The 144,179-nt window shown below is 39.2% G+C and overlaps 1 protein-coding gene across 8 annotated transcripts; it reads right to left on the minus strand.

The window, feature by feature from the left end:
• Positions 1-4,994: 4,994 nt before the first annotated feature.
• Positions 4,995-114,345, minus strand: LOC131219231 (uncharacterized). 8 transcript variants are annotated; one of them, XM_058214277.1, is made up of 9 exons: positions 113,601-114,341; positions 92,711-94,036; positions 89,002-90,795; positions 71,545-72,768; positions 45,710-45,814; positions 44,997-45,086; positions 7,253-7,363; positions 5,884-7,164; positions 4,995-5,361 (listed from the first exon to the last, which is right to left on the minus strand). In XM_058214277.1, exons 1-8 carry the CDS (start codon positions 113,661-113,663, stop codon positions 6,628-6,630), a joined length of 5,250 nt encoding a protein of 1,749 aa, XP_058070260.1. In that variant the 5' UTR covers positions 113,664-114,341; the 3' UTR covers positions 4,995-5,361; positions 5,884-6,627. The 8 variants fall into 8 exon arrangements, with proteins under 8 accessions (XP_058070260.1, XP_058070262.1, XP_058070259.1 ...); XM_058214279.1 differs by having other exon boundaries at positions 4,995-5,437; XM_058214276.1 differs by having other exon boundaries at positions 5,879-7,164.
• Positions 114,346-144,179: the final 29,834 nt, after the last annotated feature.

A 144,179-nucleotide genomic window follows, 5' to 3' on the forward strand; every position in this document is an offset into this window, starting at 1 on the left:
TATGTGCAGCAATCACAAAGGGACCACATTAGAAACTTGACTAACACAATCATTGTTTCTGACAGACTCAATGAGTAATCAGATTCACGACTCGGTAAGTTAAAAAAACCTTTACAGCCACACTACCCTCACTAGCGTGCCCCTCACTAGCATGCGTGCGTTCCAGTGCAGACATGCAACCCCAAGCTCCCAAGCTCCCTCTCTCTCTCTCTCTCTCTCTCTCTCTCTCTCTCTCTCTCTCTTCCAAGTAAGCTATCAAAATGGTCATTTATTAACCCAAGAAATCTCCCATCTCTAGGTGATGTGAGACAAATAAAAACCACATTTTTTCACAAATTTTAAAAAATATTTTGGATGGAAAAATGAATTTTTGAATTTTCATTTGAAATTTTGAATTTCAAAAACAAATCTATTATTTAGTTTAACTACCATGAGAAAATTCTCAACAGCTTCGTCCCTCTGCTCATCTATCATCAATCTTCAAAGTTCTGTTCCACGTCCGGTTGTCATTGTAATCTAGCCAATCTCCATAATGAGTCAAATAGATGAAGATTCGATCATCGGATCCTTACAATCGATCAATTCTCTATAGATTCGATGGTAGGATCAACGGATCAAGTTGTTGAGGATGGGGATTTTTCTCAAACACCAAATTTTATCCATGAGATATCTGTTGATTGGTCCCAAGGAGCCTATAACTCAAGAAAGGCATTTATCAAGAATAAATAACTGTAGAAAATTTGGGAATAAATGGAGAGATTTTCATGTTTAGATCCAACTGACGAGGTTGAATAGCTTCATACCATTCACTGTTTCAAGCATCACAACCCCCTTGGATGGAGCAGTCCTAAAATCATGTTGATGGGATGATAATGATCATGTGATATTTCTTGCTGAATTTGGCCATTGACCATGATATTTTTAGCGGCCTTTTGGTATCTACCAATTAGATGGTTGTCGTTGTCCAATTGATCTATGATCCATACATAATGACCCCATGATTTGTATAATTCATTATATATATATATATATATATATATATATATATATATATATATATATATATATATATATATATATATATATATAATTTTTTAAATTTTAGGCTACTTGAATGGTGGATGAGTCCCATCATTGTGAAAATGGTGGTGAACTATCACTGCAGTCTGGTGTGAGATTACCTTAGTCATGGAAGCGGATTGCCTGCTGACCCTGCCACCAAGGATATCCTCCTGTGGCAGGCGCTGTCGGGTCTACTGTGATGTATGTGATTTTATCCATGCCGTCAATCTGTTTTTCTAGCTCATTTCAGGGCATGATCCTAAAAATGAAGTAGATCCAAAGCTCAGGTAAAGCACACGACAGGAAAAAGTGGTAATTGAACGCTTACCATTAAAAACTTCTTGAGGGCAAAAAGTTTTGGATCAACCAGATATTTGTGTTTTCCTTTCATCCAGGTCTATATGATCTTATGAACAGCTTGGATGGCAAATAAAGGCGACGGTGGGCTGTCGGAAGGTTTCAACATTAGCTGTCATTATCCCCACTGTTTCACGCAGTGTGGTCGACTTAGAGCTTTGGATCTGCTTCATTTTTGGGGTCATGCTCTTAAATGATCCCGAAAAACGGATGGACAGCGTGGATATAAAACACATACATCATGCTGGGCGCCACAGCGCCAGCCACCAGGGATTCCACTTCCCTTGGTCGAACGTGGTTTGGCCGGTGACACCAACCCGCTAGGTGGTGTCAAAGCTGTGGGCCCCAGCATGATGTATGTGTTTTATCCACGCTGTCCATCCATTTTTTCAGCTCATTTTAGGACATCAACTAAAAAAATGAGGAAGATCCAAAGCTAAAGTCGACCACACCACAGGAAAGAGTGGGAAGAATGATGTCCACAGTTGAAACCTTCCTAGGCCCAAGATGAAGGGAAAACACAAATACCAGCCTAATCCAAAATTTGTGTGCCCACAAGAAGTTTTCAATGAGTAAACGTTCAATCTCCCTTGTTTCCCGTGGTGTGATGCACTTGAGCTTTGGCCCAAAAATGAGCTGGCAAAATGGATGGACGAGAGAAAACACATACATCATAGTGGGGACCCACAGAGCTTTGGCACCAGCCAAACTACGCCCCCCTTAGTCATGCGCCAACGTGGCATAAGCGTGCTAGATCTGAGACAACTGGACAGTTGGAGGAGAGAAGATTGTCCACATGCAAAGGACGCGTTTGGCCCACTCGATGAACCTATTGATCATATTTCTCATTTCCTCTGTGGTTGAACTTGGGGCATACATATGCAGTGGGTGCTGCCTAAAGAATGGCCAAGAGAGCAAGGGTCCCACAAAATCCTTTCTCAGGGTATTTTTCTTGGCTTGCTAAAAATAATGTGTATTTTTGTGATTTTGATTTTGAAAATTACTTCTTTTAAGGCTTAAAATGTCTTTGCTAGCCACCTAATTAATCAATTTCAGAAAAAACATTTTCCAAATTTGCAATCTTTTTACTTGGAATTTATGTGCTCAAAATGTTATTTTAAATTATGGAAAAGGATCTATTGCCCCTCTTAATATGGCGAATAAAAGATAGTTCTCCAATACTCTGGTTTTCTACTATGCTCTACCATGGTATTAGCGCATGCATTTTAGCTGTTGAGTTCAGTGATTTGTGGTTGCAACACTTCCTTAGAGCATGATTTCTGGCCAGCAAACTGATCAATGGACTTGATTGGTCATCTCTTCTCAAAGTGCTGAATTTAAGCACTACAACCTCCAACCACACTGGTGAACCCTTCTCCAATCTCATCTCTATTGTTGCTCACAACTTACGAATGATTCTCCACTCCAGCTACTTCAACCCCTATCCATCATTATTTCAGACGACCTCTATTCTCATGTGGCATACAACTTGGGCTATTACTTCTCATCACAAGTTAAAAGTTTTGGGACATGTAGTAACACATGAGAAATGGACAAATTGGGATAAACAAAAATATTTTCCTTTTCAACAATAAAAGGAAGGTAACCATCAACAACTTATTATTATTATTATTATTATTATTTTCTTTTTCAGAACAAATAAAGTAATTAGAAAAAATAGAAGACAAACCTATCATGTTGTTTGAGGCACCAGAATTAATGATCAATGGCGGAGAAGTAGAGGAAGAAAGTACGTTGGTGTGGAATGCAAATGCATGTATGCTTGTGTGAGCATAAACTGAGGTAGATGGATTTTTCAAATGTGATATTTTATGCTGCAGATGCTCCAACTCATCTTCTGACACGAAAACCATCTTAAGTGAAGAATTAGCCCACAAAGAGGTTTCAATAGGAGTAGATTGTGAGCTGGGAGTTATGAAACCAGTTGATGTGGATCCTTCTATGGTAAATGCTATGTTGGCTGCAAATGTATCCCTCTTATGAGTGTATTTGGGTGGCCAACCTATAATTTTCCAACAATGCTTTCTATCATGCCCTAATTTCCATGACATTCGGCTGGCTTTCATCTCCTCTTTGTAAATCAGATGTTTTATAGGGGCAGTAAGCTGAGGTGAACTACCTGAGTTTTTTAATATTTAAATGACAGAGATGTGATTGAAGGAAAATTGATGATCTTGAGCTGATTTCTTCCAGCTCTGAGAGTTACAAACTTACAATTGGCATCTACTAATGTGGGAGGAATGGCATGCAAGACCAATAAACAGATGTGAAGACTAAGATTTTTGTAGGGAAAAACCAATGGAAGCCCATTAAGAAAAAAGATTGAAAGATAAATGTAGGAAGATTGTTACTCTAATTGCAAGAGCTCAACTAACCAGACACCAGTGAGCTTGTGGCAGTGGACTTATGGCTCACATGAGCTGACATGGGATCCAACCTACTCATCAGGCGGTGGTTAAATTAACCTGCAGTCAACATTTAAGTTACGCATCTAGATAGCTCAACCTGATTTTTATGCCAGACCAACTATACAGCAGGCCCCACCTAATGAGTGGTTTGGAACTTGCACAAGCATTCACAAAATTCTCAATCAATATAGAAATTCATCTTTTAAGGAAAAAGGAAAGGAAATTAAAGCAGTTCTGGTGAATGAATTAAATATTTTTCTGGACTTTCTTTCTCTCTCCCTATATTTAGAAGATTTCTAAGCTCACATAAGGTTATTAATTATTTTTTATCATGTAAGAATTCCAACACATGATAGTGCAAAGACCCATGCATATTATATTATATTTACATGAATATACAAGTGAACAGGTTAGGTAAGTTACGACTAACATATGTAACAAATTAGAACCTACAACAAACTGTGATTCTTCAAATTCACAGTCAAGGGGTTTTTTGTGTATATAAGAACATCGGACGTACTGGAAGATGATATTTAGTGATAGCATAAAGTAGGAAATGAAAAGAAAGTCAACAACTGGAGACCCAAATACAAGCCAAGACATTGCTAATCAGTCAAAAGACAAGATTATAGTGCTAATTCCTAGTGTTTCAATAACGTCTTATCTGCAGAATCTATTTCCCAACCGTAATGGTAAACAAAGCTCAATCTCAAACTCTGAAAAAAATTACTAAAATTCCCAAAGCTTTAAGTAAACAACTCTTGCAAATGGGGTGTTCCCAACTGCTGATATCAGTATGACGCCATGTTGCCAGGACCAAGCCGTCATCAGGTTAGTCGAACCAAGCTTTTTGCAGCGTTCATTCCTTCAGCTTAATCATCATCACTCATCATCAAGTAAGTTAGTTTGGGCACACAATTGAGTCCGTGATGATAGAGAAGCTGACATGCTGGCATGTCCATGCAGTGGTATTATAATTTATAATAGGGAGCCACCATAAATGCTCACCCGATTCCAATTTTGAAAACTGAAAACAGAAAACGGGTATGAGCAAATCGCTGAGGGTAGGGACAGATATCAAGTTACTTATTACATTGGAAGAAGCATTATGATTTAAGTCCATAAGTGCATATTAAGAAATGTGTATGGACGAATAACAGTGCATGAAAATAATATAAATTAAACAGATTATGGAAGTCTCTTTTTCAACAGTAGCTAAATATATTTTTAAAAACAAGATAAAAGATTATGGAGGTCTATTTCTTAATACCCATGCCACTGCATTCGACTTGTGCTCAATACCCATGCAATTGTGATGGACATGCCTGGCAAACAAAATTTTCCCAAGATAAAAAAGGAAAAAAAAAAAAAAAAAGAAGAGGAAGAAAAACAAGTCATTGTCATAAACTACAATTGGTTGGTTTGGTTTGGTAGTCCTCATAGGCAAGGATGATGTGTGTGGAGCAGAACGTTACTTCAAAACCTGTTCCTGATTGTGTCCATACATGCATGCCTGCAACAAGAGGCAAACTGAAACCAATCAAGACGAGACTTGAGAGTCGCACCTTCAAGGGGTTGGTAGATTCAACCTGGTACATAGAAGTGCAAATCAAGAGACCCACTTTCTCTTACTGGTGGGAATGAGCAATAAGCAATTACAAAGAAAATGTGGGAATAGAAGCATATGACAAATTATAGGTCCTGCTCATCAGCAAACAACAGTTAGCTGAGGCCGTGGATTCGGTACATGTGAGACCATTCTTCAGTGATCCAAACATTGATAGAATGAGACCAATGTGGTTGGAAGATGCTGTACAAAACTCGTAGACTTAAAGATCTTACCCTTTCGATGAATGGATTATTTTCTGTTGATTGTAGTCCCTGGCTATAGTTTCTCATTAATATAGTGCATTTGATTGAAAGATTGGCTCACATGCATAGAATCCTGTGCTTGAGCAAATTATATAAATGCTGATGAGCAGGAGCCTATAATTCCTCATGATAAGAGGGATACCATGTTTGAAACTCACCTCACCTGGAAGTCAGTCACATTTTTGCAAAAAATACATCAGCGCCAAAGAAACCACCACTAACAACCATCTACTGTCATGTATGCAACATCTGAAAAGAAAGCACTATTAGAAAGATATCCACAGTTGCATTTTGTAAGAGTAGATGCTGGCTCATTTCGCTAAGCTTCAACAAGTAGTTTCAAAGTCAGTATCACACCGCGGTGTCCAACTCACTAAATTAAGCAGCCCTTCCCCAACCTCCACAAAACATCTCGAATATTAGAAGTTCCGATTTTGTTGTAATCCAACCAAAATAGTCTTAGGAAGCCATAGGAACTTCAATTCAAGTGCCATAAACTTTCTTTCCAATGCCAAAAATTTTTTAGTAGCCACCTACTTGAGAGAACAAAGATTCATAATCCAATAGCTTCTGCAGGATGCAATCTCAACCTTTGTATGAAAAATTAACGATTAATTGTTTCCATTTGTGGAGTTTTCTTTCCAGCAGAAAATGCAAGGTGTAAGCAAGACTTTTCATCTACTACTTGCTGTGACAAACCAGATCAATTTATCCAATAGCCCCAAGTAAATTGCTGGCATCTGAAAATAAATTACATTCAGCAACAACCCATTACATTTCTAATCTGGATTGGAAACTTGAGTGTGATCCTAGATTGTAAATCTCTCCAAAAATAATTTAGAATACTAATATATTCAAAACGAGTATACTCTTGTCACAGCCATTGGATTTCTAAGTCAATTCAGAATCAGTAACACACTTGTGCCCCAGCTGAAAAAAATTCTTCGGCTCTATCAATAAAGCTGGTAGGAAATCTACTATGCAGCATGAAAGATGATGAAACTTCTGAAGCTGGAAGGTTGTGCTTGAAAGCCCAATCATCGCAAGTTTTTGTTCCTTTCCCATCCCTTTGATGTCTCACCTTGCCAACCCTTACGTTGCTGACTGAAGCACTACCCTTGCCAGAGAAAACTCGAGCACTTCTCAGATTACCACGGCTAGATCTTATACTAAAGTCACCTTGAAGTTTTCTGGGTTCTGGAACTGATTGATTACCATCAGATGGATCATCAATCGTTGCACCATCGGGCAGAGAGGATTCAGATTGGACAGTGAGCAATCCTTGTCTGCAGGATTTGAGCAAAGAAAGCAACATTTCCATGCTGAGTTCCTGCTGCACTACGCCTCGGTTCTGCTCACACCCATAGCAGGCAGCGACAAGTGTGCCAGCCAAAATGGGTGTCAACTCAGGATCACTGAAGAACACAAACGGCAGATCGCAGACCTGTTTTCTTGAAGCCAAACATGTTAGATTTCCTCAATAGCTTTTGATAATTAACCTGAAGGTATGAATCCATGAAAGACCAACTGACCTTGTGAAGGATTGTTGGGCTCTTGCCCCATCGAAGGACTTCTTGATTTCCAGGGTGGAACAAAGCAAAGTAGCCAAGAAGCAATAGTGATTCAAGCAAAAGCAAGCCAACCTGGGACAATTTCCAGAACGCACACAAGTATGCCTTGAGAATTGCATGGAGTGATTCTAAATGTAACAAAAATCAGTTTTCAATAAACTCATGAACTATGAAAAAGAGTAACAATGAGAATACAGAAGAAACCAATAAACATGAACTTTATCAGTTCTCCCTAGAGAATGCACAAGCTGGTGTTGCATAGAACCCACCCAACCCTCAAAACAAAAATAAAAAGGGAGATGTATATATCACCTGAGTTATGGGGATAAGTATGAGGTAAGCTTTAGTATATTCTGATGTGTGGGGACCAGCTCCCATAACTTCAGTTTTTTGCTATTTTGTACTATTTATTGATGCTACTTCCCATATGACATGGTTATACTCAATGAAGGGTAAAGTAAGAGTTGCATATTTTTTAAAAATTTCATTGATGGGTTCAAAAACACTTCAAAACAAAATCTTGAAAACAAAAAAGAAAAAAGAAATCAGTTCAAAACCAACATTCAAACTCTTTGTAGTGATAGTGGAGGAAAAGACATGTCTAGGGAGCTCTTACATGCAGGATCATGGATCAACTCACGAACAACATATCCCCAAACACCTCAGAAAATAGTGTTGCTCAGCAGAAAATCACCACTCATAGTAACTTGGGCTCTATTCACTGTGATGAAGGTACCTATACATTTCTGGGGTTAATACATTTTAACTACATGCTATTTGATAAATAGATTGCCAACTCACAATCAAGACGGAAAGTCTCCTGTTCAATTTTTTTCAATCTACTTGCCCTTTACCTTAGATAGCTCTGAAAGTGTTTAGGTGTGTTTTATTTGCCCACCCCCGGCCAAATAGTAAAAGAGATTACAAGGATTCCAGGTTACACAGATAAGCCAGATTAAGCACGAATCTAATCAAATCTGACCCTAAGGGGCTATTTGGATGGGAGTAAATGGAGGTAAATGCATTTGAGGTGTGTTTCGATGGGAGTAAATGCATGGAAATGAAATAAAATAGGAGTAAATGGGCTTGTAAATGAAATCCACACTCTGAGAGAGGATTTGAAAGTAAATGGGGCTGAGATGCCCTTTTGAACTCCCTTTGAGAGTCTCATGAGTAAACAAAGGTACCACTATGCACCTGTCCACCATACATGTGGTACGCTGATGATACTTCGAAACAATCCAATTATCGGCTACATGACTAAAATCACACCAATAGAATGATCCAAACTGTCCAAAGGTTGGCCATTTAACTGAACGGTTAAAAAACATTGGTTGTTTGTGATCCTTATGTTTGTGGACCACCCGAGGCTCGAAATTTCCTCATTTTGGGCAAAAGTATATATTTCAATGGGCATATTACAATCATTATGTTAAATATCACGTATGTACACTAATTTGGGATATTAAAGCTAATTTGGGATATCACATATGTTCCTGTGAATATATTGAAAAATCCACTAAATTCCAATTCCTCCCATTCACGCCCATCCAAATAGAATATTTGGATTTCAAATGCATTTTATTTACTCCCACCCAAACATGACTGAGTAAGCCATTTGCTCCCAATTCATTTACCTCCAATTCCATTTCCCATTTGCCTCAAGCTCCCAAACGACCCCTAAAGGATATCCGCTAGTATGGTACACTACAGGTGCATGCAAGTTTGGGTGCAAAAGCATCTCAAATACGGTGTACTGCAAGGGCACACACAAGGTTGTATACACTAGCACTCCCCTCAAGCTAGTGCATGGGTATCATACATGCCAAGCTTGCCACTTATGGTCTTTAGCTGTATGAATTAGGAGGGTTTGGTGAAGACATTTGCTAACTGATCTCATGAATGAACAAATGGTGTATGAAGAAGGTTGATTGGTAATTTTTCCGAATAAAGTGGCAGTCGACTTCCATCTGCTTTGTTCGTTCATGGAACATTGGAATTGATGCAATGTGTATGGCTGCTTAATTATACATTGGGGAGAGTGCAACCCAATACCCTTAAGGATGAATTTCACCCATATTAATTTACAAGCCACATGTGCCATGGCACGGTATTCAGCTTTTGTAGAGGAGTGAGTGGCAACAAAATGTTTCTTGCTTTTCCAAGTAACCAAATTTCCTCCCACAACTGTGCAATAGCTTATAGTGGAACGTTTTTTTTTTTTTTTTTGAAAGATAGCTTATAGTGGAACGTTAATAAGAGGAAGAGCTAGCCTAATCAGTGTTACAAAAACCACTGATATTATAGTGACCATGATTCAAATAGAGGAGACCACAACTAGGAGCAACCTTTTGAATAATGAAGAATTCGATAGACCGCTTTAGGATAATGACAACGAGGTTGTCACATAACGGGCTTACAATCCCAACAACATAAGAAATGTTTGGACTAATAAACTGAAATAAATTAAACGACCCATTAGTTGATGATACATGCTCAGACTATTAATTTCGTCTCATTGTCACTTATGAAACTTGTGATTTACTTCAATAGGTATGTCAACTAGACAAGCACCAAATATGCCAGCTTTTGAAAGAAGATCTAGCATGTATTTACATCAGGATAAAAGAATCTGTACTTTGAGCGAGTCACATTAATCCCTAAAAAATATTTCAACAACCCCAAATCTTTCATCTCGAATGACGAGGCCAAGAACTTCTTAACATTTTCTATTTTAGTTGTGCTTGTGCCAGTTAAAATACCATCAACATATACGACAAGAATTCTTGTGTTGCCATCCATATGTTTTACAAACATAGAATGATCGAAGGCACTCCTTTTGAAACCAATGTTAGAAATCATATTTCCAAGCTTTTCAAACTAGGCAGAAGATGGTTGTTTGAGACCATACAAAGCTTTCCAAAGTTGACAAACTTCGTCGCTAACCCCCTTAGGTCAAAGACTGGGTGGAAGGAAGAGCTACACACACACACACACACACACACACACACACATATATGTATGTATGTATATATGTGCATGCGCATGCACACGCGCGCGTGCACCCACTTGGGACTTCTTTGATGTGAGAATTATCTTTGACAGAAAGAGAAAGAGGTGGGGAAGAGTTGGTGGACTATCTTGTCAACTGAAATAAGGTACATTTTCAAGAATTGAACATTCTTAGAAATGTATCTTTTCTGATTCAAGCCGTTGAGTGCTAGCAAGCGCATATGTTTTGAAGCTCAGCAATAATATTTATATCCCTTTTGAGAGTTAGAATACCCTAAGAACAGACATTTCATTGGTTGTTGTCCAAGTTTTGTTCAAGATGATTCAAGAATGTGGATGAAGCAGGTGCATCCAAACACCTTTGGTGGGAGAGAAAATTGAGACACATGGGGTTGCAAAACTTATAATGGGCATTTACCTTGTAAAACATCAGTAAGAACTCAATTGATTATGTAAGTGACAAAAAGAACGGTTTCATCTCAATATACTTTTGGTACTAACATGCCAATTAATAAAAGACCAGTTAACCTCTAGTAAGTGGTGATTTTTACATCTAGTCACACCGTTTTATTGTGGCGTATACAGGCAGGAGCATTGATTTATTTTATTTTATTTTAACAATGATGATATATTAAAAAAGGCCGAGGCCAAAGGAAACAAATATACAAATATACAAAAATACAACAACACTCAACAAAACGTCCCCAAAGGGGTAATAAGTGAAGACTTAAAAATCTAAGCTTTCACCCAATCCCTCATATTACGAATTGCCCTATTGAAAACTTGCACTGGCCCACTCATTTTGCTCTTGAAGCAGCGTTGGTTCCTTTCCAACCATAGAGCCCATAAAGTCACTAATAAACTTAAATGTCACATCCTTTTCCCTTCTTTGCCTATCCCCCAACCGTGCCAAGCTATGAGAAACTCCTCAATCGTCTTCGAGAACACCCAGAGAACCCCAAAAAATTGTAGAAGAAGATACCAAACCTCCCCTAGAAAAATACACAGTGAATGAAAAAGTGATGCGTATATTCCGCATCTTTGAAGCACATCAAGCAAATATTTGGGAGATACATGTTTTGCTTACAAAGATTGTCTATTGTTAGCACTTTGTTTCCACCTACTAACCAACCAAAAGCTACTAATGCCAAAGGGATGCCGTTGCCGCAATGTTGGAATGATCATCTCCCAAACACACGAACCGATAGAAGGATCTCACTGAGAAAGAACCTATCTTCGACTTGCACCATTTCAAGGAATCCACTTCTGATAAAAGTGGGAAAATCCTTGATAACATCTCAAGCAAAAGAACCATCTCTTCAAACTCCCTGTCCGAAAGATTCCTTCTAAAAATAGGGTTCCATGTAACCTCCTCCCCTCTTATTGAAAAATAATTACTCACCACCTCCCCCTCTCCCAATGCTACCCTAGCTATAGATGGGAACCTCTCACCCAACATCATGTCTCCCACCCACTTATCCTCCCAAAATCTAATTCTTTTCCCATCCCCCAAATGAAAGCCTATTCTCTCCCACACTCTCTTTTTGGAACGTACTGGCTTCCACAAGTAAGAACATTGATAAAAGGATGAATCCTTTGTCCACCACCCTCCTTCCTCTACCCCATATTTTTTTGCTATTAACTCCCTCCATCTAGCCTCTCCCTCCACCCCAAACCTCCATACCCATTTCCCCAAAAGAGCTAACTCTTCTCTTCTAACTTCAAGATCCCCACTACTTGATCCATTGGTTTATATGCTTTATCCCATCTCATTAGATGAAACTGGTGTTTCTCCCCCGACCATTCCCATAAAAAATCCATTCTTTCTCTCCAATGCGTTCAGAATAGATTTTGGGCATTTAAAAAGAGACATAAAATAGATTGGAAGATTTGACATAGATATTTTAATTATTACCATCCTCCCACCCATATATAAGTACCTCAACTGCCATTTTGAAATCTTTCTTTCACATCACTCAATCACTTTGTCCCACATATGCTTTGCATGTTTTCCTATGTATAACGGTAACCACAAGCAGTGTTCGAGTTGTCGGTGTCGCTACAAGTTTCACTGGCCGGAGATAAAGATATAATATCATTATCGTCGATAATATCGCCGATAACCGGAAATTTGGGGAAAATGGAAGAAACACAGGGAAAACAATGGAATTTCTCGGTGAAACTCAGGACATGCTTAAATACATATATTTGTATATTTAGGAATAAAAAACTACAAAAAAGACTGCATTACATAATAAGTTTTCATTCAATGGGAAAACATAAATATCATCCAACATGTTCATAGGGTCACATAGATCTGTATGGAACCTTCTTAGGGGCCGCCATGATGTTTATTTATCATCCAACGTGTATATAGGGTCACATATATCTGTATGGAGCGAAAACATAAATATCATATTGATCCAAAACTTTTGTGGCCCCCAAGAGGTTTTCAACGATAGGCATTCAATCCCTACTGTTTCTTGTGGTGTAGTCCACTAGAGGATTTGATCTGCCTCATTTGTGGGCTCATCAACTAAAAAGAATGGATGGACGGCGCGGATGAAACACATCATCACGGTGGGTCACAAAGTGCCCCTGATAGGACAATCTATCTCTAGTAGGTTTTGGCGGGGATACTACCCAGTCCACACCCAGCTGCGACAGAGAACCAACCATGTGAGTGGAACCCCGATAGTAGGGCCCACCTCGATGTATGCATGGTACATCCATGTTGTCCATCTATTTTGCAACATGATTTTAGGGATTGTCATAAAAATAAAGTAGATAAAATTTTTAGGTAGACGGTGTACCACTCAACACAAAATAGTGGTTATTGACCGATAAAAATTGTGTGCCACAAACATTATGGATCAAGCTGAAATTTCTTTTTTTGTAACTAATCAATAGGTTGGATGGTCAATAAACATTATAGTGAACCCTAGGAAGTTTTTAATGGTAGGATATCAATGAGCACTATTTCTTGTGGCATGATCCACTTGAAACTTGTATCAATTTCATTTTTTGGACCATGCCCTAACATAAGCTATAAAAGAAGACGACGTGGATATGCAATACATACATCGAGCTTGGCCCTACAGACTCCCCTGTAAATGCTATATTGTATATCTAGCACCCAGTGTTGTCAAATTTTGTTGTGCCAAATCATTTAAAATCTGTATCATGTATTGATGAGATGAATAGATCAACTTCGTGCATTTTAAAGTTGTCCAAGTCTTCGTCGAACTTCTTTATGTTCAAGTTGAAGAAGCGTTGTCGAAGTTCAAGATTTCAAGCTCAAGTACAAGTTCAAGGCTCAAGTTCAAGTTTAATCTTCAAGTTCAGTACTTTAAGACTCAAGAATTCAAGTCTTTACTCAAGCTCAAGTTCAAGATTTTAAGACAAGTTTCAAGTATTTCAAGTGTGTGAATTAGTAAAGCGAATGATGTTTCAATTGTTCAAACTCACAAACAAGGTATGAATGACCCTAGATTGACCATAGGTTAGGTCATATTCATTGCATATGCTAAGGGGATCATTTCATATGTTTATAGGTCATTTCCTCGACTAGTCCTAGTCTTTGTTCGACTAGTCTAAGCTCTGGCTCGACCAGTACAAGAGTTTTTCGACCGGTCCAAGGTTTGTTGTGAAGTTTTGGAATTTTCTGTTGGACCCTCGACCAGTCATGGAGACTGCTCGACCAGTCGAGTGAACAGTGCTCGACCAGTCGTGCAGGCTCGACTCAAAGTCTAGCAAGGTTTTTTGGTCCAGTCGAGCAGGCCACTTGACCAGTCGAGTAACGACCTTATCTTATCGCGCCAAAAATTTTGAAATTTGGTTGGTCCTTCGACCAGTCGAATCGACCCTTAGACCAGTCGAGAGAACAATATTTTCACTTATAAATAGAAGACGAATCTCAGAGTTTTTTTATTTATTCCAAGCGATGTCAAACCATCACTCTGAGAGATAAGTTCCTACACTTCTTAAGCTATATTGTGTTCATTTTAAATTATCTTAAATAGCTTTTTGCATTTGATTTTGTGATCTCCATTCAACTCAATTTCATTAAAGAAGGGAATTGTGATTTTACCCACTTTGAGATCAAAATCAAATCAAGCTAGCCCAGGCTGAATTAATCTAAAAATCATTTCGATCTAGAATCTTTCATTTGTGAGACTGGACATTGAACATCTTCGTCTACATCGGATTGGTTTTACTAAGCTTCTTCAAAAAGAGAATTTCCAGATAAGTACCATTTAATCAATGTGTATCTTTTGTGGTTTGTGAGGTTGTGCTAGAAAATCTCATTTTTGGTTTTGTCTGAGGTAATCCAGAAAATCTTAGAGTGTGGGGTTTTTATAATTGTGTAAGCCCATCTAAAGACACAATTGTGAAGGTTTTAAGGTGAACCTTGGAAAACCTTTTTCTTAATAAGAGTTAATATCCCGAGGGAGTGGATATTAGGAGTGGAGTAGTTGTGTGGCTGTTTTTCAAACAATTGGTGTACACACAAACGAACCACTATAATTCCTGGAGTTGTGGTGGATGATTGAATTTGTTTATGTTTGTAAATGTTGTAATTTACTTTATACATTTGTGGTGAATGGTGTAATTTACTTTATGCACTTGTGGTGAATGTTGTAATAACTTTGTTTATTTCCTTTGTCTCTTTTTTAGTTTGGGTTTTTAATACTTACAAACGTTCTAGTAAGGTTGTCCTGCCATAAGCCTTTGGTTTTTGGTGTTAGCTTGTCCTTAGAACTAAGTTTGTATCAACCTCTCAAGACCAGTGCATTTGAAGTTGCTATTTACTTGTGCTATTTTATTATTTGATTGTGCTATCTATCTTTGTATTCCGCGTTTATTTTTAATTTGGCATAATCCTATTCACCCCCCCTCCCCCAGGACATTTAGCTTAGCCTTTTCAAGTGGTATCAGAGCCTAATAGCTCCTTTTTATTATTTGGATTCATTTCCTGAGCTAATCGATCTGAGCTTATAAGATGTCAAATTTTGATAGCCTCTCAATTACTAGGCCTCCAACTTTTGATGGCTCCAATTACGCCTATTGGAAAGCCAGAATGAGGATCTTTTTAAGGTCCATAGATGAGAGCATGTGGCAAGCCACAGTGACTAGATGGAATCCACCCACAACTGAAGTTCTAGGCACCGATGGAACTAAATCAGTTAAAGTTACACCTTGTTTTTCATGAACCACACTTCAGAAAAATGAGAGTAGTGCCAATGCAAAGGCTTTAAATGCAATCACTTACGCACTATCACCGGATAAATTCAAAAGAATTATATCTTGTGATACTGCAAAGCAAGCCTAGGACATTCTAGAAATGACACACGAGGGTACGACTATAGTCAAGAAATCTAAACTTCAAATCCTCACCACTCGGTTTGAGGAGATACATATGGAAGAAAGTGAAACTTTCACAGACTTCTATACTAAGTTAAATGACATAGTCAACTCTATGTGGGGTCTTGGTGATAGTATCCCAGAAAGTAAAGTCTGTGCAAAGATATTGCGCTCATTGCCTGATAGGTTCAATTCTAAAGTCATTGCCATTCAGGAACTTTGTGATACAGATAATATGAGGGTTGAAGAGCTTGTTGGTTCTTTACAAACCTATGAGTTAAATTTTAAGGCTCCTAAAGGTAAGTCCATAGCCCTTAATTCTAAAAATATATCTCATGATAAAGCTAGTAATTTTGATTGTGAAAATTCTGAAGATGATATGGCACTATTAGCCAAGAAGTTTTATAAAATTTTCAAAAGCAAAAAGAGGGTAGATTTTTAAAAACCTTCTGAAAAGAAAAGGACTAGATCTAAAAATTGAAAATCTCAACTGCCATGAATATGGGCATCTGGCAAACAAATGTCCAAAAAGGGACAAACCTAAGAAGAAAGGTATGTTGGCCACATGGGATGAGTCATCTTGCTCTGAAGCTTCTTCTGAGTCTGATGATTCTGAACCCGAATCTACTAATGAGGTCAAGGCTTTAATGACTCTAGCCAGAGTCACTTCATCAGACAGTTGTAATTTAACTTATGATGAAAATCTGAGAAGCGACCCTGAAAATTATGATGATTTACAAGATGCCTATAATGTCCTATACAGGGAAAGTTGTAAGATAGCTGTAAAACTAAAACTTCAAAAAGAAAAGGTTTTAAAGTTAAAAGAAGATTTTGATAACTTAGTTTTAGAAAAATTGGATTTTTCTGATTGTTTTGAAAAAGCTAAGTGTGATTTAGATTTCTAAACACTCCAAGTTGAAAACCTTACATCAGAAAATGAAAAACTAAAACTAGAAGTCTCTTCTCTCTTGAGTTTGAAGGATACTTGGAGGTATGCCCAGGGTGATCCTATACTAGAAAGACTGCTAACCGGATCAAGGAAATGTAGTGATAGATTTAGTCTGGGCTACGATAAGAATACACCTCCTAAAAGTAAGTCCACTCCACCTAAGTTTGTTAAAGGGGAGTCCTCCAACTCAAAAGGGAAAACTCTAAATCAAAATAGTTTCAAAAATCCTAAAACTTTTCAGGCTATGAAACCTAAAAGCAACCATATCAATTATAGAAATCAGAATCATAATCCCTTAGCTGAGAAAATTGTAGATTTACTTAAGGAGCTTCTAAAATCTAACTCAAATGGTAGAATATATAACAACTACAAGCATAGAAAAATCAACTATGCTCTAAAACCCAAAACAGTAATGAAATGGGTACCTAAGGTTGCTTGTCTGGTTGCCCACACCGCTTTCAAGGCTTCGAGTCAATCAAAGTGGTATCTAGATAGTGGTTGTTCTAGACACATGACAGGTGACAAAGATTTGTTCACCAATCTTAAAGATATGACTGATGGCTCAGTCACATTCGGTGATGGTAGCAACTGTAGAATTGTTGGCCAAGGTACGGTTCAACTCTTTAATCTTCCTCCATTTGAGAATGTTTTGTTTGTAGAGGGCCTTAAGCATAATCTCTTAAGCATTTCTCAAATTTGTGATAATAAACATAGCGTCAAATTCACCAACCAAGGATGTGAGATTTCTAATGAGAATGGTTTTGTGATATTAACTGGTCGCAGAACATCTGAGAATTGCTATATAGTCAGTGATTCAAGCTCGTCTAAGTTATCGTGTTACATGGTCCAAACCAATGAAACTGACCTATGGCATAAACGCCTAGGACATGTACACTACCATAATCTTTATAGACTGAGCAAAGGTGATGTAATAAGAGGTCTACCCAAGATTAAGAAAATAGATAAAATTTGTGGCGAATGTCAGATTGGAAAACAAACTAGGAGTGCTCACAAGAAAGTGAATTTTAATGCCACATCCAAACCCCGTGAACTCCTCCATATGGATCTCGTTGGACCTACTAGAATGAAGATTCAAGGCGGTAAGAAATATATTCTGGTAATAGTAGATGATTTTACCAGGTATACATAGGTAGTTTTCATGAGAGAGAAATCTGAAACTCTCGATGAAGTGAAAAGGGTACTCAAGCGTATCCAAATTGAGAAGGAATCACATCTCTAAAATCCGTAGTGATCGTGGTTCTAAATTTGATAATAGCAGTTTTGAGAAGTTTTATAGCGATCATGGTATATCGCATGAATTTTCTGCTCCTAAGACACCTCAACAGAATGGGGTTGTTGAAACAAAAAATCGTGTGCTTCAAGAAATATCTAATGTGATGTTAAACAGCAAGAAACTTCCTAAAAATCTTTGGGCTGAAGCAGTGAACACGGCTTGTTATATTATTAACCGTGTTTATACTAGAAAGTCAAATAAGAAGACTGCTTATGACCTGTGGTTCGATAAGAAGCCAACAGTCAAATACTTTCGAGTTTTTGGCAGCAAATGCTATATTCTACGTGACCGAGAAAATCTGGGAAAAATTTGACACTAAAAGTGACGAGGGTATTTTCTTAGGATATGCGCTAAATAGTCGAGCGTATCGTATTCTCAACAAGAGGACTGGTGTAATTCAGGAGTCCATTAATATAGTTATAAATGATCACCTGAATACACCTGTCTCAAGTTCAAAAGATGATGAAGTCTCTTTATTTAAACCAGATTCTTCATCTAGTCAAAATGACACTGAACTGTGGTCAGTTAAAGACCATCCAACTGATCAAATTCTTGGGAACCCTCTCACTGGTGTGCGCACTCGTAGACAATTAGAAAACATTTGTAATTATGTGTGCTTTACATCCCAGATTGAGCCAACCAACATAAAAGAAGCACTTGCTGATAAAAACTGGATAGTAGCCATGCAAGATGAACTTAATCAATTCGTAACGAATGATGTATGGTACTTAGTTCCTAGACCTAATGATAAACATATTATTGGAACTAAATGGATCTTTAAAAATAAGTCTGATGAATTTGGTAACATTATAAGAAATAAGGCTAGACTGGTTGTACTAGGGTACACTCAGATAGAAGGCATCGATTATGATGAAACCTTTGCCCCAGTAGCTCGTCTTGAATCTATCAGGCTGTTCATATCCATTGCTTGTTACAAAAATTTCAAAATCTATTAAATTGATGTCAAGAGTACTTTCTTGAATGGTGATCTACATGAGGAAGTATATGTTGAACAACCTACTGGTTTTGAAGACCCTAAACATACTGATCATGTTTATCGCTTGAAAAAGGCACTCTATGGATTAAAACAAGCTCCCAGGGCATGATACGAGAAATTGACTAAGTTTCTACTGAGTCATAACTTTGTAATGGGGAGTGTTGATAAGACACTATTTGTAAAGAAACACAATGATCACATACTGATAGTACATATTTATGTTGATGACATTATCTATGGATCTACTTGTTCTAACATGTCTGTTAAGTTTACAAATTTGATAACGTCTAAGTTTGAAATGAGCATCGTTGGAGAACTAAATTATTTTTTAAGTCTGCAAGTGAAACAGCTTGAAGACGGGATCTTTATATCTCAAACCAAGTATGCTTTAAAACTTGGTGAAAAAGTTTGGATTCGAGAGCGCTAAAAATTTCGATATTCCTATGAGTACGACACTTAAGCTCTCTAAGGATTCAACAGGTAAAAGTGTAGATCCTAAGTTGTATCGCAGTATGATAGGTAGTTTATTATATTTAACTGCAAGCCGAACTGATATTGCATTCAGCATAAGAATCTGTGCTAGATATCAATCTGACCCTAAAGAATCCCACCTGATTGCTGTTAAGCGTATTTTGAGATATGTCGCAAGTACAGCCAATCTTGGTCTTTGGTATCCCCATGATACTAATGTTCAATTAGCCGGTTATACGGATGCTGATTGGGCTGGTAATATTAATGATCACAAGTCTACCAGCGGTGGATGTTTTTATGTTGGGAATTGTCTAGTTTCGTGGCATAGTAAGAAATAGAGTTCCGTATCGCTTTCCACAGCTGAGGCTAAGTATATTGCAGCCGGTAATGCATGCACTCAGCTTGTGTGGATGAAGAGGATGTTAAATGATTACAGATTTGCGCAAGATTCTATGGTTCTGTATTGAGATAATTCTAGCACAATCAACATTTCTAAAAATCCAATCCAACATTCAAGAACTAAGCATATTGACATTAGATATCATTATATTCGTGAATTAATGGAAGATAAGATTATTTCATTGGATTATATTCAAACAGAAAATCAACTTGCAAACATTTTCACAAAACCACTTGGCAGAACAGGTTTGCTAAATTGAAATTAGATATTGGTATGTGTAATGTGATCTGAGTTAATTGTACTATATTGCATGTGTTTATATTTTTTTAAAAAATTTTAAATAAAAAATTGTTGAAAAATGGAAATTTTTAAGGTTGCACGACCAGTCGAGTACACACTCAACCAGTCATGGCATGACCGGTCGAGTATGTACTTAACCAGTCGAGTAGCACGGGTTTGGAGGTTTTAAATGTATAAAAAGCACTTTTTCTTCATTTCTCTCATCTTCTCCAACAAACCCTCCCACGACCGGTCGAACCCACCTTCGATTGCTACTTGTTTAGTGCATCTTTTCTATTTTCCTTTTGGATTTAGGACCTTTGCACTTCTATTTCTTCGATTTTAAAGTTTATTTCAAGTTTTCTTGCTGTTTCCTTAGTTTTCTAGCATAAAATCTGATTTGGGAGAAAGCCTCCATTCCTTTCTTATATTCCTTTTGTGCATTGTGTAATGGAGAGTACATACAAGAAGAGATCCTCTCGTGGTCCCTCTTCTTCTGTTCCGCACCGATTACGGTGTGTACTCTTCGACCACCTGAAGAGGATCCCGAATATGTGCGGGATATTTGTCTCCGCAATGTAATTGTTGAGCGGACAGTTAACTTCAATCATTTGAGTCCTTTCAATATCGTTCCCCTCCTTGAAGCTGTAGGATAGGCTAACATATTGAATTGGGGCGATACTGCATACCAGTCCATTGCACAGGCCATGTTTGCTTGTATAAGTGACTTCTCTGTTGAAAATTTAACTTTTACTGTGACAACTAGAGAAGGTCCAGTTAATGTAGACCGTCACTTGATATCTAGTTTGATGGATATTCTTGTGAATGATGAAGGAATACCTATTTCTACGTTAGTTGCGAGACCGTTTGAATCTGAAAAACATATGCTAACTAGAGTGTTATGCAACATGAATGCGGAATGAAACTCTGGTATTTCGCTCAGTTCCAAAAATATGTTACCTAGATACAGGATTCTTCATCGTATTTTCATTTCTAATGTGTATCCTCGATTTGGTAACAAAACTGAGTTAACTTCTTTCATGGCACGCATACTTCACTCAATTGTTTCTGGTGTTCAAATATGTCTTCCATCTCTTATTTGTTATATCATTATTCAGTTTCGTCTCCATCCTAGCCATAGTGATATTCCCTTTGCATATCTGATGACCACGCTAGCTATTCATAGTCTTGTGGTTATGCTTGTTGGAGAAGCTCCTATTTCCCATCTACCCTTCAACAATTCCAACATTAACAAGATGAATCTGAGGTTGGTACCCGGCCAAGTTGATAGAGATGATGTAGGAGCTGTTGAAGAAGCTGGAAAGGAAGATGCTTTACCTCCTGATGATGTAAACATTGATGATTTATTTAATGAGTTAGAATCTAATTTTGAGGCTGATCCTGACTTTCAGCCTTCTGATTTTGATGAGTGTTTGAGAACCTTGGAGGAAAAGGTGGAAGGTTTGCATGTATCCCTGGAGACTCAATTCAAATATATGCGCAAACACCTTAGGTGCATTAACAAGGGATTACATCAGATTGATCCTTCTATTCCAGCTCCTTTTGGTTCTGATTAGACTTTTTCTTTGGGCATGTATTAACTTTTAACTCTTATTTGCGCTTGGATATTATTTGGGCATGTGAACATAACTTTATGTTTCCTGAATATATTTTGATAAACATGTTTATGATATTTACCTCTCTTATTTCTTATACTTCTCATATCTCTTTGCTATATCATCTGTTTGTATTTCTTTCCTTTGTCATATTGTGACAAAAAGGGGGAGAAAATGTGGAATGTTTTTAATGCTTTATGATGATTAGGAATGTGTAATTGTAGATATGGTGTATTTTTTATTTTTTATTTTTTATATTGGACATGTATTTGATTTATATAGGTTCTACATATCACCTTGCCTGGATTAAGGGGGGGAGTAATTGTTGCACATTTGGTGCATGATTCTTTATTGTGCATGATTATTTATTTATTTATTTATTTATTTAGTTTTTTGTGGTAACCGGTGCATGATTCTTTATTTGGTTTTGTCACAAATTTGACAAAGGGGGAGATTGTAAATGCTATATTGTATATCTAGCACCTAGTGTTGTCAAATTTTGTTGTGTGAAATCATTTAAAATCTATATCATGTATTGATGAGATGAATAGATCAACTTCGTGCATTTTAAAGTTGTTCAAGTCTTCGTTGAACTTCTCTATGTATTAAAGATGAAGAAGTGTTGTCGAAGTTCAAGATTTCAAGCTCAAGTACAAGTATAAATTCAAGGCTCAAGTTCAAGTTTAATCTTCAAGTTCAGTACTTTAAACACTCAAGAATTCAAGTCTTTACTCAAGCTCAAGTTCAAGGTTTGAAGACAAGCTTCAAGTATTTCAAGTGTGTGAATTAGCAGAGCGAACGATGTTTCAATTGTTCAAACTCACAAACAAGGTATGGATTACCCTAGATTGACCATAGGTTAGGTCATATCCATTGCATATGCTATGGGGGTCATTTCATATGTTTATAGGTCATTTCCTTGACTAGTCATAGTCTTTGTTTGACTAGTCCAAGCTCTGGCTCGACCAGTCCAAGAGTTTTTCGACCAGTTCAAGGTTTGTTGTGAATTTTTGGAATTTTCTGTTGGACTCTCGACCAGTCGTGGAGACTGCTCGACCAATCGAGTGAACAGTGCTCGACTAATCGTGCGGGCTCGACTCAAAGTCCAGTAAGGTTTTTTAGTCTCACTTGACCAGTCGAGTGCATTGCTCGACCAGTCGAGTAATGACCTTATCTTATCGCGCCAGAAATTTTGAAATTTTGTTGGTTCTTCGACCAGTTGAACCGACCCTTAGACCAATCAAGAGAACAATATTTTCACCTATAAATAAAGGACGAATCTTAGAGTTTTTCATTCATTCCAAGCGATATCAAACCATCACTCTGAGAGATAAGTTCCTGCACTTCTTAAGCTATATTGTGTTCATTTTAAATTATCTTAGATAGCTTTTTTGCATTTGATTTTGTGATCTCCATTCAACTCAATTTCATTAAAGAAGGGAATTATGATTTTACCCTCTTTGAGATCAAAATCAAATCAAGCTAGCCCAGGCTAAATTAATCTAAAAATCATTTCGATCTAGAATCTTTCATTTGTGAGACTGGACATTGAACATCTTCGTCTGCATTGGATTGGTTCTACCGGGCTTCTTCAGAAGGAGAATTTCAAGATACGTACCATTTAATCTGTGTATCTTTTGAGGTTTGTGAGGTTGTGCCAGAAAATCTCATTTTGGGTTTTGTTTGAGGTAATCCAAAAAATCTCAGAGTGTGGGGTTTTTGTAATTGTGTAAGCCCAACTAAAGACACAATTGTGAAGGTTTTAAGGTGAACCTTGGAAAACCTTTTTCATAGTGAGAGCTAATATCCCGAGAGAGTGGATAACAGGAGTGGAGTAGTTGTGTGGCTATTTTTCAAACAGTTGGTGTACACACAAACGAACCACTATAATTCCTGGAGTTGTAGTGGATGATTGAATTTGTTTATGTGTGTAAATGTTGTAATTTACTTTATGCATTTGTGGTGAATGGTGTAATTTACTTTATGCACTTGTGGTAAATGTTGTAATAACTTAGTTTATTTCCTTTGCCTCTTTATTGGTTTGGATTTTTGATACTTACAAACGTTCTAGTAAGGTTGTCTTGCCACAAGCCTTTGGGTTTCGGTAATAGGTTGTCCTTAGAACTAAGGTTGTATCAACCTCTCAAGACTAGTGCATTTGAGGTTGCTATTTACTTGTGTTATTTTATTATTTGATTGTGCTATCTATCTTTGTCACACCCCCACCCCCCCCCCCCCCCCCCCCAAGGACATTTAGCTCGACCTTTTCATCCCCCATCATTCGCTTACTTTTAAAGGTAGAGGATTAGGTGCAGCCTGGCCTGACCTGACCTAAGACGGTGTGACACTCATGGTGGGGCCCACCTTGGTGTATTTATTGTATATCCACTCCATCCATATGTTTTTAAAAATCATATTAGGGCATGATACCAAAATAAATCAGATTTAAATCTCAAGTGGGCTATGCCGTAGGAAACAGTGGTTATTGCCCATTAAAACTTTCCAATGGGTCACAAAAGTTTTGGATCAACCTGATATTTATTATTTTACTTTCATCCACGTTTATATGACCTTATAAACAGGTTGGATGACAAATAAACATTAAAGAAAGATTACGGTGGACCTTAGGAAGTTTTTAACGGTAGAGGTTCAAGTAGTACTCTTTCTTAGAGTAAGGTCTACTCGAGATTTTGATCCAATTCAATTTTTATCTCATGTCATAGAATGATCTAGAAAAACATATGGACAAAATGGATATGCAATACATGCATCAAATTGGGCCCTACCGCAAGGGTCAGACCATTTCACTGTAGCCCGAGTCACGCCAAATCGACTCTCTTAAGTGATGGGAAAGGTCGAGAGAGTTCAACAAAAGAGTCCTCTTTTTTGGTAAACCCGCAAACGGCAATGGTGATTTCGATGCTTTTTCCATTAAAACTCCCAAAAATCTCTCCCCAAATTCATATTTTTTTCAAATCCCAAATCAAATCCCCGTAAGCCTAGGTGGAAATCTAGTTACCTTTCAAAGCAATTCTATTAGAAGGAAAACAAGGGGTTTTAGGTTTTTCTTACTTGTGAAAGATCCGGCGCTGTTGACTGCGATTGGCCAACCAAATCCAGCCGAAGGCCACTCCTTGAGGTAGATCTTGAGTAAAAAGGTAAGAGAGCTTCTTTTTTTTTCTTTATTCTTTTTTTTTAATTTTTAATTTTAAATTTTTTTTAAATTTTAAATTTTTATTTTTTTTATTTTTTTTTCCGAATTTTTGGAATGGTAAGAGGGTTGTTGCCTAATGTCGCCGAAAACACAGCATTTTTTTTGCTTATTTTATCGAAATCTGCAGGGTAGTTGACTGATTTGGCCAGTGATCTGAAAATCTCGCCGATAATATCGAAAATATCGGCGACATCCAAAAGAGAAACGAAATATTTGGGTTTCAGTATCGTAGGTCTGGCGACACCGATAATATCAGCGATATTATCGATTTCTCGCCAATAACTCAAACGCTGTCCACAAGTATGTTGTTGGAAAGAAGCTTCCTTGCACCCAAATACCTCCACAAAAGCCTGCACTTTTTCTTTGGAAATCCCTGCCCCTAAAACCTCACTCTTGGAAATATTAACTTTTAGACCAGAAACCACCTCAAAACTAACTATAATCGAGCAAAGATTTTCCACGAAAAAAAAAATCATCTTCCCTGCACAATAATAGTGTATCATCTGCACACTGGATGTGAGAAATTTGAAAATTCATATTATCCACCCCAAAGCCTTTAGCCAATCCCGCCTGAACCCCGTTGTCAATCATTCTACTAAGGGCCTCCATAATAGTGACAAATAGGAAAGGGGATAAAGAATCACCTTGATGTCATGTAACTCACGAGAAGCAGCAAAGAAACATTTCAGCGAACTATTCACCAAAATGGAACACATGTCCGAATCCAAAATCGCCATTTTGGACCATTCCTAATCTGCCCAACATATAATCTAAAAATGCCCAATCCACGTGATCATAAGATTTTTCCACATCAAGCTTGCAAACCATACCTCCCTCCCCTTTTCTATAGCAAGAATTCACACATTCATTGGCCAAGAGAGAGGAATCAATGATTTGTCTACCATCCCCGAAAGCCCCTTGAGATTCTGAAATAACATTACCCAACACTTTCCTAAATCTTAAAGCCAACACCTTTACCAGAATCTTATATGGACCCTCAAATAGACTGATAGGACAAAAGTCTTTCAAACATTCTGCTCCTTACTTCTTGGGGATCAAAGCTATAAAGTAGCCTCAAGTTGTGTTGAGAGTAAGCCTTTCTAGAAAAATTCTTGCATGAAACCCATCACATCACCTTTCACACACTCCCAAAATTTATGAAAAAATACTATCAGGAAACCATTTGGCCTAGGAGCCTTATCACTTCCCAACTCTACCACTACTTGCTTGATTTCATCTTCTAAAAATGGAAGTTCCAACGAGTTCGTCTCTTTAGTCAAAATTGCATCAAAATGCAAATTGTTGAGCGCCAGCCTAATTCTCCTATCATTAGACAATAGGTCTTTATAGAATTGGACTACGGAATCGTAAATTTTTTCCTTCCCCTCGATCCTTTGACCCTCCACCACTAACGAAGAGATCTTATTTACCTGCGCTCTCGCACTAGCCATCACATAAAAAAAAAAACTTGGTATTCTTATCTCTCGCTTTCAACCAAATTGCTAGGACCTTTGTCGCCATTTGATCTCCTCCTCCTTCAACCTAGCATTATATTTTGCTCTGTACACTTCCCTCTAAGCCTTATCCTCCTATGATAGTTCATCTTCCTCTTCTTTGAAATCTAATCGTTGAATCTAAAGAAGCATTTCATCCTTTTCCCCCTGTTGACTATATAGAACCTCTCTTTCTATTCTCCTATCTTCTGTTTCAATAGCTTTAATTTTTGGAATAGAGAAACATCGGCGCCCCCTACCACTAAAAAAGACGACCATCATTCCACAATCTTTAATCGAAAACCATCAATTTCTAATCATGCTAGCTAAAATCGGAAAGGTCGTGGCCCCCGATCCTCCTAATCCACTTCCAGAAGAACCGGGCAATGATCCAAAAAAAGTTTAGGAAGGCCCCTTTGACTGATAAGTGGATATTTCTCCGCCCATTCTAGGGATATAAGGAACTTGTCTAACCTACTCATAATTGGTGATGCATGTCCATTCGACCATGTGAACTTAGCGCCACTTAACAGAAGGGGTCCATCATCTCATTTTTGAAAATCCAATCAGAAATTTTTTTCATGTTTTTAGAGATTCAACCCGCATTTGACTTTTTGTGAATCTCCCTAATTAAGTTAAAGTCACCTCCCAAGTGCCAAGGTAAGTCCCACTTATTACAACAAGAATTCAACTTTGCCCACAAATCATTGTGATGCTTCGATTTACATAGTCCATACACCAAAGAAAAACATCATCTGAAGCCAGACCCATTTTTCCTTCAACACCACCGATACCATGTATTTACATATCCAACAATCCTCTTTGCTCCAAATCGCCGAATTCAAAATCAAAAGAATACCCCCAACCGTTCCAACCGCATCTGCTGCTAACCATTGACTTTCCTTGTCCCACCAAATCGAATTTATCATTCTTTTGGTCAGTTTCCGGCCACTTTGTTTCCTGCAACGCTACCAACTGAATTTTGTACCTTCCACATGTCTTTCAACTGCCCACTTTTCTACACACACCCAAGCCCCTGAATATTCCAAATCATAATCTTCATTTACCAATTATTAGCCCGGCCTGACTCTTCTCTGCTGAAGCAACTAAAGCATTGTACACTTTTCTTTCATTGTCTTTGATGCAGGACAATTAACCACTTGCTTTAAAAGCTCAAACTGATAGAGCATGGCGAATTAATCCTTTTATCTTATAGCCCAAGCCCTACATCCATGGGTTAGGTCCTCGGCCGAATCCTCCTCGTAGGCTCCAAATCACATGGGTTCCACCTCACACAAGCCACCCACCGTGAGTGTGCCCCCGCATCCCACGGGGCACCCCAGTCGAGCCAGTTGTGAAAATGTCCCTGCATTAATCACCCCCTGTGAGGAGTCTTGAACACGAGACCTCCCGTTCTGATACCAATTTGATATGGGACAATTAACCACTTGCTCTAAAAGCTTGAATTGAAAGAGCACGATGAATTAATCCCTTCATCTCATAGCCCATGCCCCACATCCATGGGTTAGGTCCTCGACCGAACCCTCCTTGTGGGCCCCAAATCACATGGGTTCCGCCTCACACGAGCCACCCGCCTCACATGGGCCACCCACCCCAAATGTGCCGCCACATCCCATAGGCCACCCCACTCGAGCCTGGTGTCAAAATGCCCCTGCATTAGTCTTCCTTACACAATATACGTCTCTCGCTCTTTTGGACCTGTTTTGAAATGAGCGGTCTACCTTTCTTCTACCCATTTAAAGTAGGATAAGTAATCCTCCGGTCTATCCCCAAAAGACATTCCCACCAAACGCGCAACTTCCATCGTAATCAGCTTAATCCTCTTCATACCTTGGGCCATAGTAATTCTGCCAACCTGCATCTGCCTTACCAGTTACCTCTACCTCAATTGGTCTATCTTATAATGATCTTGTATGTATTGCCTCCCTGTTTTCTGGTAATTGTTTGACTGCCAAGGGGATTATAGACGCTGGACTAGCAAAATCATCAAATCTGAGATCGTCTTGACTAGGCTAACAGTGATCCTCTTCTTCATCATGAGGTGGTCTTCCTTGATCCAAATCGCTTTTGTTGCTGCATATAACCTATAGCCCAGTGGACGCCCCAAGCTCTTCATACCTTGGAGAATATCTCTGCGATGTTTCTGGCCAGAATTGGGTTTCGAATGAAAGAGGCGAGTGATGGGAGGTTTGAGTTGTATTGTTCTTCACGCAGACTATCGTGTTGTCTTCCACTCCCTTTAGCGATGGACTAACTCGTAGAGAATCTCCGAGTTGGTTAAGTCTAGCAAAGGCGTGCTTTACGGCTAAAGTTGTTGACAAACATGGCTCCTCTATTCTTTCGAAGAGGGGAGGAAAACTGGGTGTCGAACATCTCTCGACAGGACCAGGCTGCAGGGAATACTTATGGGATTGGGGTGTAAGAAATCGCCACACATGGCTTGGGTTAGAAGTTCTCCCACCTGTGCTGCTTGCTGTTGTAAGACGTCACGTGTTACAGCTGCCTTGCATGTGCCATGTAGTGGTAAACTTGTTTGATTTGAAAAAGTCGACGAGTTATTAATAGCCCTTAATGGAGTTTCACATGTCATCAACACATTAGAGAGAGGAACGACTTTTGCTCCCCCTTCATTAATGTCGCCCCCACGCATCTGAATTTTTGCGACAATTTCACCATGCGTTTGCATCATAGATGATACTCCAGCCCCCCGAGTATTCCAGCGAATGGAATCGTAACACCTCTCATCCGAGTAACATAGTCTGCTGGAGTATGGAAACAACGCTCCTTCGTCGTCGTTCTTTCTGGCATCCTCCATAAGCGTGGCGAAACCTTCTTCTCTGGCCTCTTTCTGAATTCACTATGCTCCTGTAGCACCGCAACCCTAAGCTTTGTTGAGCCAACCTTCGGTCCTATCGAAATTGGAAATTGTGACAATTTTTTCTTTCTAATTCTGATTCGAGCAAATCTCAGCTCTTCACCATTATCTGTGTGACTATCAATATCCATCACCGACCTAATACAAGCTCCAAACTCTCTGATAACCTCGTCTATCCAGGATTCTAGAGGGATGTACCAGATTTGGTACCAATGTTCCTCCCAGCCTAAGATCGACCATTCATCCCATCTGTAAATTCCTGTGACTAGCTCACTTGATTTTGACTTGCATGCAGCAAAAACCGTTTCTTGGTGGTCCTGACATCCCAAAGAAATCAACACTGTGTCTTCCTGGAGAAGTTTAATAAGTACATCTTCCTCGATTCCTTTGCAGATGTAGAGAAGCCATTGTAGCAGATCTGTGGCTCGAGCTCCTGATGTAGTACTGCTACCAAGCAGAACTCAAATAATTCCTTTGATTCATTCAGGACCTCCTGGATTCTCACTACCGGGCCTTCCTCTGTCTGAACCATCCAAACCAACCTATTTTATGTGTTCTCTTGGTATTGAGGTCATTTGGTTCTTTCAGTAGATATATTCAATACCACTTCTTTAAAGGATCTTCCTGATTTTGTACTCTTATCTATCTTGGGAGACTCCGAACTACTCGACATATTCTGCCATAGCGTTTCCTGAAATTTTCCTTTCGAAATTTCCAGACCCTGCTTTTTCTTTTTCTTTTTTTCCTTTAACCTATGTTTTGTTAAACCTCTCTGGTCCATACCTTGGCTTCTGTACTCTCAGTTTGTTTCCCCCAAAGCTTTCACCATTAAATTAGTGAACTGCTTTTGCAAGTACCCTTTCCGAACTCATTCGGACGAAGGCGAAACCTCTGCTCTTGTTCGAGTTCCTTTGGCGCGGCAACATGACGTCTATTACCATCCCTGCAGCTGAGAATACCCTTTCGAAATTAACTGGTTTCCATGATTCCAGGAACCCTTCGACAAAAAATGCTGGGTACGCCGCAAGAACTTGTTTCTCATTTCTTATTTCTTGGTCCGACAATATTTGGAGTTTGGACAACTAACATGTTTTGCATTGTAAATTGTCACATTAACTAAACTTTGCAGGAAAGAAAAGACAAGGATTTTTAAAATAAACGACCTAGACAGGTGTGCTAGAGAGAGTCAATTTTTATTCTTCACATTGGACATAAAGACATGAGCAGAGCAATGTCTTTCTTAATTAAGAAGATTTAAGCCCTCGATCCTCACAACCACTATCAATCTTCTTTGTTGCCAGATTCTGGATGACATAGTGCAATGGGAAAAAAATAATGCAACAATTCAATTATTTGGTTAGGGTGATTATAGAGAGTAAATTAGATGGAAACAAGGGAACATGAACTAAGGATGAGATGGACAAGGAATAAATAAATAAATCAAAACAGAAAAGCTACCTTTCCCAAAGCTTTAGAAAGGGAGCCAATAACCAATCTAATATTTACTAGAAACAGAGTAGGAAATATGTCCATTAGTCATACCCGTCATGTGATCAGATGCTCCTGAATCAATGATCCAGGATATTTGAGAAACATGATTTGTAGATGCAGAAGTACTTGACTGCCCTATCTGGTTAAAAACAGAAATAAATGCTTGAAGAGTCACTTGTTGCAAATCACTGATAGTTTTATCCCTTGGGTCATCATCATTAGTGGCAGAAGACTCTTTAGTAGTGCTCACATTAGCGGAAGGCTTTGATCGAAGGTCCTTTTGATGAAGATTAGGATGAAGTATCCAACAGTGATCTTTTTAATGTAATCTTTTGCCACAATGAGTACATTGAAGCTTATCTTTGTCCATGTTTCCTCGTCTAGTTCCTTACCTTTTAACAAATTTAGATTCTCTCGTTGAGGTTGACCATTTCAGAAAGGATAGACTGAGAAGCATTGTATCATCTAGCTTTAATGCATATGTAGTTATACACAGATTCTAAGGAATGTAGAGATTCCCTCCCAAGAATCTATATCGTTGTGGTAAAAAGTCCTAATGGAAGCCAGCAAGAAACTTAAAATTTCGGAGTTATCTCATTTGATTTTTCAAATCTTCAAAGTGTAGAATAGTTGTTTGACAGTTATCCAGTTCTTCTCATTTTTTATTCAGGTTAACAAAGTACTCTTCCATTGTTCTATCACCTTTTTCGAGATTATTGATCTTTGTGTGAAGCTTATAGAGGTGGGGGGCTAAGTCTTCCTATTGAGAGTACATTTTAGCTACTTCCTAGACATCTTTCATGATCTTTAGAAGATAGAGACTACAACTAATTTTGGTTTGCACAGATTGAGTAACCAGGACATAACTAGCTAATTTTCACTTTCCCATTAATTATAAGTGGGATCATTAGGGTTAGGCTATTTCTTAGTTCTTGTAATGTATCTAACCTTTTTCGAGCACAAATATACATTCGGGCTACTTGGGACTACTCCATATAATTTGTGCCATCTAGTTTTACAGTAGTAATAGTAAAATTAGGCCTATCAACTTGTCCAGATGGAATATGGGTGTGTTTATTATCTCCCATTATAAATAAAATAAAAATGAGGCCTTAAGGATTAGAGGTACTGACAAAACTAAATAAAAAATAAAAAATTGTTGTCCTTAAGTTAAAACCTAACTTGGGTGCTAGAAGAGGTGGTCCACAGCTGCACAGAGGGTTAGGGATAATTATTTGATCCTTGCTGGAGCTCTAGAAGAGTTTTTTAGAGAAGGTATGCACGACAGAGGTTTCAACAGCTGCCAAGGGGGAAGACCAAATCCAATGACTGTAGGTACCTCTAGTGACTATTGGTGATCTTGAAGGAGCTTCTGTGGCTGTCATAGGCTCTGGAGACAAATCTTACAGCTAGTCAATGAGTCAGATCCGGTGACTGCAGGAGGTTTGCATGTTGGATCCGGTAACTCTGAATATGCCTGGGCTCAGATCCGCTAATGGTAGGGCTGCACATATCCAATGACAGTGGAAGCACCTGCACTCAGAGCTGGTGATGAAGAGGTTGTCAAAGCTTGAACACGAGGAAAACGATGCTGGAAAAGCTGGTGGAAGTGGAACTCGACGATGTTTGAGGTATCAAGAATCAGAATCGGTGCTGGAAAAGGGAAATCAACAAATTGAGGTTGTCAGAAGTCAATGTTGATACTCTCAGGATCAATGGATCCATGGTTCCAAAGATTTACACACTTTTGAGAGGTCCGTTAAGGGTTGTCGAGAGTTCAAGTAGAGAATACACACTTCCAAAACAAAAATGAGGGCATCAAAGTCTCACTAGATCCAAGAGAGAGAATTGTATGGCAATGATGAGAGAAACGTTAACCCTCTCTCACCATCATACAAATAACTGGTGTAGCAAGCAGAATCGGATGACTCTCAAACCAAAAGAAAGGTGATAAAGAAAGAACAGTAAGATGGTTTAGAGAAAGAAGGGAGGGAGTTAGGGGAATAAACGATTATGTATGCTTTGAAACCATGTAAAATAGGAGAGAGAAGAGAAGAAAGAGAGCATGAAATGGAGAAGGGGTAACTCCCGCTCTCCTCAATAGTCTTTATAATAAAAGAGATTATAAGGGAAGGATTCTAGGTTACACAGATAAGCACAGTTAAGCATGAATCTAATCAAATCTAACCCTAAAGGATATCTATAAGTATGGTACACTGTAGGTGCACGCAAGTCCATGTGAACAAGCATCTCAAATACAGTGCACTGCAACACTTCACATTATTAAAAAAAATAAAATACGATCGGTCTGTCAACTGTATTGTTGTTGGTCACTTCTCCCAAAAGGGCTACAAGTGCATTAATTTTATAAACAGTAAAGATATAAGAGGGAAAATCTAAAGGTACACTTTGTCTCTTCTACAATCCAAGACAAGAAACTTTCAGATTTTCCAGGTACCGTTCTCTCTCCTTCAGTCAATCCATCTTTTGTCATTTCTACCAATCTCATAGCCTTGAGAAGAAGGATATGTAGTTGTACAATGCATCCCATTGACAAGTTTGTTTCCTACCAACATTTATCTCCCATCTATAGCTCCTTTGTTGGTGCATTTTCTTCTTCCATTTCTACAAGATTTTAAGAAGCCACTTGAAGGTAAGGCTATAAAAGATGAAATATTTTCTCTTTAAAAAAACAAAAAACAAATCGAACATGGAGGATAGCAAATTCTCCTATAGGGAAATCACTCGTTGATTGTGAGGGGTATTTAACCTCAAATATTACCCTGATGGCAACATAGCTTGTGAACTTATGGAGTTAATTATCTCGAAACTTTTGCTCCAGTTGCAAATCTTCTAAATACCAGCTTAAAGCGGTGTAGTGCCATTCTTCTTCTTCTTTATTATTATCATTATCATCATCACCATTATTATTTGCATGTGTGTACGTGTGCGGGCGTATTATACTACTGCACTAAAGAGATACACAGGAATTGTGTGTGTGTGTTAACTAAGTTTATAACCCACTAAAGCTTTTATTGGGCATTGATGTTGCCAAATCTACACATGGGATATTTTCTATCACAACAGAAGTATGCAATAGATCAAGTTCAACAAACTTGATAATCTTGGAACTATGCCAACCGATACTCCGTTGGAACCAAAAGTTTGTAGGTAAATTAGTTTACCTTACAAATACTACAATTGACCTAATTCAAATGTTTTGAGAGTCATGAGTAAATATGTGCATGCCCCTCAAATTTCACATTTTGATGCAATTTGTCAAATGTTGCATTATATAAAAGATTCATTAGGACATGTTATTCTATACTTTCGTGATGGATATCTTGATACAGGGAACATCTACACCAAGTCAATCACGACCATCGGTCTTCAAATAGTTAGTGATATTACCGTTCAAAGGTCTATGTTTTCAACACATTGCATGGGAATCATCGTCATGGACCAAAACAGAACACTAATTAGTCATATGGATTGAGCCAAGCTCGAAGATTACTAATAGCTCTCATTAAGATCTGTCTTTGACCTAGTGGACAAATTCAATGGTCTAGATTGTTTCGAGATACTGGCACAATTAGACTTGTTAAGTCTAGAAGCAAAGTTTATGATGTGGTGGGCCACGATCTCATGCATTTCAGGATCAAATTTTAGCAGTAGATCCTACATTAAATTGGTGGGCCACACGGCCCAACTATTTGTCCAAATCTTATCCCGAAACTAGCAACTCACTTTTGGAGACCAAACAATGTCAAAACAATGTAAAATTATTCTTGTCTGAAAATTTGTCGAATTAGCTTTCCGATGAGCCCAATAACACGTAAATCTGACACCATATGAGAATGTTAATAGCCAATTTAGCGGATGGTTGTCAAGATGTGAGTGCTTTTGTAAATATTGACACAATCTCTTTCATCTCCCAATTCTAGTCAAAATTTCGATGGAGAGACAGGTTTGAGCATCCCCATATCTTCAAAGGAAATGCAGTAAGCATGGATGGGTTGGGAAGACTGTGGCCCCCACGTGAAGCCAAGAACCTCCCAAAACTAAGATTTGCATACATTTTGTTTCTTTGATGCTCGTTGTCATCTTTATTTTCAATGGTCCATAATTTAGGAAGATTTTATGATTGGTTGAAAGAGTTAGAAGCATTTTATAATTGAAAGAAATCATGTGGAATGTGGAATGACATCATTAATTATTTTATTAACAAAGAGACATCTCATGTATGAGAGCCATAATTGTTGATTTTGAAAATCATATTTTGTCCTCTATCTGAAAGAGGAGAGGGAGGACTATATATCACTTGAATTATTTGTTTTTTGTTTTCCAACTACTGACTGGTAACCATACAAACTTGTTCGGCATGATTTTCATGGTGTTGTAAAGGCCATGACGAGGCTGTAAAAGCCGTTACAGGAAAAATGATCCGTAAAGGCCGTTACAGCCCCCATAATGGCCCACTACGCCCCCCGTAAAGGTTGTAACGGTCCGTTACAAGGCCGATACAAGTTTTTCGGATTTTTATTTTTATTTTATTTTATTTTATTTTATTTTTTTTTAAAGGGAGATCGTGACAGTCGTTACAGCCCCCGTACGGCCGGTGCACCCTGTATCATAAAGGTAACAGTGGTGGCCATTATGGCCACCGTTACCATTATGGAATAACTTGGTGATTTTGTCATTTGGTTACTTACTGAATCGCCCTATCATTTCTCTATAGACTATAGTTGGCTTCCGTTGTCAACTTTTCATCATCATTCTTAATGCCTATGCAGGTCCTTTCAATGAATGTATGGTCATTATTATTTTGTATCAAGGTAGTGTCAATCCCAACATGGTTTTGCTCCATGTTGTCACATTCGTCGTCACCAAGCTAGCAACTAGCACTACACCTTGTGCACACCACAACTCCATCCACAATCTCCACTTCCCATACCATTACGTGTATCTATTAAAACCTTCCAATCACATTATTTACATCCATATCCTAAATCCACTCCTAAGTTTCAACTCTTCCCAATACCCAATCAAAGCAAAGGCAACCCATCTCTCACCACCACCAAATCCCCATAATACCATCCCTCATCAAGCCATCTTCTCCACCATCACTGTGCAACTACTATCGGAACCCAACCACTACAATCAATCATCCATAGGATTACTCGTCATTATCTCCAACCACCATCTGACCCATCATTAACGCCCTAAGCCATCATCAACATCATCATAAACTTTTGCAACAATTGGCAACAACCCATCCATTCTAGCTACCACCACCCAACCGCCACCATATGCACATCGGCGCCAACACCTTCTCTAGTAGTTGAATAAAGCATCTGCCTGAGCTATTTGACCACCTAAATCTAGTTGTGACAATTTCTTTGGAGGATATAGCACCATATCCATCATCATTGTCATAGGATTCATCCGGCTCCGGTCACGGCCGCGCCAATTTCCCTCTCCTTAAAAACGTTGAACAAAAGAAGGAGAAATGAGAATACGGGGTTTCCTTTTGTCTTCTATTTGGTGCTCTACAGGCATGAGGATTTTAGGTGTGCCTCACCATTCAATCAACCAATTGTCCATTTTTTTAGCCATTGTCCCCAAAATATCCCCCCTCATAATATCCTACCCTGTTCGTAACTGTTGTTTAATACCAACCACACCACCCCCCTCTTCTCTTCTCTTCTCTTCCACATACAGGAATAAAAGACATAACAATTATGCTATCATATTCATGTGTGAGATGCCTCTTTATTAATAAAACAACCACTAACATCATTTTGCAGGATTCTCCCCAATGACAAAAGACTCTTGAATCTATTAACCTCAATTATAGAAATCTTCTAAACTATGGACTAATGAAAATAAAGATGGTAACTAACGATAAGGAAACAAAACTTATTGAAGACCTAATTTTGGGAGGTTTTTGGCTTTAGGTAGGACTCACAATCTTCCCCAACAAATCCAAATTTGCCACACGTCCTTCGAAGACATGTCAGTACGCTCAAACATCTTTGTCGAAAATTTCCACTAGAGTAAGGAAAGGAAGGAGAGTGCCTCAATGTTTATGAAGATTTCCCCATCTTAACAACCATCCATTAAACTGACCTTAACTCAATCCTTGTTGGATGTTTTTGTTGCTTTACATGCGTGTATTTTTGAATTGAGAACTGTTGGGAGGTGACAAGGGGGTCAGCTCCTATTTCCCCTGTTTTTGTATCTTCTAGTTTCTAGAATAAAATTTGGTCAACATTAAAATAACCAAAAAAAAAAAATTGCTCATGTAGTGTCGGATTTACGAGTTCTTGGGCTCATAAAAAAGTTGATTAATTAAGCTTTCAAATAAGAGAACTTTTATGTCATTTTGACACCATTTGATCCCCCAAAATGAGCTACAAGTTTCTAGATAGGATTTGGATAGATAATTGAGTCGCGGAGCCACTAGTCTAATGTGGAGTTGTAGGGGGTAGGGATGAACATTGATTCCAAGGTGCATGAGACTATGGCCCACCTCATGATGAACTTTGTTTCCAAATTCGTTGAGCTCAAAACAATCCAGATCATTGAATTGGTTCACCTGAGTTGAAGATGTAGATCTATATGAGAACTATCAGCAATCTTCGACTTTAGCTCGACCTAGATTATCCAAATAGTGGTTCGCTTGAATTCATAATGACAATTCACAGGCAATGTGTTGAAAACACGGGCCTTTGAATAGTAAGATTGCAATCCATTTAGAGACACATTAGAGATTGACTTGGCCTAGATGCTCCTTGCATCAAACTACCCAGTTTAAAGAAGCTTACCTTTAGGTTTCGGCTCTCGGGAGTCCTACAATGGCATGTGATGCACACCAAATGCTGGATTCATACAACGTAATGTCAATTAAATGGTATGGATATGTGCTCTCCTTGGTTGCTTCTTTGAATACATTAATAATGGACTTCTAGCGATCAATGGATGATGGACGTGTAGGATATGAAGTTGGTGGCAATGGATCATCAATGACAATTGTGGTAAGATGAGGGTGGACGTTGATGTTGATGACTTTTCATGGAAATGGCTAGCAACAATTGGGCAGATCTCTTCGGGTTCCTCATCAAAGACTGTCCCTTGCTAAGGTCCAACTTTCTACCATACATATCGGAACCATATATTAGATTGAAGAATGATTCAAATACTATGGACAAGGGGGATGAAGTGATTGGAGATGTCAAAGATAATGGAGATGATGGGAAGGCAATGTAAATGAATAGATAGCTGGATTGGTCACATGGGGCGTGACTGCTCTCTAATGCCACTTGATGATGCCATTCATAATGATTAGCAACCCAACAACAGCTAATGCCACCTTTGCTTGGAAAGTCAACAATAAGTTTTATTGATGATCATCGTCATTGATCTTTGCCATCATCGCTGACGATTGTGCGTGTAGTGTCATCACATCTTCTAGTTGTTGGTTATCTAGATGCTGACTGGGTCAGCTCTTTAGATGATCATAGAGGTCTAGTATTGGATTTTATACCTTTTGGAGGGAGTAATCTTGTTACACGAAAGGCCAAGATAAACCCGATGCTTGCTTGATCAAGTGATGATGATGAGTATTGGTTTGTGGCACATATATCACTTGGGTTTTATAGTTAAAAAGCTTATTATGGAATTGGGTTTTCTATAGGCTCGCCACAAACCTCGGTCTTACGCAAGAATCTACTAACGTACACTCCCGTCGAAGGCTCCCGCAAGAGACTTTAGTTGGTTTTCCTTAGGTTAACCAACAACCTCGATTCTAGTCCAAGGATCTACATTTACTCCTACCGAAGGCTCCTACGGAGACTAACACGAGCACACCAGTGTCCGGTGGCCTACACAAGGACTTGATTTAGGCCTTACACAAGAGCCAATGTCCTACACAAGAACCTAGATTTAGGCCTTACACAAGAGCCACGTCCTACACAAGAACCTAGGTCGAGTTTGGGTCACAAACTCTTACCCTCAATCCTACACAAGACAAGAGAGTATGCATACTCTTACACTTAACAAATTACTTGTTAGATTGAGCCCTTTTGTAGTTCCGTCTCGGGTTGCTTGATTGATGCTCTTCCGTGTTTCAATCAACTCCCCATTACTCCCCCAATCAAGAAGTTGATGCTTTGCCAAGGCTTAACTCCAAGATCAACCACCTTGCATGTAGTGCTCCTTTGACGTGACCAAGGTGATGGGAGGTTGGTAGAATCTCCTACAACTAATGGGAAGTTGTAATTCCTAAGGGATTCTCCTAGATGGTTCTAGAGGATTTAGACAATGGTATGCCTATGGAGGTTGAGTTTAATCTCTAGAAAATAGAGAAGTTCAAGCATATTTTCACGGTGGAGGTTGGAATTCTCATTTAAGCGTTAATCTCAAGGAAGGTGACTTAGAACTCTTTGGTTTAGAGACTTGGGATGGGGGATATGATCATAGAATCACATAAGTTTCTATTGCATTAAAAACTCATCCAAATGCCTAAGAACCGAATGCCCTTTATAAGAAATCTGAGTTCCACCGATTAGAAAACGGGTAGATAACGGCTCTGTCAATGTCATCAATTGGTCTTCGATGGCATCGAGGCGAACCTTCAATGCCATCGAAAAAATTAGATAATATAATTTGTTCTTGCTGAATATATCTGAGTTACCTATTTGATGTCATCGAAGGAGACCTTAATGCCATCGAGAAAATCAGATAAAATGATCAAGTCTAACTAGACATATCTGAATTTTCTACTCAATGCCATCGGCATCGAAGGACCCTCGAAATTTGCTCGATGAGATCGAGCACCACTCGAAATCTGTTATTTTGGGTGTATGTTTTTACAGCAGCTTTCGCACATCTTCTAGCCTTACTTATGTTCCAATTAGGTTTCTAAGGCTAAGGGATGATCAACAAGGTTTGCCTATTAAGCCAAGATCATCTTGAGGCTCAAGGGTTGTTTTGGGTCAAGGGTTAGGGTCACCAATGTACCTCATTTAGCTGTTCTTTGCTCCTTGATGCTCTTGTTCTCTTGTGTTTTCAGTCTTCAGCTTTCAAATGCTCAATCGACTACATGATACAATGACTTACGTGATTGACAAACAAGATTCACAAATCAGTGCACAATCAATTCTGAGTAAGGGACCATGGTTACAGAGAGGAAAGGTGTTAGGCACCCACTTTGTCCATACAAATGTACGGTCTTCACTTCACAAGATCTGACTAATTTCTAAGCGATGGGATTAATTCTCACACACAAAAGATGAAATGTAATAAATACAATGATGACAATGGCTAATCAGCCCAAATTTCCAATGGGAAGGATCCAGCTATGCCGGCAAGCCGCAGAGCATACGTTGAATTGACCGAGTGTTAGGTGATATGAATGTTTGATGTTGTATTGATGCTTATGACAAAACAGAAGCTAACTGGCTAGGTTTCTAGTGGGTAGGCTCCGATTATGTCGGCAAGCCACAAGCATATGCCCGAGCCAATTAGATGTGAAAAAACAGATGCAATTCAGTGATAGTGTATTTAAGTAGCAAGGGGGTTGAGAAGCGAGTGAGTGTTGCATAATGTTAATGCTTGGAATTAGTCGAGAGTGGTTGAAAGTTGAACGGTCGGATGGATGGTAGTATCGCAAGGCTAGATCGAGTGGCCTAGATCAGGACTAAATGGCTTGGGAAGCTTGGGCTCTAGCTAGGCTAAACTAGACCAAGGTTGGACTCTCTTTCTCTCACTCTCACTCTCCTTGGTGGAGGGATGTGATGGCTAGATAACTAAGGGACTAAGGGATGTTTCTAAATGGGTGAGGATTCATTGAATTTTGGTTTGTGATCAAATGAGAAGGGGAGGGGGCTATTTATAGCCTCCAAGCCCAATTTTTCTGTAATTCCGGCTAAGTCCAGGGGCAAAGTGTAACTGGATGGTAAAAGAGTAAATTTGGGTTTTGGAGAAGGGTATCGGAGTAAATGCACATCGGCCACACACTTAGGAGTTGTAAAAGAGACATTCCACATGCTTGAGGGGTGCCTGTCTAGAGAGGAGGCATGCCACGCGGCTGGCAGCACTCAGGGTGTCACTGGTCCACATATGGACCTCCTCCCTCGGCAGGCTACCTCCCCCACTCGTGTGGAGGCTCTGCTGTGAAGGATGTTATATGGTTGGTGTGCATCGTACTCCGATTCGGATTGATTTTGGGCTTAGATTTGGGCTCAGTTTTGGGTTGGGCTTAACTAGGTGACTTGCCTAGCTTGTTGGACTGGGTAGGTTGACCGGATGAGCTAACTCGATGAGTCGACTCTTCGAGTTGACTCAAGGTTCTAGGGTTTAGGACTTAGATTGGTTGGGTCGAGTTTAGGTTTAGGATTAGGGTTCTTAGGGTTTACGCCTCTAGGGTTAGGGTTTAGTATTAAGGTTTAGGTTGACCATCCATTGATTCAAACATAATCAACTTATCGGCCCGGGGTGGGGTGTCTACATCACCACATTGTGAAAGTCAGATGCACCAAGAATCAAGCCAATCCAACCATCGTGTGAGCCACCGTGTGAGTTCAAAGGTTTTTGGGTAGTTGTCAATTGTTTTCTATGGCGTGGTCTACTTAATAATTAAATTGGCCTTATTTTTAGAGCATCCCATCATCATGGTGGGGTTCACTTAATGTGTGGGTTGGTTGGAGTACAAACAACATGATGGGTATAAACAAGTGAATAACTTGTTCATAAAAATGAATAGGAGGAGGGTCCGCAGGCTCATAGCAAACCTTTGAAAACCACTGGCTTCCACTTTCACATAAGGGCCTGTTTGTTTCAACAGTTACCGCGATAGTGTAAAGGAAATGTGCAATGATTACAAAAGTTACTTGTCTCCTCAAAACATCTACATTTGACCGCAAAGTCCCACATACTAGTCTATAGTTGCACAAACTGTGAAGTAAAGTGCCAACAGATTCATGTGCGGAAGTAGAGAAGTGTTTGTTTCAAAATGTGTTCAAAGTATAAATAGGTAGGAAGCAGGAGTGGAAGTGCTAGTTCGAAGCATGATTCGAAGAGGGAGAAACACCTAGTTAGAAGGATTGTGCAATTAACTTGTAGTCATTTATTTCCAGGTTTATAAAAGGAAGCCCCTTGGTTCCTTCAACACATGACTTCTTGGGAGGAAGGCCACCATTCCACCATCACTACACCCTAATCTACCAGATCTAACCTCACTACCTTTGTGTTGAAGGTAGTGAGAAATCCTAGACATCACATCCTCCTTTCCTCCAACCTTTGCCCAACCATCATCCATTTCCTTTCCTCTGATTCTTAAAAAGAATAGCTACGACCATCTAGATCCAAAGAAAAATCTCCCTAGGTATCAAGGAGTTTCCCTTGGAGGTATCCAAATCCTAATACCTACATGTTAACATGAGATTCCACCTCCAACAACCTATTTGTTGATTGTTTATTCTAAATGGAACTATCAGAACCACCACAACCACAAATTATGACATGACATGACATGACTTATAATTTATTTTTATTTTAAAGAAAGGCAAAGAACAACACCCTGCAACAGTACAAAGCAAAAGACCAACAGGAAGACAGAATTCATATTTCATATAGTAGATTCATAGAACTGTATGATTTGGAATCAAATGATCTCTAAGACAAATAATGCCATTCAATGTATAAAAATGGGCTTGGACTAGGAACTCAACCAAGTTAGTTTTGTAAGGATCCAAGCATAAAGTTGAAAAAACTCAACATTGGATCCATAGGAAGTTCCATAAAGTAAAAAAACTGACCCAAAAATTTTAACAGAAATTCGCAAATTTTCATGGAAAGTGGAAGCCATGAAATCTGCTTTCAGGTTGCTGATTACCTTCTCTTTTATTTTCCCTCGACTCAACAGGGAGACTGCGTAATACAGGGGCATTTTCACACCAGGCTCAAGTGGAGTTGCCTGTGGGATGCAGGGGCACACTCGGGGTGGGTGGCCTGTGTAAGGCTGGCCCCACCCGTGCGAGGCAGGTGGCTCGTGTGAGGCGGTACCCATGTGATTTGGGGCCCATGAGAGGGGTTCAGCCGAGGTCCTAACCAATGAGATGTGGGGCCTGGGCTATAAGATAAAGGGATTGATTAGCCATGCTCTAACAGTTCGAGCTTTTAGAGCAAGTGGTTAATTGTCTTGCATCAAATTGGTATCAGAGTGGGAGGTCTCGTGTTCGAGACTCCTTACCGAGGGTGATTAATGTTGAGGCATTTTCACATCAGGCTCAAGTAGGGTTGCCTGTGGGATGCATGGGCACCCTCGGGGTGGGCGGCCTGTGTGAGGTGGATGGCTCGTGTGAGGCAGGCTCCACCCACATGAGGCAGTACCCATGTAATTTGGGGCCCATGAGGGGGAGTTCGGCCGAGGTCCTAACCCATGAGATATGGGGCCTAGGCTATGAGATAAAGGGATTGATTTGCCATGCTCTAACAGTTCAAGCTTTTAGAGCAAGTGGTCAATTGTCTTGCATCACTGCTTGAGTAATTTTAGTTCAAATACTCAAAAAGATTCCCTTTGTCCTTCTAAATATCACAAAAACCCACCTTCACTTGGCCTTTTCTTCTCCTTCTAGGTTCTCCCTACCATCAATCTCTATCAATCTTTTATTTACGCAAACATTCTTCCGTCTTCTTACAAATTTCTTTATATTTTCATTCCTTTTATTTTAAAAATTATTTTCCTATCTTTCCCAAGTAAGTCACAATTTATTAAAGATGGTTTGCTGATCATATGGCTAGCTATGAGTTAATATGATTTTCCACAAGACTTGAGTCCACGTCATTGGTTTTGTTCTTTAAATATTGTCTCCTTTCTATGTTAAATATGCTTGTAATTTGACTGATGATAAAAGAAACTCTACACTGTATCATTCTCTTCATCATCATAGCCCTGTCCCGGCTATATGGGTCTTCTTGATGAATACTGTTTTGCCAATCAAAATAGGAGACTTCTTTCACTTTTCAGGGCAATAAAACCGGAGACTTAATAGCATGAACTGGTAGAGTAAAAAGATGAAGCATTCAATCCATTTTTCTTATGAAATTTGTTATTTTTACCCGATATGAAATTGAGGGTTCCAGAGCTAATATTAACTTAATATTTAAATAATGCATCATGCTGGTTTGGAAGTAAAAACTTGACAACCACCACACCATTCCTATGAAAGTTAATCATCTGGTCCTCTACAATTACAGAGAGATCATCCCCAGAACCCTTTCTCCACACCATCTGAAAATACCATCCCAAGAGGCAATAATATATTTCCTTTCACAACCCTTAAAATGGGTCAGCCCCAAGCCCATGCGATCACCCTGCCCTTTGTTTTCTAGAATACATTGTCAAGGGAATCAGACCTACAGTTAAAAATCCTATTGTCAAGTCCATCCACAATAACCAAAGTTAAACTCCAAAAGCAAAGACAAGCACCATACAGTTTTCTTTCTTTTGCCCAGGGCCCCCAATTCCAAGTTTGGATTATAAAGTTAATTGTCCCTGGCATGATCCTATTCATCCTGAAGAGAGCCAGGATCTTCCTCCAAGTGATACCAATAGAATATACACACTTTCTTCTATTATCTAGCTATGTACTCTGAATGATATAGAGAATGTCCTAGCATTTAGTCAGACCAAAACACCAAAGGCAAAGACAAGTGGCGTAGAGATTTCTTTCTTTTGCCTAGGGCCCCCCATTTCCAAGTTTGGACTAGAACAACAATTGTCCCTAACATGATCCAATTCATCTTGAAAAGAGCCAGGACCTTCCTCCAAGTGGTAGCAATGGAATACATACACTATCTTTCTCCAAGTGGTATCGATAGAATATATACACTTGCTTGTACTATCGATTTACGAACAACTCTGATTGATACAGGTAACATCATACCATTCACCATACACTACCCCAAACACCACCCACACACCCCTCTTTAAGGGTCATTATTATCATTGTATTAGTGTAACCACTTAGAAACGATTTGTAAACTATTATACACTCAGCCTCATAAGGTTTCCAATCAAAGAGTTTTCTCGACAGCCATCACCATAGATAGTTGACAAGATTTTTAACAGGAAAACTTTTATGCCACTTTCTCCAGTACGTTAGTTCGACACAGATTTATGTATAACATTATAATTGTTGTGAATGAAGGAATACAGAAAATCACCTGATCAGTGGCCACTTTCCACTTGCTTGTGCAATGAGAAAGAAGGAAGCTCATAAGATGAAAAAACTCCATTTGTAGATCAGGTCTAGCCTGTTCATAATTCAAACATAATCGTGTTATTAAACTAGCAAAAAGGTGATACCTGTGGGAAACAGTGCTAAGCATAGAATGGTAAAACACTAAGTTTAGTAGTATACTGAATAGGGGTGGCAATGGGCCCAGTGAGGGCCAAGCAGGGGTTGGTCCTAGTCCAGTTCTAATTCCTTAAGCCATGGCCCTAGCCCAGCCATGGAGCTGGCCCTAGTCAGGCTAAAAAGGCCTTGGACCTAGCCCTGGCTCTACAGGGCTGAGCCAAACCAGGAAAAGTGTCAAGTGATCATAGGTTTGACATAAGTGCAATTTAAGAAGTTTTTTGGGATAATCTCCATGCACAAAAAATCCTACATATTAAAGCATTTTGAAACTCATATGTACATTGAATGGGACCATTAACAAGAGTCTTTAAACTGTTATAACTATTGCCCACTTGATGAATGGAGCGGGCTAATGGACCAGGCCCTCGGTCGTAGATTTCATGCCTGAACCCGGCCCTCTGACCAAGCTCAGGGCCCAAGCCCTGGCCATATAGAACCAGACTGACTAGCCCAGTGCCACCCCAAACACCGCCAATGAAACCCAACCAAATATTATAAATGAAAGAAACCAAGACTTACTAGCATACTCTGGAGAAGAGTTATGTCCAACATAGCCAAATTATTCAACACCTTTAAGACACCAGTCGCCACTTCCTCAAAATTTGATGGAAGAACATAGGAGCCCTGATATTCAATATGGGTGATTAAATGACGGACAAGTGATTAAGCCAAATGTTCCTCATAACATGCACAGGCCATTGTTATAAAATTAGGAAATCAGATTCGACTCAGTCAACCATTGAGTCAAGACTCGGACGATTGACCTGGTGGCTCAGTCTAGTCCCATATATTTGACCAGGTCTATCTTTAGAAAATGTTAAAAATAGGAGTGTCTTTTAGTGGATTGAATTGTAAGGCTCTCGAGATAACCCAACCCACTGTAGCCATAAGTGCACGGCTTCTAGTGATTGTAACATTCAACCCAACTATCATAATGTGCACCGCACCCAATTGGCACACATAATTTGCAATGAAACAAAACATGGTAAAATTATACATCAAAATAGAGCAACAGGCATGTTTCTAGATGAGATATCTAATTGTTGAATAGACTGTAACTGAACTATTGCTCATTGCGAAGTATTAAAAAAGTTAGTAGATGATATCACCAACAATGCATGGTCACTATGAAGTATGAAGATTGAAACTTAGTATGAAACAATGCTACCTTAAAAAATAACTCCAACGAGATGTTAATATGCCACTATATGGATAATTGAAGAAAACAAGTCAAAAAGGCAATCTTTGGGTAAAATTTTGTTTGCTGATGAATGATGATGCAATAAAACCACGGAATGTTTGTAAGTTTGTAACCTGCAATTGAAGATAGAGCAGGAGTACTTTTATATTAAAAGAAAATTTCCCAAAAAACCTGTATTTGCCCGATTACATTGAAAAAATAATAATTGAAAAACCTGTATTTGCCCCATAACAAACAATTACAGGGTTGTTAGGGCCTTTATAGGGGGCGTAACGAGCCGTTAACGACGGTTACAAATTATTTTTTCCATAATGGTTGTTACGATCATTACGACCCCATAACGTGTAATGGTTGCCACCGTTACCTTGATGTAACGGCCTTTCGGCACACCATGATTATAGAGGTTGATTACAATCAACAAGTTGACTTGTGATACAGATTTTTATTTTTTATTTTTTAAAGGATCTTATGGTTGGGAAGAAAGAAAAAAAAATCGAAAGAAAGCTCAATGGCCAATGGCACTAGGTTATCAAAAAAATAAAAAATCGAAATGGATCAATAAATACCTATATATTGTTTAAGTTAATTTCTAGATATTTTTTGTACACAAACCTTCATAAAAGTGCAAATTTTGTATTGAATCTGAATTTTACTTTTAGAAATTTTTCAAAAATTGACTCAGGTGAGTTTCTACAACTTAATCAAGGTATTCAAAATCGGTTACAAAACGGTAACGGCCATAACTGTTACGCGTTTCAGGGTCAAAACAGCCGTAACAGCTGTTACAGAAAAAAACAGGCCGTAAATGCCCTGTAACGGTCCCGTAACGGCCCATAAATAGTTTTTTCAAAAAATAAAAAAGGGTCGTAACAGCCATTACATCCCGTATTATAACGGTAACAATGGTGGCCGTTATGGCCACCATTACCGTTTTGGAACACCTTGAGCTCAATGGATCATCCAAGTCAATGAAAAACTCAAATAAGTTCTGTACACGACTAAGTGATACTATGAATCGCCCAGTTGTTTGGCCTATCCAAGTTTAATCAGCTGAGTCCCTAGCCAACTCATCGAGTTTTCAAACAATAGCACAGGCACATACATGGACCCATGCACAAGCAAAACCACCACCAGATGTCATCATCATCACGATCCCAAATAGCAGCAAACAATCCCCCCATGTCCTGATTACTAGAATGGAGGATCATGCAACAACAACTTTTCTGGCAATAAAACTGACACTTCATATCATATAAATTGAAAGATATAGTTAAGCACATTAGTAGATAACAATTGTTGTGTAAAGATAAGCCTGAATCAATGGTAGCAGAATTTACAAAAGCTAATAGAACATGTCATAAGTAGAGGAAAGAACTAATGTTTTAGTCAGAACTGACGGACAGTGGTTGGATTACTTATTTACCATATTTATTCTCATCAATGGTAAGACAAATGAACCACAATGAAGGTGTGAAGTCATTCATGTTTTCTATTGCGAAGTCCAAAAATGCTTTCCTAAACCATTGTGGGAAGGACAGGAGCTCTTCTTTACTTTGGAACTCAATCGGCAAGATCATTTCCGACTAATGGTGCTTCATTTGACACTGAGAAGACTCCACAAGCAACTTTTGTAGTGCCTCAAGTGATTTTGTTACCTTGTCCCACGAGGCCTATCATGCCTTGATGTAGCTTCATGTTTGAGATACTGTTACGACTTCTAGAGCCATTATCTCCCAGTCGGGTACAATTTTCCATGTGTCTTCCACTTCTTCTTCCTAGGTAATTAACTCTAGAGTCACTTCTCACATGACTAGTAGTCAAATTTATTAAAATCTTATCAATCTTCTAGTCAACCAAATTTTCTTATTGTTGTTAATGGTAGCCAGTCTTTATATCTAGAACTGGTTCTGTCAATCTTTCTCTCACCATGCATCAATCATATATTCTATATGTTCGTAGTTTTCTTCTTAATCTTTTAAATAATTAGCTCTCTTCCAAAATTCTTAAATTGGTATGTAACCACTTTCCCTTCTTACTGTGTGTTACAAGACCTCTAGACGAAGCAAATAATTGGCGGGTGCCAATGCCATGAGTATGGGGGGATTTACTTCTTGCACAATGCACCAATGATAACATTTATAGCTATGTCGCTAGATAGGGAGTCCTTGTCCAGATCAGTGTTCGAAATATCGATACTATCGGCCGATATTATCGTTATCGCACCACTGCGAGACGAAACTCCTCTGATAACACCCGGAAGATACCAAAAATCCAAAACTTCAGATATTGCACGATATTATCGTCGATATCGCGCGATATATCATCGAAAGATACCAAGTTAAAAAAAAAAAAAAAACACCAAATATCGTCCGGGACTGTGTCATTATCCCAAAAAAAATTTGGAAAAATTAAAAAAATATATAGAGAAACTTTCAACAGGTGGATTTCGATACCTGCACAAGAGATTTTTATGATCGGAAGCTTCCCTTTGGTGGGCCATTCGAATCAAAGCGTCGTCCATAGGTTAGCGCAAACAAAATCTCCAATTTGGAAGAGAAATCCATCAAAATCTGGAGAAATCCAAGTATTTAGGCAAAATCCGGCAAAATCCTTGTTGAAATCCGGAGAAATCCTCGCCAAAATCCGAAGATCTGTGAGATTTTGGAGAGATTTTAGGTTCCGGAAGGCCGGAACCCTCTCTACTTCGAAAAAAACAGGCGTCCGAAACCTTTTTTTTGTAAATCAAGGTGGCAGGTGTACCGCACACCACCGAGTTGACTGATGTGTTGACGTCACCAAGTTTCGTGGGTCCCATCATAAGGTATGTGTTATATCCAAACCGTTCGCCCATTTGGCAAGCTCGTCGTAAGGCTTGAGCCGAAAAATAAGACAGATCCAAAGATCAAGTGGACCACACTGCAAATAGGAGTGAGAGATTAAACGTTTACCATTGAAACCCTTTTGAGGTCACGGGAGTTTTGGATCAATATGATATTTGTTTTTCCTCTTCATCCAGGTCTGTATGACCTAATGAACAGATTGAATGAAAAATAAACATTATAGTGGGCCCTACGAATATTTTAACGGTGAGAATCAGCCCCACTGCTATTTGTGGCATGGTCCAGTTGAGCTTTGAATATGGCTCATTTTTGGGCTCATGATCTAAAATGATCTCTCTAAATTCATGAACGGTGTAGATATAATAAATACATTATTGTGAGGCCATGTAACTTTGAACCGTTGGTACCACTCGAGTTGCAGGAGCGTCACCGCCCTCTTCGTAGTGTGGTAGGAAGCGGGCGTAGTGAGTAGTCTACTACATAAACTCTGTGGGGCCCACCATAATTCATGTATTTTATCCCCTCCATCCATCCATTTTACCATATAATTTTATGATTTTTAGCCCAAAAAATGAGCATATCCAAAGCTCAAGTGGACCACACCATAGAAAATGGTGCGAATTAAACATCTACCATTAAAAAAAAAATCCTTGGGAGCCAAAGAAGTTTTGAATCAAGCTAATATTTGTTCTTTTCCTTTATCCATATCTTTGTGATCTTATGAAGAGGTTGGATGAAAAATAAACATCACTGTAGGCCCTAAGGGAGGTTTCAACGGTGCAAATCATTATTCGTATTGTTTCTTGCGGTATGGTTCACTTGACCTTTGGATATGTTTCAAATTTGTGCTCAACCCCTAAAATGAGCCGGAAAAACACATGGACTGCATGGATAAACCATGTACATTTACGGTGGACCCAATAAGTTTACTCAGTACTATAAGAGTGGATTAGGTGAGACCCTGCCTCACCCAAGACCACACAACCGTACCGTGGGGCCAACTTGACGTGTGTATTCTGTGTCCACTCCATCCATCTGTTTTTTCAGATCATTTTACAACATGATCCTAATAATTAAGAAGATCCAATTATCAGGTGGACTATACTCAAGGAAACAGTATTAGTTGAACATGGTACCATTAAAAACTTCCTAAGGTGCACCTTAATTTTTCCTATATTTTATTAGGCATCCAATCCGCTGATAACTTCACATAAGTTTGAATGAAGAGAAAAAACAATTATCAGCATGATCCAAAACTTTTGTGGCCCACTAATGGTCAATCACCATTGTTACCTATGGTATGGTCTACCCAATTATTGGATCTGCTTCAATTTTTGGATAATGTCCTAAAATGATATGGAAAAACAGATGGATGGGGTGGATATTGAATATAGTTCTCTGAGTTCAATAAGACAACGCATAGCTTAGACCCTATACAAAGGAAACCTATTATGTGCACTTTTTTTTAAAGATTTTATGATTTAAAAGTGTGTATTAAGGTCTTTTTTAATAATCCCTGAAGTTTCATTGAAAAATTCAACCATTTTCCCAATGTTTCCCCATGTTTCTCAAAAAGTGCGATAAATTATGCGATTCAAACGATATATCCCATGCGATAACTGATACGTATCTGTATCCCAAGGGTGCGATACATTGTGCGATACCGATATTTCGAACACTGGTCCAGATGACATTGTCATTTAGGACATCTATCTTTGTCTAGGTTAATGTACATGTTTCCTTCACTTCCAGCTACCAAGTCATTATATTGTGACATGTGTGAGTTCTGTAAACATCACTGGACTGTGTTTCCTCCTAGTTCATCTGAGAGGAAATTCACACCATTTGACATGGGTTTATCTAATGAAATTTCAGCAAGAGGTGTTTGATATGTTCAAGGCATTTATAACGAAGTTTTCACCAAATTTCAATGTCCTACTAAAATTATATGTTCTGATGATGGCAGCGAACATATGTCAAAAGCCTTTTTATCAATTTTGTAGGACCATCGCATTCTATCTTAGACATCATCCCCCACCCCCATTCTTGAGGTCACACATCTCTCACTCTTGGTATGAACATTCCTAAACATCTTTTGGATGATGCAATACTTACAGTCATTTTTCTTAATCAATTGTATACCATCTAGAATATTGTTGAATAAGAATTCTTTTGAAATCTTGCATCCACATGACAAACCTTTTCCTTTACCTTCTAAGGTCTTTGGGTGTACTTATTTTGTTCATATTCTTGATGGTAGTAATGATAACTTAAATTCTTAGGCTATAAAGTATGCCTTCTTAGGTTATTCTCATTTTCAGAAAGGATATAAATGTTATAACCCTCTGACCTGTGAGAGATGTATCAGTTGATGTCACTTTCTCGAGGATATCCCTGACTTTTCTTCTAAAGGGCATTCACTAAGCAATCCTCTTACTAGTCAGGGGGAGCATCCACCATGTAATTATATACCTCTTTCAGTCCCTTTTCTTGATGATGCTCCCACTTCTTCTGAATTCACCAAGCCACTTGTCGTGTACCAACACTAGAAGAAACCCTTCATTGATCAGCCCTCCATTCCATCTGCTTCCACTAGTGGATCAGGTACTATCTCTCCATCTCTCAATGATATTCCTATCACCTTATGTAAGCCTTCTTTTTCTTTTTATGTAAGCCTTCTTTTTCTTTTTGTTTTTAACGATGAGAAATTTTTATTAAGAAAAAGGCCAAAGCCAGAATATACAGCAACAGAAAAAACTATACAAAACCTGAAAATCCTTATAACTCAGCCCAGCCTTTCAAGAACCAAACTATAGCCTTCGAGGCCACTGCCCATTCTATTACATGCCATTTCGCTCTATGAAAGACTTCCTCTACTCACCCTGCATGATTCCTGAAACGTCTATTATTCCTTTACCTCCATAGGAACCGACTGTCCAACATTGCAAGTCGCCAAACTTTTCGACCCGCATTCATATGCATTCCTTTGTGCCACAAGTGGAAGATCTGACCGATGGAGTTTAGCGTGACCCACAATACTCCAAAATGTTGAAGAACTTTTGCCAAAGCTGCCTCACAAAAGCACAATGGATGAAAAGGTGGTCCACCGACTCCTCATCTTGAAAGCACACCATGCAAACATTGGGGAGAATCATGTTCCTTTTCCTGAGATTATCGACTCTAAGGACCTTGCTACACCCTACTAGCCATGCAAAGGCCGCGCTACCTTTGAGGGCATTCCATAGCACCATACAAAAGTCGTCAGACTTATCCCACCACCAATATCACCTCTCTCCAACATCTTATAAAAGGATCTAACCGAAAATTTTATGAACCTCTCTTTCAACCATACCATCGAATCCGATTCGGAAAACACTGGCATCATGTGAGCAAGAGGGGACAACAGTTTCACAAATTCCTCTACTTCTTCATCGGCGAAATTCCGCCTACACGGGAGAGCCCAGATCACCTCATCACCTAGGATTGAGAAGCAACTTGCCACCACAATCCCCTCCCTTGATGCCAGCTGATGCAGGACAATTAACCACTTGCTTTAAAAGCTCGAACTGATATAGCATGGCGAATCAATCCTTTTATCTCATAGCTCAGGCCCCACGTCGCATGGGTTAGGACCTCAGTCAAACCCCCCTCGTGGGCCCCACTTCACATGGGTTCCGCTTCACATGAGCCCCCCGCCTCACACAGGCCGCCAATCCCGAGTGTGCCCCTGCATCCCACAAGCCACCCCACTCGAGCCCGGTGTGAAAATGCCCCTGCATTAATCACCCCTGGTGAGGAGTCTCGAACACAAGACATCCCACTCTAATACCACTTTTGATGTAAGACAATTAACCACTTCCTCTAAAAGCTCGAACTGATAGAGCATGGTGAATCAATCCCTTTATCTCATAGCTCAGGCTCCACATTGCATGGGGTAGGACCTCGGTCGAACCCTCCTCGCGGGCCCCACTTCACATGGGTTCCGCTTTACACAAGCCACCTGCCTCACATGGGTGGGGCTTGCCTCACACGAGCCGCCCACCCTAAGTGTGCCCCTACATCCCACAGGCCACCTGCAACATCCCGGAAAAATCCGTACAAAGAACCGAGTACCACCTTAGGTAGATATCACTTAGGACCAAATCCTTTAGGAATTAGATGAAAATTAATTAAGTGCTAAACTAAATCATCGGTGGAATTAGCTTAGACCACTTTAAATACGAACTACAAGACCCAAAACGAGTAGAACCGCTAACGCTACGTTACCTAGAAACCTAGGACCAATCTCTAAACCCAATTGCTCTCGGGAGCATCTTGAAACTTCGTATCGGACTTAGACCGCACGTCGAAAGTCCGATTACCACAAAAATATATGGTTATGACTGCTTTGCTGGACTTGACAACCATCTCAGAAATCAAATCCAAATAGTGTCCAAAAACGCACAACTTGAGCCCGGAGCTAAGTGTGCGAGAAACACGAATATCTTTAGAAAATGAACTAAAACTTAAGTAAATTGAGTCGTTCACTTGCAGGCCAAATCTAAGGATTCAGACCGTCGGAATCTGACCCAATTACACCCAGTGTTCGAAATATCGGTATTGCACTATGTATCGCACCATTGGGATACAGATACGTATCGGTTATCGTAAGGGATATATCGTTTGTATCGCATAATTTATTGCACTTTTTGGGAAACATGGGGAAACATTGAGGAAATGGTTGAAATTTTTAATGAAACTCTGGAGATTGTTAAAAAAGCCCTTAATACACACTTTTAAATTATAACATCTCAAAAAAAATATGCACATAATAAGTTTCCTTTGTATAGGGTCGTAAGTTATGCGATGTTTAGCTGAACTAATGCAATTATATTTAAATTGGATGCATGATATTTATAAATATATCATAGTCATGTATGAAAACACAACCAATTCATTGAAAAGCAAAAGAAAAACTAAAGAAGTAAATTTTGAGAAATATACATATTAATAATGGGGACTAGTTGTGGTCTAGACCCACATAAAGTTGTGTGGTGGCTCATAATCATTATCTCCATCTCAATTTGGAAGCAGTTTTACATTCCTCCCATTGGTGTGGCATACCATAGTTTTTTAATCAGGCAACTTTTGTATGTACGGATCACCGGATGAACGGTGGATTTTACATTTGCAGCATATCAGATGGAAAATAAATGACATGGTGGACCCTGAAGTGACGTCACCAAGTTCTATAGGGCCCACCATGATGTGTGTTGTATCCACACCGTCCATCCATTTGGAGATATCATTTTAGGCCATGAGAAAAAGAATGAGTCAGATCCAAAGCTTGAGTGGACCCCACCACAAAAAACAGTGGAGAAGGGACGCCCACCATTAAAATTTTCTTAGGGCAACAAAAGTTTTCAATCAAGCTGAAATTTGTTTTTTCCCTTCTTTCATGTCTATCTTAACTTATAAACAGGTTGGATCTCAGATAAACATCATAGTGGACCTTAGGAAGGTTTCAACAGTGGGCGTCCCTCCCCACTGTTTTCTGTGGTGGGGTCCACTCCAGATTTGGATCTGACTCATTCTGTCTCATGCCTTAAAATGATATAGGAAAATGTATAGACGGTGTAGATACAACACATTAATCATGGTGTGCCCCACAGAACTTGGTGCGTCACTTCAGTAGCCAGTCTGGCCACGCAACCTATCTTCCGCGTCCGGACGCGGATTGCGTACTAGCCCCGCCCGTCCCTAACTTCGAACGGGCAGTTCTATGGGTGGGCCCACCGTGATGTATCTGTACATCCAAGCCGTCAATCCCTTTTCTCAGGTTATCTTAAGGCATGAGCACAAAAATGAGGCAGATCCAACGCTCAAGTGGACCACACCAAATAATAAGCATGGTTGCATTAAAATGCACAAAGCATTAAACGTTGGTTGGTGCTCTGTTAGCCCCACCATAATGTATTTGTTTCATCCATTCCGTTAATCCATTTTTAATGATCATTTTAGGATTGATACAAAAAATTATAGGATGTAAATCATAGGTGGACCACACCACAGGAAAACAATAATGATTGGATATCCACCATTAAAATCCTCCTAAGGCCCACTATACTATTTATTTGACATCATCTGTTGATTGGATCCTAAAGACCCAGATGAAGGGAAGAAATAAATATCAGGTTGATCCAAGGCTTTTATGGCTCCCAAAACGTTTTTAATGGTCAATGCTCATTCAACACTGTTTCCTGTAATGTGGTCCACTTGAGTTGTGGATGTGGTTTAATTTTGGGCTCAACACCTAAAATGATCAATAAAAATGGATGGACGGCGTGGATAAACCACATACAGTCACGGTGGGCCCAACAGAGTTTACTCAGTAAGATAAGAGCGTGCTACATTTAGTACGCAATTCCACGCCCATCATTGACGGGGCACATTGCGTCACCAAGTTATGTGGGTCCCACTGTCATTCATGCACTGTATCAACTCTATACATCAGCTTTATCATATAATTTTATGGCTTTAAACCAAAATTTAATCATATCCAAATTTTATGTGGACCACACCACCTGAAATAGTGTGAATTGAAGTCTACCGTTGAAAACTTCTCGGGGCCCACAGAAGTTTTAGATCAAGATGATATTTGTGTTTTCCATTCATCCATGCCTGCGTGATCTTATGAACAGTTTGGATGACAAATAAACATCACTGGGGGCCTTAGAAATGTTTCAACAGTAGAAATCAGTACTTCCACTATTTCCTTTGGTATGGTGTACTTTAGCTTTTGATATACTTCAGTTTTGGGTTCAACCCATAAAATGATCTGGAAAAATGTATGGACGGTGTGGATAAACCACATGAATTCACAGTGGGCCCAACAGAGTTGAGTCAGTACGATGAGAGTGTACCGAGTAACTCAGTACGTGTCACCATTTCATTTTAACCTATCTGCGCGCTCCATTTTCGCCCATCCGCGCCCCTCTCCTTCGCATTCCCTCTCCTTCACGCACGAAAGCATGCGTTCCGAAGCAACATTCGCGGCGAGGTTTCCTCAATCCGCCTGATTTTTCGCCGGAATCTCAGAAAAATTCCCACCTCCGATCACCGATCTTTGCTGCGGCTTACAGGTACTCTCCGATTTCTTTCATTTTTTTTCTGATTTTTTTTTTAATGATTCTTCACATATACACAGCTTTTAATGGTCGGTTGTGGCGATACCGACGATATATCGTGCGATATCGACGATATATCGGCCGATATCTGAATTTTGGGTTTTTTGGTATCTTCCGGGGGTTATCGGGAGGGTTTCGTCTCGCAGGGGTGCGATAATGATAATATCGGCCGATATATCGGCCGATAGTATCGATATTTCGAACACTGATTACACCCTCGGATCAGGAAAAATTTCCAACACATGTCAATGTACTTGTGACCCTGATCAAGTACCGGTGACCGTTGAATTGAAACTGGTCCTCCGCGGTCGATCTGTAAATCCGATCGGACCGAAAACTTAGCCTGACCTAGATCCAATGTCAGGAAACTTCCCCCGGACCGTATGCAGAAAAGGGGCCTCCAGATGTGCTCCGTTGAGCCGAAACAGTCGACTTTTTGGCTATAACCTAAGTATACCATGGCCCTGGGGCCATTGAGGTCAGTTCTGGGCCTATATAAAGACCTAAACCCACCCCTCTCTCATTCCATACGAATTTCAACCCTAGGAGAGAGAAGAGAGAAGAAAGAGAAGAGAAGAGAGAGGAGGAGAGAGAAAGTGGGAGATCGTTCTCGGGATTCGATCCCACCACTCCACGTGCTTAACCACCACTTCCGTGTCGCTATACCGGCGATTTCGATTCCATTTTCGGGTAAGAAATCCTAACCCTAATCTGTTTTAGGGATTTAAATAGAGTAACTGGTGAAATAGCTAACCTATTTTATGTTATAGGTTGCTGTTGTGTTGTAGACAAAGACGTAGTGTTCGAATTGAGTTCGATACGAGTTTACCGGCAAAAGGTGCGGACTATAAATGTTTAGGTTATGATTTTCAAGGCTTTCAATGTCAGTTAATGATTTATGACTGACTTGATTGCTGTCACAAGCGCTTAAATGCGATGATTTCCGTGTATTACGCATATATATGAACTATGTTAAAAATAATGTATTCTATGTGTTTGTTGAAATGTCTGAATGAACATGGAATTATGATTTGTGCCCGCCATGAGTATTGGTTGAGAATACATGATTGTTGTATGTGTGGCAACTCCTTTGTGAAAGGATTTGCTATAATATAGGTTATAACTAATTTATTTCATATATGATGGAATGTGTAGACTAAGTGTTCGATAAAATGTTTGAATAAGAAATTGTCCGATGAATTGTATTTATTTAGGGCGTTGAGATAGGATTCACAAGTACCTTATCTAGATATATAATTTCCTCCAAGTAGTCTTAATTTCAACTACGTGGTTTATGTATAAAATGCACATGTATAATGACATGTTCTATGTGGTTGATAAAATATCTGAATGAGATATCGTTTGATGAACTGTATTTAATAAGGGTGTTGAGATAGAATTCTCAACCACCTTATCTATATGCATAGTTTCCTTCATGTAACCTAAATTCCGATTATGCAATCTATAGATGAAATGCAATATATGGCAATATGTGCAATGTGTTCGATGAAATGCTCGAATGAGATTCGTGTTGGGAATGTTTGTTAAATGCCTATATGATTATCACATGTCTCCATATGCTGCATTTGAATATGATTGGGACTATTACGTAGTCCAGGCAATCGGTAATAATTCCTGTTTGAGTGGCCGAATTAGTCTCGCCACAAGTGATGCGTTCGGTGAATCTGAGTCGTATGAGGATCATCGACAGCAGTACCTTATCGATTAATTCAGCGTACGCTCATACCAGTCGAACTCGTTTAATAAACCGATTGGCCTATTGTGTGTTTACCATGTATGGACACTACTGCTTGAACCTAAGGTACCCCTTACTAATGTAAAGGCCTGTTTCAACCATGGTACCACGATTCGCTAAGACTCATGAGTCGGGCATGGTGGTATGGGACGCCGTGGTCAAGCTGTCGGCCTACGCTGGGGCGACGAGCCTCCCCGTAGTGACCAGTGAGCAACCCAGACTCGTGAGCGGAATATGGTGGTATGGGACACTGTATTCGAGCTGTCGGCCTACACTGGCGCAGCCTGGCTGTGGTCCCCAGTCGGGTTGGTAACAAGCCTTCGAAAGTAGACTGTCAGTTTATAGAGCGTTAGTGTTGTGACCTTGAGTACAAAATAGGCCTACCCCGGCGCAGCTTGGCTGTGGTCCCCAGTCGGGTTAGTGACGAGCCTTCGAAAATAGACTGCCAGTTGGTAGGGCGTTGGTGGGGTGACCTCGAGTGTGAATTAAGCCTACGCTGACGGTGACGAGCCTCTCGTAGCGACCTATGGTGTAAACTCGCGAACTTGCCTATCGTATGTGATTAACTAAGATTGACAACCCTAGATGGATCATTGTTTGGGTAAGTGACGAAAAGGAAGATATCTTAGCTTCCCAATCCTGCTGTATGAATATGTCTAATTAAGAACTTGGCTAATCACGCACATGCACCGCATTGCATGTGCCTTTGGAGTTGGAGTTGAGCACAGCGGGAGTGGTGCATGCCGCGATCGTGAGATGTTGTCGCAAGAGGGAGTGCAGGCGAGGGCATGCATCATTAACACATATCATCCTTGCATTAACCAAAGTACTTAGGAATGCTTGTTGTATTGCTTTATCATTACTGCTTGACTGAATTGATAACATATTAACCTTTGCTTTATAGCTCCACTGAGTTGATCACTCACTCCCAAGTTCTGGGACGGTGCTTTAAACACCAACCAAACCCTGTTGTAGTTGCAAATGATGGCGATGCTTACGAAGCGGAGCCGGACTTTTATGATGGTGAGGAGTTCTCCTATATACAGCTATCAGGCGGGTCTATGCAGAGCATGTTCTAATCGACGGGGTTACAGGGATGCTGATTAGACGTCATTGCACTTGCCATTTTGCACTTTTGGAACACCCATGTATATTCATTTTGTTCAGTTTTGGAGTATACATGTATATATTTAACCTGGTAACTTGCTCACACTCTGGAGACTTACGACAGTTTATATATTTTATATATATCTATCACAATCTTCCGCTTGCGTAATTTAACTGTCTTTGGAGTATGATATGTTGTTTTAGTATAATCTCATTCATGTTTAAGGCACTAATACAGACAACATTTAATCATCATTATCTATGTTGCATAAGTGATGTGTTGGAACTCGGGAGTTGGGCTCCCGCTCGACCTCCGATTTTCAGGGCGTAACACCACCCCACTCAAGCCCGGTGTGAAAATGCCCCTGCGTTAATCACCCCCGGTGTGGAGGCTCGAACATAAGACCTTCGGCTTTCATACCACTTTTAATGCATGACAATTAACCACTTGCTCTAAAAGCTCGAACTGATAGAGAATGGCAAATCAATCCCTTTATCTCATAGCCCAGGCCCCACGTCGCATGGGTTAGGACCTCGGCCGAACCCCCCTTGTGGGCCCCACTTCACACCAGCCACCTGCCTCACACGGGCCGCCCACCCCTTGTGTGCCCCTGCATCCCACAGGACACCCGACTCGAGCCCGGTGTGGAAATGCCCCTGCATTACCAGCCTAGCTACCAATAGGAAAGCCTCCCTCAATGTCTAATCCCCACCCAAATATCATCCCAAAACTTGATCTTCGAACCATTACCTAAAGAAAAGTGAATGCCTTCCCACACCTTGCTCCTAATCCAAGATACCCCTTTCCATACCAAGGATAACCTATTTAGAGAAGAAGAGCGAGTCAACCAACCTCCATTATCAACCCCATACTTCCTACCCACTACCTCCCTCCATAAAGAGTTTTCTTCCACCCCAAACCTCCAAACCCATTTACCTATCAAAGCATTGTTTATTTTCTCCAAACTCCTCCATCTGGCACCCCCTTGATCCCATGGCTTGCACACCTCATCCCACTTCATAAGATGAAACTTTTGCCTGTCTTTCGCTCCCTTCCACAAGAAATCTCTCCTGATTTTCTCTAGCCTCTCGACAATCGATTTCAGGCATTTGAAAGAGACATGTAATATATCGGTAAATTTGACATTGTCGCGTTAATTAGAGTGAGCCTCCCCCTTAAAGATGGAGTTCTAGTCCGCCATTGCGAAAGCTTCTTCTAAAAACATTCAATCACCTTGTCCCATATGCACTTGGGGGGCTTGCCTATACACAAAGGAAGCCTAAGATAAGTGAACGGAAAAGAACCCACCTTGCAACCAAAAAAGCTTGCAAAGGAGGCCACTTCATCAATAGATATTCCCACGCCCAATAGTTCACTCTTAGAAATATTAATTCGAAGCCCTGAAACTATTCAAAGCATAATAAAATCAAAAGCATATTCTACACCAAGTCTTCATCCGCCTCACATAACAAAAGCGTATCGTCTGCATACTGGAGATGCATCAAAGGGGAGATGCATCAAAGGAAAGTCGAAGTTATCAACAGCAAAACCTCTCACCAACTCTTCCTTCACCCCTTTATTGATCATTCTACTCAAAGCTTCCATAACAACCACAAATAGATATGGAGATGAGGGATCTCCTTGCCACAACCCTCTAGATGAAGAGAAAATTCCGTTGAACCGTTCACCAAAACTGAGAACTTTGCTGACGTTACGCACTCACATACCCAAGCATGCCATCTCTCTCCATAACCCAAACGACTTAGCATGTAATCTAGAAATTCCCAATCCACGTGATCATATGCCTTTTCAATATCCAATTTGCAAACCACCCCTCTTTCCCTTCTCCTATGGCATGCATCTATACTTTCATGAGCCATTAACACATTATCCACAATCTTCCTCCCCACTACGAAAGCCCCTTGGGACTTGGATATAATACCACCAATTGCTTCTTTAAATCTCGACACCAACATCTTAGCCATAATTTTATATGGCCCACCCAAAAGACTTATAGGGCTATAGTTCTTCAAGCTCTCTACACTTCCTTCGGAATCAACACTATGAACGTCGCATAACTCCGGAGAAATTTTACTTGAAAGAAAAAAATCGTTAATAAAACCAACTTGATGAGGACATCTGAGCATCATACCAGAGGATGAGGGCTAAGCCAGTCTCCTTATGGTTAGATGGCCATTACATGGGGCCCACTTGGCCCAATTCACATTCCTAGCTAGGTTGAAGACCCCACGTGCATGTTCATGCATCTTTGAAGACCCTAAACTGGGAAGATGCACGTGGGCTGCATATAGGAGCTTGATAGACACATTAGACCATTGGATTGGGTGGACACGATGATCGGACTGTTGGATCATCATCATCGGACATCTTGATTGTGGACCCCCATGGGCCATGAAATAGTTTAGTTGTTTAGATTGTTTACATGCTTCATTATTTTTGGTATACCTTGTATTTGTGTTGAGATTAGGGAGTTAGGAACAACTTTTAATTTATTAAACGTCTTTATGTTGAGAATCTTATCTGAGAGCGTCTTTTTATAAAAGGTCTTTTCTGAAACTATAAAGGAAAAAGATGGGTGTGTGAAGCCCTAACGCCATTAATTTGAAAGAAAAAAAAAAAAAAGCTATGTTTTCTTTTCTTCATATGATTTGAAGCTTGGGTGTGGTGTGATTCCATTCCCCATTCAACGGAGGTGTGATGTCTCCATCTATCTTCCTTCTCTCTTCCTTTCTATCCAAAATAGGTATTTTTCCAAAAACTTTATCTTTTTTCTTCCCTTCCTATCCAAGACCATCCAAATCATATTTTTCTTCAACTTCTCATCATCCAACTTCAACCCCAATCGAAATCAATCATTGAGGATCCAAAAAGCTTAGCCAACGACCCACATGCATGAGCCACTAGGCTAACAGCATGGACAACCGCTCAATCCTTTGATTTCCCCTTGATTCTCCCATAAAAACCCATTGATTTCCCATCCACAACCCTACCCTAAACCCTAGATCCCCAATTTCCTATTTTCCCTAATTTCTAAAAACCCTATTTCTAAATTTCTCAATTCCTATGAACCTTAATTTTTCAAATTTCAAATTTTTCCCTTCCTAACCCTAATCATAAAACCTAAAAATCTGTCCCTTGAGTGTGGAACGTGCCTATGCTAAGTTGGAAGTTCTATCCTTCCATCGAGCCTAGTTTTAATTAATTTATATGATTCCTAAGCATACGGGCATGTGATTAGATTAAATCAGCTTTTTATTAACTATTGTTTACTCTTAATTACTTAGTGGATTAGCATCTTTTGTTAATTGAATTACTTTATGGACTCTTTCATAATCTCCACGTTGCATGCCAGCATTAAATCATGTGTCCTGCATCACAACCACTTCCTTTTTCGTAACCTCCTAGAATTGTTGATAGAACAAGATCAGAAAACCGTCCGAACCGGGCGCCTTTTCACTTCCCAAATCACTAATAGCACTTTCAATTTCTTCTTCTGAAAAAGCTTTCTCCAAATTATCTACCGCATCCCTTGAAATCGTATCAAAAGATAAGTTAATCTAGCTTTGGCCAGGACCAACCTTCCCTTTTTAATAGTTTTTTATAAAAATTTACTATTGCCGCACAGACATTAGGCTTCCCTTCTAGTCCCACCCCCCCCCCCCCCCCCCCCCAAAAAGAAATCATAATTGACTTTATTTTATTTACTCTTGCTCGTGCACTAGCCATGTTGTGGAAAAACTTGGTATTCTTGTCGCCCTCTTTTAGCCATAAAGCCCTTGCCCTCTACCTCCATTTAATCTTATCCTCCCTGAATATTGCATAGTACTTTGCCGAATGGACCTCCTTCCAAGCTCTTTCTTCCACTTACACTAACAGCTCACCATTTTCCTCATTTAAGTCTAGGCTCTAATTTATGCTAGAATGGTGGAATATTCCTCTTCTTGTACACTTAGAACTTCTTTTTCCCACTCATTAATCTTGCCTTTTAAGAGCTTCAATTTTGGAAATAAGTTAAACCTAACCCAACCCCTCGATATGGAAAAGGCACCCACTACTCTTTAACTAAATCCAGAAAACCCTCTACTTCTGGCCACGAGAACTCGAATCTAAATGGCCCTGGGCCCCAATACTCCTCATCTAACTCCAATAAAATTGGACAGTGATCGAACAAAGGTCTTAGCAATCCCCTTTGATGCACCAATGGGAACTTGTCTAGCAATTTTGGCGAGAGAAAAAATCCATCTATCTTAGGTTGAATAGGATGAGCTTGCCCGTTTAACCATGCACCCATCAACAAATCTACTAAATCATTTTTAGATATCAAATCCGAAAATTCTCGAATACTTCAATTTATTCTGCCCCCATTCGATTTTTCATATGGGAATCTAACTAAAGTCTCCTCCCACACACCAAGGGTATGCCCACTTGCTTCGGTAAACATCTAGCTCTGCCCAAAACATCTACCTCAAACTGGGTTTATTTGGACCATAAACCACCGTCAACGACCATATAAATCCCCAAGGATCTCTAATCAACAACGATAAAGAGAACTAACCCTTAAAGCAGTCAACAATATTCCAAATTTGACTATTCCAGATTACCAAGATTCCTCCCTAGGAAGCGACTGCATTAGCCACTCCCATGCTTTATGCTGCCCTCCCCACAACCAGTGTTTTAAATATCGACAATATTGGCCGATATATCCCACGATATATCTTGTATCCCACCTGTGCGATACGAAGCGCACAACTAGTGTTTTAAATATCAACGATATTGGCCGATATATCCCACGATATATCTCCTATCCCACCTGTGCGATACGAAATGCATAGGTAGTGCCAATATATCCCACCTATTCGATTCGGTGAGCATTTTTTTTATTTTCGATCATTGATTTTTTTGCTATAAATCACATTAAATCAGTGTCAAATTGTTACAAATCTATGATTCTTCATGTTTTCCATAAAAAAATCATGGATTTGGAGCTTTGATTTCGAAATTTGGGGGGAGATGGGATAAGTTGTTGAAAATTGAGAAAAATCTAAATTTCTCAATTTCTCGCAAATTAGTTGCAATCTTTGTAGTATCCAAATACAAACTCAAACATGTATGTAACCTGATCTAGTGATTCTTCTTTTGCTTTTGAATGTATTGCTTGTGTTACCATATATGTCTTCTTACATTTATAAATTATATGAATAGAATTTAAATATACTTGCATCAGTTAGGTTGGACAGTGCATGTATCAGGACCCCATACAAAGCAAAACCCTATTATGTGCAACTTTGTTCGTAATTTTTTGATTTCTAAGTGTGTATTAACATCTTTTTCCACAATCCTTGAAGTTTCCATGAAAATTTTGACCAATTTCCCAATGTTCCCATGTTTCCCAACAACAGCGATACATTATGTGATACAATCGATATATCCCAAGTGATAACCGATATGTATCCGTATCCCAAGGGTGCGATACATTATGCGATAACAATATTTAAAACATTACCCACAGGTAGTGCCAATATATCCCACATGTCCGATCCGGTGAATATTTTCTATTCCTGATCCTTTTTTTATTGAAATTATGTTAAATCAGTGTCAAATGGTTACAAGTCCATTGGTTATTCATGTTTTTCATGAAAAATCATGGAGTTGGAGGGTTGATTTTGATATCCATTGGATCTTCAAGTTTTTTATTTTTTTATTATTATTATTTTAAAAAAAAAATTCTCCTTCAACCAGATGTCAATTGAGACTAAATTTAAAGTATTTAGGAATATATGATGAAATGATTATCACATACACTCTAATTTCAAAAATTGAGTGTAGGTGGTTTGATTTGGGGGAAATTGGGGAAATTTTGAAATTTCTCCAATTTCTCCCAAATTACTTGCAATATTGCACTCCAAACAGAAATCAAGCATGTATGAGGGTTGATATATTAATTTGTTAAGTCCTTGTCAATTTTCAGAAAATAAAATTCATTTTTTAATTAAAAAATATTAAAATATTATTTTTTCCCGTAATTTCCCTTCAACTAGCTGTTAATTGAGACTATTTTCGAAGTACTTAGGAGTGTTTGATGAAATGATAGTCGCATTAGTTCTGTCAGACAATGCATAGCTTAGGACCCTATACAAAGGAAACATATTCTACACACTTCTTTTTTCAGATGTTATGATCTCTAGAGTGTATTAAGGTCCTTTTTAACAATCCCTAAAGTTTCATTGAAAAATTCAACCATTTTCCCAATGTTTCCCAAAAAGTACGATAAATTACTCGATACAAACAATATATCCCGTGCAATAACCGATATGCATCTTTATCCCAAGGATGCGATACATTACACGATACCAATATTTCGAACACTGCCCACAACAAGTCTACCAATTTAGTTTCATGAAAGGCCACCAACTGCAGTTTATATTTCTTACATAATTCCTTGCTTTGTAGCCGGTTTTCAGGGGCACCCCAGCCCACAAACAGTCCAACTGACTATCTTCATAAAGAAACTATGCATACCCAGCTTCCCCAAAAACCTATACCTACTGTAGTGGGGCCTCGATTAGGCCAATTCCCTCTTCGATCTCCCCAGTAACCTGATCTGACTACACTTGTGCCATATTTTTTTGCCCTTTATCTTCCACCCACTCGTAAAGAGCCACATAATCTTCAGGACCATCTCCAAAAGACACTCCCACAAGACGAGCAATCTCTTTTGCCACCTTTTTAACCCTTTCAATTCCCTAAGCCATAGACATCTTCTTCCCTCCTCAAAATCCTACGTCTAACCGACCTTTCCCCTACTGACTTCGAAGTTGAGATTTTCTTTTCCAGCCCTCCCTTATTCTTGATTACCGCTAGTGGGCTTATAAGTTGTGCATCTCCTAATTCTGACATCGGAAATTGGCTTCTACTTATCCCACACTCAAAATCGCCGTGATCTATCGAGGCCCTTTCTTCTTAAACTACCGCAAACCCTACAAGCAAAAGGCCCTGTCTTTCATGCAACTCCTTCCAAGGTCCATCTTCCAAGGGTTCTTCAAGACCTACCATCTGAGAGGACACAAAACCGACCTTGTCCCTGCATAGAGGAAGGTTTCACTATGAAGCACCAACACGGCTGAGCTGTCGACTTCCGAAGATCTCTCCACTGATTTGGAGAGTGCTCGGAAGTGGAATCACTGTGCGTCGCAGCCAGCCGAAGAGGATTAAAAACCCGCCGCGCACATGTGATGACTTTAGTGGGTAGCCACGTGTGAGTAATGCCACATGTGCATCCTATGCAAAGAGAGACTCACAATGCGCATGAGACACACATTCCTCCAAAGGTACCACGACTGTAAAGCAGCTACCGACTACACTCTCTCTCCCATTTAATACCTCACTACATGTCGGCTCTAGAGAAAGTCTTGTCTCCCTCTTGCTGAAAATCTCTAGGGCTACCATGTTCGACATGCCTGAAGCAACGTGTGTCGCCCTCTGAATCCCTCGTTGAAAGAAACCTGCAGTAACTTCCGTCTGATCGACACCTGTCACAAGAGGAAGAGAAGCAACCCCACGCGTCGATCCAAGTGGTGATTCCATAGCATGATAGCATCCCCTTTTTCGGAACCACTCTCCTCTCGACAATGCAGTGAAGCATAATCCGAAGTGTCGCGAGAGTATGCCGCTGGTTATGCTGATATCGTCTTCGAGGAACACTTCCCGAACCCCGCCCTCTTCAAGATGAATCTTTACCCTCTCCTGCATCACGGCAAGAGCGATTTTCACCTCACCAACCCTAAACAATATCTATTTCAGAGTGTGGTGAAAGGACTTTTTCTTCCTGATTTTTAGCAGAGCATACTACAAATCTTCAATATTCTCTATAGCTTTGTCTGTTTCCACCACTTCACCAATGCAAGCTCTTAGTTCTCTGACAATGTCATCTATCCACAGCTCAAGAAGTATCTTCCAAAACTGATACCAGTGTTCTTCTCAGCCAAAAAAATGACCATTCCTCCCATCTTTGTATCTCCCATATCATATCGTCCTGCATCTCTTTACAGATTGCATATACCATATCAGCCAGTTCTTTTCTTGCAAGAGATGAGCACTCTATTGGAGTGGAACCTTTTAACGACGATGTCCTCTTCTTCTACCCTATGGCATTTTCCAGTAAACCAATCAGCCACCTTCTTCCAATGCCTCCGATTTAGCTATTGCAATGAGGTTAGACTCGAAAGAGGTAAGAGATTCCTATAACACCTTTTCTTGTATCGTTACCACTGGGCCATCCGCTGATCGATCCGTCCAGACCCACCTTTCTTCCTGGTTTAGCAACACCTCTGTGTTTATCTTCCTTATCCGAAGGAGTAGATGCCACTTCCTTAAGGATTTGTCACCAATCTTCGACCTCATTAGCTTAAAAGTCAACACTCCCATCGGACACTCTTTCTCTGTATTCCACTTCGTAGCCATTCCTTTTGTTCTCGAAATCCCAGTTTTGCTAGCATCCTTATGTTCTCTATTCTCTCTCTGGTCCATACTTTGCTTTTTGGACTTTTACCCTAATCCCTCTGAAGCTCTCCCCATTCAAATGGAGTGTTGCCTTCTCCACCTCCTCCATAGTACTCATTCGGACGAACGCAAATCCCCTTGGGGACTTTGAGTTTATGTCTTGTGGCACCACTGCCTCCATTACCAAACCAAAACCCCCGAAAACCCTTTCAAAATTTATCGATGACCAACATTCCAGAAAGGATTCCACGAAAAGAGTTGGATATTCTGATAGCGAGATCTTCCCTCTTCTACCAGGTTGTCAATTAGATGTCCTTTTATAGGTCACTGTTTGCCATCTCGCCTGATCTTCCACTACCCCAGTTGCAAAAGGTTCTTTCCCTCTTTTCATACATTTTTCTCGCCACTCCACCATTTCCCTCTTAATGTAGTGCACGTGTAAGCCTTCTTGTTCATGCACTAAACATCCTATCAGTAACTTTGTTTTCTTCCAGCATCTTTTGCTATCTTTCAGGTTATTTGCAACTTCCATATCCTCTTCATTTGTTCCTCATAATACGAAGGAAGCTTAGATTAATTCTAACTACAAGCTACGATAAATGCAGGCCCTTTCCCTCTTTTCGTACATTTTTCTCACCACTCCGTCATTTCCCGCTGAGTCTAGTGCATGTGTAAGCCTCTTCTTGTTCATGCACTAAACATCCTATTTCTTGTTCATGCACTAAACATCCTATCAGTAACTTTGTCTTCTTTCAGCATCTTTCGCTATCTTTCAGGTCATTTGCAACTTCCATATCCTCCTCATTTATTCCTCATAATCTGAAGGAAGGTTGGATTAATTCTAACTAGAAACAAGCTATGATAAATGCAGGCCATTGAGAAAAATAAAACTTGGAAGTTAGTTCCATTACCTAAGAGGAAGCATACCGTTGGATGCCAGTGGATTTATACCATCAAATATCTTCCTAATGGTTCCATTAACATACATAAGGCTCAGTTAGTCATTGAGGGTTACACACAAACGTATGGAGTGATTATTTTGAGACATTCTCTCTTGTGGCCAAGCTTAACTCTATTTTTGTGGTTATTTCTTTGGTAGTAAATTTTTCTTGGCCTTTTATTTCAATTAGATTCGAAGAATGCTTTCTTACGTGGTGATCTTCTAGAAGAAGTTTATATGGATCAACTACTGGGATTTTTTCCGCCATGTGACTCACATCTTGTGTGTAATATGAAGAAATCAATTTATGGTTCGAAGCAATCCCCACGAGCTTAGTTTAACAAATTTTGTCGCACTTCTAGACTTTGGATTTGTTCACAGCCATGCCAATGGTTCTCTTTTTATGTATCGTCAGTCCACTGGAATTATGGTTTTGATTGTTTATGTGGATGACATTGTAATGTCTAGATATGATATTGTGAGTACTATTGATCTTAAATCCTTCCTCAAGACAAGATTTGAAAAAAAAAAAATTAAATCTTAGAACCCTTCGTATTTTATTGGAATTGAGGTTGCTCGGCCCAAGTCTAGAATTATTCCATCTCAAAGGAAATATGCTCGTGATCTCTTATTAGAAACTGGGATGCTTCGATGTAAACCTGCTGCTCATTGATGGATATTACTCTGAAAATTGGCCTTGATGATGAAGAGCTCCTCTATGATCCTAGTATGTACCGTCGATTGGTTGGCCAGGTCATCTACTTGACTATTAAATGACTAGATCTTTCTTATGTCGTGGGTGTTATCGTCAATTTATGCATGCTCTTCATACAACTTATCTTACTATCATGTATTAAATTCTTCATTATCTAAAATTGGCTTCTAGTAGAGATTTACATTTTCAACGGCATAGTCTCTTTATATTTCTGGTTACTCCTATGTTGATTGTTGTAGAAGTTTTCATGATGCATGGTTTATGCCCGGATACTGCACCTTTGTAGTTGGAAACCTTATCACCTAGAAAAGTAAGAAGCAGTCAGTTGTTGCTTGATCCACTGCGGAAGCTTAGTACAGGGCGATGGGTCATGCTACACGTAAGAAGGAATTTGGCTATCCTTCTTCGCATCTCATCCCATTACATTGTGATAATCAATATAAAATTCACATTCCTAGCAATCCGGTTTTCAGAGCATACTAAACACATTGAAGTTGATTGTAATTTTATAAGGGAAAAAGTTGCTGATAACGAGATTGAGATCCCTTTCGTTCACTCTAGGGAGTAGATGGACGATGTTCACACTATCTCTTAGTCGAGATGTTCTTCATTGCATTACTGACAAGTTAGAATGATCAATATCTACACTCCAAGTTGAGGAGTATAAGAAAAGGAATATATGTAAATTGTATGCATGTGTGTGCATAGTTCTTCATACTCCTATAGTGTATTTTATGTTTTTCTCTTAATCTAATATAAAAGATGTGTTAGTTGATTTGACCTAACACAACATTAACCAAAAACTCCTCTCTTCTTCTTCATATTTCTTTTTTCTAAGGTTTGTAAGGTCTCAGGAAGGATTGAAGATGGTCCAGTCCAAGCAAGAAAGAGTGAGGCGACTATGGAGGCATAAGGAGGTACAAAGTTTCCATGGGCCAACTTCAACCGTCCGTTTCTACGAAATGTCGAGTGGGATTGCATCAAGTCTAGCTTTGTACTGGAGATTTCTCTCAATCTCTTCGTTTCTACTAGCATTGGGGTCAGACTTTTATTAGAATCTTATGTACCTTGGGTTGCGAAAAATACAATATCTGTAACTCAACTTGATGGACATGAGCTCTAGGAAGTTGAGTTTCATCTTGTGGACTGTATTGTGAAGGATTTCAAGATAGGGAAGCAGATCAGAAGACGAAAGTGAGGGCTTTGTTGGACTGCCGACACAAACAAATGGTCTCTAACCAGGGACCAGGAGCAAATTCGAATTTGGATCTTGACATGTCAGTGGCTTTTAACTGGAAGCATCTACCCAGGCAGTTTGTGGGGTCATCATGAATTAGGTCAGGTGGCTGGCGGTTTGGGAATCCTGTAGAAAATGTTTCTTTTAGGGGAGAACCATATCTATTCAAAGAAAATGTTTCAGCCTGCAGGAGAGGCATCTGACTTTCTATTGGCCGCATTTCTTGAATCATTTGAAGGAGGTTTTATGTAGGAAGAGTTGAGACTCGGCTCTGGGGCAGGCAACAGTTCATGCCAAGTGGGCATAGCTGTAACCAAACAAACAAAAGTGAGCCAACCATGAATTCCTGAACCACCATGTAAAGTAAAGAGCCTCACCTAAAGGACTGGACCAAATCGTTGACAGAATCAGGATTTTTTCTTTTTCTTTTTTCAGACTAATCAGTATTCTTCCCATGCTGTTGTGTTTTGAAAATATCATGAAAACTATCACCATATTTGAAATTATTGAAGATATTTGTCCCTCTGATAGCATCAACATGATATGATACCAAATACTTGTAGCACATTTTCAAATAAAATGTTGTTGCATTATGTTCATTATTGAGAAAGACATGGCAATTTTCTCTAATTGTAACAAAAAATAAATCAAAGGAATATTTTTTGTCTTAGAGTAAAAAGCTAAATTGTAATTAATAGTTCATTAAAATAACCCTATAAATAGCACTTCATTCAGTACAACTAAAAGTAAATAGCACAAAATGTTTCATGTAAAAAATATAAGACAACCTCAATACTATGTTACGAGCTATGTTTTGGCAACTCCCAACATGCATTGATCATAATAACATTTCTATTGACAACAGAGTTACCTGCTCAGATGACAATCTGTTGTTCGCCTGCAGCAACACTGCAGTTAAGAGCGACGGAAGACTGACAAGGCCTGTTTCGGCTATGGCGGAAACAAGAAATGCTATAGACTGCTTCAAGCTGACTCCTTGACCATTTCCATTCTTCACAGCTGCTGCGGGATCATCATTTTGTGACAAATGATTATTTTGTTCTGCAATGTTAACTGTGGTAATCTTCTCATCCTTCTGAGATAAAGAGGGCTTGGCATGCTCTTCCATCGGCCTTCTGCGAGATTCACCTGAAATACCTTTTGTGCACTCCTGTGATCCTGCTCCAAAATTGTCCAGCTCAACTGAAATATCAGTAAGCTCCTTTCCAGGATCCTTAGCACCAGATAATGGTTCTCCATGGATACTCGTTCTGTATGGTTCATGTAACGGCCTATCCTCCGGTACATCAGACAAGGGCTTGCCATTACTTGATGATTTCTCTCCCCCATTTATTGGCAAGCCTGCCATTACATGTAGAGACGATGGCAATTTATGATTTCCAAAAGTGGCATTGACAACTAAGGAATCCCCAACATCGTCAGACTCTGCACATTCTGCAAGTTTAGCTTCTTGGATTTTATGTTCTGATGTCGTCTTACTTAGGTAAAGTTCCCAATCAATGGAAGAAATACTTCCAGATCTAGAAGTTAAAACTGCCAACATGTTTAAACTTAGAAGAATAGATGAAGGAAATGGGGATCCTTCCACCTGGGGCCTATCATAGAGGGCAAAAAGGTCACGGAGGCGATGAATAACTTGATAAGCAATTACTAGTTCCATCAAACCATCCCGCATTTGAAGTTGGCGTTCATCTGAACAGATATGACCAATAATTGTTGTAACTGTCCATAAGAAGCCATCGAGCACTTCGGCGACCGACTCCAAATTCTCGACTGACGTTTTGATTGATACCGAGTTACTGCTTCCGGGGACATTCAACGTTGCTGCAATCTTTATATAGTTCTCAAGAGCTGCAGACAGCATGGGAATAATTGGAGGCAAGAGATTCTGTGCAAGAAAATAACTCCGATTTGCAGGCACAGACAGCACCACTCTAAGAAGTCGTAGGAGGTATATTGTCACCTGGCAGGCTTCAGGCTTTGAGGTGTGAGAGGCTGGCAGTGCAGAAGCAATGAAATCAAGCAAACCGGCTTGGCGAGATGCATGCAGTTCAGAGTCCTTGCCTTCCAAAAACTGCTTGATGAGGAAAAGGTCAGAAACTATTCGCCACAAAAATATCGTAATTCAGAGCATAAAAATCATCAAGCGTTCCTTGTATTAAAAAACCTCAATCAAAGATAACACATGAGTGAAAATTTGTTTTTTTGCATATAATGCAGAATGCAACTGCCAGAGCAACATTAAATGATAGAATGGGAGGTGAATTATAGAATAATTTACATTAGTTGGAAATGATAGAATGGGCTGTGAATGATAAAATAATTCGCTTAAGTTAGAAATGATAGAATGGGCAGTGAATGATACTTGTGCATGACAGAACTCACTCCAACTATCGCTCGAATATGTGAATCACATGTGCATAGAGGTGCTGGATAGATGTATTCATATCAGACACCCAAAAAGTTAGCCTCAAAATAGAATTAATTGGTCAACCATGCTGTAGATATTTTTGGACCACGAGCCCCTCTCTGGACTGTGGGGCCTTCTCTCTCTGGACCAGGGGCCGTTTCTTATTCTCCTCTTTTTTCTCTTATTATTTTTCTATCTTTTGTTTTTTCCTCTTTTGCCCTTGGTCCAAGGGTATTTTATATAATTTGGGACATCACTAAATATAAATAAGGAGGCCGGATGTCCAGCTCTAGTTAGTGTTTTTTTTTTTTCTCTCCGAAAGGCTTATTCTCTCTGACACATATAAGGGAATAGTCACCACAATGCATTTTAGTAAGCAACTTACCTGGGAATGTACCAGGGACATGAAATATATCCCGTAATCCATTGCTGCCATTTTTCAAACCCATGTGTTTCAAAACATGCAAAGAGTTCCGGTTGAAGCAGGATCTTGTGTATCCATGATTTCATACTCAATCTCTACACCCTCCGCATATCAACCTTGAAGAGAAACACTTTCTCCCCATTCTTAGAGTATCTGTCCAGTTTATTTGCAATAAATAGACCATCCAAAACCGACTGGTCAAGAAAAAAAAAGCACTCTGAAAGATCAAAATCACACTTTCATAACTTTATTCATGCTGGAAGAAAATACTTCTGTGATGATCTGATATATACAGCTAATAAGGCTTATCGATCTAAAATCTCTTACAAGGCTTATGGATCTAAAATCTCTTGCACTTTCAGCACCGTCCTTTGAAATCAGCAAGATGAAACGTGCACCCAATGCATTGCTGATGACAGGCTGCTCATCGAATTCCTCAAAAATTGCCATTAACATCATCTTTGAGCACATCCCAGAACTTCTGAAAGAAAATAAGCAGAAACCATCAGGGCCCGGAGTCCAATCTCCCTTAGCATCAAAGACAACAGCCCCAACTTCCTCAACTAAAAATACTGCTTCTAGCTCTAGAGTTTGATCCGCTGAAATACCATAAAAAACTTAGCCTCCAACAAGAGGACCAGCCAGAGATTCCTCAGAAAAAGATGCATAAAAAGGAGAGACTTGTTATAAATTTCTTCTTTATCAGAATAAAGAGTCTCAGATGCCAATAACTGAGATACAGTTGGCCCTACTTATGGCATTAGCAATTTTATGAAAATAGGCAGAATTGTGATCTCCATCCTTCAGCCATCTATGTCTGGACTCCTTCCAAAAAATCTCCTCCCTTCTAATAATATTCTCCAACTGATCAAACAACTGCTTTTCTATCCGCTGGTGCCTAAGACAAAATGTCAAAGCTTTCCTCCAAACTATCAAGGCGACAAAGCTAGTCTTGTAGATTCTTAGAAGCAATCAAACTACCAAATACATCTATATTCCAGGATTTCAGCTTCTCCTTTAACAGATGCAGATTAGTCAATAGATGATAAGCAGCTATGCCCAGCACGTGAAAGGAACCCACTAGCCTTTAACAGCAGCAGTGAATTCAGGATAATCTAGCCACATACTTCCACAGAGTGTCGGGCCAACCTATTGAAGAAAGAGATCATGAGACTATTTAGAAGTACTGTAGGGCTCAGAATCGTAAAAATGGACAGGTCCCCTATTGAATTAAATGGGCTGGGATCAATGATGAACAGTGAGTAGTCCCCTAAAGCTTTTGGAGGGGAGGTAGTCGTGCGTAAGCATAGGATTTTTGGTCAAGCTGACCCAACCCGACTGACACACGACCCTGACAGACATTTATATTTTTTGGGGAGAGTACTCAAGTAGTGGTTAACTTGCTAGGACCTCGAACCACCTACCTGGGTCTTGCATGTATATGCAGGAAGCCATGGAAATTTGCAAAATGGGAAGGTTTCGGACCCCACAGTTCCAGCTTCGAGTAAGGACAAACGGGTTAGTGATTGGACCACATACAAGCGCCAGCAAATTATCCTCAAGAAGTGGATCTACGCATGATACTGAGATAAGAAACCTATCAAAATGGCATATGACAGGATTCTCCTCCTTGTTTGACCACATGAATTTCACTCTTAGAAGGGGCAAATTAATCAAAACCCACTGCTCAATGAAGTTGTTGAAGCCTTTCAGACTGGAGGTGATTCTAGACCCACCCAATTTCTCATAGCATTGAAGTCCTCACCCACACACCAGGGCACATTCCAAGGACTTCGAGCTCGCCCAAGCTAACCCCAAAATTCTGCTCTTAAGCCATGATTGTTCAGAACATAGACAGATGCGAGAGCTCCAGGAGAACCTCCAGACACAAAATTGAAGAAGAATGAGAGATAACACCAGCCTGTTGAGTGCTCAAACTTCTTCAAAGATGAAGAGTCCCAGATTATAAGGAAACACCTGGAACAACCTTTCGCCTTGCCACAGGTGAAATCAAAACTAGGTCTGCATCAAATATCTTTGATCTCAGCATCAAGAAACAATTCCTTTTTTCTTTCCATTTTCTTTTTTTCTTTTTTCTTTTTTTCCCTGAATCATTAACATGTCTAATCGGTTAGAACTCGCATGATCTCCAATTGCAACCCTCATTTTAGCTGAGCCCAAACCCCTAATATTGCAGGATACAATTATCATTAAGAAACTATTGCAAGTGCCAAGTCTTCCCACCAAATTCTAAATATGGTTGCCTACTATCGTAGTTGATAACAAAAACATTCCAATCTGCAGCTCCCTCAAATCCTTCTGCTTCTTAACCAAAGATTTGGGAAACTTAAAAATCGTTGAAGATCTTCTACCAACAATATTGTACAAAGTCTCTCTGAAAAGCTTTTTTTTCCACCACCTAAATCAAGACCGATATGGTGATGTCCTTGCCTATCTTCTCAAATTTTTCTTAACCCAAGGTGTAATGACAACCTCTGCTGCAGATTCATAGCTAGCGAAATTGAAGATGTACACACAACAGATACAAGAGCCACCTCAACCTTTGAATCTTCAACCCAAGAATAATCAGAATGTCTAGCTGAGAGCAAGTCCCCATAAGCCATCCCCGATTCATCAGCGCCAAGGTATGCAAAAATGGTAACGTATCGGTCATAACGGCCAATACATAATGGTAACGACAGGTACCGTTCTGCGTTACGGGGTCGTAACGGTAACCCTCTCATTTTTTGACTCGTAACGGACATTACGGACCATAACGGCCGTTACTGACCTGTAACGGTCAAGGTGTAACGTTCAGAAAATGGCTACTTTTTTTCTTCTTTTCTTTTTTTTTGCTTTTTAAGTTTCAATTTTTAATATTTTTTATATACTTTTCTCTTCCAAATTCTTCCTAAACCATTCTAGTACAAATTACGACCACTCTTAGCTTGAAATTGAGGATCAAAACAAGTTATTTTAAGGATTTTGTTTATTCGAAGATCTGTGGCCCATTTTCCAGAAAATCTTCAAAAATAGGTATTTATACATTTTCTTTCAATGTATTTCTGTTTTAATGGTTGAATATGATGTGTTAATCATAGTATAACAAATTAATGTGCATTTAACAGATTACGCTAATAATTTTATATTTTTTTTTATTTTCAAAATATTTTCGGCTGATTTTATATATATATATATATATATATATATATATATATATATATATATATATATATATATATATATATATTATTTTCTGGTTTTCCTGTGGTTTTTTAAAAATTACGAAAAATCATTTTTTTAATGTATTTCTGTTTTAATGGTTGAATATGATGTGTTGATCATAGTAGAACGTATTAATGCGCATTTAACAGATTATGCTACAGATTTTATATTTTTTTTTATTTTTGGACTATTTTGGCCGATTTTTTAAAATTACGAAAAATCATTTTTTCATTGTATTTATGTTTTAATGGTTGAATATGATGTGTTAATCACAGTAGAACATATTAAGGTGCATTTAACAGATTATGCTAGTGATTTTTTTTTTTCAAACTATTTTCTGCCAATTTATTAAAAATTATGAAAAATCTTTTTTTTTTTTTTTTTTTTTTTGTATTTTTGTTTTAATGATTGAATATGATATGTTAATAATAATAGAACATATTAATGTGCATTTAACAGATTATGCTATTGATTTTACATATTTTTTAAAATTTTCGGATTGGTGACTTTATGCTCATATTTTCTTATTTTGGACAGGTTTTAAAGCTTCTTATGGTTTAGAACATAATTTCTTCTTTACTGATTAGATTCATAAGTTCAAACTTTATTTTATTAATCTATTTATATTATGTATCAAGATTTAAATTAATTAATTCATTCTTCTATAAAAAGTAAAAAATTGTATATAAACTTAGAGAATCGAGTAGACTCTCACATAGGTCATATCTATCTAAGAAAATGTCTGGGTCTGGCCAATAGGATACTGGTTGGCAACATTGTCAGAGGGTAGGTAGTACTAGGCACCAAATGAAGTGCAACTATTGTGAGAGACTAATAACTGGTGGAATTACGCGTCTCAAACAACATTTGACACATCGAAAGGGTCAAGTTGCGAGATGTACTAGAGTAGCAAAAGAGATAATGATCTTAATGCAAGCCAGTTTGAATGAGTCGAAGGGTAAACGTGTTGCTGGGCAGAAGAAGAAAGATGAGATTTTGGAGGCGGCCCGACAGGGAGTGTTTGGTCCTGAATGTATAGGTGTTCGTGATGAAGATATTATTGATTCTTACAAAAATTCAGATTGGGAAGTAACTATAGTTAGGAGAGAGAGCTTGCGTCTTGCTTGTGAAGAGGAAGAACGTCGGCGCATGTTTGGCGCAAGGAGGTCTATATGTGATATAGGGGGGCAGTGAGAGTGGGAGTGGGAGTGGGAGTGGGAGTGCAGTTGGGAGTACGAAAGGCTATAAAGTTTGTTGCGAATCTAGTCGTTGCAGGCCTCAACAACTCTCGTCCCTTCGTGAACTTCCTCATTATTGCGACTACTTGATTATGGTTGTAAATAAATATCTTCACTTGTCTTCCCCTTTCAACCATTTCCCTAACACTCTTCTTCTTCCCAATATCTTCCAATATAAGACAAATACAATGGGCAACACGTGGTGACCAAAATATGTGGTCTCTTTATCATCAACTTATGTCCTGCAGCCTTATATGATGCTTCGTTAACTGTCACAATCTGCACCACATTCTCCTCTCCAATCTCACCCGCCACTTTATTCACCAAGGAAAAAATATAATTAGAGTTCTTTGTTTCGGCCAAAGCATCAATTGACTTATAGTACATAGTTCCCAAGGGGCGGTACACCATGAAGCTGACCATGATGTGTCTGATTGGGCCAGTCCAACCATCGCACAAGATCGTGCAACCTCTGGCCTGCATATGGGTATAAAGGTAGCCACGTATGCCATCACATCTGCATACTCTGCATCAATCCATTTCCCCCTAATCTCCCTAGCCGTGGGAGCTTTAATTCCTTCACTTGCTTCTACTGCAGCATCAATTACCACCTACCAATATGGAGAATCGGCCGTGTTAGAAGGTATGTTGGCATGTATAAATAACTTTATTGCTACCCTACCTAGCTTCTAAATGGAACTTCTACTCCACATTTGTTTTATCTTCTTTTCTTTAGTCTATTCTTTCCTAAACAGGATTGGATCAATAGAGGGTCTCCTAAGCTCATTTACTTCTTCGTCCAAATGTTCAGGGGCTTCACGTGAAGATGCCTCCCGTCGGCTCCCAAACATACGACATAATCCACCCAACCTACCCCCACCCCCACCCGCACTTGCAGATGCAGTCGCACTCTCAGCTGCACTCCCACTCCCACTCCCCCCTCGGTATCACGTATAGACCTCTTTACGCCAAACATGCGCCGATGTTCGTCCTCTTCACGAGCAAGACGCAAGCTCTCTCTCTCCTAGCTATAGTTACTTCCCAATCTAAATCTTCGTCAGAATCAATAATATCTTCATCACGAACACCCATATATTAATGACCAAACACCTTATGTCGGCCCAACTCCAAAATCTCATCTTTCTTCTTCTGCCCAGCAGCACGTTTATCCTTCGATTCATCCAAACTGGCTTGCATTAAGATAATCTCTTTTGCTACTCTAGTACATCCCGCAACTTGACCCTTTCGATGTGTCAAATGTTGTTTAAGACGCGTAATTCCATCAGTTATTAGTCTCTCACAATAGTTGCACTTCATTTGGTGCCTAGTACTACCTACCCTCTGACAATGTTGCCATCCAATATCCTCACATCCTTGTTGGCCAGACCCAGACATTTTCTTAGGTAGGTATGACCTATGTGAGAGTCTACTCGATTCTTTAAGTTTATATACAGTTTATACTTTTTATAAAAGAATAAATTAATTAATTTAAATCTTGAAACTTAATGTAAACAGATTAATAAAATAAAGTTCGAACTTCTCAATCTAATCAATAAAGAAGAAACTATGTTCTAAACCATAAGAAGCTCCAAAACCTGTCCGAAATAAGAAAATATAAACATAAAGTCACTAATCCAAATATATATATATATATATATATATATATATATATATATATATATATATATATATATATTATCGTGGACATAATGTGTTTAAAGTAGCAGTCCTCTTGGTCGGCATGTAATCTCGTAAAACAGAAATAAAAAAAATTTAAAAATGATTTTTTATAATTTTTAATAAATCGGGCGAAAATAGTCCTATATATATATATATATATATATATATATAATCACTAGCATAATCTGTTAAATGCACATTAATATGTTCTATTATGATTAACACATCATATTCAACCATTAAAACAGAAATACAATGAAAAAAAAATGATTTTTCGAAAATTTTAAAAAATCGGTCGAAAATAGTCCGAAAATAAAAAAGATATATAAAAAAATAAAATAAAATCAGTAGCATAATATGTTAAATACACATTAATATGTTCTACTATGATTAACACATCATATTCAACCATTAAAACAGAAATACATTGAAAAAAAAAAATGATTTTTCGTAACTTCTAAAAATTGGCCGAAAATAGTCCAAGATTTTATATATATATAACTAGCATAATCTGTTAAATGTGCATTAATATGTTCTATTATGATTAACATATCATATTCAACTATTAAAACAAAAATACATTGAAAGAAAAAAAATCCAATTTTTCGTAATTTTTAAAAATTCAGCCAAAAATAGTCCCAAAAAAAAATCAAAACAAATATAAAATCACTAGCATAATCTATTAAATGTTCATTAATATGTTCTACTATGATTAACACATCATATTCAACCATTAAAACAAAAATACATTGAAAAAAATGATTTTTCGTAATTTTTAAAAATCGGCCGAAAATAGTTTGAAAAAAAAAATAATATATATATATATATATATATATATATATATATATATATATAATGATTAGCATAATCTGTTAAATGCACATTAATATGTTCTAATATGATTAACACATCATATTCAACAATTAAAACAGAAAGACATTGAAAGAAATGTGTAAATACCTATTTTGAAGATTTTCTGAAAAATGGCCCACAGAGCTTCGAATCAACAAAATCCTTAAAATAACTTGTTTTGATCCTCAAATTCAAGCTAAGAGTGGTCGGAATTTGCAATAGAATGGTTTAGGAAGATTTTGGAAGAGAAAAGTATCAAAAAATGTGAAAAATCGGAACTTGAAAAAAAAAGGGGGGGTAGTTGTTTTCTGACCGTTACGGATCAGTAACGGCCGTTATGAGCTGTAACGGCCATTATGAGTCGAAAAATGAGGGGGTCACCGTTACAACCCCGTAAAGCGTAACAGTACTAGCCGTTACCGTTACATATCAGCCGTTACGGCCAATAAGTAACCGTTTTTATATACCTTGACATGAGCCCAAAAAATACATTGATGGACAAAATCAAAGTAATTATGTCCAAAATTAGTTCATATCATTCAAACATCATAAAATATAAGTAACAAAACACAAAAATACAACCAGAAAATAAAGATAATAAAAAAAATGTAACTTGCCTCAGACCCACATGGACATACAAGATGGCTCAAAGTTCTAACTGTCCCCAATCCCCACTAAGGCAACCATAATACTACTGTTCCACATATAGGTAGTGTTGTTTCTGGCTTATGAGCTGGTTACACAGGCCACATACTCTCTCACACATCTCTGGTTCTCATCATCACCAAACTATACCAGCATGCTCATCTTTGGTACTTATACTCTCCAAATAGTTCTACTATGCATTTTTATATTTTTATTTTTTATGTTTTAAGAATTAACAAAATTTTATTGAGAAAACCCGACTTGGCAAGACTATAGAACCGGAACATCAAGACCCTCCTCCAAACCGCCTATGTAAGCACTTTCTTCCTACCCACTAAACAAACAAACAGAGCCACCTTAGGAGCATCATAGTGCCAGAATAAATAATTATGACTTGATGCACTCCAACTATGCTTCCTGACCAACTTATAGAAGGAAGCACTGAAAATCTACCTAACCAATGAGCATGTCAAACCAGAGCATCACCTTCCCCAATTAGGATTTGTGCTTTTCAATCTTTCGAGAAGGCTTATGAAGTATGCCGCTTCATCATCCCCAAGAACCCTACGATAAGGAAGAGACCACACCACCACCATGCCTATTAAGGAAAAGCATCGATCCACTGTCATGTTCCTCTCCAGGGAGAGATTGCTAGCACTGGGAACTCCTCTCGAAGAGGTCTCCCTTCGCACCAAGAATCCTTGAATGTGTCTCCCATCACCAACTGAGAAAGGCACCCTTTCCATAAATTTAGGAGCCACTTAAGTAAATAGCTTTCCACAAACCCAAAGCCTTATACCGGGATAAATCCTTTACCCACCATCCCCTATCTAGGATCGCATAATATTGTTTCCCTCCACAACAAACCAACATATCCACTTCCCAGGCAACCGCAAATTCACAAATCCAAAATCTGTAAACCTATTCCACCCTCATCAATCCGTAAGCAAATCTCTTCCCATTTCACGAGATGAAATTTCTGTTTGTCTTTTGCCCCGCTTCGCAAAAAAAAAAAAATAGACGCCTTAGTTTTTCCACTCTATCCAGAATCGCACCGAGGACACTTGAATAGAGACATGAAGTAAATGGCAAATGTTCAATAACACCACTTTGATGAGCACCAAACGACCTCCTAAATAAAGATAGCAGCTTTTCCATCTTGAAAGCTTCCTATCGACCTATCGTAACACTTATCCCACAAGTGCTTAGCTAGCTTACCGATGCATAACGGAAGGCCCAAATATGTCAACGGGAAGGAACCAACCCCACACACAAAAACTTCCGCATGTCTTGATACCTCAACATTAGATGCCCGAATGCCCAACATTTTGTTTTTAGCCACATTGACCTTTAAGCTCGAGACCACTTCGGAACACCTCACAATTTTCTGCATATTATCAACCATAGTCTCATTTGCCTCATAAAAAATAATGGTATCATCTACAAATTGTTAGTGAGAGATTAAATTGCCTGAATTCGCCACTTTGAAGCCACTAACCGATTTGTTGACCTTTGTGAAGCATCCTATTAAGTCCTTCCGCAACTACAACGAATAGGAACGATGAGAGCAAGTCACCCCAGCGGTTGCCTCTCAAGGTCTTAAAGTAACCTTGCGGGGAACCATTGATAAGGACCAAAAACAAAGTTGAACAAACACACTCCTGGATCCAACCTTTCCATTTTTTTTCTCACAACAGATCCTACACAGCATATAATCCAAGAACTCCCAATCAATGTGGTCGTATGCATTCTCAATTCCAGCTTGCACACAACTCAGCTTCTTTATGACTGAAATCAATACATTCATGGGCGAGCAACGTGCTCTTTAGAATTTGCCTTCTCACAACAAACGCTCCTCAGTTTTCCAATATGACATTTGCAAGCACCAATCTGAATGTAGTAGCTAGGATCTTTGCCACAATCTTGTAAGCTCCCGATTAAATTAATAGGCTAAAAAGTCTTTTAGGCTCTCTGCACTTGGGCTAATAGCTATAAAGGATACCCTAAGCCCCGAAGACAGTCAACCTCTTTGAAAGAATTCCGAAATGAAGTCAACCACATCCTTCTTCACAGTGTTTCAAAAAACCTAAAATAACATAGGAAAACCACCTGGTCTCGGAGCCTTGTCCCTGCCTAGCAAATCTACTGCTTCTTTGATCTCTTCATCCAATATTAGCCTCTCAAGCGCGTTTACAATTAAGCTTGTAATTTTTTTAAGTCCAAATTGACCAAACGAGATCATCTCCATCCTTCACTTATTAACCTCTTGTAGAAGTGAACTATAGAATTGACAAACTTTAGATTTTTCTTTAACCTTTTGCCCATCCACTTCTATGCAGTGTTTTAAATAGCTACGTTGTAGCTTACGCTATGTAGCGTAGCATAGCCTTAACACTACGCAGCTCATGAAAATAACTTAAGTTCTATGTAGCCTACTACATTATTAATTTGCATAAGCTACACACCACATAGACTACGCAACACGCTATGTAGCGTTGTTACATTTTCCCATTTTCAATAAAAATCAATTAATCTTTTCAATGCTTTTAGTAAAATAATGCAAGTAATAGTATTAAATCAGTTTTGTTGTTCCTTCTTTACCTTTATACTTAATCATTGCCTTTCCCATTACTTCAAGTTGCGTTTGGTTGCACCAAATATCATGAAATTTTGTTAAATTTCACTATTAATTAGTCTAATTTGGTGCAAAATATCATGAAATTGATGCAACCAAGTGCAACCTTGATTAAAAATGTAGCTTACGCCTCACGCTTCAGAGGGGTGAACGCTACGCTACACGCTATTCGCTATTTAAAACATTGCTTTTATGCTTCCAATTCTGTTGAATCTAGCTATAGTGTTTGTTATACTATGGAAAAAGCTTGTGTTCTTGTCACTTTGTTTCAGCGAGATTGCCCACAATCTCTTTCTCCACTTAATCTCCTCCACTCGGCTCGCATTCTCCAAAGCTAAATTTGCATGTATAGCTTTCTCTTCCCCTAAAAGCACTTCCCTTCTTCCTTGACATCGATATCTTGGATTTCCTTGAGAATATTATCCATCTCAACTTCCCTGGCCCTAAGAACCTCTTACTTCCAAAGATTAGTCTTCTCCTTTAGTCACCTTAGTTTTTGGCTTAACATGAACCCAGTGTAACCTTCCACCTCAAATGATTCCCACCATTCTTTGACAAGATGCGTGAACCCCTCCACCTCAAGCCACATTATCTTGAAATGAAAATGCCTTGAGCCCCAATTCTCGACATGATCGGCTAGTGAACATAAATCGGTCTAGGCAACCAACGGTACTGAACAAGCAAAAACTTCTCTAGCCACTCCAATGACACTAAAAACTTGTCGAGGTGAGAGAGAATGGCCCTTTCCTAGCCATTCGTCTAGTGAACATGACATCTTTCAACAGGAGATCCACCAATCCATTCCTTTGCACCCAATCAAGAAAATCTTTCATATTACGAGTTATACGATTACCATTCGAATCCCACCCCAACCCTAATCCTCCTACCATTAGGGGCAGGTGTCGACCCACCAGATTCCTTCCAAACACCTGTCACCGAGACTCGCCTCTCCTTCTGCCCTGTGTCCCGAACCGATTGAAGCTCCCTGCCAATGCAAGTACCCGAACCAAGCTCGAGCCTCCACAGCACTCAGTCGGTAACTCAAGATTGTCATCGGCCACCACCTGTCTCACATGGCTCATCGCCAGTGCAGAAGTCTCCTCCTTTTCATGTGTTGTTGCGAGAGAGCGCCTATCTACCAACTGCATGCCCACCACTTAGCACATAACACATCACCCGCCCCTCTTAGTGGTCCACTAGGCCATGGAGATGGTGCAACTTCACCATCGACCGCCTCCCTACTCCTCGGCCTCCTCCTCCATACTTCTCCCCATTATCGGGGATGACCCCCTCTCACCTCTCTTAACACGAATCATTGCCTTCTCCTCCCCAGGTGCAATCATGACAAGATTTGGATCAACGGTCCTCTGCCTCACACAAAGCCTCAGAGCGCTAACCTCCCCCCCTAACTCTATCGCCAAATCAATGGGAATCACCTCCCCTAAGCAAGAGCCAACCACCTAAAAAGCTTCTGAGAACCATAGCTCTAGAGAAATACCCCACTACATAAACAAAACCTCCTCGAAACCGAAGATCGATCTCTCTGACCATCTTTGCAAAGATATCACTAGATCGTTGTTGAACAAAACCCCTGCAATTAGGATTTGGTCCAAATTAACCCCATGCTTGGCTTAGATCCAAACTTCATTTTCGTCGATGGCCTTAATAGCGAGATCCCTCTCTTCTAGCCGACATTAAGCATTCAACCACTCTAAAATCATCCTTATCATCACTCCTTTGTTTTGAGCTGCTAAGGACCACTACAACATCCTACTTGCACTCACCACCACCCTCGAGTCCACCCTCACCACCAAGCCAGCCATCGAATCCTCCTCCAAATCCATCTTCCCTACTCGTGTGGGCCTTCCTTCTCCACTTCCAAAGCTTCTTCCTTTTTCAATTCATGATCTCGAGCTTGACCCCAAACATCCCTATTATCAACATATATTTAAACGAGGGGGGGACAATGAAGCCAATCCATAGATCGCAACACTCATCAGCATATAAATTTTTCACACTTGTATTACAATTTTAAAATGGAGAAAATTAGGATAGCTTTTGCTCTGGGTGACGGGCATCTTATCCAATTTTGGGTGGACATTTGGTGTGGTGATCAAACAATCCAGGAACTTTTTCTTTATTTGGCTTAGCTTGCTCTGGATCGTTTTGTTTTAGTGACAACTTGCTTCTCTTACTGTGGTGGAGAGGTGGTTTGGCGTTCTCCTTGTCGTAGGCATTATTCGAAGTATTGTCGATATTATCAAAATATCCCCGATATTACCCGTATCTCCAACTTGGCAATACTGACAAAACCAGTAGTATTGGAAATTCCAAGTATCGACAATGTATCGCTAAGTATCACCAATGTATCGATATCAATGTCGCTTGTATCGCCAATATTTTGACAATATTTCGATAATATCACCAAAAATCTGTTTATAAAAAAAACTACTATTTTAATTTTATTTTTATTTTTTATGGGCAAATGGTTGTATGTAGTGTTCAATTTGTTGACGATAATATCGTGATATTATTGTTTGGCAATATGGGCGATATTGAGATCACTCTTTCATTTCCTTTCCAGTTTTCAAAAATTTCTCGGCGAAATATCATGTAATCGATTTTTTGAAATATTGATGGATGTTTGGATGAAAGGTTGGATGGTTCGATGGATAAATAGATGGTTGGATGGACAAATGGGATGGTTGGATGGATAAACAGATGGTTAGATGGACAAATGGGATGGTTGGATTGATTTCTTACTACAACACATGCTTTTAGGCCCCCATTAAATGGAAACTTATTATGTATGCATTCTTTTTACAATTTTTTATTCATATATAATGCAAATATGTGAATTTAGCATCTCGTGAAGTTTCACTGAAAAATTCCACCATTTTCCTCATGTTTCCCCAATGTTTCCCCGCATTTCCAGTTATCCGAGATATTATAGGTGATATCGAAATTGTTTCTATATCCCCGACTACCGAAACTTGTAGATGCCGATACTTCGAACATTGGTCATAGGGATATACAAGATGAGGAGATTGCTAATTTTGTTAGTCTATTGGAGCATCTCAAATGCGCTATTCCTTTCCCTATGGAAGCAGATCGAATGGTGTGGCAAGGTCACAACTCCAAAAAAAAAAAATCGGTTCGCTCACTTTACTTCTTAATTTACAAGCCTTCTAGTCCTCGCCCACATAACCCATTTCAACATTGGTTTTATGGAGCTCCTCCCAGGGTTGCGGTGTTTGTTTGGCTTGTGGCATACAAGAGGTAGCTTACCATTGATAATCTTCAAAGGAGATCTTTAATCCCTCCCAATGTTTGTCTGATGTGCATGGAGAACACTGAATTGATCGATCATTTTTTTTCTCCATTGTGCTTTAGGTTATAAAGTCTGGGTCCATTTCCTAATGTTGCCCCACACTGATTAGGTGATGCCGAAGATGGTGAGTGATCTTTTGTGGGCTTGGCATGGGGGAGGTTATGAGAAATATGAAAAGGCTAAGTGGAGGCTTATCCTCATGGGTATTATGTGGGTTATCTAGGGGGCTAGGAATGGTCATTGCTTTAGGAACGAAAGAATGGGGTTTGAGGAGGTTAATTGCAAGATCAAACGTCTAGTGACGGATTGGGATGGTTATATGGAGGCCAATTTGGTTGTAAACCTTTTTGCTTCCAATTAGCGTGGTGTGGGTGTTGTATTCTTTTCCCATGTTTGCGGGTGTTTAAATAAAATTTCTGCTCTCAAAAAAAAAAAAAAAAACCTCCCTTTACTTCAAATTTTGATTTTTTTTTCCCCCCTAAATTCCATATAAATGCATGAAAATCATACATAGAAATGGATTGCCATAAGAATCCATACTAACATGTAGAAATAAAACAAACTTAAACAACTTCTTTCTCACTTTTGAGTTCCAACCCGATTCTGCTCTCAAGTCGTGATCTCCCCCAAATTCATGCATTGATGGCAAACAACTCAAGTGGAGTTGTTAAAACACCCTTTGGAAGATATCTCCAAAAATGTTCTAGAAGATGGAGTTTTTCTTTTCTTTTTCCTCTTCTTTTTCTTTTTTTCTTTTTTTGGTGGCTATCATTAAGGTGTTCTCAATCTCACCTTTGTGATAGTGTTCTATGCATTGGGTGATGCAATCAATAATATCGGCCAATATTATTTGTATTGCACCTCACCAACAAACTTAATGAAGATCCAAGGTCCAAGACAAGATCAAAATAACGAAAATCTAAAAATGTGAAAGGCTTTGTTAGCTCTAAAACAAGGTCTACTTACAACAAAGTCTATTTCAAGTACAAAACCATAAACCATCATCATGAGCAATATATCACACAGGAATATGGTATCCTAGGAGATGATTAAAAAGTCCAAAGTACGGCATCAAACACCTTACAAGATTCAGATTCTGCCTGACAATCCGTTGGATCATTCAGTCAGCCCAATCGTATGGCCCAAATTGTCCATATCATGTACTACCCCAACAAATCAGACCAAGTGTCCCTATAGATCTGACATACAATCCACCAAATCTGACCAAACGGTCCAGATTCATAGCTTGTACAATCATAAACACTACAACATGCATCTGAAATCATTTCCTATGGTTTTCATCATTTGTTTCTAGAATGTTCTCGCGTTAGTTAGAAAGCTTGACCAGTAGTTTCTGCTTTAAGTTGAGAAACTCTATGTAATAATCTCTATATGAAGGGGTAAGTAGCAGATGTTTATCATGGAATTATCTCTATATAAAGGGGTAAGTAATATATTTATCATGCAATTGATCACAAAATGGAGTTTCCATCAAATTCCTTTCAGCTGTATGTAGTTTCCATGGTTACATGAGCATGCCACTTAAATATCGGTGAATGCAAGGCCATTACAATTTGACAAGCTTGAATCTTCAGTGACTTGAGATCTACATAAATTGCCCAAAACAGCACATTTGCAGCCTCATGTTTTATGGGATGGAAAAAATAGTTAAATTTTTTTCTAAATATATGCATAGATATAGATGATGAGAACTAGCTATTGCCAAAACCAACATCCATAAGAAATGAAAGGCACCTCAAGGCTGAAGATTGATAGTATTAAGCAATTGTGAGACAACGAACGCATGGACATGCTAGTCATGGCTGCTAAAGATATTTTACACTGAGAAAAATGCTAACAACGGTACCTTAATCATATCTCCAACAATTAATCCTATACTTGCAGCCCCTTCTTTCCTGGCCTGACGTAGTCTTTGAAGATCCTGAAGCCATCTTCCAATTTTTGCCCTTGCAGTTCCCACTTGGGCTCTATACCCAATCCCCACATTTTCAGCACCAACTGGAGGCTCAGTGAATTCATATTTCAGGGCCATAAGCCTTTGTCGTATTTTTTTAATCCTGCGCTTCAATGAATGCTGCAGTGCTGCATTAGCAATCCCCAGAGTGGAACCTCCTAAACCCGAGAGGCTTGCTTGGTAATCTTCCACACTATTAGTTGAGACAGATCTTCCTTGGCCCTCCTTGTTTGAAAAGCGTCGAACTAAAGGTGAAGATTGGTCTCTAAAATCCATTGAAGCTTTCTCACGTATTTGCTCCAAGTAAAACTTCCGACGCTGTTCACTTTCACTAAGTCTCTCGGCTAATTTTTGGGCTAACAGCTCCGCTTCCTCTTGTTGAGCTTTGGCTCTAACTTCCTTTCTCCGCAATTGTTCAACAGCCTTCGCCTCACGTGCTGCACTTGAAGCCTTACGTTCCTCTTCTCTTCTTACCTGAGCCTCTTCTTTCTTACGTTGCGTCTCAGCAAGACGCTGCAATTTTTCAGCTTCAAGGAGCTTCCTGCGTTCCAAAACAGCTTCTTCTCTTGCCATATCCTCTTTTTGCTTAGTTCTGATTACCTGTAGCTTTTCAGCTCTCCTCAATTCTGAATCTTGAAGTTTCTGACGAAGCATTAGCTTTTTATTCTCTTCATTTAATGAAGTAATGAAACGGACCTCATTAACCTTACTGCTTTCATCACCAGCTCTTCTCACAACTTGGGCCAGATATGCCTCGTGGCGGGATTCACTGCGTTGGTGGCGAGCAAACATTCCTTCTCGCAACTTCAAGCTGCGAACAGCCTGCCATTCATTAACACGGTTTAATTTCTCTGATGTACGTTGTAACCTCTGCACTCGCTCATTCTCTAGCTCACTTCTAATCCTCATTGCTCGTGCATGCTTTTCTTCCGCTTCTCTTTTCATATCCAAAGCTGTCTTCTTCTTCTTCTCTGGAGACATTAGTTTATCATGCAATACCCGTGCACGCTCCATGCTCTTTCTGCTCATACCAGGTGAATGTGAAACCCGAGAAGAGTTCCGCAATGGAGCAGCAAGTATATCCTCCCAATTCCTCTTTTCCTTCCATGCATCCATAGATTTAAATGTTGTGCTCCTCTTTTCCCTTTCCTTCTCTTTCTCAACAAGAGAACTGTGCCTTTTGAGCGGATCCAAAGACTTAGGACATTTCTCAGCCTTACTCTCTGTTAGCACCTTATCCTTCTTAGCCATTTGTCTCTCCATTTCAGGAATCGATCCAAGTGGTTCCTTCTTCCCCTTTCCAGCAGCCGTAGCAGGGCTGTTCTTTGAAGATACCTGAGAAATGTTGCAATCAGAAACAGACGAACTTTGCGGTGGCAGTCGGCTGTTTACTACTGCTTTGCTCAGCCTGCTTGTTTCAACATTCCGCTTCTCTACATTGGTGTTTCCTGTACCAAGATCTGAAATTACATTCTGCTTTCTTGTCTTACTCCCTGTTTCTCTTGCATTTGGTGTTACATCACTCCTTACAGGTGCTTTCCCTGGAAGATCAGTCAAAACATGCCCGAGGCCTTGTGCTTCGTGAGCTGCATGTTTGCTAGCCCTTTCCTGCTGAATTTTTTTGAAGGCCTCCAGTGATGAGGACAGTATTTCTGCTCTGTGAGGTGAGGATGCCATTCTCCGAACCTGCACAAATTATTAGTAGTTAACATCTTTCTATTATAGTTGTGGCAAAGTGGAGACAGCCCCAATGTGGAAGGAACTTGGATGGATAACCAATTGAGATGGTTCGGCCATTGCTACGAGAACTTGAACATGTTGCTGATGAGCAGGGGAACTTTGAATGGGGTCAAAGGGTCTGAAAGGTGGACTAGATAAGGATGAAAACGACCTTGGATCAAGGTGGTGAGATGGATGTGAAGGCTTCTACATTTGCTGAGGATATGGTTGAATGATTAGCGGAGCAGGATTCAAAAGCCAACTCCAAATGTTTGGGATAATGCCATGACGATGATGACTTTGATGAAGATGATGATGACAAACTGAGCAAAGTGATTACAAGCACTAATAGGATATTCAATTAACATAAGATACAAGAGAGCATGTCATGTGCATCCAAAGGAATAAGGGTCTGGTGATCTTTCACCACATATTAGAAGTTGTGGTGTCTCATACACTAAAAACTCTGCATGGTAGGACGTGCTAGCCTACCAAAGCGCAGGTAAAGGAAAAGGGTTGATGACAAGTTGGCAGATAGTTATTAAACTTTTGCCAAGCAAATCACAAAACCCAACTCCAAATAGCTGGGGCAAGGCTATGGTGATGCTGATGCTGATGCCTCATCCCTTATATCTGTAGCATGATACATATCAATCCACACTAACCTAATCATAGGACCCACTATGAATGGAGCATACCCAAGAAATCACATTGATCAAACAATCCCAACAATCCAATTGGTGGGAATCAGCTGAACTTTGGAAAGTATAATGATCAGTATTCAGTGGTCCAAATTTAAACAAAATGAGATGGTTAAGATCATTCAATCAGTGTCACTTTCCATTTGAACCTATAGTTGCAATAGGAACCAGTCTATGAGTTGCTAACTCCCCGTAGAAAGTTTTCACTTGTAATGACCCAAATTTGGCAGTTGCAGAACTAAAAGAATGTATTGGTTTATAGGTACCACTCATACATATTTGCATTTGGAATTTTGACATTTGGTGCCTACATTGGATGCCTGTTTACTCTTTGCTCTTTTCACAATGGGTCCAACAATTTGAATAATCGAGATCACCTTACAAGCATGTCGAGTGTCTGCTGGATAAAATACCACAACTGAAAAACATGACGGTGACGTATCATTGTATTTTAGCCTACAAGAATGGGAATTGCATGGTTCTCCAATACTGCAACTAAAAATGTGTCGTCATTCATAACAATATAATTTGGGAGCTGAAACTCCAAACATCAGGTTAAAAGAATTTGCAGTTAGAGAATCTGGGCTATATCTGATCCCCATAATATGGAAAAGTAGAAATTAATTAAATGAGAGCTCATTGCAAATAACAAGTGCTCCAGTAATAGAACAGGCCCCACTATAACAATGAAGAAATGTCATTAGAAAAAAGTAAATAATTGCATTTTATATGGAAACTATTTCTTTGGTGCTCCCATTTCTTGCCCCAGTTTGTACACAAGCCATGCAATCCCTACACGAATGCTGTGTTAATGCCTATACCACCTTCCTTTAAATGCGTAATTGAAACCTATTGCATTGGACTTCCATGTATGATTTTTTGCAGCATTAAGGAAAGCACATGTCAAATTATTATTAAAAAAGAAAAAAAAAAAAAAAAAAATCATTTAAGAAACCGCTGGAGCATATTACATACATATCTACAATGAAGAAGGTAGAGAATTGATTATGCAGTAGGCCGTACTACAGGTCTAATCTTGTGGATCGTCATCTCACTGTGTTTTTGTTTTTTTTTTTTTGGACGTGTGTGCATGTGTTTGTGAGTCAATGCATTTATCCACTTCTGTATCAGATCCCTGAAACTAAAAGTGCAAATACAAGGAAATGAAGATGCACGCTGACCTCCCAAGAGAGGGCATGTGGCCTGCGATGGTCATTCTTCACATTCGCCGAAATCCCATCTTTTGATGGTTGAGAGGGGGATCTTTTCACAAACTCAAATCCTTCAACTCTAGATTTTAGTTCTTTGAAATCAGAAGCAGCTTCTTCAAGAACAAGAATAGCCTCCTTCATCTGCTCCACATCGCATTCCAATTCACATAGAAGATAAAGTTCATCAACTGCTCTGTTAAGATTTTCAAAGAGAAAGCACCACAATCGTTGCCTAAACCTTTCTTTGCTTTCCCCCAGTTCACCTTCTACTATACCATCCTGCAACACCCTCCAATCTCCTACAGTAGATGTTACCGAAGCATTACATGAAGCTACAGGATCACTTTCCTGGTATGAAAGCGAAACGAAATCTTGGAGAACTCGGCCCATTGTTGAAACCTGCCCAATGACTGGTACTTCAGAAATGTCCAAAGCACCATCCTCAGATTTGTCAGAAAGCCCCTGACCATCTGTCATGATTCCATCGCCTTCAATTGCTGGTGGTGGAGAAATTTCAATAGCTGGAATACCAGAACTTGGAGCATCCCTTGCTTCAATGCATCTTGGCTCATGGTGGGTCATCCCAAGCTTCCTAACAGCATCATTCAGAGTATCTGTTTTCCCGTCTTCTTCTGGCAGCCCCAAGTCTTCAGAAGAGATCTCATTGACCACTTGCCAGTTCCCCTCAACAGACTCCTGCACTGATGAAGAAAATGGAACCACATCTTCAGACACTAGACACTCTTTTTCTTCTTGATGTTCGCTAGGAGGAACATGTGATACCAAATCATCAGCATTTTTCAAATTTCCATCAGCCAAGTGATCACTCCCAATATCATTAGACTTCACTTCAGAGACTCCATCTAATTTTTCATGACATCCATGTGGAACCAACACATCATCCTCAAAATCACCCCACTTGATTTTAGGAACCTTAACCAGGTTATCCATTTTGGGGACCACCTCAACTGTCCTAGTTCCACCTTCTGCACCTGGAATATTTGCAGATCCGCAAAAAGGTGGCTTGGGCTTTTCAGTTTCTTGTTTATCAACCAGCTTCTCAAGGCAATGCATGCCCTGAACTGTTTTTGCTGATGAGCTAGTACTTTCAACATCCACCTTCACATTATTGGAAAATTCCCTTCCTCCTTTAGGGGGCAAGGGTGGCCACCTGCTGTTGGACTTAACAACTTTTTCAACTCCAGATGCCTGATTGCATGGAAAACTGGATTCAGCTTTGTTAGAAAAAACCCCAGTAACATTTTGTATAGAGAACTTTGAGCTTGTTCGATGTCTCTGGACAAAGAAAAACAGAAACGAAAGAGTCAAAGCAAGCCAACAAGAGTTAAAATCGTATTAACAATGAATAGCTCAATTCCAAAAGACGTCTAAGCTATGAACTGTGGTCAATTACCGGAGAACAAGAATAACAAAAATGGAAGAGATAAAAGGAACTAAAGATACAATGCGAAATTCAATGTGTTTGTACATGCTAAAGACATCAAAACCAGAAAGGATAAAACCCCTTATCTGAGAAATAGATGCGAATCAAGAAAGAACAAAGAAAAGTAAACAAAGAGAGCAATGACAAGGAATCATCAGACAGACAAAGGGGTTAAAGTAAACAGCCCAGCCAACATCAAAATATTCAAAAGAGCAACACTTAAAGGGCTTTAGATCCTTTGCCATGATCGCACTCTCAATTTCACTTCCCTGAACACCTCAGCAGGGCTATGAGGAAGACTGTGAAAAGCTCTATCATTTTGCTCAGATCAAATTGACCACCAACCCCGCCAAATGGGAATCTTCACAATATTTTCCTTTTAGACCTCCAAAATCCCGCATACCAAGTTAGAAAGAAAGGCCCAACTGATTGATGCACAGCCCAGCAATAATTAAAGAGCTCAAAGAACATCCCAAGATGGCACGCAAAGTCACAGTGCATAAGTAAATGTCTCACTGAATCTGCATCCAGAATGCACAGACTGCACATTCGAGAAAGAGGAATAATAAGAGAAACTAATGCAATTAATTCAAAGCATATCAAGCCCATTTTTCAAAAAGTGAAGGAAAAAAAAAATCCATTACTGAGGTCATGAATCATCATCATTATCATCATCAATGGCCCATCTCCAGTAAAGCAGTGTTTGTTTTGGTGTAATTCCTTGTAAATGAAAAACATTTCCACAGAATCCTCATTTTACCAACAGGTATTGCATCGCCCAAAAAGGCATTAAATTGTTTTCCCAAACAAAAGGAAAAAATAAAAATAGTCGACCATCCAGTTTCAGGCCTCTTGTACCGTACAATGACCATTATGTCCTCCACACACCGACCTCCCCACCCCCACCACCCCCCCCAACAATCAAAAGCAGAGCATCCACACCCATTTCACGGCCACCAAACCACAAAGCTGTTGAAGGTACATGATTCTTTTTCCTTCCTTTTGAATGAAAGATTAGAAAAGCTCTATTGGGCTGAAAGGATTAAAAGGAAAGGGATTGGTTTTTTGGCCTATGTGAAGATTAGGGGCTTCCAATAACTGTTTTATGAACATTAAGGGCAGCTTTCTTTATTATGTGAAGAGGAGGGGTTTTATCATTTAAGCTGCCATTGATGAAGATTTAGGCTTTTCCTGCAAAATGTTGATTAGGCCACAAACAGCCATTTGTTTTTCTATTTATTTAATTTTTTACGTTCGCACCAAGCAATACGCACCCCAAATGGCCTGTGCCTCTAATTGGTTGTGGGGTCAAAGGTGGCCAATGATTGTTCTCTTTTTTCTTTTTTTTTATCAGCTACAAATGGGGTTCTCTCTCTCTCTCTCTCTCTCTCTCTCTCTCTCTCTCTCTCTCTCTCTCCCCTTTATTTTTTGGATGGTCTTCTCTTCAACGTCCATTGTATTGGGAGGTTCCAATATTAATGCAGTATTTCTTATTTCTGCAGTATTATTGTAGTATTTTTATAATATTTTTGCATAAAGTCACAAACATCACCTGATTGACTTTTGATTGGGGCCACCATTTTAATGGGCTTCAATGTGAATGGGGATTGCCCCAAATTTAATTCAGCCAGTTCCTCTCTATAAAACACAGACGCTTTTGTATATAGATGACCTCTTGTAGAAGTTACATTAAATACACAGTGGCAGGAGCTGAAGCTGTTTTAGTTTGTGCTGATGCTTTTGTACATGTGGAAGCTATCGAACATGCCTGAATACATGCCGTGTCCAGCATTAATAGGTCCTGCCACTGGGCGGTAGCCTGCATGGTTGTCGTAGCTGGGCTATGGCTGCCGGAAATGAGCAATCATTTATGTCATCTTCAACCAGACAGCAGCCCATGGTTGATGGTGCTGCTCTGACATGGGAAAAGTGCATTGCACCTGAATAGACAGTAATAAATCTGATAAAACAGCAGCCATGGCTGTCCACTTCTATTGGACTGCCAAGCTCATTTTCTAGTATTCAGCAGCTACCATGGCTGGTGCTCATGCCATGCTCGCAAAAGTAGTGGTTTGAGATGTTGAAGTTCCACTCAAGCAGCAAAGCGGTTTTGTTAAATTGTTTTTGTATCAAACTAACTCAAGCTGGTAGTGAAGTGGTTGTAGTATCACAAAGAACCGTTCCCCATTCACAGGTAATCCCTTCTTTAAATTTATCCATCAATCCAATGAGAAGAGTGGGAAAAGGAAACTGGTTTCCACAGCAAAGTGCACTGCAAACCAAACAGCAGAATTCCTTGTGGAATCCACAGTTATCCATTTCCTGGGGATGCCATTTTTAGCATTCCATATCCAAGTAAAGGTTTCCATAAAAATAAAAATCATCATCATCATCATCAATTCATCATCATATAAGCCATGTTCCAATTAATGAGGGTCAGCTACGTGAATCATGTTCTACCATTCCATTCTATCAAGGGACATACCTTCAGTTAGACAATAGGTCCTCAAGGCTTTTCTTATGACCTCCATCCACATCCTTCCTGGCCTTACTGCCTGCCCTTTTAGAGTCTTCAACTTGTACCAACTTACACTTAACAGGGGCAGTTCTGGGACCCATCTAAGTCTACTTTCCCTCATCTTATTACCTATTGATGCTACTCCTAAGTTCCATCATGTGCATTCATTTCTAATTATGTCTTGCCACTCATCCATCTCAACATCTTCACTTCAGCTACACATCCTACAAACATGTTGTTCCTTAAGTGCACAACAATCTATCCCATAAAGAATGGTTGGTCTTATAGTTCCCTTTGAGTTTGAGTGGTATATAAGAATCATATAAAACTCTAAAGGCATGTCTCCATTTCTTCCACCTAGCTTAAATTCTATGAGCAACATTCTTCTCAATCTCTCCACTCTCATGAATTATTGACCCAAGGTATACAAAAGTGGTTGTTTCAGGAACTTCTTGGTCAACAATCTTAGCTAATTCCTTATGGAGGGAAGTGGTGGGTAGAAAGTATGGGGTAGGCAAAGGGGGTTGGTGGACGCAAGAGTCGTCCTTGTATAAGGCCTCCTCTCGGCGTGGAAAGGGGTAGCTTGGATGAGGAAAAATGTGTGGGAAGGAGTTGGTTTTTCTTTAGGGAATGGGCTGAAAATCAGGTTTTGGGAAGATATCTAGGTGGGGGAGCAAAAATTGGGGGTGGTTTTTCCAAGGTTAGCGATGGCTGCTTTGGGGGAAGGCCTGGTAGTGGCAATATGCTTATCGATATTAGGAGAGAGATGTATATGGTCTCCGCCTTGCAGACGGAATTTAGCAGACGAAGAGGTTGAGGAGTTAGCGGCTTTGTTGTCCCTGCTTGATAAGGTTAGGATGGTATTATCCAAATCGGACTCATTGGTGTGGCTAAAAGATAGATCCAAGAGATTTTCGGTTAGATCCTTCTACAGGTTTTTGGAGGGAGGTGATACAAGTAGTGGGCCAAGCCCATCTGCTTTAATCTGGCGAAATGACGTGCCCTCTAAGGTGGCGGCTTTTACTTGGTTAGTAGGGAGCAGCAAGGTTCCAACGGTTGATAATCTCAAGAAACGAAATATGATTCTCCCAAACGTGTGCGTGATGTGCTTTCAGGATGAGGAATTGGTGAATCACCTATTAATTCATCGCGGCTTAGCGCATTAGGTGTGGCATAAGTTCTTCATCCTTTTTGGAACTATGAGGGTTTCGCCAGAATCCATTGGTCAATTCTTTCTCACGTGGCACGAAGGTGGTGGGGGGAGGGCGGGTCAAAAAGTGTGGCAGCTCATGTTGTTGGCAGGTTTGTGGTTTTTATGGTTGGAAAGGAATAATAGAACTTTCAGGAATCAGTTGGTTCGAGTAGAGGATGTATGTAGGGCAGCAAAATGTCATGTAAAATAGAATGGGCAGTGGCAGCGAGGGTTGTAGCTCAGTTTCCAGCCAACTGGGCTAAGCTTATTTAGCTCTTGGATCCGTGTATAGGTTTTTCCTGGTTGTATATTCTGGCTTCAGCCTTTTCTCTCTATAAAATTTCTTTATCACCGCTCAAAAAAAAAAAAAAAAACCAATCTATTCTTCGTTTTCACTACTGTTGTTACTAAAATTGCACTTCACATGCTCTGTTTTAGTCCAACTAATCTTTCTTTTTTTTTAAGATGATAATTTCATTAAAAGGCCACAGCCAAAATTTACAAAAGAATAGAAAAAAAATAATAATAAATTTACAACCCTCAACCAGTGTTCGAAATATCGGTATCGCGTTATGTATCACATTCTTGGGATACAGATACGTATCGGTTATCGATATCGGTTGTATCGCGTAATGTATTGCTGTTGTTTGAAACATGGGGAAGCATTGGGAAATTGGTCAAATTTTTTAATGAAACTTCAGTGATTGTTAAAAAAGACATTAATACACACTTATAAATCAAAACATTACAAAAAGCAAGTGCACATAATATGTTTTCTTTGTATGAGGTCCTAATCTATGCGTTGTCTAACTAAATTGATGCAAGTATATTCAAAGTCTATTCATATAATTTATAAATGTACGAAGACGTGTGGAAACACAAGTAATACTTTCAAAAGCAAAAGAAGAATCACTAGATCAGGTTACATACATGTTTGATTTTATGTTTGGACACAAAGATTACAACCAATTTGCAAGAAATTGTAAAGGTTTTATTTTTATTTTTTTTTCCACAACTCGGCCCATCTCCTCATCTCCTTTAAATCCTGAAATCAAAGCTCCCAATCCACGATTTTTCATGCAAAATATGAAAAAAAAAAAAAAAAAATCGTGGATTTGTAACAATTTGACACCAATTTAACATGATTTACAGGGGGGAAAAAAAAGGACCGAAAATCGAAAATGCTCACTGGATCGAACATGGGGGATATATCGCAGTACTTGTGTGTTTTGTATCGCACAAGTGGGATACAAGATATATCGGATGATATCGTCGATATTTAAAACACTACCCTCAACTACTAGCCCACCGAGAAAAGAAAAGCACTATCTAGAACCAAAACCCATTCTTTAACAAAAGATTTAGCCCTCCTAAAAACATATTTCTCTCTCACTCTTGTTCGTAAAAACTCAACCATTTCTCTCTAACCATAATGCCCATAGAACCGCTAAGCCTCCAAATCCTTTTCTCCGATTTCCCTGAACCCCCACCATGCCAAGAAATAAGGAAAGCATCTATTGAACTAGGAAGCACCCATAGAACTCCAAAAAGTTGAAATAGGAGACCCCACACCTCCCTAGGAAAAGACTAGTGAAGAAACAAGTGATCCACAGATTCTGCATCCCGCAAACATAAAAGACAAGCATTTCTGGAGAACCATATTCTTCTTGCATATATTATTAATCGTTAACACCTTGTATCTTCCAACTAGCCAAGCAAAAACCGCGACCTTCAACAGAGCTCCGTATTGCCATACAAAAGTTGTCGAAGCTAGAACCGCATTTTCCCCCTCTCCGCTTATGTACCAACCATTGTTTGAATTATCTCAGATATTATCGAAATATCTCCAATATTATCATTATCTCTAGCTTGGCGATACCAATACCGATACCGATAATACTGGTAGATATACCGATAACATTAGTAGTATTAGAAATTTCAAACATCAACAATGTATCGCTAAGTATCGCCAACATATCGATATTGCCGATATTTTCAATTGTGTAAATTCTAAGCGTCGCTTGTATTGCAATGTATCGATATCGCCAATGAATCGCCAATATATTTTACTGTGTAATGACGCTCGTATCACAAATGTATCGGCAATATTTCTATAATATCACCAATGTGGAGATATCATAAAAAGTTTGTTTATTAAATAATAATAATAATAATAAAAATAAAAATCTATTTCAAATTTTTTATGAGTATATTGTTGTATGCAGTTTTTAATTTATCGTTGCTAATATCAATAATATCTCAATATTATCGTTATCGCAACATACTCGATATCAAGACCATAATCTTTCATTTCCTTTCCAATTATTGATGATTTCTTGGTGAATTATTGTAAGTTGTTGATATTCTGCAATATCAATGGATGTTTGGATGGAAGATTGGATGGTTAAATGGGATCGATGGGATAGTTAGACTGTTTCTTATGACAACACTGTTAGAGTAATAAAGTCCCTTGATATACATTGATACACCACACTCTGATAGCTTAAGCTTTTGGAGTAAATGGTTGTTTGACATGGTATCAGAGCGGAAGGTCCTATGTTCGAATCTCGAATGCAGCAAATATGCCTCGCTAATATATTATTCTCCCACGGGGGGTCAGGAAAATTAGATCCGGCCCAGGGACCGGGAAATTAAGCCCGACCTATTTATGGTGTGAGTGTCCCTCCACCTTCGTCGATATGTTCCCGTGCGGAGTTCCCACCTTGCACGTGCGGGGGGGTGTTAGAGTAATAAAGTCCCTTGATATACATTGATACACCACACTCTGACAGCTTAAGCTTTTGGAGTAAATGGTTGTTTGACAAACACATGCTTTTAAGGCCCCATTAAATGGAGACTTATTGTGTATACATTCTTTTTACAAATTTTTTATTTCTAAAAATGCAAACATGTGTATTTTAATATCTCCTGAAGTTTCACTAAAAATTCTACCATTTTCTCATGTTTTCCTACATTTCCGGTTATCAGCGATATTATCGACGATATCAATATTGTTTCCATATCCCCGGCCAGCAAAACTTGTAGTGATATCGATACTTCGAACACTAGTACCAATAGTGTTTGAGTTGTCAGTATCACTACAAGTTTCGCTAGCTAGAGATGAGGGGGAAAATAGGAAAACATAGGGAAAACAGTGGAATTTTTCAGTGAAACTTCAAGAAATGCCTACATACACATATTTACATATTTAAGAATGAAAAATTTGCAAAAAGAATGCATTACATAATAAGTTTTCATTTAATCAGGCCCAAAAAAAGCATGAGCTGCTGTAAGAAATCACTCCAATAATAACCGAAATTAGTTTATATAATACAAATGCAACTAGCATGCAATAATTAAGACATGTAAAAGTAAATGAACTCAAAAAGCACACCTTTGTACTTCATCCTTGTATGGACTAATGAGGTGGATTTTAATTTGTGGGTCCAACCATAATGTATGTATCACTTCTATACCATCCATCAATTTGATGAGACAATCATAGGGCATGGGCCAAAAAATTAGATAGATCGAAAGCTCAAGTGGACAACACCATAGAAAGTAATGAGAATTGAACGTCTACCATTGAAAACTTCTTGGGGAGTGGGGACCACAAAAGTTTTGGATCAATACGATATTTGTTTTTCCCTTCATCTAGCTCATGAACGGCTTGGATGACAAATAAACATCATGGTGGGCCCTAGGAAGGTTTCAACGGTAGGAATCATTATCCTCATTACTTTCTGTGGTGTGGTCCACTCGAGCTTTGGATCTACCTAATTTTTTGGGTCATGACCTAAAATGATCTCTCCAAATTGGTGGACCATGTGGATATAATACAAATCATGGTGGGGTCCACGGAACTTGGTGACGTCCACATAACACAACTCATCGTGGGGTCATCTAAATCTTATGTGGACTAGTGGACCAAAGAAGTTTTTAATGGTATGTGTTAAATCACCACTGTTTTCTTTAATGTGGTCCACCTAAAATGTGGATTTGACTCATTTTTAGGCTCATGCCCAAAAATGATCATCCAAATTAGATGGACAGTCACGAATAAAACACATATAAAATGCATGATATCATAGTGGAGCCCACAGAGCATCCACATCTCGTGGCTACGTGTCTCATGTGAAGTAGGGGAAATCGGCCAATAAAAAGGAGCGCGACTTGGCTGCACCCATGGGTGCGACCCAGACTGCAAGGCCCACCTCGATGCGTGAAGCGTATATCGAAGACGTCCATCTATTTTGCCACATTATTTTACAACATAGTGATGCGAACATCAGTGGTGCGCCCTTTAGAGTGTACCAGAAAAGGAGGCGTCACCGACAGAGTACCAGAGCAAAGGAGTTGATGTGGATGAATGTTGGGTCTATCGGACCCATTTTCTAATGCGCTACAAGTGCAGGAGCGGCATGACCACGCCCTGACCATAGATCCATGGGTTAGATTTCACACCCTACCACACAGGTGTTTTAGTTTTAGGCGTTTTTGTTCTTTTTTCTTGTTTGAGGAGCTTTATTGCACTTTTTTTTTTTTTTGTCTTTTCGTTATTTTTCTTGTTTTCAAGGGCTTTAGTGTACTTTACTTTTTCATAGCTTATATATACGTTGTGAGAAACACTATTTTCATTATTATTGAATGAATAAAAATTCGTATCTTTTCTTCCTCTTTATTCAAGAGATTAGGACTTCAAGATTAGCCCTTGGATGTTGAGGATTCCATCCCAATTTCAGGTTTCCTTCTTTCTAGATCTTCGAGATATAGGAAAAAGTAAGAATCATCTTCCTTTTCTTTTGACGACAAAAGGACCTGTACTTTCTTCATCTCGAACCTTTCATTCTTCACCCATTTCGTTCCTCTCTGGATATCCTTTCTAGTTTGAACGGAAAAGAGAGATGGTTAGTCAGTAAAATCAGATCCAAACTTGACCATTAACTGACTTATGCTAGATCTGTGATATCCTCATATCCCTAGGTCCTCCCTTTTTACTATTTACGTGATTTTATGCTAAGGGGCATGATCCTGACGGAATAACCTTATCTTTGTGTTGAAATTTGCCTAATCCCTTTGATTGAAAAGGGTTAGTTGATTCGTATATTTATTTAAACATTCTTTAACCTGATTATACATACATCTAGGATTAGATCATCACATGGTCTCAAAAATGATTTTCAAGTGGACCTCATCAAGCTGATATTTGCTTTTTTCCTTTCATCTAGCTCTGTGTGACCTTATCAACAGGTTAGATGGTCAAAAAACATTACGGTGGACCTTTAGAAGTTTTTGATGGTGGGTGTTCAACGACCACTATTTCCTAAGATGTGGTCCAACCTGAAATTTGTACCACCTTCACTTTTTTTATCATGTCGTAAAATAATCTTAAAAAACATGTGGATGGCGTGGATATACATTGCATACATCGAGGTAGGCCCTACGGCAAGGGTTACCATGTCGCTGGTTCCAAGGTCACAACCAAATTGCGCTCTATAGAAAGGGGAAGCGGATTGGGTACTAACCCCAATAGGACCTAGCTAAAGACGGGCGGTCATGTCAGGAGATCTGTGGGGCCCACCCTGATGTATATGCTTTATCCATGCCGTCCATCTAATTCGAAAGATCATTTTAGGGCGAGAACAAAAAAAGAGGTAGATCGAAGGCTGAAGTGGACCACACTACAAGAAGCGGTGGTGATTGAACGCCTACCATTGAAAACTTCGTAGGCCTTACCGTGATTTTTTTTTCTTTTTTTTTCTTTTTTTATTGCCATCCAACCTGTTCATAAGGTCACATAGACATGTACGAAGGGATAACATAAATATCAACTTGATCTAAAACTTCTACGGGCCCTGAGAAGTTTTCAAAGGTAGGCTTTCAATCCCCACTGCTTATTGTGGTGTGGTCCACTTGAGCCTTAGATATGCTTTATTTTTGGGCTTGTGTCCTAAAATGATCTATCAAAATGAATGGACGACGTGGATAAAGCATATATATCATAGGTCCTAGTGTTGAGGGTCAAATATTGCATATTAGACCTCATTTATTACTTGATTTTATGAACATGATAATGCTTAATGTTCTATTTTAATCATGTTTGTGTTGCAAGGTGAATTCAAGAGCTTGGACTAAAAAGGATGTTAAAAGCATGGATTTAACGCTCAAAAATCACCAAAGCCAAGAATGGATCTGATTAAACCAAGAATGAAGAATGCACATACTTGGAAAGTGGATTTGGCGGCTTGGGGCTGAACAAGGAAGACGTGAAGAAATTCCATCTCCTAAAGTGGTCAGAGGTTTGTCTTTATCTATCAGATGGAGGAGCGGGGGTCAAAGATCTTAAAATTATGAATCAAGCTCTCCTTGGAAAGTGGATTTGGTAGCTTGGGGCTAGACAAGGAAGTCTCTGGAGCTCCATCATTAAAGGTAAATATGGCACATCCCCTGGTGGATGGTGGATAAATGAACCGCCATCCCATAAAGTTTCTCACATCTGGAGAGAAATCTTGAAAATGAAAAGGTAAGTCACCCCAAATGTCGGATTCATGCTTGGCAATGGCGCCAAAATTCGGTTCTAAGAGGATTTATGGATTGGAGATCAAAAGCTCAAAGATAGATTTCCCATCTCCTTCTCTATAGCCAATTCCAAAAATTCTTTCGTTGCTGACAATTTCTCGGTAGATGGTGGTAAACTTGTTTGGAACATGACTTGTAGAAGAAGTCACCAAGACTGGGAAATTCCGGATTTTGTAGGTCTCCTCGAATGTCTCTACTCAGCAGCTCCCTCTCTCTCGTCAGAAGATAAGATTTTCTGGATTCCAAACAAGTCTTCTCTCTTTTCAGTTCGATCCCTCTATAACCTGATGCACAAGCAGAAGTCTGATCCAATGCTTAAGCTCTCTTTTCTGTGGAAATATGCCGCTCCCCCAAAAATCCTAGCTTTTGGTTGGCTTGCAGGGAAAAAGAAAATCCTAACGGTGGATAATCTGAGGAAAAAGGGGATGATCCTCCCTAATATTTGCCTTTGCTGTATGAGGGCATAACAGTCTGTCGATCATTTGCTTCTCCACTGCAGCTTCGCTCAGTCCATTTGGGCAGAGATTATATCCAGTTTTAATTTATCTTGGTGCTTCCTAGGCGAAGTTATTCAATTTCTTCAAGCATGGCACGGGGTGCAGCTAGGAAAGGAAAAGACAATCATTTGGAGAATGTCTATCCTTGCAGTCTGGTGGTCGGTTTGGGGAGAAAGGAATAGCAGATGTTTCAGGAACACTTCTACCATGGCTGGGATTATAGCTTCAAGGGCTAAGCGTTACATGATAGAATGGGCCTCTAATGTCAAGGATCTTTATGGTCATGATTTTTTCTTTTTAGGCGTGTAGCTGCGGTCTGCCTTCTCAGCAGCCCTTCTCTTTTGTTTTTGTTTTTGCTTTTCCCTTAATGAAATCTTTCATCTTTCAAAAAAAAAAAGAATGCACATACTGAAGATCCAAGAAAATTAAGTCCAGAATGAAGAAAATCGGAGTTTTGAAGTGAAATTCGGCCATATTCAACTAGTCCTGGTTCTGGCTCGACCAGTCCTGCGTGCACACGACCAATCTTGGGCTCTGCTCGACCAGTCGAGGTTCCTCGACTCAAACTCCAGCAAGTAAAACAACTAAATTTTCGTCCTGCTCGACCAGTCGAGGGTGTCCCACGACCAGTCGAGGGTTACGCAATTTTTGCGCAGACTGCGTAAATTTGAGACGGTTTCCGGAAATTTCCACTTGGTGCGAAAGTCTAAGGCATAAAACTATAAATAGGAGTCCCTAGGGCATCCCTAAGCATCATCTAAGGTTTGAGGAGTGGAGTAAAAGCATGGAGAAGCAGTCGCCAAGAGTTTTTCTTCCCTTTCCTTAGTTGTTTTATGCTTTTATTAAGAGATTCAAGTTCGATCATGTCTATGGTTGGTTATATCTCTTAGCTAGGGCTAAGAGATGAAGCTTGTAGCGTGATGGGATGTTTCTATTGCTTTGATTCATGTTTATATTGAAATCTCTTTGATTATAGTTTGATTATGAGGAATACTTTCAGTTTTTAATGGTTTGTTGTGACTCAAATTACAATGGATCAGCAATAGCTTTAAGTATGTTCTTTTCATGTATTGACATTGTGAAATTAGGAAATCCTGTTGTTCACCATCATCCCATGGGCATGGTTGGGTGATGGAATCCTCCCTAACTTTCACAATTCTCTCAAATTAATTGTGGGATTGATAAATCTTGTTGTTTGCCTTGTCTCCTGGGCATGGTTTTGTGATGGAATCACTTCCAGTTCTCACACTTCTCATCTATTGAGAACTAGGTCAAAGGAAGTTCATATTTGATTTTACTAAGATATCTTCCAATTGGATTGGATGGGACTCCGATTCCAATCGTGTGACTCGAATCAAGCATAGATCTCTCTGATCTCTACAAGTGGATCCTTGAAAACCCTAGTTTCCCACCTTTGAATTTCTTAAGTTTTTCATTGAATCTCTCACAATTACTCTCAAATATTCCAAATTTAGGTTTTTGTCTTTTTCTAGATCTTCTTCCAGTTGTTTTCAGAATACGCACAAGATTAGACCCTGTGGATTCAACCTCGGTCTCACCGAGATTATTACTACATCGCGACCCTACACTCGGGGTTGTGAACACCTAGTGGGTGTAATACCCAATCTGCGCCCATAAAAAGGGCTTCAGAAGCCATTTCCAACAGAAAAAGGATTCTGGAAGGGGTTACTCAAAACCCTAAAATCCCTCCAATCATCTCCAAATCTCTAAAATCAGCGTATTCTTCGCCAAAATTGCCAAAACTAACCCTCTATTCGAAGAATTAAAAGGGAAATTTTGAGATTTTTTCACAACGACTCACAATGGATTGATCAGCCCACCAATGATAACCCTCTTCTATAGGTACTGACTCTCTTACATGGATTTTTCCCTTTCTTTTTTTCAATTTTTTTGGGTATTTATGCAACATTTCAGCCAATTATCGCATATTTATTGGTGATTTTTTGGCAATTAGAGAAAAGAGCAAAAATATCGATGAGATTTCGCCGATATCCGGCAAAGAAACGAAATAATGGGTTTTCAGTATCGAGAGTCCAACGATTCCGATATTATCGGCGATAATTCGATAATATTGCCGATAATTTAAACACTGGCTACCGATACAAAGATTTCACTGAAAATTTACTAGATTTATCCTTAAACCATCTTAAAGAATCCGTACTCAACGCAACTGGAGAAACCTTGCTCAAGACTTGCAAAAGCGAAGAAAATTTTTAAAACTCTTCATCATCCAAATGACTTCTGTAAAGGGGAGTCCAAATAACTTCAGCACCCCTCGATGAAAAACAGGAGCTGACCTTCAAATTTGCTTCCAAAGCTAAACCCACTAGTCTAAGAAAGGACTCCCACATAAAATTATCACCTAACCATTTGTCCTTCCAAAACCTTATGTTTTCCCAATTCCCCGGCATGAATCCAATCCCTTCCCAAACCTTTTATTTTAAGAATGCCACTGACTTCCAAAAAAAAAAAGAAGGCCCGATACAACGAAGAAGCTTTAGTCCACCACCCAAAAACATCTAGCCTGTATTTCTTTTCTACCACAATTCCCTAACAATGCCAAGTTCATCTCCTCTAGCTTTCTCAAACCTGCTCCTCCTTGGTCCCGCAGTTTGCAGACTCCCCATTTCACCAGATGAAAACTATGATTCTCTTATGATCCTTTCCACAGCAAGTCCCTCCGCTTTTCCAACACGTTTAATACCAACTTTGGGCACTTGAAGAGCGACATAAAATAAACAGGAAGGCTGGACATTAACGCTTGAATCCGAATCAATCTCCCCCCTCTAGATAGGAAACTTGATTTCCATTTAGACATCTTCCTCTCACACCGTTCAATAATTATATCCCACATATGTCTAGCCGGTTTGCCAATGCACAACGGAAGCCCAAGAAACGTCATCGGAAAGGACCCCTCCTACGGGTATTAGCCATAACAGCCGATATGGGGCGTAATAACCATTATGACCCCCGTAACGGTTGAAAGAAAAAGAAAAAAAAAAACAGAGAGAGAGAAAAAAAAAAACCTCTAAACCTATTTCCCTAACAATGCCAAGTTCATCTCCCCTAGCTTTCTCAAACCTGCTCCTCCTTGGTCCCGCAGTTTGCAGACTCCCCATTTCACCAGATGAAAACTATGATTCTCTTATGATCCTTTCCACAGAAAGTCCCTCCGCTTTTCTAACACGTTTAATACTGACTTTGGGCACTTGAAGAGCGACATAAAATAAACTGGAAGGCTGGACATTAACGCTTGAATCCGAATCAATCTCGCCCCTCTAGATAGGAAACTTGATTTCCATTTAGACATCTTCCTCTCACACCGTTCAATAATTATATCCCACATATGTCTAGCCGGTTTGCCAATGCACAACGGAAGCCCAAGAAATGTCATCGGAAAGGACCCCTCCTACGGGTATTAGCCATAACAGCCGATATGGGGCGTAATAACCATCATGACCCCCATAACGGTTGAAAGAAAAATTAAAAATAAAAATAAAAATAAAAATAAAAAAAAGAAAGAAAAATAAACCTCTAAACCTATTTCCCTAACAATGCCAAGTTCATCTCCTCTAGCTTTCTCAAACCTGCTCCTCCTTGGTCCCGCAGTTTGCAGACTCCCCATTTCACCAGATGAAAACTATGATTCTCTTATGATCATTTCCACAGCAAGTCCCTCCGCTTTTCCAACACGTTTAATACCAACTTTGGGCACTTGAAGAGCGACATAAAATAAACTGGAAGGCTGGACATTAACGCTTGAATCCGAATCAATCTCCCCCCTCTAGATAGGAAACTTGATTTCCATTTAGACATCTTCCTCTCACACCGTTCAATAATTATATCCCACATATGTCTAGCCGGTTTGCCAATGCACAACGGAAGCCCAAGAAACGTCATCGGAAAGGACCCCTCCTACGGGTATCAGCCATAACAGTCGATATGGGGCGTAATAACCATTATGACACCCGTAACGGTTGAAAGAAAAAAAAAAAATTTGTCCAAAAAATTCTTTAAAAAAATATCTAGAAAATCCAAAATAATGTAAATATTTCAAATATGTATTTATTTTTTGTTTTGAATATGTTTATGATAGAGTAACAGTCCACTCTTTGGTGAGAATGTTGTATCGGGATGTCTGGTGAATTTATGAACATGATTATATGTTTCTAATGTTTATACATCACAATCACACACTAGAGCTTAAAAATTTTTTAAAAAAATTAAAAAAAAAAAGGCATAAATACTAATTTTTCAATTCTTTGAAAAAAATGGCCATCACAGCTTGTCTCTAACCAATGTGAAAAAGGTACATGCTCAATATTGACCCCTGGTGCAAGCCTAGGGTAATTGGCAACTCACTTGTCTCTCCACTAGTGGTCCTCAAAGTTGTTAGTGCTCCCTTATAGTATTAAACATATCCTTAATCATGTCAGTATATCCTCTTGAAACTCCGTTCTCTCGCAAAAGCCACTAGATTAACTCTCTAGAGACCCTATCGTAAGCTTCTTTTAAGTCCATAAAGACCATGTGGAGATTCTCCACTCCCTATATTTCTCCGTCAATTGTATAAGTAGGAAAATAGCTTCAGTGGAAGACCTCCCCAGCATGGAACCAAACTAATTTTCTGACACATTCGCCCCATGCCTTAAATCTCCACTTAATCATTCTTTCCCAAAGTTTCATAGTATGGTTCATAAGTTTAATCCCACGACAGAATGCAACTTTGTATATCTCCTATATTCTTATAAATAAGGGTACTTTTCCTCCACTCGTCTGACATTTTCTTCAATCTTACAATCTTGATGAACAACTTCATCAACCAAAACAACATAACATCTCCATACACTTCCAACCTCTACTAGTATACCATATGATCTAAGGGCCTCTCCTATTTTAATCTTTCTTAAAGCTTCTTCCACATCGAACATCCTAATCCTACAAAAGTATTTATGGTATTTGACATCATTTGAGTTTATAGTTCCTTCTATCCCTATGCTCTCAGAAGTTCCTTCTATCACTTGAGGCTTGTCTTGATCTCAGAGTGGTTCTCGTTTAACAAGTTCTAAAAATAGCTTCTCCACCTTTTGATGATCTCATTGTCCTTTACTACCCTCTAGTTATCATTCTTAGTGCATTAACATTATCTAGGTCCCTACCTTTCCTCTCTCATTTTTGCAAGTTTGACTACATCTTTCTCACCTTCTCATCCCCAATTTATTGTATAGATCATGACAAGCCTCAAGTTTAGCCTCACTTACTATTAGCAATCTTTTTGGCATTTCTATATTGTTCAAAAGTTTCATCGTTTATAAACCCTTGCCCTTAGTTGCAGGATCCTTCTTACCATGCGTTGCTCCCATTTCGAATGTCACTTCTGCACCCGCTTGCTACCCATTTTTACTTGTTTACATTCCCACTCCCCCACCCAAATCTATTGTTGCTTCACTTCATGCTTCATGCAACTATACCCTTGTCAGGCTTTGAAGCATGAATGTTTCTCATTGATAGCTTTTTGTACATCATCATTCCATCGCCAAGTTTACTTTCCTCATATGATTGGCTTTTCTGATACTCCAAAAACATCTTTTAACACTTTCTTAATGCACTCAACCATCTCATTCCACATAAATTTTGCTTCTTCCTCAACATTCCACTTTCCTTCTTCCATCAATTTATTTCTAAATAACATTGTTCTCTCTTTTTAAATTCTGCCACCTAATTTTTGGACACATTAATTTCACTCCCTTTCTTCCATCCCTCAATGTAAATGTCCATAACCATTAACCTATGTTGCACAGTCAAACTCTCTCCTGATATAACCTTGCAATCCTTACATATTGATCATTTTGTTTTCTACCACTTACTTTCTTAACATCTACAACTTAACTTTTAAATCTTTATCCACCACTATCCCTACCCCCATTTCAATTATGGTTCTTTCCTATGTACCGAAGTTTATATCTATCAATTTCTCTAGTTTTGGCCCGGTTCCACATGGTCTCCTTAATGCAAGCTATGTTAACTCTCTTTCATTTCATCGTACCTATTAACTTCACACTCTTACCTGTCAATATTCCTATGTTCCATATGGTAAGATGAATAATATTCTTCAGGACTAGCTTTGTTACCCATGTGCATCGAAGATGGCACAAGAACCCTTGCCTACTTCTCATAGCAACCGGGTGTTGTTTTGGCACCGCACTTCCGGGTAACGCCCTAGCCAACCTTTGCCCATGTCATAAAATTTGGAAGAAAAAAAAAACCCTTCATTTCCCTCCTCGTTTTCTCTATCCAAGTTCTAGGTCCTCCTCTTGTCCTCCTTTCAAGCCCATCAATACTAATCAAAGTTCCCTTCCCTTCCTTACTAGGCCATCTCCAGTTTCCGTAGCATGTGGCCAAACCATCACAATTGGCTCCACGTCATTATCTTGTTGGATGCTTTTGATCAATGGTACAAGAAGAGGAAGAAAATAAGAAACACCATCGAATGTGATTATTACAATGAATTATGAGGAAGTGTAGTTATGTTGATGCATTATTCCCTTATCACCAAGTCATTATCCGATTTCCTTTCTTTTACTCTACTCTCTAGATGAGTTTGAGGCCTTTAGCACCCTTTTTGAAAAATTTTCATTTCAAGACAATAAAGTTATTCAATACAACGAAGGCGGCTTTGATTTGGTAGAAGCCCCACAAATCTCCAATTGGGAAGTGACCTCCCAACAACCTCTCTCTCACCCTTCAAAGAAGATGAGAGAGACAGCATTAGTTGCATGTAACCTCTAATAGACCAAGCGATGTGTGCTCCAAAGTGTTGTGGGACCCGTCGCGATGTTCATCTAACATCCAAACCATCTATCGGTTCTACCGGCTCATTTTAAGGCGTGAGCCCAAAAATGAGGCCAATCCAAAACTCAAATGGGCCACACCACAAGACATGGTGTGGATTGAACGCCCACCAATGAAACCCTATTGGGGCCTATAAAAGTTTTGGAACAGGCTGATATTTGTGTTTTCCCTTCATCCTAGTGAGAATCATGTTACAAACAGTTTGGATTAGAAATAAAACAGTTGTGAGCCTCAAGAAGGTTTCAATGGTGGGTGTTTACCTCCCCACTGTTTAATATGGTGTGGCCCACTTGGGTCTTGGATCTGCCGCTCCCATCCTAACATGAGCTAGCAAATTTGATGGACATAGTGGATTTCATGCAGACATCACAGTGGACCCCACCATATGATCTCACGCATATGACATGTATGATCCTTTACAGGGTTTTACGACACTAAAGCTGCATGTGACACTTAACAAGCAGTCACTCAGAAATTGCACGTGACACTTGACAAGCAGTCACTCAGAAAGTGCATGTGGCATTTATTAACACAGATAAAACTGACAAGATTGTGCAGCCCACTGTCACCAATTCACGGGCCAAGATCAAACAATCCTAACCTCTGTTTCATGGGCACATGTTTGTGGAATAGGACTATTGGATTTATTCACTTTTAACCATCCAATAAATGTCCACCAAACCGACTGTGAGCTAATCAAATAAGCTTCATTTTTTTTTTTCATGATATATCTACACTGGTTACCAAAATTGGGACAGTTTAATCTGGTTACTTGTATGCCACATCTATAATATCTAAGTAATTTATAAGTGCCTGCGCATCATCATCAGTCATCACACTTTTCCAGTGTATCAAGTTACATCTGTTTCTTGAATCTGTGGGCCACTTTTGTGGGCCTGCGGCCTACCTGATGATTGGTTTAGCCTAGGAATCAGCTCAATGATTTATCTAGATGGGCTCAACCCAATGGCATATCTTATGCCAAGTTTTTTATATATGATTCGAAGATTTTGAAGTGGTTCTCTACTCCAAGCTTTATTTGGTGTGACTACACACTTTCTTACCTGTAAACACTTTCCAAGTTACCCAAACACGAAAGAAAATTGTTTACCTGTAAGACATCCAACTAGCCAGCATAATTGGTTTAGCTTAAGAATCAGCTCAATGATTTATCTAGGCAGCATAATTGGTTTAGCCTAAGAATCAGTTCAATGATTTATCTACATGGGATTAACCCAATGGCATATCTAATGCCAAGTTTTTTATATATGATTCGAAGATATTGAAGTGATTCTCTATTCCAAGCTCTACTTGGTGTGACTACACAATTTCTTACCTACAAACACTTTCCAGGTTACCCAAACCCAAAAAAAAAATAAAAAAATAAAAAAATAAAAAAAATAAAAAAAATAAAAATGTTTACCTGCAAGACATGTAAACAGGCAGCATGTAAACAACTTACACCTGAAAGTCAGGTTCAGGTGAAAGCCACAACTTAAAAAGTTACATGCATCTAAATGAAGCCTTCCAGTCCAATGTTAACTATTGCATTTCTCATCTTAACTGTCAATTTGCGGCCAGGAGTTACCATGTTAGCATTGTTTTATACAGGTGACATTTTGTGGCAGTTCATTGACGGCAGGGACCAACAGAACAATGGCCTGGATCACTGAACCATGGACCCCACTCATACAACATGAAAATCCAAGCACAAAAAGCATATAATTCGCCATCAACAAAGGGAAAGTTGAGAAGACCTTTTTCACTTCGAACCAGCCCGAGCCCTGATCGTCATCGCCAGCATTGCCGTCATTCTCCATCACAGGCCAATCATGTATCTTGTATCCCTTTCTTGGGGAAAAAAAAAAGGTACAAAGAAATTATATTCTATAGAAATCTTGATAAGATGTCAATAGAAAGACTAAACCTAATCATCAAATTCTACTCCAAAATCTTCCACAGTTCCCACAACAATAACGAATCTATCGAACCGAAATTTCTAAACTCCCAAGAGAAACGGAAATGAAGACTCTGCTGAAAACGATTTTAGAAAATCGGAAAACCTTTGGATTTCCGAAGACCGATCAGATCTAATGGAATCCGGATTCCTCACCGGAGATCGAAATCGGACTGCAGAAACCCTGATATTTGAAAAAAGAAGGTATAGAATCCGTGATTCTCTAAGTTTCCTTTTTTGAAGAAGAAGAAGAAGAAGAGGAAGAAGGATTCCGTTGAAATCGATCTTTCCAGGGGATTTCGAACATGAAATCCGTAGAATTCGAGGCCTGAAATCCAACGGAAGGATGAAGATTGCAACTGGAATTATGGAGAAGCAGAGGTTTTTCTAAGGTTTGCGGAGGTTGGGAAGAGAAAGTAATGAGCGAGAACAGTATAGCTGAGACTACTCGCGAGAGTGACATTTATGCAGTCCCGCTACTCTTGCACGTTCATCTGGTGGGCCGCAGCAGACGTGCAGTGGCGCGGCGGGGCAGTCAGATGCTCCACATGCGTACGTGGAATTTTGATGATTGGCAATCCGTATTACGGGGCCATTTACTGTTCATATTGTGGGGCCCACTTGGTGAAGGGCTGGGATCTGGGCATGCTTGTGTAGGGTTTGGTTCTAAAAAATAGGGCCGGCTTAGTTGGAGGAATGGCATGGCCGATCATAAGTATGGGACCAAGCTGTTTAAATCTGGATTGAGGACTCGGATTCGGCAGTGACTACTAATTAATGAGATCTTGGTGATCTTTGTACTGGTCGGGGCTGTGGGCTCCACCATAATGTAAATGATTTATCCATTCCATCCATCCATTTTTTTAGCTTATTTTAGGTCATGATTCCAAAAAATAAAATAAATCCAAATCACAGGTGGACCACATTACAAGAAACAGTGGTGATTAACATGCTCCATTAAAAACTTCGTAAGGCCCACTGTAATGTTTATTTGTCATCCAACCTGCTAATAAGGTCACACATACTTAAATGAAGATAAGACCTGAATGAAGATAAAAACATAAATTTTTTTTTTTTTTGTTAGCTTGTTAGCACACCCACCGTTGAAGATAAAAACATAAATTTTTGTTTTTTTTTTTTTGGTTAGCTTGTTAGTACTCCCACCGTTAGTTCACACTTCACTGTTAGACTTTTGTTGCTATAAGAAGTTTTTAATAGTGAGCATTTATGTGCCGCTAAATCGAGACTTTTGTGGCTATAAGAAGTTTTTAATAGTGAGCATTTATGCGCCGCTATAGCGAGTGGTGTGGTCTACCTGAAATTTGGGCCTCCCTCATGTTTTTCGCTCATGCCATACAATGAGCCCCCGTGATATTAAAAAAACTAAGGCCCACATGGCTTATCAGCACCGACTGGCGAAAGAAGTCAGTACCTAATCTGAATCCACTTAAATGGGTTTTTTACTTTTTAGTAAACTTTGTGTTGATCTTATCTTTAACAGCAATTTAATGTCTAATCAAATCTCATGCCCTGCCTCCACAGCAGCAGTACCCTTTTCGAGGGCGCGGATTAGATACTGACTATCCAAATGGCTGATACTGAAGTGACGTCATCAAGATATGTGGACCCCGCCATGATGCATGTGTTGTATCCATACCGTCCAACCATTTGTAGAGTTCGTTTTATGGCATGAGAAAAAGAATGAGATGATCTAAAGTTCAAGTGGACCCACCACAGAAAACTGTGGGATCAGTCACACCCACCACTGAAACATTTATAGGGCCACCATGATGTATTATTTAGATCCAACCTATTCATAAGTTAACATAGAGATATATGAAATGAAAACAAAAATATAAGCTTGATCAGAAACTTCTGTGGCCTCTAAGAAGTTTTGAACGGTGGATGTCATTGTCCCCACTGTTTTCTACAATGGGGTCCACTTGAACTTTAGATCTATTCCTTTATTTTTCTCATTCAATAAAACGATCTCTCCAAATGGATGGACGCTATGGATACAACACATGCATTATGGTGCGGTCCACAGAGCTTGGTGACGTCCCTTCAGTAGCGATTTGGCAACCGACCTTGTCTGCATGTAATCCGCGCCCCCTTGTCGAATCCAAGCCGTCTTGGCTTAGTCCTGCTAGTCGGATGCTAGCCGATGTATTGACGTCAGCTAGCTCCGTGAGTCACATCATCATATATGTATTATATCCAAACCGTCCATCCACTTGGCTAGATTGTCGCAAGGCGAAAAATAAGAAATATCTAAAGATTAAGTGGACCACACTCATAAAGCAATGAAATATTAAACTGCAGTGGGATATGAACGTCTACCATTGAAACCCTTACGGGGTCACAGAAGTTTTGGATCAATATGATATTTGTTTTTCCTATTCATCTAGGTATTTTTTACCTTCCGAACAATTGGATGGAAAATAAGCGCCATTGTGGCTCTACAAATGTTTTAACGGTGAAAATCATTAACCCACTGCTATTTGTGTTATGGTCCAGTTGACCTTGTATATGACTCGTTTTTCAGATCATAGTCTAAAATGATCTCAAAAAATAAATGAACAGTGTGGATATTATCAATACATCATTTCGGGGGCATATAACTTTGATGTCATTTAAACCATTCGAATAACTCGAAGCTCGAGGAGCGTCAGCACTCGTATACGCACGACACGTACCTACACCAGCTATGGATGCGGATTAGCTACTGACAGGTTGAGTAGCGAGACTAGCCACTGAAGTGATGTCACTAAGTTCCATGAGCCCCATGATGATGTATGTTTTGTATCCACCCCTGCCCATCCATTTAGAGAGATCATTTTAAGTAAATAAACAAAGAATGAGTCTAATATAAATCTCTAGTCGACCACACCACATAAAATAGTGGGGAGAGTGACACCCACCATTAAAAACCTCGAAGGACCATAAAAGTTTTCGATCAAGCTGATACTTATATTTTCCCTTATTTCATGTCTTTGTTAACTTGTGAATAATTTGGATTTCAAATAAACATCATGGTGGGCCTTAGGAAGGTTTCAACCCTGAGAATCACTCTCCCTACTATTTTCTATGGTGGGGTCTACTAAAGCTTTGGATGTGCCTCATTCTTTGAATCATGCCTTAAATGGATATCTCTAAATGGATGGACGGTGTGATACAACACATACATCATAATAGGGCCCACAAAACTTAGTGACTTCACCTCAGTAACAAGTCTCGCTACTCAACCTATCAATAGCTAATCCCTAATCCGCGTCCCGCCAGCTATATAGATGGTGTGTGGTACACCAGCCAATCCGCTTCCCTGCTCGCCATTCTTTACAGAGATCATGCAGTTGATGAATCAAGCATGCGATCCTCGTCTTGGTATGGTTTACAGATCTCACGATGCACGGTAGAACATTTGGTGGGAAGCGGATTGGCTGGTGTACCACACACCAGCTATATAGCTGGTGTCAATACGTGTTGTGCGAAGACGAGCGTCAACTCTCCTCAAGCTCCGAGTTGTACAAACGTTCAAAGGAGATCAAAGTTACATGACCCCACAATGATGTATTTATTATATCCACACCGTTCATCCATTTTTCAAGATCATTTTAGAGCATTAAACAAAAAATTAATTATATCCAAAACTCAAATGGACCACACCAAAAAAAGTTGTGAGAATAATGATTTTCACCATTAAAAAATTCATAGGACACACCATAACGTTTATTTTCCATCCAATCTGTTAATAAGGTCACAAATACATGGATGAAGAAGGGGAAAAATTTTCATATTGATCCCAAACTTCTTTGACTCTCAAAAGGGTTTCAATGGTAGGCGTTCAATCCCCCAATGCTTTTTGCAATGCGGTCCAATAACCTTTAGATCTATCTTATTTTTCGGTTCCAAACTTAAGAGGAGCTCGCAAAATGGATGGACGGTTTGGATATAACACATACCTCATGATGGGACCCACAAAATTTGCTGACATCAATACACCAGCTATATAGCTGGTGTATGGTACACCAGCCAATCCACTTCCCATTTGGTGGATCTAGCATATCGGTGCACGTGTAATAACAGTCTCACTTGATGGTTACATGCCAACTATAGAAGAAATCTTACAGCAAACACAGAATCATGCACACATGTACACGCAACACAAGAGGCCTTCTCTAAGTAGCCATACATCACCACTTGTGGAAAATAAAATTTTCAAGCACAATAACGAAAACAGGCCCTTCGTCTGAGCATATTTGTGGTGAGGAATATGGAATTGTTCCATCCACACACACTCCCACACGTGTAATGAACAATTTGTTTTCAATTAAAGATGTCTGAATAGATTAAGTGTTGGGCATTCTAGAGTTGTATTTGTTTCGAATAAACTTGAAGGATGTCAAGCACCTATTTATCTGGATGAAAACTAGATATATGAAGATTGACCTAACTATTCAACCACCTGTTACCAAAAGTGATCATGTGATTTATGAAGGGGAAGATTAGTCCTTTTAAACGAATCTTTTTTTAAGACAAAATCATTTTTCTTTCAATAATAAATGCTTTGGGTTGTATTTCCTTAATGAAAAGCAATAAAATATAGAAAAAATTAAAAATAAAAGCTTGGTCACTGATTTTATTGATTTGAATATGAATGCAATATAATTAGCAGAAAGAGAATGAGCAAAAGATATTACCTATGATGGTTTATGCTGACAAAATAGTTGTGATCTTAACGGTACTTTGGACCTCAACGACCATAAGACAATTTTGGAAAATCCTAAATGGTCATAAACAGTCATGATGTATGGTTAGCAGGTCATGATTGGAGAGTTATTAAGTATTCAGTAATCCAGGGGTTTCGACGATGAGGTTGTAGATATTTATACTAACCTACTTGCGTATTGTTGTTGTGCGTTGGATATTAGTGGAAACTAAGCTAAGAAGCTAAACTAGGAACTTCAAGCCTCTTGCAATATAGTGTTGAACAAATGTAAGAAAACTAGAATTAAACTAACATATATAAGCATCAATAAGAGACGAAAGAGGTAAGCAATGTAGAGTTGGAAGGTTTGTATGTCATTGTTTTGGCCTGAGACCCTGAGTTTTTCTTCATGTGTTGCTTTTATAGTTTTTTGAAGAGGTGGTGGCCATGCATAAGCTTCTATAGCTTCCACAATTAAGTAGCGGCCTTTTCAGTAAGGAATTTTATTCGATTCTAGAGTCCTTTAAGCAGTATGCTACTTTGAACGATGATCTTTCTATTTTCGAATGGTTTCATGTTATTTGTTCTGATTTTATAGCCTTCTAAAAAATTTTCTCTTATGTCTTTTGAAGGTACTTTCTCTTCAAATTAGAGTCATGGAATGACCATGTTGTGCGGTGATTAGTTACACAAGAGTCTAGTAATGGCAGTTCTTTGGCTAAACTTCTTATGTATGTTAGAGGTCGAGCATGCCTTCCGTCACATGTCATGAGATAGATGACCACTTTTTGGATTCTGCTTGTGTGTACATCTACGTGCGCCTAGACTTATAATATGTGTCCTAGTAGATAAGTATTTGTAGTCTTTTACTACTACAAGTATGTTTCTCATTTGCTCCCATACGAGTGTGCTGACACATGACGACTTCTCAATCGTTAATTTGCGTTATGTCAAGCTAGGTGTAAATAATGCCCCTGTGTCTCTTTGCATTCAGAGAATGTAAAGAGACGTTGAGTCTTTTAGCTTTTGGCTAAAAGTGATAGATGACATATGGCGGGCGCAAGATTTGCCTTTGGTTATCATGTGCATCCTCTGGTGTTGGAAATTGCCTATTATTATATCTCTTATTTACCGCCGGTGAAGAAGTCAACGGTCACAAACCTCTATAAAAGGGCTCCTTACGTAAAACTCATCACATTGTCTAGTCCTCACTCCCTCTATCATTTGCCAACACTTTGGTATGTTATTGTCTCCATTTTAAAACTCGGTTGTTCGTAGTATGAAGGCTTGGACAAGTGACTCAAAAGGTTGACCACTTCACGGATCAAAGAAATGACCCTTTTATCGACAATCGGCTAGGGATGAACCTCTTCATTTATATTTTATAACTCTTAGATTTATAACTTGTTAAGATGTGGAGCCACATTTGGGGGCCGCACGACCGGTCGTGGCCCCTGCTCAACCGGTCGTGGACCCTGCTTGACCAATCGTGGACTGGCTCGACTCAAAGTCCAGCGAGCATCAGATTTTTGGGTCCGAGGTGCTCGACCGGTCATGGGCCATGCTCGACCGGTCGTGGGATCCGCTCGACTGGTCGTGCAGTCCACTCGACCAATCGAGGTTACACAGATTCGTTTTCGGATTTGATGCGGACTGCGGATATTTGAGTCGCCTTTCACAAAGGTGCGAAGGGGAAGTTGCCAAAACTATAAATTGGGAGTCCTTAGGGCTATTCTAGGGTTAAGGTGAATATTGGGAAATATTTCTACGGTGTGGGTAAGGGATTTTCTCTGTACTTCTAAGGGAGAGGTTAGTATATTGCCTTGTAATCTTCGTTTTTCTTCATAGTGGAAGTTTACATCCGTGGTTTTTTACCCTTATTGGGGTTTTTCCACATATATCTTGTCTTGTTGTTTATTTGGAATACTTTGATTCTTCTTCTAATTTATATTTCTTCTTGTTTATCGTTTGTCGGTGAGACCTAAGATTGGATCTCGGTTCACTGCATTGTTGGGGTGCTGCGCAACAACTAGTATCAGAGCTATTGGTTTAGTTCTATTGGGAGCGATGATAGAAGAAGGGAAAACTAGAATTAAGAAGTTTGATGGTTCAAACTTTGCCTTATGGAAGATGCAGATGGAGGATTATCTGTATCAGAAGGATTTCTATATTCCTCTAGGAGGAAAAGAGAAGAAACCAGAAAAGATGACAAATGATGAATGGTTTTTATTGGATCAGAAAGCTTTAGGAATGATCTGACTCTCTTTATCTACGAGCGTCGCCTTCAATATATCCAATGTGAAAACTATAAAAGAATTAATGGAAGCCCTAGCCACAATGTATAAAAAAACTCTTTGTGTTCAACAAGGTTCATCTTATGAAATATCTATTCAATATGAATATGTCAGATGGTGGGAGCGTGGCTGAACATCTAAACGAGTTCAATACAAGCACAAGCTAGTTGGAATTCGTTGACATTGTTTTTGAGGATGAGGTCAGGGCGTTATTGATCTTATTCAGTTTGCCAAACAGTTGGGATGGTTTGGTGATTGCTGTAAGCAATTCTTCAGGGTTGTCAAAGTTGAAATTTGATGATGTGGCCGATCTAATTCTCAGTGAAGAATCTGGAAGAAAGACATCAGGAGTTTCAGGGGATTCAGGGAATGCTCTAAACGTTGAAGGAAGAGGAAGATCGCTAAATAAAGGAGCAATAAACACGAACGTTCTAAGTCGAGGAAGAAGTCCAAGGGACCGAAAGACAAAGATGGGTGTTGGCACTGTAGTAAGAAGGAGCATATGAAACGTGATTGCAGGGCGCTCAAGAAACAAGAAGGAAGCTCTCATGGCGGGAAAGATTCAATGAATCTATCTGAGAAGAGTGACACAGAGGCATTAATCTTGTCTCTTGATGTGATGAATGAGTCTTGGGTTATAGACTTGGGTGCTTCGTTTTATGCCACCTCATGCGAGGAAGTTCTGCGTGATTATGTGTCAGGTGACTTTGGGAGAGTCTACCTGGGTGATGATGAGTCGTGCAGTATTATTGGAAAGTAAGATGTTTATATAAATCAGAAAGACAGAACGACGTTGAAATTGAAGGATGTCAGACATGTACCGGAATATGATCTTAGTGGGGCAGTTGGCCGGTACTAGTTATGTGACGTCATTCACCAGTGATCCCTAAAAGATCACAAAAGGTGCCTTGGTGATATCTCGAGGCAAAAGGAAGGCACTTTGTACATGACTTCAGGATCGTAAGGTTTACTCGCAGTCGCATCAACTGGAGTGAATGGGCAGTTATGGCATCAAAGGTTGGGACATATGAGTGAGAAAGGGATGAAAGTGCTATTGTCAAAAGGGAAGCTACCAGGGCTGAAGTCTATTGACTTGGAATTCTGTGAGGACTGCGTGTATGGCAAGCAGAAGAGGGTAAGCTTCAAGAAGACAGGATGCGCTCCAAAGACACATCTATTGGAGCTTGTACGCACTGATGTTAGGGACTGGGACAGGTATTATCTCTTGGTTGCTCACGTTATTTTATTTCTTTTTATTGATGATGTTAGTAGAAAACTGTGGATTTATTTCTTAAAGCACAAATCTGATGTATTTAATGTATTTAAGAAGTGAAAAGTTATGGTAGAAAATGAGACAGGTAGAACAGTAAAATGTCTCAGATCTGATAATGGGAGAGAGTACTGTGATAAGAGATTTGAGGAGTATTGTGTAGCAAATGGAATCAAACATCAGAAAATGATTTCAGGGACACTGCAGTAGAATGGTGTGGCTGAGCGCATTAACAGGACCATTCTTGAGCGCGCCAGGAGCATGAGGTTACATGCAGGGTTGCCCAAGACCTTTTGGGCAGATACTTTGAATACTGCCGGATATCTCATCAATAAAGTCCCTCAGCACCATTGGATGGTGGGCTACCAGAAGAAACATGGACTGAGAAAGAAGTGAACCTTGCACATCTCGGAGTATTCGGTTGTACTTCATATGTTCACATTAATGTAGAGCACAGAAACAAGTTGGATGCGAAGTCCAGGAGGTGCACCTTTATAGGCTACGGGCAGCATGATTTTGGCTATAGGTTTTGGGATGCAAAAAATAGGAAAATCATCAGATGCAAGGATATAGTCTTCAATGAAAAAGTGATGCATAAGGACAGTGTGCAGGAAAATAAGGCCGAGGAGAAAGAATTCGTAGAGATGGAAGAGTTACCGGACACGGGTGTTACGGCGCCACAGGATGATCATGCACATGAGCATTATGAGGCAGAGCCACAAACATCGGTTGTGAGGAGGTCTACTCGGGAGAGGAGACCCATGGCCCGATACTCACCCTCCTTACATTATCTACTGCTGACAGATAATGGTGAGCCAAAGTGTTTTGAAGAGGCATTACAATCAGATACACCGGTTAACTGGGAGCAGGCCATGGATGAGGAGATGGACTCTCTTGAGTTCAATTGTACATGAGAGCTAGTCACTCTACCTGAGGATAGACTGAAGGAGGAGCACGATGGTTCGAAATGGTACAAGGCTAGATTGGTTGTAAAAGGGTTTCAACAAAAGGTAGGTATCGATTTCACTAAAATATTTTCACCTGTGGTAAAAATGTCTATGATTTGTATGGTCTTGAGTATAGTGGCTACAGAGGACCTATATTTAGAGCAGTTAGATGTTATGACAGCCTTTCTCCATGGGGACCTTGAAGAAGAGATATATATGTATCAACCGACATGATACGTGGCACCAGGAAAGGAGAACAAAGTGTGTAGACTGAAGAAGAGCTTATATGGCCTTAAGCAAGCCCCGAGGTAGTGGTACAAGAAGTTCGACAGTTTCATGTCGAGAAACGGTTTAAGGAGATGTCATGCAAACCACTGTTGTTACTTGAACAAGTTTGATATGTCATACATCATCCTTCTTCTGTACGTTGATGATATGCTTGTGGCTAGTTCAAGCATGAAGGACATCTCAGATCTTAAAAGACAACTGTCTAGAGAATTTACCATGAAGGATTTAGGAGCTGCAAAACAAATCCTGGGCATGAAGATAAAGCGTTACAGGAAAAATAAGAAGCTGATTTTGTCACAGGCAGAGTACATAGCCAAGGTACTTGATCGATTCAATATGGGAGGTGCTAAGCCAGTTAGCACTCCATTAGCCAACCACTTCAAGCTATCTAAGGAGCAAGGTGCAAAGACGCAGGAGGAACGGGACTACATGGTTAAAGTCCCATATGCGTCAGCTATTATGAGTCTCATGTATGCTATAGTGAGCACGAGACCAGACATTGCTCAAGCAGTGGGAGTTGTTTCCAGGTTCGTGAATAACCCTGGGAAGGAACATTGGGAAGCTGTGAAGTGGATCCTTAGATATTGGTAGGTACTAAGGATGTAGGGCTGTGCTATGGTGGATCGGAAATCAAGCTACAAGGCTACGTGGATTCAGATTTGGCAGGAGATATCAACAGTAGAAGAAGCACTGCAGGTTATGTCTTTACTCTGAGTAGTGCTGCAGTCAGTTGGGTCTCTCAATTACAGAAGATAATATCTATCAGTATGACAAAAGCAGAATATGTTGCGGCTACAGAAGCGTGCAAGGAGATGGTGTGGATGTAAGGTTTTATGGAAGAATTGGGTAAGAAGCAAGCAGAATGCAAGCTGTACAGTAACAGTCAGAGTGCAATACACTTGGCTAAGAATTCAGCCTTTCATTCAAGGACCAAGCATATTGCCATCAGATATCACTTCATACGTTCATTACTGGAAGATGGATTGATTGCTCTGGAGAAGATTCATACAAGTGAGAATCCTGTGGATATGCTGACCAAGGTGGTCACACGGGAGAAGATGAAGCTCTGTTCAGCTTTGTTGGTATTCAGGCTTGAAGACGGAGGGGTGGTGCACTCTGAATGTAGAAGACGAAGGTTTATGGTGATGTGTCTCCAAGTGGGAGATTGTTGAGATGTGAAGCCACATCTGGGAGCCGCTCGACCGGTCGTGGACCCTGCTCGACCAGTCGTGGACTGGCTCGATTCAAAGTCTAGCGAGCATCAGATTTTTTGGTCCGAGTTGCTTGACCGGTCGTGGGATCCGCTCGACTAGTCGAGGTTACGCAGATTCGTTTCCGGATTTGATGCGGACTGCGAAAATTTAAGACATCTTTCGCAAGGGTGCGAAAGGAAAGTTGCCAAAACTATAAATTAGGGTCTCTAGGGCTATTCTAGGGTTAAGGTGAATATTAAGAAATATTTCTAAGGTGTGGGTAAGGGATTTTCTCTGTACTTCCAAGGGAGAGGTTAGTATATTACCTTGTAATCTTTGTTTTTCTTCATAGTGGAAGTTTGCATCCATGATTTTTTTTTTATATCCTTGTTGGGTTTTTCCATGTATATCTTATCTTGTGGTTTGTTTGGAATGCTTTGATTCTTCTTCTAGTTTATATTTATTCTTGTTTATCATTTGTGGGTGAGACTTGAGATTGGATCTCAGTTCACTGCGCTATTGGGGTGCTGCGCAACATAACTTCAATATATGGAAAGAGAAAAATTAGAGAAAATCCTTCCATTTTGTAAAGCCAATATTGTTTTAATGAAAATATAGTTACTTTTTGACATGTTGTCTGTTTATGATGTCTTTCTTCTCCCTCATTTTTTTACTCGGTGTGTTGTTTAGCCATTTTAGTTTATTTTTGCATAGATTCCGAAAAAGTGAGTACATACTTTTCAAATAATGGGTGTTGATTACATTTTTAGTTTCATGGCCAACTAAGTCTTGTAGCAGATAAGCACCTCCACATAGCACTTTCTTTACGATAAATGGTCCTTCCCAAGTAAGAGACCATTCTCTGGATTTTGTGCCTTTAGTGCTGACGAGAAGAATGGTCTTCCACATAAGAATACTTTTACCGAATGACTTTCCTTTCATCTTTTTGTTGTACAACTTGGCAACCTTAGCCTTGTGAACCTTCAATAAGTCGAGGGCTTGCATCCTGACATGATCTAGTTCTTCTAACTCGACCATCATTAATTCGGTAAACTCGTATGGGGTAAGTTAATGGTGAAAGACTGCCCATAGGGATGGTATATTTACGTTCATTAGCAAAATGATGTCATGTCCGTATGTTAAGGAAAACAAAATGACTTTGGTACTTGTCCTCTATGATGTTTGATAACCCTACAAAACCTCTAATAGAGTTTTGTTCCATGAATGAAGATTATTCTTTGTCATGCGCTTCAACATATTTTTCAATATTTTATTCATCGACTCAGCATGACCATTGATCTGAGCGTAATATGGGGTAGAATTTATGAACTTAAACTTATAATTGTTGGTAAACACCTTCACCTGACTACTCGAAAATGAAACCTCTTTATCAACTGTGATGGTCTCTTATAACACCCTATAAAATTCACCATACTCGATCCTAGCACATATGCGGGTTTTACTGTCAGTGAACCATGCAAGTTCAATTAATTATCCTTAAGAAACTATAAAATGTGCTTAACAACTTAAATCTCGGGTCTACCCTTATTATTTGATCATCTAAGGCCTAAATCTAAACAGACCGCAACTGACCAATCAAGATAACCATAACCTAATGAAGACATACTTAAACCTAAGAGAATAGGGATTAGATCTTTTTTTATCCCTTGAACGTAAGCCAAATTGACCTAGTCACTCTTTCAACCTAAGAATCGATGGTTTAGGGTAATTAGGGTCGAATCGCCATTTCTGCTAGTTGTGTAAAGGGCAAATGATGAACCTAACTAATTCAAACCCTACCCATCATGCACAAGGAATTCCACTACTTGAATCATTTTAGAAATGACTAGATTAACTAAACAAGCTCTAGACTGCTTGTTAGTAGGTCATTGAACTCGAAGCTATAGAAAAATGTTTGTCTTAGCAAGCTTGACATCCCTTATGGAACATATAGTTGAGACCGCGCACTAAATCGTTTAACTTAGATCCACAAGTAAGCACATGAGATGCGTGAAGTTTCTTAGAATTTACCAAAAAAGGTAAGTTAATTGCATTATTCGAACTTATCTAATGTGAGGTATTCGGACCGTTTGTTCGCGATCAAATTAAGGGCACTAACCTTAATTACATTCTACAAACATCCATATAGTCACGACCTTAATGATCTACAATTATCAAACTGATCTTCTAACCATGTTTGTCGATTGATTTGTCCAAATTGTGAGGCGATCATATGTAGCCTTGCATAGATCGCCACTTAGGGCAACCATTCCGTAGCTTAGATCGAATTGGTTAGTCAATAATGGGCCCCAAAAGTTAAAATCAAATTACCATAGGGTTATGTAACCATTAGCCTTGATTATAGGGCCAATAAACACCCATTTGATACTATAAATACCCCCTTTTAGGGCAGTCCCTCTTCTCACACGAATTTCCCTAAAAGAGAAAAAGAAAGAGGAAGAGAGAGAGAGAGAGAGGGAGAGAGAGAGAGAGAGAGAGAGAGAGAGAGAGAGAGCTTGGAGTGGGAGCTTAGTGTTAGAAAGAGACAGATACTCCTACAATCTCACCCTAGGAGATCCAATCTCCTTCCGCCTTAGCAGTTTCATCCGAGATCCGAGGTGAGTCTATCATCTGCACTTCAATTAAAGAGCCTAGATAGTAAGCTACCCAAACTTATAGGGTTTTACTTAAAAATTTTGTAGGGAGTGTAGGTTTCTCCCAAATCTCTAACTCTATATATGAGCATTTAGACCGGTTAACCCCCTTACAAGGTGAGGATCATTTCTTTGAAGTTTTCTTTTATCAATCCTTTATAATCTCAGTTAGTGAGTTGATTTTGTTAAGTTTTCATATGTTATAAATGCTAGATTCTTTTTTTTTATCAGAACCCTTATGTTGTTGGTTGTTAGGTGATAATGGGCTCAATGAAATACCTGAATGACATGAAATTCGGGTATTAGAACCCTCCTATGTTGCTCATTATGTTGCATTTATATGAATTGATTTGGATTGTTGATCAAGATTTTGTACATAGGATTTGTTGGCTTACCATGACATATTATTAAATTGATTTATGCTTAAAATCATGTACCTGACGATATATATTTGGAAACTGTTTGAGTAAGTGGACGACCTGCCTTTGGTTGGCTATTATAGGCTTGTTCAGTTGACTGAGGTAGAACACAGACGACCAATAATAGTTGGAACTACACGAGTGGTTTTACACCTAATGTCAATTTCTCCAGAGTTCCCTGTGGTCGATTGGATCAGTTTAATGCAAAGCTTATCGTTCATATACTTGACCGTTGTACAACACCCTTTAGAATCTAGGATACTACGATTTCCACTTAATTGGAGTCGCAAATTATAACCGTTAGTAAAATCCTAAGTGAAGTCTCATGGACTGGGAATGGTAGTATGGGACACTTTGTTTGAGTTGTTGGCATATGCTGGGTAATGAGCCCCCCATAGTGTCTAATGAGCACCACTGGAGGTGATAAGCATGCCATTTATTTGTCGGTCTTAGGTGATGAGCCCTTATTGACATCTTTGGGTGACGAGCCCCTACCATTGGAACGATTATTCATATTTGATATTTGGGCGACAGAACCTAATTTGGATTAAAGAACACTGATATGGTTTACTTGACTCATGATACAATAGTGGTATCCTAACTTCGCCAATACGGTTGTATGTGATTGGAATAATAAATGTTTGATTAAAGCATGCATATCATGTTATATTTTTGTCAGTAATGTTGGTGACGAGCCCCATTACTATCGACTTTTATTTATTATTTCCGCAGGTGATATTGGTGACGAGCCACATCACTGTTGGCTTTATCTAGGCATGGAGCATGCACACTTTTATCATGTTATACATGCATTTAATTAACTAGATTAGGAAATTGTCTGCAATGTTATGCTATCATTACTTGCGCTTGATTGTGTTGATAATATGTGTAACTTAGAAAAATAATATCACTGAGTTGATCACTCACTCCCACCTGGGATTGTGTTTTAAAACACCAACCAAATGACAATGATGCAGGTACCATCGAGGCGAACGTCTTAGATGAGGCAAATCTGGATTCCACAGAGGAGGTGTCATATTACCAGATCTCCGACTGGCAAGCATACGCCGGCTGTAACACCCCGTCCATTCCGTACTATTTTCTATGCTTATGTACATGATGATCGATGCCCTTAGCTAGACATGGATTGGCCGTTCATAGTACACACCCAACTTACAGGAACCCCAAGACCTCGAAACCTATCTCATATCGACCGCCTCGTCACTGCGATCGTGGGGGTGCAACCCGTGCGTCTGTATGATACTCCGTTTGTGAGATACGCCGTGAATAATAATTAGTGTATCATGTGCGCATGGCGCCATGTACTCCCCTCCACACATGTGCATAACACATGTCATACACACATGCACATGCCATACATGGGTGAGAGAATCTCTACCCATGTGTGTGATGTCACACACCCATACCTCCCATCTCTCATGTCTCCCCAAAGTTAACACCTCTCCATTCTATACCTTAAGCATGACATCATCACACCATTCCATCCCATGCTCCTTTAATCCACCATTAATTGCAAATCATGAATTAATTGATATAATCCTAATCTAAGCTAACCAAGATCACATTAATTAAATCTAACCATATTTTTAACAATTTCTCTACATATATCCCTTCAAGCCTTTGCATTTTACCATTTTCCTACACATGTGGAGAGAGAGAGAGAGAGAGAGAGAGAGAGAGAGAGGAGTGATCTTGGTGGGCCATCAACTCCATCAATCCCATCCCTTCCATCCATCTCAACCATCAATTCCATCTCTTCTATCCATCTCAACCATCCATCTAAGTCATCAAGGTGAGTACACCCACTTCACTCTTGGTTTGTTTTCTTTTTGATTATTTGTATGATTATTAGTAGTAATGATTTGATGATAATGATGTGATCAATGGTGTGGATACATAAGAGAGTACATATAAAAAAGATGATTAAAAAATAATAATAATAATAATAATTAATAAAATGGTGATGATATAACGATAATGATGTGTTTAATGGTGTGGATTCATGGGAGAATACACATAAAAAGAATAATAATAATAATAATAATAATAAAATAATTTATAAACTTTATGTGGGACCCATTGATTGTGGCCCCACTAGAATTTTGTAAGCTATCCAAATCATCTAAAGTGTGGTCCATTGTGTTGGCCAAACACACACACACTCACACCCATGCACACACGTGCACACAACACCATATAATATATATATATATATATATATATATATATATATACAGAGGACGCTACTGCTCAATTATAGAGGCAAGGACTATGGGTCCACAATGGGCCCCACCCATGATGTATGTATTAAATCCACGCCGTCCATTCAAATTTTCAAATCATTTTAGGCGTTGAGCCGAAAAATGAAGCCAATCTAGTTCTCTGGTAGGCCACACCATCAAAAATCATGTGAAGACATGCTAAAACATATAAAAGTACTTGCTGGGGCCCACTTGAAATTTTAATGAATCTGAAACTTGGACTAACCCCTGCACCACGTGGGACACACACAACAGATGGATTGGATCATCCTGTTGTGGGCCCCATATATGAAAAACTAAAAAAATAAAAATAAAAATAAATACAAAACAACATTGACGCAATTACTGCCAGCGTCTGACGCTACAGTAAGTAGCGTCTCTGCTAATGCTGGAAGGAGTTGGGCCCCACCACAGGCCTTGCCAGTGTCGAACATCAGCCCCATGCATTTGATGGGTCCCGTTTAAAAACGGGTTACCTCCAAAATTCAGCTGTACACGGAACTCAGGTGGCCCACACCATCAAAAATAAATAAATAAATAAAAATAAATTTATGAAGCTGAATAAATCAGCAATTTTTATGGGTCTGATCATGAGGTATATGTTATATCTAAACCATCTATCCATTTGGTGAGCTTGTCTTAAGGCTTGAGGAGAAAAATAAGACAGATCTAACTGTTAGGTGGTCCACACTACAAAAAAAAGTAGTAGGGATTGAACGTCTACCATTGGAACCCTTTTTAGGTCAGAAGTTTTGGACCAATATGAAATTTTTTTTTCCCCTTAAATTCAGGCTTTTGTGACCTTATGAACAGATTGGATGGTGAAAAGGCCTAGCTATATGTCCTAGAGGGGGGGTGAATAGGACAATGCCAAATAAAACTTATAACAGCAGAATTAAAAAGAATATGATAGCCAAAATAAATCACAATGCAAGAAAGTAAAATAACCTCAGAATTCAGATCTTGAGAGGTTGATACAAATGTTGTTCTAAGGATAACCTTACACCAAAAACTAGAGTTTATGGTAGGACAACCTTATTTCTAGAAAGATCTTTGTATCAAATCTCAAACCGAAGAGGAATACAGAAATAAATACAAACTGAATTGAAATAAATTGTAATCACAAATGTATTGTTCTAGGGACAGCCATACACCATAAAAATGGTAGGGCAACCTTGCTGGAACAACTTTTAAAAGAAATTGAATATCGCTGATAAAGAAATAGTAGAAAATAAATTCTAAACTATTACAAAATTCTCACAATGCTTGAATTAAATGATTACAACATTCACCACCATACATACATCCCAAAAAAGAATAAATAAAGATCAGAAGAATAAATCATTCAACCACAACACAAGCGATTATAGTGGTTCGCCTGTGTGTTCACCAACTGTTAAACAACAGCCACACAAAATGCTATTCCACTTCTAATATCCTCACACAGGGGATATTAGCGTTCACTAACAAAATAGATTTTCCCAAGTTCACCCAAAACCTTTACAATTGTGTCTTTGTATGTGGGCTTACACAATTAAAAAAATCCCTCTTCTGAGTTTTCCTGGCTCTCCTCAGATAACCAAGACAATAAGATTTTTCTGGCAAATCTTGAAAGAAACCAAAACAGAAAGGAATTTACAATTAAATGTAAAATACCTAATTATCTCCTTCGTTGTAGCAGCCCAATAAAACCAAATCAGAGTAGATGATTGAATGTCCAAGTTCAATGTCCAGTACTCAATTACAATGGTTCTAATTCTAATAGATTTTAAATTAAACCAAATAGGGCTTGCCTTATTTGATTTTGATTCCAAAGAAAGGGAATAACAATTCCTCTTATCAAATTAGATTGGAATAGCAGAAACAAAATCAATTAAATAAAGCTAAGGAAAGAGAATATTAAATAAGCACACTTAGCTTAAATGGAGCACATAATTATCTCTCAGAAGTTCGACGAAGATTGGTTTGAATAGATTAATTAATTCGATGATTTCTTCTGAGATTCGTGCACTATTTATAGGTGAGTAGATCGCGTCTTCGACTAGTCTAGGGAGCTCTTCGACTAGTTGAAGCAATAACAGATATTTGAAAGATCCGGCGAGATAAGCTCTGACCGTTCTACGACTGGTCGTAGGTCACCTACGACTGGTCGTAGGTTTCCTTCGACTGGTCGAAGAACCTGAAACACATCGCTGGATTTTGAGTCGAAGTTTTTCGACTGGTCGAAGATGCAGTCGACACTGTTCCTTCGACTGGTCGAACAGCTTTCTGGACTAGTCGAAGCTCAATGATTTTATCCAAAATTTGTAACAAACTCACGATTGATCGAGGAATTTCTTAGACTGGTCGAAGCAACTCTAGGACTAGTCGAAGAACAGACCAAACTCATGTAAAATAAACATTCGACTTATGTATCCAAAATGACCTACTTCTAAGGTCAACCTATGGTCAGTCAAACCTCAACCATGAAGTAAGGACATTGAAACATTAGGAACTAGTGACCTTGAAGTATGAGCCTTGAAGTCTTGATGTAGATCAATCTTGAAATCTTGATGTAGCTCAATCTTGAAATCTTGATGTAGCTCAATCTTGAAAGTGTCTTGAGTTCTTTACAAACTGCCTTGTACTCTTCTTGAAGTCTTGCAGCTTGAGTCTTGTCTTGTGAGCAGTTCTTGCATTCAAGATTGATCTTTGTACTTGTGAGCTTTGCTTGTTGTGAGCTTAGCTTGTTCATGAATGTTGATCCTTGAGAGAGCTTCACTTATGCAAGTTATATATAACAGTGATTTTGGCACCACAAATTTGACAACAGACAGGGATATAAACTATAGCACTTACAATCTCCCCCTTTGTCAAATTAGTGACAAAACACACAACCAAGATAAACATAAAGTAAAACAACTGGTTAAAGAGTTATGAACCAGGTCATATCAACTGGCTTACCTGCAAATCAATATTCAATATTCAACATTCAACATTCAACCAGTTTTATTTCAATTGGTTCAAACATACTCCCCCTGAGTAATATAACCAATGCTACTCCTCTCACAATCACATCGTTAAGAACAAGCCATTCTCCCCCTTTTTGTCACAATATCACAAAGGAGAACTAAATAAAGGGAAATATGAGAGTAAACATGAGGAGTTATGAGAGTATTGCAAAACAGTGATAGAGAAACTCAGCATAGCTTCACATAAAATAAATATCCAGCATAAAACATAGATAGTATCTAACTCAAAATCAGTCAACCAAGTGCTAAGTTATAAAGTTATTACAGACCAGAAGTCTCATATAAACTAGTCAGAACCAGAACCAGATGACGGAGCAGGAATAGAGGGATCAAGTTGGTGCATGCTTTTGTTCAAACGCCTAAGATATTTGCGCATGTACTTGAATTGTAAATCATGAGCAACAGACATGTTTTCCATCTTTACATTTATATTCTCAACTTTACCCTCTAATGCACTCAGACGTGCATCAACATCAGATGGTTTAAAATCTGGATCATTCGTTGAGTCAGAATTCAGTTCCTCAAAAATGTCATCCATATTAATGTCATCACCAGTGTCACGCCCCAAACTCGAAAACCGGGCTCACAAAATTCCCGATCGCCGAATCTGGCGTCGACAGCCTCCGTAGAACCCCATTCTCGGCTCCCAGCGCCCATTCGCCAGGTTCCGATCCTGGGATGCTACAAGGAGGATTTTCAACATCAGTTTGATTCATAATAAGCATAACCAAAGGCATAACCCACAAACAACAACCAAAAACTCCATCACATTTCCACTATAATCAAAAACTTTACAAGTACAATGAGCATAAGGGAAATACAATGATGATAGACTAAAAGCTCCAAGAAAGATCAGCTACGCGCCCAAGCCTCAGCGCTGCTGCGATCCAACGTCACCTGCACGCAACGGTCGTGCATAAGCTTATAGAAAGCTTAGAGGGTGGTGAAAGTGTATGCTCAAGGTGATAATACAGTTGTGCAGTATCAGAGTAATGCGGAACATGCTGATGAATGCCAAGAATACCATTAGCCGTACCAAGGCCATGCGGTGCAAAGAATGATGTCGGCCATACCAAGGCCATGCAATGCGAAATGCAACTCAAGCATACAAATCCTCATCTAAGTCCACATATCAATACAGCTCAAAAATCTGAAATATCACCGGGGTCTAGTACACTCCAAGCCAGATTGCCGCCCCATCGCGCGCAATAAGGTGAGTGGAAAAGACCTCACTATCCGCCTGCCAATATCGGGCTCGGCTCGTCAATAGCGGACCCATTCCTCGAGCTGGTCAGACTCAGCCTAGCATTGCCCCCTACTCTCGGGCGGGTAAGGCCGCACCCCCTTCCAACCGACCACGACACAGTGGAAAGCGCAACCGTCTGGTAATCGGCACTCAGCGCTCATGCATCCACTCGGTCTAGACGTTGGAGCAACCTCCTGGTACCATAAGGGTTTAGGGACTTTCACCCAGGGATATCTACGCACCCCATGTAGAACAGTATTTTCGGTATCCAATCCTGCCAACCACGATGCGTCTGTGGAGGCTATGACCCTGATGTCGCTAGGGCGTACAGTAACCATATCACACAATGCAAATGCATGAATCACACTATCCAGTCATACAGCAATCCTGCGCGTATCGTGCGCTCATGTAGGGCAACACCCCCTGTACGGGAGCCCCTAAACAATCTGCCCAAAGGCATATGCTATGATCAGTCATTTCTCATATCAAGCATACGTATGATGCATATGATCATGAATCACGGAACTAAACATGTTATATGGGATAGATGATGTTCATAACGAAGATGGGCCTAGACGGCCTACACATCACACGCATGGGCCCAACAATGGGCCCTAGGGAAAGGCATAATGCGGACATTTAACCAACATTATACTTGCAATGTGGACGTCAAACCAACATTGCTCCCAAGGCACGACTGTCATAAATCATGTTGGGATTGCACATTGCAATGGACCTTTGGTATATCCCATTGGGCCTTCAATACATCAAATGGGCCTATATTCATTAAGTGGGCCACATCAATGGGCCGCACCAATGGGCCTTATGTACATTGCAATGGGCTATAACCCGTGGGCCTTAGAATGCATCAAATGGGCCTAATCTTATGGGCCGTATGCGTATCAAATGGGCCTCGCCAATTGGGCCCCATATGTACATCAAATGGGCCTAAGCCCATAGGCCCCAAAACATTTTTTTTAATGGGCCATAACCCATGGGCCCCTAATACCTCAAATGGGCCTCAACCCATGGGCCTTACATACGTATCAAAGTGGGCCTCATTCATGGGCTAAAATAATTGAGATGGGCCTCCCATCATCATTATATTAAATATGATATAATATATAATATATATATATAATCATATAATATTATATATAATATAATATTATATATATATATATATAAATATATATAACTATACACACACGCACACAGCACACACGCCATCACAGTGGCACCACCGTCCAGGCGGACGGTGGACATGAAACACATACATCTGTGTGGGCTCCATGTGGGGTCCACCGTAATGTTTCTATGCCATCCAACCCGTTGATAAGGCCAAGCGGGCCTAGATGAAGGGTGAAAACAAATTTCACCCTGATCCAAAACTTCTGTGGGCCCAAAAAGGTTTTCAAAGGTAGAGGCTCAATCCCACTGTTTCCTACGGTGTGGACCACCTGAGTCTTGGATCAAGCTGATTTTTGGGGTGGGCCCACTTCAGGTAGTGGCCCACCCTATGAACGGCTCAGATGGTAGGTAAACATCAAGGTGAGGCCCACAGCCACAGCCGTGGGTGGCTGCATGAACGTCCGTCTGCCCGGACGCCGTGTGCAGGCGCTGCTTGCTGCGTCTGACACAGCAGCAACAGCTGCTGTGTTATCCTTTATATATATATATTTTTTGATTTTTAGAAAAACCCATGGATTTTACAGGTGGGGTCCGTATTTTGACAATCCACACCGTCCAATGGCATCCCATGGCTCAGCACGAGCAAAATAAGTCCAATATCGGACATATTTTGGCGTATAGAAAATCGTGGGAGGTTTCAATGGTGAAAACCGCCATTTGGTATGGTATGGCCCGCCCGAAGGTCTGATTGATCCCATCTTTCAGGTCAACGCCTAAAAAGGGCTTGAGACAGGAATGGATGGTGTGGATTTAATACATACATCAAGGTGGGGCCTACACAAGTGGACCACCCCAAAGCCTTGGAAAAAAGCTGATATTGGTGTCTTTCCAGCAACGTCCAGCGTCCATGGACGCTGGACTTTGTATATTGGTTGGAGGTGGGCCCTGCTTAGGTGGGCCACCAAGTGATGGATGGCATGGTACTACATATATAAGGTGGGTCCCCACTTATAAATAATTTGAGTAAAATACTTACTTCATGGTGGGGTCCATTCAAGTGGGCCACACAACTTCATTATCATCACCACAAATAAAAATAAAAATAAAATAAAAAGGGAGAGAGATAGAGAGTGAGACCCGCGTGATGGAGGGACCCCGGCACTATGGGCCCTCCCTTGTACTAAATCATACATCAAGTGGGTCCCATTACATGTGGGTCCATGGAATTGAAATCCAACGGTGGAGATCCCTTCTTCACTAAAATAGACGGTCTAGATGACCCTAAGCATGCAAGAAAATAAACATTATGATGGGGTCCATGGAGAATGGCCCCATCATGGAATGATCATGATAATCCAAGTGGGCCATCGGCCACATCTTAAGGTCCAAAGTGAGATCCAACCATTGATCGGTTGGTCTCACTTGGGCCATCTTAAAAATATGAAAATCTACCCTATCAAGGCACCCACCACTTGATCTTCTTGCTCCCTTGGCTTCCTTAGCTCCTTGTGCTCCTCTTTAATGGAGGAAGATGAAAAATGGATGGTTGAGATGAGAGATGAAGGGGTAGGAAATGGGCCACACTTGAAACTTGGGAGAAATGGGAGAGGGGCTCATACGTATGGAATTGCTTAAGGGAGAGTTGAAATGAGAGAGAGACTTGTAAGGGAGAGAGAGAGAGAGAATGATGGGTGATGGAGTGATGGATGGGAGAGAGGGATGGGAGTGTAAGAACTTTTTTGACTTTTTTAGCTAAATGTGTAAGAAAAGCATGGGTTGTGTAAGAGCTTTTTGACTTTGGGGGTTGCTTGGGAAAGGGTGAAAGTTGATGTGCTCTTGACATGATGGGATTGATGAGATTGATTGATTGATGTGACACCTTGTAGAGATTCCCTCGGAATTCGCACGCGCGGCGTTTCCTCGCACCGAACACTGGCCCACAACTCTTGACCAGAGTATCGCATCAGCACGCGAATCGCGGCATCGGAACCGCGGCGACGATGCGGTCGCTAAGGTACGAGTCCTGGGTTAAGTCGACTCGGGTTGATGGCACGAGAATCCAGGTCGTGCGCAAATACCGGTTAAGGGTCGAAGGTTGCCGAAATTCGACCGGAAAGACCGCGGAAGCCTAAGGAACGGTACGGTCTAGGACACGGGGCTTACAACCAACTTCTTCATGACCACCACCACCACCACCACCACCTTGTTCAGGAAGTAGATCCAGCTTCATCTTATTGATATTAGTATTGTTGAAGATTAGATGATGGATAGGTGCCTCATCAACCGGCATATCGACTAACATATGTGTAGCCAATACAGTCATTAAATATGCAAAAGGAAGGTCACTATGACCAAAATGGAGTCTAAACTGAAGAATGAAATGACAGATTAAGGATGGTAAACAAATCTGAGTACCATTGGAAATAGCATGGATAACACGAACCATAAACAAAGTCAAGTCAGATTTATTACCCGAACGAGGATACAGATTAGACACAAAGATTTTGTGGAGAATTTTGTACTTGGGTAACAAATACCTTGTGGGAAGCGCATTCCCTTTTTATGTCCATTGAACATCCATGTTGCACAAGTCTCTAGTGAGCATGCGTTTTTTAGACATTGAGGGTTTATCAGTTAAGTTATGGATATGAATACCCTCATCATTCACAGGAATTTTCATAAGGGTTGAAATTAAATGACGATCAACATCAAAAGGCCCTTCTCTAGTAGATATTTTAAAAGTTAAATTATCCTGTGAGAAAGCACTAATACATGTAAACATGGATTGGGCAATAGACCGGTATGCAGGCCCACCCCAATGTAATAAGTTAACCCAACCTACAGCTTCAAGCATAGGAAGGATGTCAAAAGGTGCAATATGATTAACATCAACAGGATGTTCAACAATAACATTACGTAATCTAATGTCCCTAACATATGATGGATCATCATTGGGAACAAGAAGATGACGTTTAGAGATAACGGTTGATCTGGAGGAAGAAGAAGGACCACGGAAAGTAGTTTTTCTACCTCTAGAAGCCATTTGCAACAAGGATATCAAGGAAATAAGAAGTTGCAAAGGATTGAGAAGTGGGTTTACACAAAACAGAATTTTTAAAATTCAAACCCCAAATCTCAATGAAATTTAAAATAGAAAGCTTAAAGCTTGAAAAGAAAACAATCTAGACACAAATCTGCAAGAAAAAGTGATTTGGAACACTAACCTTGAAGAACTTGAAAGATGGGTTCAACAAGTCGAAGTACGGCACCTTAGAGAAGAAAACCGAAATGAGGAAGAAAACAAAAAATCCCCAAATTTAAGTGAATCCCGAGTTCTACGACTGGTCGTGGATATCTACGACCGGTCGTAGGACGACTGGTCGTGTATATTCACGACTGGTCGAAGAAACCCCAAAAATTCATATTTCTTGCAAATTATACAAAAATTAGAATTCAATCTAGCAAATATATACATTATAATACAAGTAGGCATAAATAATCAATTTAAAATGCACATGCCAAGATCAAATTTCATCTTTTTGAACCTGCTTTTATCGAGAGGTTTTGTGAAAATGTCAGCACGTTGATCTTCAGTAGGAATATATTCTAGAGATATAACTTTTTCTTCTACTAATTCCCTTATATAATGAAATCTAATGTCAATGTGCTTAGTACGAGAATGCTGAATAGGATTTTTTAAAATATTTATCGCACTGGAATTATCACAATGTAATAACATAGAATCCTGTTTAATTCCATAATCACTTAGCATTCGTTGCATCCAAACAAGCTGTGTACATGCATTACCAGCTGCGATATACTCAACTTGTTGAAAGTGATATAGAATTTTGTTTCTTACTAAACCAAGAAACTAGACAATTTCCAATGTAAAAACAACTACCACTGGTTGATTTTCTATCATCTAGATTACCCGCCCAGTCAGAGTACCCAACTAATTGGACACTAGTCTCATGAGGATACCAGAGATCGAGATTTACAGATTTGCGACATATCTAATAATTCGCTGGAGGAATCAAGTGAGATTCTTTTGGATCAGATTGATATCTTGCGCAAATACCAACACTTAGAGAAATATCAGGTCTACTAGCAGTTAAATATAACAAACTACCAATCATACTCCGATAAAGTTTTGAGTCAACATTTTTACTATTAGAGTCTTTTGAGAGTTTCAGGGTAGTACTCATAGGAGTATCGAAATTCTTGCCATTCTCAAATCCAAATCTCTTGATTAGATTTAAAGCATACTCAGATTGAGAAATGAATATTCCTTCAGGTTGTTGCTTTACTTGCAATCTAAGGAAATAAGTCAATTCCCCAACCATGCTCATTTCGAACTGTGATTTCATCAAATCTGCAAACTCAGTAGTTAAGTCAGTACAAGTTGATCCATAAATGATATCATCAACATAAATCTGCACCATTAAGATATGATCATTATATTTTTTAACAAACAGAGTTTTATCAACAGATCCCATTTGAAAATTATGACTTAAAAGAAATTTCGTTAGTTTCTTATACCATGCCCTAGGTGCTTGTTTTAATCCATAAAGTGCCTTTTTAAGCCGATATACATAATCAGTATTTTTGGAATCTTCAAAACCCATTGGCTGTTCAACATAGACTTCTTCATGTAAATCGTCATTTAGAAAAGTACTTTTCACATCCATCTGATAGATCTTTATCTTTCTAAAACATGCAATGGATATAAATAGTCTGATAGATTCAAGACGTGCTACTGGTTCAAAAGTTTCATCGAAATCAATCCCTTCAATTTGAGTATAACCTTGTACCACTAATCTAGCCTTGTTTCTAATTATATTTCCACACTCATCAGACTTATTTTTGAAAATCCATTTTGTTCCAATGATGTGTTTATCTTTAGGTCTTGGTACGAGATACCAAACATTATTTCTTACGAATTGGTTGAGTTCTTCTTGCATCGCAACAATCCAGTTCTCATCAGCAAGAGCTTCTTTTACGTTAGATGGTTCTATTTGGGATATAAAACATACATAATTACATATATCCTCAAGTTGTCTACGGGTGCGAACACCGGTGAGAGGGTTTTCAAGAATTTGTGTGGTTGGATGATCTTTAATAGTCCTCAATTCAGAATTAGTCTGATTCGATGAAGTATCAGGTTTATCAATGATTAGTACTTCATCATTATCTGAATTAGAAATTGGCGTGTTTAAGTGATCATCAATGACAACATTAATGGATTCTTGAATTACACCAGTCCTTTTGTTCAGAACCCTATAAGCTCGACTGTTTAAGGAATATCCTAGAAAAATACCTTCATCACTCTTCGTATCGAATTTTTCCAAAATTTCATGATCACGTAAAATATAGCACTTGCTGCCAAAAACTCGAAAGTATTTAACAGTAGGCTTTTTATTGAACCACAATTCGTAAGCCGTTTTATTATTATCTTTGCTAGTGTAGACTCGGTTAATAATATAGCAAGCTGTGTTGACTGTTTCAGCCCAAAGATTTTTAGAGAGCTTCATGCTATTCAACATGACATTAGCCATTTCTTGAAGCACCCTATTTTTTCTTTCTACAATTTTATTTTGTTGTGGAGTTTTGGGAGTAGAGAATTCATGTAATATTCCTTGGTCGGTACAAAACTTCTCAAAATTGCTATTCTCAAATTCAGATCCATGATCACTACAAATTTTACTGATTTGAGAAGATTTTTCAGTTTGAATCCTTTTGAAAACTTTTCTTACTTCTTCAAGGGTTTCAGATTTATCCCTTAAGAAGACTATCCACGTGAATCTGGTAAAGTCATAAACTATTACCAGGATATACTTTTTCTCACCACGACTTTCTGTTCTGGTAGGTCCTATCAGATCCATGTGGAGAAGTTCGAGTGGTCTTGATGTGGTATGTGAATTCACCTTTTTGTGTGAGTTCTTTGTTTGTTTGCCTATCTGGCACTCACCACACATTTTATCTAATTTCTGAAGTTTGGGTAAACCTCTTATAAGTTCTCGTTTGCTCAATCTATATAAATTTCGATAATGTACATGTCCAAGACGTTTGTGCCATAAATCAGTCTCGTTTGTATGGACCATGTAACATGTTTGATTAAATGAGCTGGATTCGCTTATAATATAGCAATTTTCAGACGTTCTACGTCCAGTTAATATTACAGAACCCTTATTGTTTAGTATCTCACAGCTTTGATTAGAAAACCGAACATTATGGTTATTATCACATATTTGAGATATACTAAGCAAGTTATGTTTTAAGCCTTCAACATATAAAACATTTTTAAACACAGGAAGATTAAAAAATTGAACCGTACCTTGGCCTATAATCTTGCAGTTGCTACCATCACCAAATGTGACTGAACCATCAGTCATATCTTTCAGATCCGTGAATAAAGCTTTGTCACCTGTCATATGCCTGGAGCATCCACCGTCTAGGTACTACTTTGAATGACTTGTTGCTTTGAAAGCAGTGTGAGCAACCAAGCAGGTAACTTTAAGAACCCATTTCATAACTGTTTTGGGTTTAGGAACATAGTTGGTCTTCTTTTGTGTATATTTATAGGAATGACCTATAGAGTTAGATTTTAAGAGCTCCTTGAGTAAATCAACTATCTTTTCAGCTAGTGGATTTCGTTTCTGATTAAAGTTGACATGGCTGCTTCTAGGTTTTTGAAAAGTTTTTGAATTTTTAGAAAAATCTTGATAAGTACTTTTCCCTTTTGAGTTTGAGGACTCTCCTTTAACAAACATAGGAGGAGTATACTTTTGTTTAGGAGGCAGATTTTTATCATAGCCCAACCCGGATCGATCGCCACATTTTCTTGATCCGGATAATAGTTTCTCTAAGTTTGGATCACCTTGGGCATATTTCCATGTGTCTTTTAGACTCAGAAGAGAAGATACTTCAGTTTTAAGTTTCTCAATTTTAGATTTTAAATCAATAATTAGGGAGTTTTTGAAATCCAAATCGCATTTTGATTTTTTAAAATAATATGAAATTTGTGATTTTTTTAAGACAAGTGATTCAAAAAAGTTTTTGAGTTTAGAAAACTTTTCTTTTTGAAGTTTAAGTTTGATAGCAATTTTACAACTTTCCTTATATAGGGCATTGTAAGCGTCTTGAAGATCATCTTCATTTTCACATTCACTACTCAGATTTTCTTCACTTGTTGAGTCATTATCTGAAAATGTGAATTTGGCTAGAGTCATAAGAGCTTTAACCTCATCGCCCGACTCAGTTTCAGAATCTTCTAATTCAGAAGAACCTTCAGAATCAGATGATTCATCCCATGTAGCCAACATACCCTTCTTCTTGGGTTTGTCCCTTTTAGGACATCTATTTGCTAAGTGCCCATATTCTTGACAGTTGTAACATTGACTATCTTTCAAAGCTTTTCGAGATTTGGGTCTAAACTTCTTTTTATCATTTGATTTTTGAAAATCAACCCTTTTCTTGCTTTTGAAAATCTTGTAAAATTTCTTAGCTAAAAGAGCCATATCATCTTCTGAATCAGAATTTTCTTCTGAATTACATTTAGAAGATTTTAGTGTGATAGATTTACCTTTAGGAGCTTTAAAATTTAACTCATAGGTTTGTAGTGAACCATCTAGTTCTTCTACCCTCATATTATCCGTATCACGAAGTTCCTGGATCGTGGTTACTTTAGAATTGAACCGTTCAGGAAGTGAGCGTAATATTTTTGCACACACTTTACTTTTTGGGATTTTATCGCCAAGACCCCACATTGAGTTTACAATGTCATTCAATCTAGTGTAAAAGTCCATAAACATTTCATTTTCCTCCATATGAATTTCTTTAAATCTGGTTGTGAGGAGTTGGACTTTAGATTTTTTGACAATTGTAGTACCCTCGTGTGTCATTTCTAATATATCCCAAGCTTGCTTTGCAGTATCAAAGGAAATGATTCTTTTGAACTCATACGGTGATAGTGCGCAAGTAATTGCATTTAGTGCTTTAGCATTTGCACTACTTTCACTTTTCTGAAGAGTGGTCCATTGGTAATATGGTGTGACTTTCATAGATTTTGAACCAACAACCCCAGTAACTTCCATGATAGGAGGATTCCATTTAGTCACTGTGGCTTGCCAAACATTTTCATCCATTAATTTGAGGAAGATCCTCATTCTGGCTTTTCAATAGGCATAGTTGGAGCCATCAAAGGGTGGAGGCCTTATGACTGAAAGGCTATCAAAATTTGACATCTTAAATAGCTTAAATTGTTAGCTCAGGAATTAAATCCAAGAATAAAAAAAAAAGCTATTAGGCTCTGATACCACTTGAAAAGGCCTAGCTATATGTCCTAGAGGGGGGGTGAATAGGATAATGCCAAATAAAACTTATAACAGCGGAATTAAAAAGAATATGATAGCCAAAATAAATCACAATGCAAGAAAGTAAAATAACCTCAAAATTCAGATCTTGAGAGGTTGATACAAATGTTGTTCTAAGGACAACCTTACACCAAAAACCAGAGTTTATGGTAGGACAACCTTATTTCTAGAAAGATCTTTGTATCAAATCTCAAACCGAAGAGGAATACAGAAATAAATACAAACTGAATTGAAATAAATTGTAATCACAAATGTATTGTTCTAGGGACAGCCATACACCATAAAAATGGCAGGGCAACCTTGTTGGAACAACTTTTAAAAGAAATTGAATATCAAGCTGATAAAGAAATAGTAGAAAATAAATTCTAAACTATTACAAAATTCTCACAATGCTTGAATTAAATGATTACAACATTCACCACCATACATACATCCCAAAAAAGAATAAATAAAGATCAGAAGAATAAATCATTCAACCACAACACAAGGGATTATAGTGGTTCACTTGTGTGTTAACCAACTGTTAAACAACAGCCACACAAAATGCTACTCCACTCCTAATAT

Source organism: Magnolia sinica, chromosome 11 (assembly GCF_029962835.1).
Source record: "Magnolia sinica isolate HGM2019 chromosome 11, MsV1, whole genome shotgun sequence".
Lineage (NCBI taxonomy): Eukaryota > Viridiplantae > Streptophyta > Magnoliopsida > Magnoliales > Magnoliaceae > Magnolia > Magnolia sinica.

What these genes read in the sequence shown, in the direction of transcription:
- LOC131219231 (XM_058214277.1), bottom strand. Translation starts at nt 113,663, where the DNA reads ATGGAGAATGACGGCAATGCTGGCGATGACGATCAGGGCTCGGGCTGG. An exon ending in ACAGATTGTCATCTGAGCAG is followed by an intron (nt 45,815 to 71,544) that starts GTAACTCTGTTG and finishes ATTGAATATCAG; the next exon opens with GGCTCCTATGTTCTTCCATC. An exon ending in GGAAAGTGGCCACTGATCAG is followed by an intron (nt 7,364 to 44,996) that starts GTGATTTTCTGT and finishes AAATTGTCCCAG; the next exon opens with GTTGGCTTGCTTTTGCTTGA.